Raw genomic sequence first — 137,933 nt, forward strand, 5'->3', positions numbered from 1 at the left:
GCTGAAGGAGTTGGGGCCCAGGACTGGGACCGCTTTCTCTGCACTCTCACAACGTTAGCGCAAGGCAGGCGGGGTGGGGGCGGGGGCAGTGTGGGGAGGGGGGGCAGCTCTGGGAGAGGCTGGAGCAGGGCCAAGGAGCTGCAGCACACTCCACAGGAACGCAGGCTGCTGGCTACTAGGCTGAAGTCACCTAGAGACCAGTGCTCCATCTCATTCTGGGCCTGCTCCCCCACCCCAATATTCTGAGTTCCACAAGGGTGGGTTTTTTTTAAGGTTTATATTATTCTCATTTAAGAGAGAGGGAGGGGAAAGGAGGATCGATACAAGAAACACCAGTCGGCTGCCTCCCAATCACCCCAACCCGGGATCCAGCCCACAGCTCAGGCACACCTCTTGACCAGGAATTGAATTGGCAACCTTTCTGCATTACTGGAGACACTCCAACCAACTGAGCCACACGGACCAGGGCCACAAGGGCAGTTTTTTCACTCGGTGATTAGCACAATATGCTCAGTTAAATATGTGTTGAATGAATGACTGTATGAATAAAACGATGGAAAGGCCTCCTCTGTAATTTGCCTGACTCCTGCTCGGCCACCAAGTTCTCTGGGGAGCCTGGGATGCCCCCACGCTCTGACTGGTGGCACTGGCTGCCCTGTCCTGGAGAGGGAGGGCAGGTGTAGGAGTGGCCTTGACTGAAGTCCCCATAGACCAGGAACTCCTCGAGGGCAGGGCCTGGTTGACCTCATCCTCAGAGCTGTCCCCATGCCCGGCGCCCTGCCTGCTGCATAAGCGGTACTTATGGAGCAAAGGAATGAAAGGTGCTCTCACTCCCGAAGCCTGGGCTACCTGGCAGGGGAGGCCAGGTGCAGGAGTGAACCCATCGCCCTGCTTCCTCATTCTACCATCGAGGCCCAAGCCCCAGGCGGTTCTGATTTCTTCATTCCTCCTCCGCTTCTTGGGGAAAGGACCTGAGGTGGCTGCAGGCACGTAGCAGGTCTGGGAGGAGGCGAGGAAGCCAGGAGGCTCAAGTCAGGGCTTTTTGCCCGGCCACCTGCCAGCACAAGGGCTTTCCAGAGAGTTCCTGCTGGTGTGGCCTCGTGGAAGTCGAGTGTTCCACAAATATTTGTACAAGGGTGTAAAGACTCTTGTCCCCAACTCTCAGTTCAGTGTGCCAGTCTCCGCACCACCCCTTTCCCGCTGGCACCGGAGAATCAGAGGACAGGGAACTTGGCAGCTTTTGATCTCCAGGTCAATGCCCTTGTGTTAAAGGAGAGGCATCCAAGGCCCAGAGGTCAAGGGCAAACGGCCCTGAGGGGGCCCCTGTGTGCTCATCGCTGAACTGTCACTACAGTCGTTTTTACTCAAGAACTTGGCCTAGCACCCAGGCTCAGGACTCCCCATCCTGTCTGTGTCTGGAGCTGCTTCCCAGACAAATCCCGACCCCAGGGCACTAACTCCTGAGACTAGAACCGGCAGACTATGTTCCTGCTAGGTCTCTATGCTCCAGCAGCCTGCTCGCAGCTATTCACACCACCTGTCCAGCACAGCGGACACAGAACAGCACACTCAGCCCAGAGCTGCCAAGTGGCAGGGCCTGGATTTCCACTCAGGCCCGTCGAACCCCTGAGGCTGGGCTCTTCCTGTTGGACCAGGCTCTTGCTTGAAAGTCACCGCTGTAACACAAAGTAGTCAGTGTCACGGTCAGGAGACAGAGGCTTCAGGTTGTCTCGGCTCGGGTAGATCAGGGAGAGATTCCTGGGAACAGCATTGGATCGGGCCCTTTTTTTATAAAATCCTCACTCCAGGATATGTTTATTGATGAGAGAGAGAGAGAAAGTTGATGTGAGAAACACCAATCAGTTGCCTCCCATTCGTGCCCTGACCAAGGATCAAACCCTCAAACTTTCAGTTCAGGGGATGATGCTCCAACCAACTGAGTCACCTGGCCAGGGCGGGACCAGGGCTTTGAAGGCCAGGGAGGATCTGGCGGGGGGCGGGGGGGGGGGCTGGGACCAGGTGAGGGCAGCAGCTCAGACAGAGGCAGGAGGGCAGAGGTGCATCTGAGCGACAGCATGGAGCTTCTCTTACTGAAATGAAAGTGTGAAGGGAAATGAGCGGCACTGGAGGCCACAAGGGATGCTGGGAGGAGATGGGGGTAGATCTTGAATGCAAGTCAAGGAACTAGGGAGCCACTGCAGGTTCTTGAGCAGAGGAGCAGCTTGCCTAATAGGGAGGGAGAATTGCTGGGTAGGGGTTAGGGTATAGAGAAAAGGTGAGGATGGGGAGGAGGGGCTCTCTTAGTAACTAGCTTGGAGGAGTTTACCAAATTATTAGGCCAGGATTTATATTATCAGATTAACTAGCGGTTCCATACTGGGCTGGTGATAGATAAGTTTCAGTGGCGGAAGGAGAAGCAGGCAGCCACAGGACTGGGAAGAGCAGACTGGAGGAAGGGTGCTTTCTTTAGGTCTTTACCTCGGATAACTCGAGTCCTGGGGCGCAGGGGCGTGCAGTGGGGTAGGTGGGAGCAGGTGACTACTTCCTGCTGGGTGAATGTTTTCCATGTGCTTCCTGGGGCAGCCCGTGCAGGTGGTCCCAGGTGAGTCTATAGCCTGGCCCATAGGCACCTGGCAGCCTATGGCCCAGAGACCGGAAACTTGGATTCCCCCCTCTGCACATGCTCATCTTCTGGTTCTCAATTAATCACCTATCCTTCCTGATTTAGAGGGTCTCCATGGGCTTACATGAAAATCTAGATCGGAAAAGGCCTTGTAAACTGTAAAGTGATAAGCCAACATAAGGGTTGTTCTTTTTTCCTCTGAGTAGGCTGCACAGTGGAATGAACATTTTGCTCCTGGATGGGCCTTTAATAAAGGTCTCAGCCACGTGTCCAACAAGGAAGGCAGCCATGCCCTGCCTTAAGCCAGAAGCCGATGATTCTGTAACTGGGGCAGGACTGCTGAGGCTACCTGAGGACACACAGAGGTGGGGTGGGGCCTCTCAGCCACAGGGCTGGACCTGAGACCCTCACTCTGTGCCCTGCAGAAGACCTCTGTGCTGGGGCTGCGCCAGGGCACAGACAGCATGGGGAGTCCAGAAAGAAGGCCTCCCAAGTGTCTGTGGAGTCACTTTCCACTTGGAAAGGAGGAAACGGCTCATTCTCGGGGGGTGGGCAGTGATTGGGGCATGGCAGGACGGTCAAACTTATAGGTACCCAGGGGGACCTGCAGCACTGGTCCCTGGGTGAGCAAGGGAGGGAGTGAGGAAGCAGATAAGCTGATAGCGGGCCTGACTTTCTCTGTGGTTCCCTTCTCGTTCACCCTGCACCCCCGACCCAGAGGTCGGAGCCTGGCCCTGCAGGCAGCAAAGGAAGTGCGTGCAGGGTGATCTAGGGAGGGCCCTGGGCTAGGCGCTGCACTGAGGGAATTGTGTCCTTCAGCTCACTCGGTCCTCTCGTGCTGACTCGAAGTTCAGATCATCTGCCCCCATGCGTAAACGAAGAAGCTTGTATCCAGGGAGGTGGAGTCACTTGCTGAAGTCTCCTAGAAGCAGAGGATTTAGAACTCAAACCCAGGTCTTTGAAGCATTCTTCCATGCTGGCTGAGAGTGTGAGCAACTCAGGAGCAGCTTTCAAAGTGCTGGGAAGGTCAGGTGCCCAGGACAGGGCTCTGGGAGGGGTGACCGGGTCTGGGCTTCCTTGTCCCCGCAGCCTGTCTGCCCCACGGGAGGGGATAGGCTGCCAACACTGAAAGGCTGGGAGCTGGGCTAGCAGCAGCTGTCCAGAACCGAGGGCAGGACAGAAGAGCAAGGGTCTAAGAGAGAAGAGGCCAGTACCACGGTTCCCAGAGGCAGGGCGACGGCTAGGCTTAGGGGACCCGGCCCCTCACCCCCTGCCCCACGGCACCAAGTTCCCTAGAGTTTTGGGGGGAGACTTGGTCCTGTGCTATGAGGGGGGGGAGCTGATCTTAGAAGAGCTCATTAGACAGTACCTAGATGGGGAAACTGAGGCCCAGAGAGCTCAGGCGTCTCATCCAAGGCCACACTGTGAGCTAAGAGTAAATTTGGGACCAGAACCCAGACTTTCTGGGACTCCGGCTCGTCTCCTGCCTAGTTACCGACTTCGGGAGAGCGAAAGCGACGCATCAGAAGCCGGAGCCCGGAGCATCTCCAGCTCCGCCCCTCGGGATCCTTTAAAAGGCGGGACTTGGCGGCCAGCCACCTCCAAAGGCAAGAAGGCTGGGACTTCGGCGGCCGAAAAGGAGCCCGAGCTACATCAGCTGCCGTAGCCGCAACCGGCGCACCCCGACCCAAGATGAGCGGCAGAGTCGGCGACCTCAGCCCCAAGCAGAAGGAGGCTCTGGCCAAGGTGAGCCCTCATCCTGGCCCGCCCCCACCCGGGGCGGCGGCCGTCTCCCTCCCGCGGCGGCCAGCCGGGAAGGGTCTAGGTAGGAGGCGTGCAAAGGTCCTCGCCGGGCGGGTGACGGAGGAAGCAGCTTTCGGCGGCACCTGGCGGCCCGCCGCCCAGCGCCCACCGAGGGGATCCCCGGGGAAGTTTGCCACCCCGGCCCCAGCCCCGAAACGAGCCCTTGGAGGTACCACCTGGGAGGAAGTGGTTGCTTGGAAGCCCTTGGAGGCAGCTCAGGGCACAAAGGCGACATTCATTTCGGGACTGGCAGCGGGGCCCTGGGACCAGGGCCCCAGGTCTCCTCCCATTTCCGGGAGGTTTTCCTCCCCCCGGGGCAGTGGCACCGATGGAAGGGGCCCTGGACAGCTCCTAAGGATATTTGGATAGACCCTCCCCTGGTCCAAGTCACTCTGTGACCTTGGGCAAAACCCATCCTTCATCTGTTTGCTCCCTGATGAACTGAAACGAGGAGGTTGGACCAGGAGATGTGGAGGGAGGTCTGGAATCCTACTGGTGGGTGACTCAGTGGGCTGGGGTTAGTTTGAGCTGAGAGGAGTCCTCCCTTGTCCTGCAATCCTGGCCTTCCCTGACCGGTGACCTGGGGTGATGCTCTTCAGGCTGGGAGGTAACCTTGGCTTTGCCTTGGCACCTGGGCAGAGGAGGAGGCAACAGTTGGAAGGCTGCACCCGCTCCCCACCACCTGTATCTCCACTTCTGTGTTGTCATTACTGAGAGAGGAGGCTGGCTGTTCTTGGAGCCAGAGCCAAGTGGGTCCAGTCTCCACGTTTGCAGGCTCCAAAGCAGGGCAGTGTTCCGCTGCTGGGAAGGGGTGGGGGCATAGGGGTCTCCTGCTGTGGCAGTGAAGCTGAGGCACCAGCTCTGGAAGGCTTTGCTCAGGCCGGGCCTCCCCCATCCCGGGGTGGCTGGAGAGGGAGGTTTCAGATTTTACTGCTGACCTGCAGGGGAAGTCCGGCAGATAAGGGATTAGGTGGTGATTAAACTGGAAAACGGGCTGGGTAGGGTCCTTGGTAAGTGGTGGCTTCACACCTGAGCCCTGGATGAGCAGTTTACCTGGGAGTTGTTTGGGGAATGGGATGGCCTGCGTCTTTGGCTGACCTAGGCAAAGGGCAGAGGTGGCTGGTCCTCATTGGTCCCCTCTGTGGCTGCCCAGGAGGTCAGTGACCAGGGAAAGGTGAGTGGCTGGGAGCAGGAGGTACGGGGAGAGCATGGGCAGTGGGTGTGCTCACAGGGCGGAGAACAGCTGGAAGTGGGTGTGGCCATCCCTTGGGGTCACTGTCCACGTTCCTCGTTCGTCACTCCCTGCACTTTCCCCCTTGGTGGCTTCTCACTGCAACTGCTCCTTCCACCCCGATAGCCCTCCTCCCTCCTTCTGCTGCCTTTGATTTCGTTCAAGACTGGTTCAAATGCCATTTCTTAAAATATGAATCCATAGGAGACCACCGTCTTCCTGGCCCCAGTCGGAATCAAACTCTTCCTCCCCTCTGCTCTGCCAGTCGCGTTGCTCTCCCTTCCATGACAACGGGGGTGGGGAACCATGAAGGAGTGTGTGCAATGGCCTCCCCCAGGCCCCGCTTTGCCTCCAGCGCTGCCCATCTCGAGCTGTTTGGCTTGGGGCATGTTACTTAGTCTCTCTGAGCTCCAATTTCTTCATCTGCATAATGGGGACAGTAATACCTCCAGGGACACTGAACGAGGCAGGAATAAGTGCCAAGTGCAGTGCCGGGCACACGGGGAATACGTGGGAAACTGACAGCTTGTGCTGTGGCATGCCCCACAGTGTCTACTATCGCAGTTAGCCGGGAACACCTCTGCGGCCTGCCACACTGGAGTGTGGAGGTGCACGCAGCCAGGCAGGGGCAGTGTCTCACTCGCTGCCCACCTCCTCCGGCCACCCGGCTCCCTCTAGCATGATGCCCCGTGCAGCCCACATGCTCAGCCAGTGCCTGTGGAGTTGACTGGTGTTGAGGAGGCATCCAGCAAAGCCTCTTTGGAGAGTCCTGGGTAGAGGGCAGTGCGGGTGGGACCTGTCACTCACCCAGCTACCTCTCCCTGCAGTTTCGGGAGAATGTCCAGGACGTGCTGCCCAGTCTGCCGAATCCAGATGACTATTATCTCCTGCGCTGGCTCCGAGGTGAGGGGAGAGGGGGCTGTGGGGGGCTGGGCCAGGGTCCGGTTCTGGGTAACAGAATAGCACCTTCTGGAAACCCTGGCTCTGGCAATCAGAGAATTGGAGGATTCAACCCTTAGGAGCAAAAGGGCCCTCTGGCAGTTACAAACCTCCCTACTGGAGGGGTAACACTGAGGCACAGAGAGGTAAAGTAACCTGCCCCAAGTCACATGGTGTTTGAATTGCAGAAAAAGAGAGGACTAGAACCCAGGTTGGCTGAGTCCCAGCCCAGTGCCCTTTCTGTCCACTCTGCTGATGGACTTAGGGAAACAGTGGGAGGAAAAGCCGATAAAGGGTCCAGTCATGTATGTGGGAAGTCGGAGCCAGAATCGAGTTTAGAACCAGAGTTCTGGCCCCTGGGAGAAACTGGGCCCCTCTGTGGCCTGTTGGGACGGCAGGGCTCCTGCTGGCAGCAGATTAGGCAGCTTGAAGTTGGGGCGAGAGCTTGGGGAACATGGGGAACACGGTGGGGGGCGCTCTGCCTGAACTAGGTCGACAAGACCTCCCTCAAGCCACCACCAGGCTCCAGAGCTCCATGTTCCTTTTCTTTTTAAGACTTTATTTATTTACTTTAGAGAAAGGGGAAGGAAGGGAGAAAAAGAGAGAGAGAAACATCGATGTGCGAGAGATACATCGATCGCTTGCCTCTTACATGCCTGCAGCTGGGGACCTGGCCCGCAACCCAGGCTTGTGCCCTGACTGGGAATTGAGCCAGCCTTTTGGTTCACAGGCTGGCACTCCATCCATGGAGCCACACAAGCCAGGGCAGAGTCCCACATTGTAATTCTACTGCTGCTCCGGCCTGGCTGTGGTACCTGGGCCAGGGGTGAACATCTGCCCTGGAGACCTCTCTGGGATAGCAGGACGAAAGAGGGTGCCCAGCTTCTAGCAGGATGTGGAATGACAGAGCTCTGGGTATGTGAGGCCGGGTGCTCGTTTCTATTAGCAGCAGGATTAGACTCAGCCCCATGCCCCAGCTCCTGAAATCTTCCTGTTCTTTTTCCTCTTCTCTTGTATGATTCAAGTCACCTGCCACCCTCTCTGGTTCTTGTGACACACGATCTTTTTCGGTATAGAAACTTTATTACTAGGCATAGAAATAACAGAGAATAAATTCCACTTTCTTAGATTAGCAGAGATTAAGTTGTGAGGTGGAACCGCAGTTCAAAAATTAAAGTACATATTATACCTGATTATTTACTTAGAGACACATACACACTAGCAGTCTTGGGGTGGGTGGAGAGCTGGGTTTGGCTTTTCCGTGCAGAAATGGAAGAGACCGACATGCTCTGGGGGACTACTGGCAGGCACCCATGGACGGGTGTAGCCAGGAGAGCCACGTGGGGCTCCGTGTACCCCTGGAAGTGCCACCTGCCATTTTCTCCTGAAAAAAAAAAAGCTGCAAACCCACACCCCCAGCCTCCTCAGAGAGGGTGGAGGGGCAGTGCGGGGGCGGCAGTGGAGTCAGTCCAGGGCCGGAGGATATTCTGGCCCAGCAGTTTGGTAAAGAGCTGTAGCTGGAAGTGGGCGGGTAGAGAGTGGGAAACCAGCACTGCCTTAAAGGGCCAGCTGTTAGATCATCAAACAAACTACCAAACTGCGCTTAGGTGGAGGTGTGGTTGCAGAGAGCTGTGAATAACAGCTCTCTTTTAGCTAAGAGGCCAGCCTGGGGTCCTGCAGCTGGTTTTGCAGGCACCCTCAACAGCCCCGGGCCTGGGATACCCTCTTCCTTTGCAGGAACAGCGAAGAGTGTGGTCATCCTCATTTGCCAGCTGAGAAAACGGAGGCTCAGAGAGGGGAGGGCACTTAGCCGAAGGCACACAGCTAACGTGAAGGAGAATCAGGGCAGAAATCTGGGGCCCAGAGTCCCAGGCCACTGTTCTCTCCAGTGAGCCACGGCTGCCCCTGCAGCCACGCTGTGCCTCTTCCAACAGGACACGTATGTCCTCTGCACTTCATTTGGTGCCTCGCACTTCCTGGGCAGGAGCTGAGGCCTGATCAGACTCTGCTGTGAATTTCAATTAGGGTTTTTGTTGTCTCTCTCTTCTTAGAAACCATTTCTCTGTCTCCTTTGGGTTCTAAAGGGAACATCTGCAAGGTGCATGCCAGCAGAATCTTTTTCTAGCCTCGGTGTGAGCTGGGGTTCCCCTCTCACCGCCCCCTTCACCCAGGTACACTTAGTTTTCCCCTGGCCCCAGGCCCTGAGAGCGGGCCCTCGAGTCTCCACTGCCTCCCCCTGACTGGGGCACAGCTCTGGGCACTCCAGCAAGGAGAGTCAGGTGACAAGATAAAAACCACGAAGTGGTGGCAACCCTAAGAGGGCACAGAGCAGGTCTGAGTGTACTCACTTTCCAGGCCTAGGAAGGGGTCAAATAAGAACCTGGGACAGCTGCTGCTAGGTGGGCTTCTCTGGCAGTGCCCGAAGCCACGCTTTGAGCTGTCCCTGACCAGGGAGGGCAGCGGGAGCCCTGGAGAGGCCTGACTCAGCAGGCATGCAGGGAAGCCCAGGCCAGGTGCTGCCAGAGGCAAGTGACAACTAGGGGAGGGCCCTTGAAGAAGATTCTGGATGTTGGACCCTTGCTGATAAGGGTTAACTGAAGAACCACACCGAGATAAGGGGGCTCACAGTTCATTGCCACTCCTGTTACCTGGGAAGATAAGGTCTCTTCTCACAGTTCGGGGTGCCCTCCTATGGAGGATTCCCACTTTCACAGTCCAGCTGGGCTTCCCCATCGTGATGTTGCCTTGCATCTTCCCAGTGTCTTTAGCTTATTAGATGATTCCCTCAGAGATGTGCAGTATCTTGTCCAAGGTCAAACGGGGATGTGCGAGGGCTGGGCTGCAGACCTGGATTACATTCCGCTAAAAGCCACCCCTGCTGCCACGATGGCACATAAAGGGCAGTGAGGAGGGACTTCCCAGGACTGAAGACTGTTCAGCTCTCCTAACGTGTGTCCAGCACCCAGGGAAGATGTGACATCGGTCAGATCTCCCGGTGCGCCCTTTGTATGCATCAACAGTGGGCTGAATCTCAATCCCCGGCAGAGTCCGGGGATGTGCCTGGCCATCCTGGGGAGCAGTGACTAAAGGTCCAGCGACAGTCCAGAGGGCAGCCCATCTGGCCCAGGCTCCAGGGCTCTCCAGCAGATCTTGATGTCAACAGAGCACCTACTGCTTGGGAGGGACAGTTCATGGGTCAGATGACAAAACTGGTCAGAATCTGGATCTCCAAAGCTCTTGAAAGAATGAAATGAGACCCTGACCAATACGGCTTATTAGTTGGTTGGGCATCGTCCCGTAGAACTCGGGGTCGCCAGTTCAATTCCTAGTCAGGGCGCATGCCCAGTGGTGGGCTCGGCCTCCCAGGCAAAGCGTGCACAAGAGGCAGCCGATCAATGTTTCTCTCCCTCTTTCTCCTCCCCTCTTCCCCTTTCTTTAAAAAGAGAATGAAATACAGCTCATTCTAACAAGATGAAATCGGATAGGGGGGGAGCCAGAAAACCACCTCACAACATAGGGGATGGATGGAGGCTCAGCTGCAGAACAGCTGAAAAGGATTGGGGGTTTCAGCTGACTGTGTGTTCCACCAGAGCGAAGGGTGTGATCAATGCCAAGAGCGTCCTTAGGTTTTATCGGAGGGTAGACAGCACTTGGTGCTGTGCTCAGCTCTGCACAGCACACTGGACAAGGGGCACTGGCAAACTTGAAAACTTCCGAAGGGACGTTATTTGGGTGAACTTGAAATCAAGCTGTGAGGAACGGTGAAAGGGTCCACTGATGGGCAGCGTGAAAGCAGCTCAGTGTTGGAAAGGTTGTCCCGTGGCTGAGGGAGGGGCCCCACTCTCTAAGCGTCCCTGGAGCGGATCTCCACTCACTATAGCCGTGAGGATGGAGTGCGCGTGGTAACTCGGATTGTCTGGAAGCAGGTGGCTTTTGGGGGTGGTGAGGTCTTTGTGTTCAAGCTTTAGCAAGACAACTTTTGGGCATTCATGCATAAAGTAGAGTTGGCCTAGGTGAACTCTTCCATTCTAAAACTTTACAGGAACCCTGAGAGGAGGGCCTCTGTGTCCCATTGGGGTATGCATGTGTCCTTGGAGGACATGGCAAGGTCGACTGGAAGCTCATCGAGCCCTCCATCCTACTGGGATGTTCTGCCAGCTCTGCCCCAGATTACGGGGCAGCTGTGTTCATCTTTGAACTGTGGCTCAAGTTCTCAGGACTGGATGTTAGACTGGGGAAGAGATTAACTTTGTGTAAGGGAAAAGCTGAATGATAGAAAGTCCAGGGTTCACTTTTCCTGAGAGGAGATAAGACCTTTCACCAGTTGCATCGACTAGGGCAAAACTCTTTTGACTCTGAAGTTGTAGTGCTACTCCTACCTGAACTTAACTTCGACCTGCTCTCCAGGGGCTGTGGTGCTCCAGACGCCCTCAGTGAATGTCCTCATATCAGCCCCTACATGTGGGATGATCTGGGAGGTAGCTGGGATGTTGAGAGAGAGGAGCTGCCCCTAGTATGAGAACAGGGAAATCTTGTCCTTGAACGCCCGGTCTGCTGGCCTAACCCTGACCCCATTTCCCTGTTACAGCAAGAAGCTTCGACGTACAGAAGTCTGAGGCCATGCTCCGGAAGGTGAGATCCATTTGCCTCCAAATCCCATGGCTGCCTCCGTTCCTGCCCATCAGAATCACACTGTGCTTGTTCTTTTGCCCATCCCACTCACCTCCATCGCAGCCAGTGGCTTGTGTGATGTAGCTGAGTCTTAGCCGACCACTACTGCCTTGTCCCTCTGGAAAAAGTGCATCCCCTTCCCTGGAAACCCAGAGCTTTCATAGGTCTGGGCTAGCCAAGAACTGGTGTTCTGCCAAGACTTCTAAAACAGGCATTGCCTTCTTTCACGTTCCTGCCAGTTGTCTTCTCATGACTTACCTGTTCATGCTGCCACCCAGTGCTAGATGTCTACTAAGGGGTCCCCCTGCCCCGCTCACACCTTCTTAAAGCCCTGACTGTGTGTTTGCAGCATGTGGAGTTCCGGAAGCAGAAGGACATTGAACATATCATGAGCTGGCAGCCTCCAGAGGTGAGCACGAGTGATCCTGGCCCGCCCCTCTGTCAGGTCACTAGACCACAGTTTGTGTCCTGGGTCTGTGGGACCAGAAGCTACAGAAGAAAGGCCTGGCAATGCCAAGTGGACGCCAACGGTTCCCAGAATGGGAGTGCATTGGTACCTAGGGGAAGGCTGTTGAGGGAGAGAATGATGAACCCAGAGGAAGGCCCCAGGATACATGTAGTTGCCCTGAGTCTGCTCACCAGGGGCCTTCTCTGTGTCTTTGCCCAGGTGGTCCAGCTGTATCTGTCAGGAGGCCTGTGTGGCTACGACAAGGAGGGCTCTCCCATCTGGTACGATATCATCGGACCTCTGGATGCCAGGGGCCTGCTCCTCTCGGCCTCCAAACAGGACTTGCTGAAGACCAAGATGCGGGACTGTGAGCTGCTCGTGCAGGAGTGTAACCGCCAGTCTGAAAAGGCGAGTGGACCAGCACGGTTGACAACGAGCTAATCGCGGTAGCGGCGTTCAAGCAGAAGCAGGGATATCACACAGGGACTTAAACCCAGCTTCAGGGCTGAGGCCTGGACCTTTGGATTTCAGAGACCAGTGGAATTTTGAAGTTTTAGAGACTAACATGTTGCCAGATTTTGATTTTTCCAAGTAAGGACTTAAAAAAAAATTGCCAGCTACCATCACCATAATGAACCCTCAAAAGTATAGGGATGGCAAAATCTCAGAATACAGGCCAGTCCTTTAAATAGTAAATTTAGTTTCATAAATAACTTAACTACTTTGGGCCCTGGTCGAATAGCTCCATTGGTTAGAGCAGCATCCTGATACACCAAAGTTGTGGGTTCCATCCCCAGGCAGGGCACACGCAAGAATCAACCAATGAATCACAAATAAGTGGAACAACAAATGTTTTTCTCTCCCCCCCCCCCCACTCTAGAAACCAATTGAAAAGGAGAACTTAACTACCTTATTGTTATGTTTCTCATTCATTTGGGCACCAGCCAGATCTTTGCCACAGATGACCCTGTCCGTAGACAAGTATTTGGGTATCGCTGGTGTGGATGAGCTAAGAGTCTATGTTCCTCTAACTCTGCATTTCAAAAAAGATAAGGACGGCTGATTTCCTTACTGAGAGAAAGGCTGAAGAGCAAGCTGGGGCTGCTACCATGACCTTCTCTCCTTCCTTCCCCTCAGCAAATGGAAAGGTCCAATGAGAGGATGTAGTACGTGTGGGGCCGTTTTGACACTGTCATCTACAAACACGCACTGAGACCTAGTGTGTGCAGGGGCCCTGCGGCCTGGGCGGGCAAAGAAGCGCTAGGCTGGAATGCACCATTAAAGGCTTGGGTTGCACAGGGAACATCTCTGTGCACAAGAAAAGTGGCTGCACGGAGCCCCACAGACGGAGCACTACCGGGTGCTGCACACCAAGGAAGAGGGAGGCCACCAGGTCAAACTGCAGAAGGGAAGGGACCTCGGATTCTGTCTCGGTCCGCCCAGTGGCTGACTGAATGAGAACGAGGAGACCTAGGCAGGAAGGTGACTTGCCTGGGCTGCAGTTCTGGCCTGGGGTGATTCTCTCTGTTTGGAAAGCCCTAGGTACAGCCCTGCCCACATCCAGCTGCAATATGGGCACGTGACACAGTCAGCACTTGCCCTGAACTGGGTGGGCTTCTGCACTGGGGCAGCCTGCTGTGACGTTCTGCCCCTCTGTGCCCTGCAGATGGGGAAGAAGGTGGATTCCATCACCATGATTTATGACTGTGAAGGGCTCGGCCTCAAGCATCTCTGGAAGCCTGCTGTGGAGACCTATGGAGAGGTGAGGGGCAGGACTGGAGAGGCAGGGTGGGGGGAATGGGGACTGGGAGAGTGGACCCCTCTGCTGGGATGCCCTGTGGGATGGGTGAGGTGGCAGGGGCAGAGTCGAGCCTGGAGGAAGCTGGGCCTCTCACCCTGACACAGAAGACTGAGCCCACTACACTCGGTGATTTTGTTTCTACAGTTTCTCTGCCTGGTCGAGGATAATTATCCTGAAACACTGAAGCATCTTTTCATTATTAAAGGTAAGTTGGGAACTCCAAGTGAGAAAGTCAAATGAGCAGAAGGGGCCAAAAATGTTACCGGGTCAGATTCAGGTGGGGAGGACACAGTGAGCCAAAGGAGGGCATCGAGGACCCTTGACACGTGGGAAGTGCTTTACAGTTCACGCAGCTGTTACCGCTTATTGCTGCCTTGGCCGTTCAGCCCTGAGTGACAGGAAGACCATCCCCACTGGACTCCTCCCACTGTACCGATGGGGAGGCGCCCTGCTGAGCCTCATTCCCCGGGGCTGCCTGCCTGCATGGGCTGTGCAGCACTAGCACTGGGGAACGTGGGGCCTGAGGCACGGGGCGCTGTGGACAACACCGTTCGGGACAGAGTGGGCACTACTTCCAGTCTGCCACTGTCTGGTCTCTGTTCCAGCCCCCAAGCTGTTTCCTGTGGCCTTTAATCTCGTCAAACACTTCCTGAGTGAGGACACTCGTAAGAAGATCATGGTCCTGGGGGGTGAGTAGCTCAGACTCTCCTCAACTCCACAGGATGATCTGTGGCCCAGACTGGGGATGGCTTTAGAGGCAGGGCCAGCAGCCACCAGGGCAAAAGTTCCCTCTGCTGGTTTGGTAGCTGCGCGACCCAGGAGCAAGCTGGGGCTGGGCTAGGGTCTCCCTGTCTGCTTTCACAAGAGCACTTTCTCTCAGACACTGGAGGGAAGTACTGAGCTCAGCATTGTAGATTCAAAGATGAATGAAACAGCAGTTCTTGCCATTAAGGGGCTTGCAGTGTAAGAGGAGAAAAAAGACCTGTACAGAGAAAGCTATGACAAAGAACTGGAAAAGGTACTAGAAGGGCCCTGGAGAAGGTGCCACAGAGGTCACAGGAGCAGAGGTTGCTTTCAGCTGGAGGCAACTGGGTGTGGCTTCATTTGATAAGCACCTACTATGTGCCAGGCCCTGGACTAGGAAGGTGAAATAGACAAGTCCCTTGAAAAGCTCTAGGTCTCTTGGGGAGGCACAAAGCCCACTTGACCTAGGGAGGAGGTGAGGCCTACCTCGGCCAAGGGCAATGGAGTGAGGAAGGGTAGCCAGATGAAGCGGGGCGGCAAGCTGTCGGGCAGAAGGAACAGCACTGAGCGAAGGCCTTACACACCATGGCACAGGCAGCTGCAGAACGTTTGGCAGGATTTCACAAGTGATGAGGCCAAAGAGGGAGCCAGGAGGAAGTCACACAGAATCCAGGGCACTATGCTAAGGAGCTGGGCCATCGCTCTACAGGCCTCTGGGAACCAGAGGTGAGCTGTGAGCAGGGGATTACCAGGATCAGATTTTAAATTGAGGCACCGTATTGGCAGGATCGTCAGGGGCAAACACCAGTTTGCCCGCTGTGGGCACAGTCCATGCAGCAGGTGTTGCAAGCCTGCGCTGGGGCAAAGGCGGTGGGCACAGAGGGGGGAGAGGATGGATTTAGGACTTGTTTAGGAAGTAAAACAGAAGAACTCAAATGACTGGATACAGGGAGGGATGAAGAGAGATCTAGAATGACCTCCTAGTGTCTGGTGTGAGTGACTAAGTATTGCAGTCACTGTAATGCAATTAACTCAGTGGAGGAACACAACTGGAGGAGTGAGCTTCCAGTGAAGTCTGAAGAGTGTGTGAAATGTACAGATGTTGGGGATACTTGAACCTGAAGCCTAGGGGAGAACTCCAGCCTGGAGATCTGGGAGCTGTCAAATGTTGGTAGCACCTAAGACCTTGAGAACAGATAAGACTGCCCCCAGAAGAACAGAGGCTGAGCCTTGGGGGTAGGCAGAGGAAGAGGAGCCCATCAGGGAGACTAAGAGCTGATTGGGGAGGTTGTTGGAGAAGCAGATGGGCAGGGGTTGGGTACGAAGGAGGCAGGGAGAACATCTGGGCACAAGGGAAGCCAGTGAGGAAGATGCACAGGAATCGAGGCAGCCGGGGACAGACAGGAGTCAGTTCTGTGGCAGCATCACGAGGAGGGGTGGGAGAAAAGGCTCTGAAGGTGGGTTGGGACCAGGTAGATCATGGAAGACTTGAGGCCACCTCCAGACTTGAACCTGGGGGTTGGTAATAGGGACTCTGGAGGTTTCTGAATGTTCACCTTCAGGCAACACACTGAAAGTGGAGATTTTCCAAATGTGTCCTAGGAGTGGAGTGAGGCCTTCTGGAAAGTCCAGAACTCCGAGGTTCTGGTACTAGCTCTGGCAGCAACGAGTTTGCTTCTTGCCTCAGTGACTCTGTAAGATGGGGAAGAATCCCCCCTGGCCTCTTCCGACTCTCCAGCTGAGCTGGGGGGAGAAATACAAAGTCCCAGCGATGGCTCTGGCGGTTTTGGCTTCTCTGCTGCTCCCGCCCACCGTGAGCGTGAGACGCTTAGGTTTCCTGGCAGCAGAGCCGTGGAGGAGGTTCAGTCTGTTCTCCCACCCACACCCGAAACCCTCTCAACCAAACCCACCTCGGGCTGAGAAGGTACAGGAACTTCAGCAGAAAAGGGAAGAAATTCACTCCGGGCTGGTCGCTGGAGCTTAGCGGCACAGACTGAACCAGCCCGCGACCACAGGTGCTGCATGGACTTGGGTCTCTGCACCCTGAGGGCTGGGAGACCCGGGACAGCCCCTGCGGGTTCCCGGGCAGCGCCAGCGGCAGAGTGCACCGGGCAGTACGCCAGGCCTCGGAGCTTTGGCTTCCAGCATCAGCACGGAAAGGTTTCCAGTATCAAAATATTGTACGTGGCTGGTGTTTGTTGAGTTTGGAATGGTGGAGAAGTGGAGCAAAGTATGGGTTGTGCTGGAGTCAAACTCTCGTAGTCAGGCAAGGGCTCAGTTACCAGAAAATGAGCCAAGTCATTGGCAGCTAAACAGCCTAAAAAATAACAGGAGCAGACATGAAATTATGGCTGGGGTAAAGCCAAGTGTAAGCGGTCCCTCCCCACGGACGGGTTCATTCAGTCACAATGACGTGCAGACAAAGTAGGGACAAGACACACGGCTCTGCCCCGCCGAGGTCAGTGGAACCAGGACAGATCTTGGTGCTTCCGGCCCTCCCGCCTGCTGCGCGCACTGTTCCCTCTGCAGGGAGCGCGCTCCTCCCCTCCCTCTGTCACTCCTGCTCGCACTGCAGATGTTTGTATCACCTTCTGGGAGTGATAACACACGCTGCTCCCACGTGGAGGGTACTTCAGAGTTTACAACACCCTCTTCAATGACTTGGGTCACTTCACTCCCACCACAGCCTGGCCAGAGGCCTGGGGACAGGACCCCAGGTGTCCTGACCCCTGATGCAGGGCAGGGCACTCCTGGGGGTGGGGGGGCTCCTCCTGAAACCCGGCAGTACTCTGCCCACATCCTGTGCCCTAATACCTGTATTTTGTGTGCGGGGGTGGATGGAGGGTTGTTTTTTTTTTCCTGCCTCTTCTGTGCAGACTGCTAGGGCTGTGATGAAATCTTACCTAGTGGTGACCCTTCTTCCTCCTTCTTTACCTCTCCTGCCAGCAAACTGGAAGGAGGTTTTACTGAAATATATCAGCCCTGACCAGCTGCCTGTGGAGTATGGGGGCACCATGACTGATCCCGATGGAAACCCCAAGTGCAAATCCAAGGTATGGGCCCCAGGGGCTGGAGGTGACCAGGGAAGCCTGCCTCTAATGCACATTCCAGCTCACTCCACGCTCTGCTTCTAGATTAACTACGGGGGTGACATTCCCAAGAAGTATTATATGCGAGACCAGGTGAAACAGCAGTATGAGCACAGCGTGCAGATTTCCCGTGGCTCCTCCCATCAAGTAGAGTATGAGATCCTCTTCCCTGGCTGCGTCCTCAGGTAGGGTTCTGGACCTTTCCGGGGTACCTCAGCCCTTCAGCTGCAGGTTCTGGTGGACGGCTGGGGTGAGAGGAGCCCTGGTGGCAGAACCCCAGAGACGCCCTGATCATGTTGGCACGGGCGGGTGTCCCCTGCAGGTGGCAGTTCATGTCAGAAGGCTCGGACATTGGTTTTGGAATTTTCCTGAAGACCAAGGTTGGGGAGCGGCAGAAAGCGGGGGAGATGACAGAGGTGCTGCCCAACCAGAGGTATAATGCCCACCTGGTGCCTGAGGATGGGACCCTCACCTGCAACAATCCCGGCATCTGTAAGTACCTCTGTCTTGGCTCGAAGCTCCTGCCTTAGACGTCTGCCTCTCGGGTCCCTCTTGCTCCAGAACTGTAGGCTCTCGGACAGTTAGGACTAAATGCAGAACTCCGTCAGTTCCACTCTGCCCTTGCACAAGGGAGGAGACTTAGACTTGGGGAGCAAAACGACTTGCTCGCGGTGACCCAGCTGGTTGAAAGCAGGGTGGGATTCTGACGCGATCCTCCCGGGCAGAGGCCAGTCGCAGAGCTAGCTGATCCCAGGGGATGTCGGTCCAGGTCTACCTGGGTTTGTGACTGTGACCAGACATCTCTTGGGAATTCTTTCCCCCCGAGTCGGAGTGGCCGGGTGGGCGCAGGGATCACGGGCTGAGCAGGGCCCTGGGAAGCCCAGCCTCAACACCTCGGCGCACAGAATGTGAGCAGGAGCTTTAAACCCAAGAGGAGTAAGAATAGCAGAGAGGCACTTGAAAAGGCGTTTAACCTCACTCAACTTTGCAATTATTAATTAAGATGCCCTTCAACTCAGCAATGCCACCTCTAGAAATTTAGTCTGCAGAAATATTTACACAAAGATGCAAAGTCATGAGATGTTCCTTGAAGCCTGGAAACTGGCAGTACAGTTAAATGGCCTTAATAAGGTCTTGTCAAATAAATTAAATAAATTATGGCCCATCCATGCAATGGAGTATCATATACCCATTAATGAGAATAAGTTGACATGCACGATGTCTGATACCTGTTAAATAAAGTACAAAATATAGCATACATGGTATACATTCACTTTGGTTAATAACAAGTGTACGCAGAAAAGGACTCCGGGGGCTCTACGGTAACTCACGGTGGCGACCTCTGGGGCAGCAGGAAGCTCACAGAGGGATTTCATGGGCAGCATCCTTGTATTCAGCGTCGTTTCATTATAGCATTGATGAGGAAAAAAAAGATTCCCAGCCAGGGCCAGCGTCTGTGCGGAGTTTGCACATTCTCCCCATGTCTGTGTGGGTTGCTCTGGGGACTGTTTGTCATTTTCCCCCATGTCCCAGAGACGTGCACGTAAGGTGAATGGTGTGTCTTAACTGTCCCAGGATAACGAGTGTGTGTGAATGCGCCCTTCAAGGGAACGGTGTCCTGTCCAGAGCCGGTTCCCGCCATGCTCCCCGAGCCGGGGGCGAGGCTCTGGCCACCTGTGACCCTGAACTGAAATAAGCTAGTTGGAAAAGCACTACTTTACTCGTGTGTATTCACCTTTCTTAAATGTATGCATAGCTCACATTTATTTCAATGTTTAATATTAGAAGAGTTTGGGGTATTTATTTAGAATTTTGGTGATGTTTTTGTGACCAGCAATATGCCTTAGGAACTGTATCAACTGGCCTACTGAAAAACTGGTTTCATTATACTACGCTGTTTCACTGAAAGTCACAGAGCCTATTGATGAGGTTAAGTGAGGACTTACTGTAGTTCTGCAAATGCAATTTATTTTACAATGACCACATACTACATTAATAAGCAGACCCCCCCCCCCCCCCACACACACACCATCAAATCTCCACTTTCTTTCCTGTCAGAGCCGAGGGACCAGGCGGGCACGGAAAATCAATGAGAGCAAGGGCTTTAGCATCGAGTTGGGTGGAACTTGACTACTGACTGAAGTCCTTAAGCAAGTGACTCAGCCTTCCTGAGCTTCAGTTTCCTGGTTGCTCCAATGGGGATCAAACTCACTACCTCACAGGGACACGTGATAATTTAGGTGTGATAAGGCCTGTGAAGTGCTTACATAATACCTGGCACATGGCGAGCACCGAACACACTTGAGCCACCATTATCGTTATTTGGGCAAGACCTGCGGGAGAAGGGCCATCCGCGAGCCAGTGCTGGAGATGGGATGAGCCCTGTGCTCCCTCTCTGCAGCGGCACCGCCAGGAGATCTGAACTAGCCCTACAGATATCTTGGCCTCCGGACTTCACCATCTACACCATCTACCCCTCAACACCATCACCCCAACCCCAGAAACTGTGTCCTCTCCCACACCCCGGGCAACTTTCGGTCTCTATGGCCACCTCCTCACAGATGCTCTGTGGCATGGCTCCCCAGGGAGGAGGAGGATTCTTGTTAGTGAGCAGCCAGGTCCCGGGGGAGAAGGCACATACAGTGTGCTTCGGCGGGACCTGGGCTTAGTCCAGATACTGTCATCCACAGAGCGTAGATCATTTTGTACATGTAAGTTTGATTTCCTTCCTTCCTTCCTTCCTTCCTTCCTTCCTTCCTTCCTTCCTTCCTTCCTTCCTCTCTCCCTCCCTCCTTCCTTCCTTCTTTCTTTCCTTCCTTCCTTCCTTCCCCTTTCCTTTCCTTTCCTTTCCTTTCCTTTCCTTTCCTTTCCTTTCCTTTCCTTTCCTTTCCTTTCCTTCCTTCCTCCCTCCCTCCCTCCCCTCCTTTCCTTCTTTCCTTCCTTTCTTCCTTCCTTCCTTGACATGGAAGATGAAGTAGAGAGAAGGGGTGTTCTCTCTTGCACAAAGTAGCTTGCATAGACACCAAAAGATAGAAGACGCCAGAGATTCCTAGGATCCTGGTCCAGGATCTCTTGGCTGGAGACTGCCCTAGAGATGATCAGGTCCATTCCTGATGTGACAGAGGAAAGAGCCCCAGGCCAGGGAAGTCATTTATTCAAGATCACACAGCCAGTAGCAGAGCCCAGCCCATTTTGCAGCCTTGCCCACTACCCTTCTAGTGTTTCTGAAGGACACAGGCTGAGAAAGGACCATGAAGCTTTTAACATAATCAGGCTTAGGTCTGCAAATCCTGAAATTATTTTAGTTCCTCTTGGATACATTCCCGGATGGAACACTCACCTGCCTGCGGGGCCTTAACTGGGAACCGCTTGTTGTCTAGTCCCAGGGGGAGGAGAGGCAGGCCCCAGAGTCCACGCCCCCTTCCCAGGAGTAAAGACAATGAGGTAGGTCAGCTGTTGTCTGGGGCCACGGCCCAGGTTAGACCTGTGCCCAGGGAGAACCCGGTGTTCGGGTACAAGCTCACCCGTGGGAGGGCAATGTCCCTGGAGAACCAGGCAACCCCTGCAAAGTGGAGCACGGTCCCCCAGCGGAGAATCGCAGACTCTGTGCCTGCCTCCGGTGGCAGGAGCACATGCACTCTCCCCAGGCTGCTCTTGTCCTTGACCAAGTGTCCTCAATTCCTGAGGAGGAGAAACAAAGTCCAAATTGATTTCGCTTTTTTCCCCCTCCCTCTCCACTAATATTTCCTGAGGGCCTGGGTGTAGAGTACTCTACTAGGAAAGAAAAAGATTCAGAAAAAGAGACCTGGACTGTGCCAGGAGTGGCGGATGCGGTCCAGAAGGCCTGCCACGCCGAATGAGGGTTAAACAGCACTGCGGGCAGCGCGGAGACGGAGACGAAAAGAGCCCAGCGGGCAGCAGGGGGCCTGGCTTCTCAGTCCCGCTTGGCCCCTAACTCTCCGATTGTGTTGAACAAGGGTCCCTAAATAATTCAGTTTTCCTCGCCTCCTTAAAATGAGGGGAATAGGCTAGAGCAAGAAATTGTTATAGGGGGTTTAGGGACTCCCCAGAGCAGTGACTATAAATCTTAAAGAACAAACACCTCCCTCTCTGTAGCAAATAGTGTCTAATGTCCCCTTTACTATTCTGAAATATAGTAGCTCACACAGACAATTTAAAAATCAATGGAAGCTCCTACTTGGAGAAATAAAAGGAAGCTAATTTAGAATATATATATATTTTTCAGTACATTAATGAGAAGGCACAATACAGCCACTGCCACCCCCCACCCCCAACACCCTTCAGAATGGCACCTTTCCCACAGGAACCACTGCCCCAGAAGGTCCATGATGGGCCCCAGGGGATCTGAGTTTGTGTGAAAATTCCATCTGATGACAAAATCGTCAAATTCTCAAGGGGGTTGTTTCCCCAACAAAAGTTAAGGCGTCCTTGCTTGGAGGATCTCTGGGGGCTCTGCGAGTCTGTGACTACATGATTTGTGTCCAAATGAACCTCATAATTCATGACCTCCACTTCCCTCGGGCCTGGGCCTGGAACAGCTCCTTCCTTGTTTCTGAGGGTCGACTATCTTGCTAGGCAGAGCCACCACATGGTGCGTGGTCCAAGGAGCTCAAAGCCTTCTCCCGCACAGCTGACTCGGGGTGCTAAAGCTCTCATCCATGGCAGAGAGGAAGCGCCCCTCTTGCCAGAGGGACTATGGGTCTTGAAACACCTCTGGCACAGAGAGAAAATCAATGACTGATACTCATTTCACACCAGGAAGAAGTGGTGGGTGGTGTGACTACCCTCAGGCTAAACTATGCATTTTATCTGGGGGCAGGAAAGGGGAAAGGTTAAATCTCAGAATTAAAGATATAGTTTTCTGTTTTGTTTATTTTTTCTGGGAAAAGTGAGAAAAGACCAGGATAGGGAAGGGGCAGAGCTAGCTGTTGTTTTCACACTCTGTTCTCTTGAAGGAATGTTTGACAGAAATGCAACAACCTCTTAAATCAATCAATCAATTAATCAATCAAAGAAGGGTTAGATGAAAGGCAATCTGTCCCTTAGCCAAGGCTGGAAAAGCCCTCTCTGCCAACCATGTGCCCATTTTCTCTCCCTAGAGGAAGCCGCTCCTAACAGATCTTATCTATTAGCTTGAAATATCAAATATTTCCCATCCCTTTAGACCAGGGGTGTCCAACCTGAGGCCTGAAGGCAGCATGCGGCCCAGGGATGGCTATAAATATGGCCCAACACAAAATCATAAATTTACTTAAAACATTTTTTTGCTCATCAGTTCTCGTAAGTTTGTGTATTTGATGTGTGGCCCAAGACAACTCTTCTTCCAGTGTGGCCCAGAGATGCCGAAAGGTTGGACATCCCTGTGGGGTAGACGAGTCACATATTGCCATAATACACAGGACATGTACACACATGTATACACTCATAGGAATTACCGGGACGTCTGTTATTCAATATATGTTTGAAGGAATTTTGAAATTGTAAAATCTGTCGCAGAATTTGAGAAAACTCTCCTTTCAGGCAAGACTGGGTGTGTTCAGGGTATGTGGTCATACTGAAAACTTTCCTTTTAGAACAAGAACCTGAATAGAACTTGGAAGTGTAGGTAGACAAAGTGGCAGAGCCAAAAAAAATTTTTTTTACATCTATAGTAACAAAAACGTTACAAACTATTTATAAGATGTTCTGCAGTTTGCTCTTTTGGCCTAAGGATACATTGCGGATAATTTCCCCAGTCACTTGTGAAGCTAACCTCTTTCTTTTAATATCAGAATAGTTATTTCATCATATGGATTGCAATATGAACTTTTTAAGCAATTCTCCTTTGAACATTTGAGCTTTCCCAAGCTTTTAGGTCTTACAAACAGAGGTGCAATGAGCATCTTTGTCTGTTTATATTCCTGTGAGGTAAATTCCTGGTTCAAAAAGTTTACACAGGGTGGGGCTCCAGCTCGGGGAAATTCCGGCTTTGTCACTTCCTCACTCTGCAACATGGTGACCTCCTTTTTTACAGAACATAAACCAGGACTAATGCTGAACTCATAGTTATTTTGAGGAAGAGTGAAATAACATATAGATTACCAATCCAGTGCTGAGACACATAAATTGCCAATGTTACCATTACTATTACTATTGTAACAACTACTGCCTCTACAAGTTCTGCTCCTCCTCCACCCCCACTTTCAAAGCCCAGTTCAAGCTCTATAACTCCTCTAAAATGCCTTTCACATAATTGCAGTTTATAGGGCTTTCTCTTTCCAAGTGTTACAGATGTGGTTGTCTCACTCATCTGGCACTTGGCATGGTCTTATATATATTTTCCTCTCTCCATGATCATCTTGTCAGTCCAGCTAGACTCTTTTGCAGAAGGTAAAGGACCATTGCTTATGCTACCTGCATCCTCATTAACCTACCGCATTGCCTTGATCAGTCAATGAAAAGCCCTGTCCCCAAACCCTTTGTCAGAATTGCCTAAATGTCTGGTTTTATGCCTCCCCTCAGATGTCCTGCGGTTTGACAACACCTACAGCTTCATTCATGCCAAGAAGGTCAATTTCACTGTGGAGGTCCTGCTTCCAGACAAAGCTTCAGAAGAGAAGATAAAACAACTGGGGGAAGTCACCCCAAAGTAACGCCTCCTCCCACAGAAGGCCTGGCTTCCTCAGTGTCTCCCTGTCAGTTTCTACAGCTTATAGCAGTCATTTTCCCAGCATCCTGATGCCAAAAGAAACTGGGCTAGAAGAAAGACTCAGCTGAGCCTGGGAACTATGATTTCAGAACTAGGAAGAGGGAGCATAGCAGCAGTGGGTCTCCTTGCCTTTCAAGTTAGAGTCCCTAGGGGCTGGGCACTGTGATAGGATCTATTTGTCCTGCAAGCTGTGCCAATGTCACCTACCTGTGACAGCTGAGACAGGAAGATGGTACCACAGGGTGGCAGCAGGGAAAACATTAGAGAAGGGGAGAGATTGAGACTTAACATATCAGGGAAGCCAGTGGCAGGGGAGGAATGTGCAACCAAATGAACATACAAGCTTAGATCATAATGAGGAGTAGCAAGGTACCCAGTTGCTAGTTATGGTGGAGGTCAGAGGCTCTTCTAAACTTTCTATCACTCAGGCTGGGATCCTTTGGCTTTTCCCAGGTCTCAGGAGATGGTCCAGGGTCAGCACTGATCTTCCCACTCAGAGGTAGACAGGCAGGTCTTTCCCTCACCTTGAGAACTTCAGCAACTCCTGGGTACCACTGGCTGCCGCTTTAATTACTAATAATTGTCATTGATTCAGAGCTTCCTCCAACAGTGAGCTTTGGTCTGGTACCCAGCCACTGCCCTCCAATGAGAACAAAGCACAGGGAAATTACCTCCAGGGATCTCAGCTCTGGGAAAGGGACGGGAAGAGAGGCTGGGGTGGATGTGAGTCCTGAGACTTCCACTCCCCTGTTCAGTGTCGCCAGCCTCTCATCAAGTAACTTCATTTGATTAGCCACACAGAAATGATAAATGGGATCCAGACAGAACTCAGGGCATTTGCCCGCTGAGTCTTCCACGGTGCCCGCCAACCTGCTTCCTGACTGACCCGAGCAAAGTCTGGGCAGTATGGTGGGTGCTATGGGTTCCTAGTGCCCGGTGGGGCCAGCAGCTGGTAGAGCCAGGGGCTGGGGGCAACCACAAATAGCCTCGAAGGTCCCCCCCACACACACACACAGTGACAAGGAGGGATAACCACGGGGCCGCTTGGGGACCAAGCGCTGGAGGGCACGGACCCTGCGGGCAGCCACAGCACTAATCACAATTCCACTTCCTGCAAACGCAAACCAGGGCCTGGGCTGCACAGGAGCTCAGGACGCGGAAAAGTGGCCCAGCCTGGGGAGCTGGTCTGGAGAAGCTGAGGGAGCAAGAGGAAGGGGCCCGAGGCTGAATGGGCCCCAGCCAGAACCCTCAGGAGGACATCCCGACCTTGGTTTACAATGCTCTGTTAGGAAAATTAACCAATGAATAAAGCAACGTTCAGTGCGCAGAGAGTGCAAGTCAACCCTCCTGCATCGCTGCTCACTACTCGGCACCCAGAACCCTGAATTTCTGCTTCAGAAGCTTAGCAAAGCGCACCTGCCACTGGCGGGGCACATGCGCAAAAACCACAAGCTACTTCTCTGGTGTATGCTTTCCCATGGGGCGCAGCGGCAACTTGCCTTCTGATTGGCCTGGCTGGTGGGCTGTCTTCGCCATCTTTGTTACGGGCACTAAGGATACTCGTTGCTGACTTCACAGTCAGGGCGGAGGCCCCGCCCCACTCGGGCTCCGAGGTGCCCGCACGACGGTTTTTGGCACTGACACCTGCGGGTCTAGCGGTAACGCTCAGTGCTCGCGGTGGGCCTTATGTGGAAGGGAGGCTGGGAAGCAACAATCACGTGGTGTTAGGGACCGTCTCCTAATTCCGCGCCAGCACTGCCAGTGTTTCAGGGGCTGAGGATCTCTTTGAGCCTGGAGCCCAGCTTCCGGAGAGGTGTAGTAACCTCTAACCGGGCTACGGACTACCGGTACACGACCCTACAGAGACAGCGACAGCCAGGGCTGAAAATGGGAACCTCAGTAGGGAGTCAGTGGTCTTCATATTTTCCGATTTTATTTAATGATAATAAAAGTTAATTCTTTAGTGAAAGCCTACTGGGTAGCATACAACTCTATGTTTACCGCCTTGGGTTATTGCAAATATTCAAGGAAATAATACATGCGAAAGAGCCTGGTACAAGTGAGCACTCAGAAAGTGTTGGCTCTTCATTTTTTCAGAGGTGGCTAACTGCTAATAGGCGCCACAGCTGGAACCCAGGACTGCCTTCTTTAGTGGCTGTGTCTTTGCTCGCTGATACCCCTTGTTTCTCCGGCCTCTCGTTCATTCATTCATTCATTCATTCATTCAAGGTCCTGCCCCCAAGAGATTCTTAGGGGCATACCGACACAGTTTATACCCAGCGCTTGTTCATCTAACATGGCATCTATCGGGAAGGAACATCCACCTCGCCAGGGTGCTCGCCATTCACTCCCCCAGGCTCATTTACTGAGCTCGTTTTAAGAGCAGAGGAGCTGAAGCCAGGCCCAGCTTCACCACTTAGCAGCTGTGTGACCTGGGAAAGTGACCCATCTTTTCTGTACCTCGATTTCCTCGTCTGTAAAGTGGAGGGTCACAGGCTGATGGGAGAGTTGAAGGAAGTAACCTGTCTAGGACCTTTAGCGGGTAAAGTCTGTAGCTGTTCTTTGGCCAAAGGTCTGGCCGTTAATAAACACAATAAATGATGACATGTAATAATCATCATGCCAAGAGAAACGGTGTCGTGCTCCCCATTTAAGAAATGAATAAAGTGAGGCTCGGAGAAGTACAGAAACCTGAGGTCACACAACTATGAAGTGTAGCTGTGAAGTGTAGCATACACCGTTTGAACTCCAGCCTCTTTGGCTGTCAAACTACAGTCAGTCCTGTGAAGAGGATCGTGCCAACCTCTCAACCGCCGAAAAAACGTGAAGGAAATTAATCTGTAAAACTCAAGCCTGTGAGAGGGGCTTCTGTGCGCGGGGGAATTTACAGACGCTCCCTGCTGGTGGGGGACAGCACTACCTGACCTTCAAACGGTCCCGCGGCGTTGGACAGGAGCGCCAGGTGGAGGCTGAGGCGGCAGCAGCCGCTAGACGGGCTGCAGTGGCCAGGCTGCAGCAGAAGCGCCATGACTGAGTCACCCCCGCGGGGAGCGGAGCGCGACCTTTTCCGGGACACATGGGTGCGATACCTGGGTGAGAGTGGGGCGAGGGGCATGGCGACAGCCCCCCCACGTAGCTGGAGAAGTAGGGGTCGCCGGACGCCGGTTCGGGTTCCGGAGAAGGTGGGAGGATCTTAGTTTTTATTCTGCTCAGACTAGAAATTGAGCTCATAGAGGGCTAGGGATTTGCCAAAGGTCACCCAGCTCTGGTCAGCCAACCGTGTCCTTGGAGTCTCTGCTGGTCCCGTCTCCCTGGTGGAAGCTCGGACCCTGCTTGGAGGTTGCCTTCTCTGGCATGCCTGGGCAGTGGCTGTGGAGTCAGAGTGTCTGGTCTATCCCAGCTTTTCACTGGCTGTCGGAGCCTCAGTTTCCTTGTTGGCAAACAGGAATGAACACAGGGCCTCTCTTCAGGTGGTAGTTGCAAAGGTAGAATGAGATAAGGTAGAGAAAGGCCTGGCACACGGCGAGTGCCTGGTCATTGGAGCTGCCCTGGTCAGTCACTGCCGCTGCTGTACCCCCATTAGCGCAGATGCTTCTAGAATCCAGATTGGGAATGGGAGTGATGTGAGTGATAATAGTGACTGTTCTCGGCTTTCCCATAATGGCCCTAAAGTTGAAGTGGGCACCATGGGTGCTGTTTTATAGGCTGGGAAACAGACTCAGGAGATAAAATCACTTGTCGAAGGTCATCCAGCTTCTGTTTAGCAGGCTGGATTAGAAGCAGCTCACTGTAGTGCCTCATTGTGGAACAGTCCATGGGCCACAGGATTAAATGTCCTCATCCCCTGACCAGCGCTACGCCAATGAGGTTGGGGAGGCCTTCCGCTCCATGGTGCCAGCAGCTGTGGTGCGGCTGAGCTATGGTGTGTCCAGCTCCTATGTGCTGGCTGATGCCATTGATAAGGGCAAGAAAGCATGAGATGTGAGTGTTAATCTGCCCCTCAACACCCCACCCAGTCCTTCCCTCATGGTTTAGTCCACAGCCTGGCATGTGATAAAATCACTGTGATAAAATCACTGTGGTTGAAGCATGTGAACAGTCCAGTTCCCATAACCTCAGCTGGTGCAGTCCCTCCCCCAGTCCTGTTTCTAGGATTGGGAACCCCACCCCACCCCTTGCCCTGTGTGTGACATAGTTTATAAACCTAGTCCTGGATATGGGCAAGTCTACCCCAAGCCCTAAATATGGTACAGTCCAGAAGGAAATACTAGTGTGGTCTGTCCCTGCCCCTCCCCCACTTCCCCCTTCCTGGTCCAGCCTCATGCCACTTGTCCACAGGGGTTTGTTTCCCAACTCTGCCCCTGCCTGGGTTAAGTTTCTCTTGTGCTCCGCAGGTACCAGGCCCCGAAGCAAGCCGCAGCACCAGGGTGACCGTGGCTGTGGTAGACACTTTCGGTGGCAGGCTCTGGCCTCTGTGGCCATCCCAGGTTTCATCATCAACCGGGTGTGTGCAGCCTCTCTCTATGTCCTGGCACTGCCACCCGTTGGCCTCTGGCTGTGCGCAAGTGGACGACCACTGCACTGGGACTGCTGGTCATCCCCGTCATCATCCACCCCATTGACAGGTGGGTGCTGCTTCCAGCCTCAGGGAGCATTCACTACATGGGTGGAGATGAGCCTGAGAGGTGGAGGAGGGGCTACTCACTCACTGTGCACAGAACAATGGCAGCAGAGGGAGGCTGGCACTCGGCTCCAGAGGCATATGACCTGGCAGGTACTTTGGCAGTAAGGCAGGGGTTACCTGGAAGGTATAGGATACAGACAAGTAAATTCCCCAGAAAGAAAACAACTTAGAATTATAAAAAACAACCCAAGCAGGCCAGAGCAGGTGCACCTGGAGGGTTTTAGTGACAGAATTGTTTGTGAAACTGAAAATCCTCAGTGATTTTATTATGCTGCTTTCAGACACGGCCGAATCTAGGCACCCAAATGATGTCATTAGGGGTCTGGGTCTCCTCATCCTACTACCCTTTTTCTCTGCTCCACCCCATGTTGGCTTTATTCACTTTGCCCTCATAGAAGTCTGAGATGGCCCTTAGCAGCTCCACCCCACCAGCTTAGAAAGCCCATAGGAATCTTCTTAGTAGTAACAGCAAAAATCCCAAGGAAGGCTGTCGTTGGTCCATTGTAGACTGGGTGCTCACCCTTGAGCCAGTTTCACTTTTCCGATTGGCTGGGCTTGGGTCATGTGCCTACTCTTAAAACCATAGACAGGGCCAGACCAATATGGAGTGGGAGGAGGAGTCTTTCTCCAAGGGAACATAACTGACCCTGAGGCCCTGAGCCAGTCTTTTACCCTCTCTGTGCCTCACTTATCCCAACTGAATAAAGAAGGAGGTGATAGTTGTATGTCACTTGTGCCCTGTATGTGGAGAGTCCCTTCCCCAACCCTGACCTCCTGCATCCCATTCCCCCATTAGCACCCCTTGGTCACCTGCTCATCACCCTTCATTGTCCCACAGGTCAGTGGACTTCCTCCTGGACTCCAGCCTGCGCAAGCTCTACCCCTCAGTGGAGAAGCCCAGCTCCTCCTGACCTGGCCTGGAGGTTCGCCCACTCCCTGCTTTGTTCCACCCTCCTCCTCCTGCCAGGGGATGCGATGCTTGTCTCCCTGGGGTCCAAGGCCCTGGCACTGAGTGGGTTTGAGCTGGATGAAAACGGAGACAAAGGCCTCAAGGAGCAGCAGCCACAGCAACTCAGACAGGGGCAGGACCTGACCCCTGGCTGCCTCCATGAAACTCTAGATACTGAGAAGGAACGGACCCTGGGTGGGCCCAGCCCCAGCCCTAGCCCTGTCTTTTGCCAGGAAAGTAACATCCTCCCATGGAGGATAAGGAATATGGCCAAGATCACTTGGCATGCTGGGGACTCAGGCCCCCTGGAAGCTCAGCTAAGTCACCCCATGGCAGCGTGGCTGGACAGAGGAGCCGCAGGCACTGGGGGAATGCTGGTGTGCAGCAATGGGGACCCTGAGGACTGATCCTCTGGCCAGCCCATCTCTAGAGCAGGGGCTGCTGAGGTCCGAAAGGCAGGACAGTTCCGGTCCAATAAATCCTCAAGAAGTTGAGTTTTCTTCTTTTCTGTTGGGGATGAGCAGGGATGTGGTGGTGGAAAGCAGGGTTGAGGGCCCTCAGGGGTGGAGGCTGACTCCTCAGGCCAGGTGTCACTCACAGTGGCCAACACTGGGCCTTCTGGTCCCTCCCTGCCCACCAGGGCTCCCTGCAGCCTCTTTCAGGGAAGGCATCACCCTCTTTCTGTGAGCCTCCTTAAGCACCCGCGCCTTTGGGAGGGGAGCCTATTGGGCATATACCACCTGAGCCTGAAGGTGCCTGAGATGAAGAGAGCCCCCATGGGAGTATCACATGGGACTCCCACGAAGGGACCCAAGAGTCCTGGAGAAAAGGGAGTGACCCAGGGCCTGCCCCCCACCCCACTTATCTTCTTCCCCACACCCCCTTGAAAGCTTGACCCAGGCAAAGATCAGTTCTGGCCAAGGTCCTGGCTCTCCCTTCACAGCCTAGGTACAGCTCAGTGGGCTAACCCCACTGTGCAAGAGACCACCTGCACCTGGGCAGGGACTTGCAGGGGCTGCGGGCCAAGGGATATTGGTGGTGAGACAGGATGGGGACTCAGGGGTTTTGGCTCCTCCTGTTGGGGTGTCTGCCTCTGCAGGGTGAGTCTGGTGGCCTTCCCCAGAGCTGGGGTCCCTGAAGGGATGGGGTGGGCCTTTCTCTGCTGCCCTTCTCTTCTCGCACTGGCACGATCCCATTCCCAAGCTCCCCATGACCTCCTCTGCCCAGTTTCCAGCAGCTTCCCTGGGTCTTAAATGCTCTGAGCCCCCCTCACTCCTCAGCCTTGTCTCTGCCTCCTCCCACACCCTTCTCCAATTCAGCACCATCTCCCCCCAGGGCCACACCCACACCTGCACCCCTGTGACATCTGGGTCCTGCCAGCATTCCTTGTTCACTTCTCTCTCCCACCCTCAGGGCGCCCCCTAAAGCTGGAAGCTGCCCAGGCCAGTCAGGCTTCTGTGCTCTTGGGCACAGTCTGAGTTCTCAGCCTCGTGTACCTCCCCATCACCTGCCCTCAGAGCACCCCCCCACCCCATTCCTCAGCTGGAAATTCTTTCCTCTTGGCCAACCCTGAGTTTCCTTCAGAAGCAGCCCCTATGCCCTCTGCTCTGTTGCCCCTCAGCTCTGCCCTGCTACGGGCCCCTCTGGCCTCGGCTGCCCCACTGGTGGCCCTGCCCTATGAAGAACTACTGGGGCCCAGCACACACAGGAGCTTGCAGGCCTTCTCAGGCCAGGCTGGTGGGAACAAGGTCTTTGGTCAGCTAGTCTGGGGCAGGGAGAGACTTCCCTCACCTGCCTTCCCCGACCTGCCTTCAAACACACACGCCTTACCCCACTCCCTGCTCCACTGGGGAGATGCAGTGGTTGATTAGGGGGGCATATTAGGGGAGGCTTCTGGGCAGCAGGCAGACAAGCCTGTGGCCTGCCGAGGGATGCTGGGCTCAGGGCACTGCTCTGTTCCTTAATGTTTGCTCAGAGACCCAGCAGCCCCCTCGGGCAGAGGTTAGGCCTCTGCGGGATGTCGGAGACCCGGGTCCAGCCGGTGGTTCTCTTTCCATATCCCCTTGCTGTGGGCCAATGAGAGCCGAGCTCCAGCCTCTAGAGCCCATTGTTAACTCGGTCAGGAGTTTGGTGAGCCAGTGGTTACACACAGCCATTATTAAAATGAAACAATATGAACTCGGATTTAAATATATTAGAAACAAAGGTGGTAAAAGGTCCTCATCGCAGGGAAAAAAAATCGTAATCATGTGTAGTGATGGATGTTAATTCGACTTGCTGTAGTGATCATTTCAAAGTGTATACAAATATCGAATCACGTTATACAGCTGCAACCATGCAGGGCCCGGCAGAAGTAACACCCACCTGAGTGTGGTTGGCGGGGTAATAATATGGGTGTAATAATTCATAGTTTCAATTTGAACATTTCACCTAAAATGTCATGTGGTGGTGTGCTTGAGTGTGCTATTGTTATGTTACAGAATTACATGCCTGTGATTTTGTAATACAAGGTTCTGTAATAAAAAGGGGGCATTATTTGTGCCGGGCCCTGTATAATGTTTTTTGTCAATTATCTGTCATTAAAAAACAAACAAGCAAACAAAAAACAAGTAGTAGGAGCTCAAAACTTACTCCTTCCTAATTATTTTACTAGACTTGACAATCGCCTGTGCTCTTGAGGCTGTTCACCTCTCCTGTGCGTTTGGTGGAAATGCCGTTACTGGTGTGCTGCTGTGCATCGTGTCTCAACTCCGTGCTCCGACTTCACTTGGGGAGCTTGAAACAAGCCGTGGTGGGAGTATTTACACCGCGGAGACCAACACATCAGGGTCCCCTGCCCTGGGGCGCCAGTGGCCAAACATTCACCAGCGTCGCTCTCCTGTTCACCAAGGAGGTTGTTAGTAGCACCATCTCCCTTTCCAGACCCCGTATTCTAAGGATCAGAGAGGGCAGGTGGCATGGCCGAGGCCTCCTGGCCCATAGGGTCACAGATCAGCCTCAGCCCTGGTCTGCTCTCCCTTCTCCCAATGCAGCCGGGGAGGGAGAAGGGAAATCGGCCGGGGCTGCAGTCCCTGCTTGTCTGGATCCCTTGCCCCAGATTTCCTCCCACCTGTGGCTGCTACCCTAGCGCCTGATATTTGGGTTCAGACCCTTGTCTCTCTTCCCTGGCTACTCCCTCTCACTCCAGTAGCTTCTGTCCCCACTTCTCCGCCACCACATCTCCTATCTGTCCCCTCCAGGCCTGGATGAGGGCAGCCGCCTCTGGCTTGCCCCACTCCAAGCTTCTTTATCTTACCAGCCGCTTCTTAAAATGTTCAGAACCGAGTCCACACTCCTCATGGTGGCTTTCAGAGCCCTTCATAACCTGGACAACCCCGCCCTTGCCCTCCACCCCCAATTTTTATTTCAGCTATTCTGCCCTTTTTGGTTCCTTGGGTCTGGCCATTCTCTTGACTGGGCTTTCTTATACACTGTTCCCTCCAACTGGGACACTCCCTTCCAGCCTTCTCCCACCCCTTCCTGCAGGTGCACCCACCCTCCTGACTACAGGCCACTCCTTCCTCAGTTCACCCCCTCAAGTTAGCCTCTGATCCCTAGGGCTGGCTTGGAAGCCTCCTCTGGGATCCCTCCAATCCAACATTCCCTGCAGGGCCTAGGAGGATGCAGCAGACCCCTGCTGGGATTGGGGGGATGTGCCTTTTCCTACCCCCAGGTCTTTGTCCTACAGCAAGCTGAGAGTTAGATTCCCCCAGTGGCCACTTTCACACAATTCTAAGCATCACCACAAGGAGGCAGCACCTCCCAATGTGCCTGTGTTAGCTGGTTCAAACTGCCCCCAGGGTTAGTGAGAGCAGTATCAATGAACTGCTCCTGGTATGTGCCAGGTCCTGTGCTAAGTGCTTCCTGTGATGTGGCTTATTTACTCCTAGCACCCACATCATTGTTAGGGCCTTGTTGCCTGGAGTCGGAGTCCCTGGCCCAATCTCACCCAAAACACCCCATAGCCCTTGACCTTCCTACCATCTCACCCCAACTTTCCCCCAGCCCAGTACTGACTCCGCGACTACCACCTTCAGCCCGAAGCTCTCTACACAGTCAGGGAAAGAGCCGACTCACAGGCTGCGTGACCAAGGACGAGTTGCCTGGTCTCTCTGGGCCCTGGTTTCCTCATGTCCAACTCTCTGTACTGACCTCCTGAACCTGCTGGGAGGGTTAAGGAGAAGTGGCTCACAAGCCGTTCAGCCAGAGCAGGGGATTCACAGAGGGAGCTCCACAAACACTGGCTGCTCTTAATGAGGCAAGGGGTGTCGCCTCAATGGCGAACAACTGGCTGTTCCATCTGCGGGCAAACCCAGATATAAAGTATGCCAATTACACGGTTCAGGGATTCCACCTCGAAGAATTTATTCAGAGGAAATAATTGGATGATTATGAGATGTGCACCTGAGGATGATCATCACGGTCTTACTTGTACAAACTAAAATCTTGGGATCTCCTTCAATGCCCAGCGCATAAAAGAGCCTCCTTCTGGTCTGAGCATGCTGGTGGCTGAATCTCCCTAAGTGTTCTCCAGGGTCCCGTCTGAACACCTCGGCCTGGCATTCACAGCCTCCCGGCCTTGGAGGCTCACCTCTCACCACAGCACATCCCTGCACCTATGTCCTCACTTCCACTGACCCCTCACCATTCCCTGGATGTGCCCTGCACATCCGGCCTCCGTGTCTTTGCTCAGGCCATGCCATCTGCCAGGAATGCCCTCTCCACACCCACTTCCCTCTGCTCCCAGCTTCCAAGGTCAGCTCTTGTGGTACCTGCTCCATGAACCCTCTTCGGCATCCTCTCCCAGACAGAACCATCTCGCTGTGCAGCACCCTCCACCATCACGTCCCCCCTCCCGTGGACAAGAGTTATGAAATGACACCCACAGAGCACATGAATGGGGCTCTTATTCTGTGCCAGACACTTTGATAAGCATGATGTTATGTAACCTCTGTAAGAGCCTATGATAATGCCACCATTATCATCCTACAGGTGAAAAAATTAGGTCCCCTGTGCAGTGAGCCTTCCATCGGCATCAACTATTACTACCCTTATTAAATCCTATGTGAGTGAGGAGGACTTGGGAGCCTTTTGTGAAGTCAGGGGGCATTGTAGGCAGCTGGGGGTCACAGTGGGGAATGGGGAAGTATGTGGCCTGGGCCCAGCTCAGCCATGCCCTAGACCCACCTGTGGGCTCCAGGTAAGGGTTGTTTCTTCCCCAGCCTCCGCTGGGCCAATTTAAGGAGGCCTGTGGGTGGCAGACAATGTTTTTCCTAAGGGGGCTTCCATGGGTTGCTCTGGTCTTGCTGTTAGGTAAAGTCTGGGCAATGGGGCTCCCTTGGAAGCAGGGGTAGCGAGTGAGGGTCCTCCCCTTGCCCTCCCTGTCTCTGAGCTAAGCCTCCCCCTGCCAAGCACACACCGGGTGAGCCCCCTGGAGGATAACTCACCCCACCCACCCCCTGGCCTAGGCTGCTGCAGGAGCCAACTCACCACCCCCATGAGTCCAAGAGTTGTGTCAGGACCTGGGGCTCAAGCCAGCATCTCTGTGTCCCTAACTTGCAGCGAGAAAGTCCTGAAAGCCCTGGTGTCTCCCCCAGTCACAGAGTTCTTGTGGGTGTCAAGGGGGTGAGCTTTCCAGGGCCATGTGAAGAGGGGCAAAATGCTGGGCTTTGAAGCACGAGCCCTGCCTACTCTTCTGTGAGTTTCCTTGGACAAGTGGCTTCAGCATCATGTGTCTCCATTGCTTCAGCTGCCCAATGGGCATAACGCCTCCTTTGCCCACACACTGGGATTGGAGAGGGTGACATCCAGGACACTTCTACTTGGAAGACCTAGGACAAACAAGTCATTCCTCTTCTTCTTCATAAAAGTAGGGCCTTAGGGAGAGGCTATTATGGGGAAATTAAAAGCAATGTCTTTGAGTAAAGAAAAAACAACACACGCAAAACCCTTGGGTTTTCCAATCTACTACTTAACAGCTGTATGATGTTGGGTGTGTGACTTCACTTCTCTGAGCCTCAGTTTCCTTATCCATAAGGTGGCCACGATTAACAGCCTCCAGTGAGGCGTGAAAGTAAACAAGCTAAACTCATAAAGCACTTGGAAGCAGGTGTGGCACACAGAGAACACTCACCAAAAGATAGCTGTGATTTTTTATTGTTATCACCAGGCAGCTGCTAGAGCCAGATATGACTTCCTTTGCTTCCAGGAAAGTTTCCTTAATTGCTGAAAACATAGACCGTGTGTTCCAAGGAAAAGAAATGAGAGTGGAAGATATGGGTGGGGGGAAGCTGTGAACCTTGAGTCAGATAGAGCCTTAATGGAAGCATCTCTCACCTACCCAGGGGAGCAGCCACTGCCAGAAATCTGGGGGCTGATTGCCTGAGTCTCTCTCCAGGAGACTTCATCCCTTCCAGGGCTCTGTTCCTGTCCAAGGTGCTGAAATCTGCTCAGGGAGGGCTCCTTCCTGTTCAATGCGCATCCGTGAATAGCTGCTCTCTACCTCCATTCAACTTCACAAGGATACACTCTGAAAATGTACCTTTAAAAAAAGTCTACTCTTTATGTAAATCAACTATTTAAGGGCTAGATGTAAAAAAAAATTAGATACATCTCCAACCCAAATTGCTCATAGTTCTTAGGGAAGGAATTCAAGTGCCTCAGGAGAAGTGAGGGCGGAGGGTACATTTATTTTCCTATTCCTTAGGTTTCAGTGATATCCACTTCTTGCTTTTACCCTTGATTCTTCCTCTCCTGCAACACTGGCACCTTCCAAGGCTGTGCCTCTCCTACCTTTTCTGATCTAACCACAGCATATGAGTCTTCCCCAAAGCAGCTCCTTCTCTACTACTCATTAACGTCCAAGTCAGGAGAACTAATGATCAGTTTCTGGTGGGAGGGTAGACTATACAGAGAAAAAGCAGAAGGTCAGGGGTCTCTGAGAAGTGAGGCAGCAGCCTAGATAGGGGTGAGCTCCTTGTCGTATTTCTGCATGCCCTCGTCCGGGAGAAGTACCTCCACTGTGAAGCTGATCTTCTTGGTATGGACAAAGCTATAGGTGTTGTCGAAACGCAGGACATCTGGAGGGACAGATGGACAGGCAAGTAGCTAGTCCTGTTTAACACTCCCTGTGTCCCTGTCCCATACCTGGGGGAGGACAGGCTGTTTTCCCACCTGCTGTGTTTGCCAAGCTGAGCCAAGTTCCTACCACTACTGTTTCCTTCCCCATGGGAACTGCCACCCCCCAGCAGGGCCTGTAAATAGACACTGGCCTCCTGGCACACGTTCAGGCTGGCTTTAGTTGCATGAACTGGCAATGAGAACAATGGCCACTGCATGAACCTGCATGATGGGATTGGACACTTGTATGATGGGATTGGAAGGGGAAAATCGGGGAATGCCAGAGGCTTCCCAGCCCCCCCTAGATGAAATGAGGTAGCTGGGCCAGGCCTGTGCATGTCCTCTGCCTCCCAAAGGCACCCCAAGAAGAAGAGGTTGTAAACCTCTGCTTCACAGGTGAGCAACCAAGGACCCAGATTGCAAAGGACTTTCGCCCAAGATTACACAGCTACCAGCAAGGCTGAGGGGGATCCTGGCTCCCCATCAGATGCATGACTATGGACAAGCTGACTTACTTCTCAGAGCCCCAATTTCTTCCTGGGGAGAGTTGCATATACCCTATCATCCCTTGCCTGTGTCCTGTGGTCCAAGGGCTCTCAACCCCTTCAGGGCCTGTGGGCCTCTGGCTCTTGGTGCCCAGTAGGTGCTCATGAAGTGTGGACCAAAATGAACAGCCTTGTGAATGAATGGCACTAACCAAGGCTGTGTGTACCTGGGTGTTGGTAGGGGGGCCACTACCCCTCTAAACTGTGGGACAGGTATTTCAGCTTTTGGAGCTGGGTCCCAGCTGGGGCAGACTTACAGACACCAGCTTCCCGAGCAAGTGAGGCTCCCGTCCTCAGGCACCATGTGGGCGTTATAGCGCTGGCTGGGCAGAACCCTCTGTCATATCCCCTGCTCGCTGCCGCTCCCCCCTCTTGGTCTTCAGGAGACCCCGAAGCCGATATCTGCACCGTCAGATGAGAACTGCCACCTATGTGTGGGTGGGAGGAGAGGGACAAGGTTACTACTCAGTCTGATGGTCCCCTGAGGGGCTAGTATCCAGCCAGGAGTGAGTCAGTGGCCTGTCCCTACCTGAGGACACAAACCTGGGAACAGGATCTCATACTCCACTTGGTGTGAGGCGCCTCGGTTGATCTGCACTGAGTGCTCATACTGAGTCTTCACCTGGTCCCGCACGTACATGGACTTGGGGATCTCTCCACCATAGTTGATCTGCAGGCACGGGATGGGATGGGATGGGCTGGGATGGGCTTGCTCCCCTCTTCCAGCTACTGCATTGTTCATGCTGCTTCATCTGCCTGAAATGCTCTCACTATTTCTAGAAGTATCTTGCTCATTCTGTGTTATCCCACTATCACCCCACCCAACCCCCTGACACTCCAGGTTGGGGTCAGGGCCTTCTCTGGAAACTTCCTTTTCCAGCTCATTCCTCTGAGACAAAGTTTTCTTATTTCTTGTTTGCCTGCACAGCTGCTGAGAGCCCTGTGGGCGCAGGGCTGAGACTGTTTAGCTCAACACCTTGCTCACAGGGTCTTTCCATAATCATTTGTGGAATGAATGAGTGAGTGAGAAGGACACCAGCTCTACCCCCTCTCCCCTTCCCTGTCTTGGGGATCTTTGTACCTTAGTTAAACATTTGGGGTTGCCATCTGGGTCAGTCAGGGTCCCCCCAAAATGGGCAGGCAGTTCCTCAGGACTGATGTGTTTCAGCAAACCTTCTTTCCAGTTGTCTGGGGAAGAATGGTTGAAGGGCAGTTATCAGGAATTAGGAAACCTGTCAGCAGCTCCATCCCCATATGAGGCCCATAGCCCAGAGGTTGACTAGTAAACAACGGAAACCAATAAGGAAGAAGCGTGCAAGCCATTAGTCACCAGAAATAGGGAATAAGGCAGAGGCAACTGGATAGACTTTACAATGTAAGACCCCACCTCACTTTTGAGAAGGACTCTAGGTGATATGTGAATTTCTGGAATGGGTGATAGACCAGCCTCGCTCCAAAGCTCATGCCCAGAGCTCAGGGGATGGAACTAAAACTACTTACTTCCCAACACTATAATTTTTCTGCGAGTGTCTTCACTTAGGAAGGGCTTCATGAGGTTGTAGCCCACAGGGAAGAGTTTGGTGGCTGGAAAGATACAAGCAAAGATAATAAGGAGAATATAATTCTATTGAGCCATTCTCTCCATAACAGTCATAGCTAATAATATGGAAGAATCATGAATTACCTTGGAAAATTTCAATGCTCTGCCCCTGACAAACCAATCAACCAATTGGTTAACCAACTAACAAGCAACAACTAACCAACCATGTAATCATCCAGTCTATAAACCAACCAACCAGCCAACAAATTGCCAATCAATTTGCTTTCTAACTATCCCAACCATTTGCCTACCAACAATCACCAATCTACCAAACAACCAATTAACACATCAGCTAATCAGCAACCAATAAGCCAATTAAGCAACCAATTAACTGCCCCACCAACTACCCTCTCCAGCCATTCAACCTTTCAAACAACCAACAGCCAACCATCTAAGATCCATCCAAACAACAAACCAGCCAGTCAACTAACCAATCTGCCAACTTGTCACTCATACAACCAACCAACCAACCAACCAACCAACTAACCAACGAAAATGCCAACTAATCACTCAATCAGTCAGCCAAACTAACAACTATCCAACCAGCAAATCAATCAACCAACCAATTAAACAGCCAACCATCAAACACACATCCATCCTTCCATCTACTCTAAATGACACTCCACTCTAAATGACAATCACCCAAAAACCCATTGAGCATCTACATGGCCCCAGGTCTGTGAAAGATACAACAGAAATGGAGAATTAGAAGACATTGACTTCAAGGAGTGGACAACCCAGCAAGGAAAATAGGATGAACACACACAAGACCACTGGTGGCCCAGGAGACAGCAGACAAGAAAGGCCAGACTGGGCTGCACCAGTCTCCAGTGTCAGAGGCAGTTTGAGTAGGGAGAGATCAATGAGGCAGAGAAGTGATGGGAGATTCCTGGAACAGCTGGGGTCGGAGCTGCTTCCTCTTGCAGCAAGGCCAACCGTAGAAGCTCCCGTTTATGGAGCACTCACTCTGTTCCAGGCACTCTAAGTGATTTGCATGCAGCCAAGCAATCAACCTCTCTTGCTACAACCCAGGGAAGAAGGCAATATTATCATCCCCAGGGTACAGGTGAGGAAAGAGAAGCACAGGGAAGTGAAGTCAATTGCCACACACCTTTCACAATGAACATGAACTTTAGGGTCTCCGGATAATTCTCTTCAAGGAGGCTAAAGAACTGTGGAACCAAGAAAGACCCCATCAGAGCCCACACCTCATCTTATTCCACTCACTCCCACCACCTTTGCAATCTCCCTTCAGGAGGGTTCAGAGAGCTGTGGAGGGTTTCCTTTCTCTCCATTACCTCTGCTGGCCCCTAGAGGGGAACCTCTCACCTCAGACTATTGCAACCATGCCATTATGATCATTTTAAAGTAAAATTATAGTAATGATGGTATAGTAATAATAATGACTACTGTTTATTAAGTGTTCACTATTTGCAAGCACTGTGTATATACTTTACATATCAAGTCACTTAAATACCCCTCTACCCCTCTGAAATGCAGGCAATCAGTCTCCCTCAGAACTTGTCCAAGTCACAGAGCAGGGATGACAGGGCTGGGAAGGCTTTGGGGGAAGCTGGCCCCATGGTCTCAATACAGTGTTGTCCCTGAGGCCTGTGGGGTCTTCTCAGAAACATTATCAATGAGCATGAGGCACATGGCAGGCCCAGGAAGGCTACCAACTTGTACCTAATCTTGGCTATGAGTAAGCAGCCAGGGCACAGCAAGCCAAGCTGGTTGTTAAAGCAATCAGGGGTTGCTCTGGGGCTTTCTCCTCACCTCTTGGTATACTTCCACCAGCGGTTTCCAGAAGTGCTTCAGGCCCAGGCCCTCGCAGTCAAATATCATCACAATGGTATTAATCTTCTTCCCCAGCTGCAAGGATGAGAGCAAGGACCCGTTCCAAGGTTCAGGGTGCAGGCTCAGAACTTGGGACATGGTGACCCTAGCACATGACACCTTGGGGTTTCTCCCAGTCCCCTACTCTGTCTTCAGAGGTGTGGAAAAAACAGTGAATGCATTTATATATCCATCTATTCATCAGCTGACCCATCCATTCACCCATCTATCCATTCATACGCCATTCATTCATTTCTCCATGTGTTCAACTGATACTTATTAAGAACCTATTTTGTTCCAGATACTGAGAGCATAACACAAAATGCTCAATTAATCCATACTGTTTGTCTTCAAAGAGACCACAGTCTGGCTGGGGAGGCTGACAGGCAACCAGGTCACCATAGTCCTGAGCTGTGCTGGGATGGGACAGCATGGGAACTGTGGGAACACATGTTAACCCAGAAGGGGGCCACCGAGAAGGTGGCATTTGAGTTTGCGACCTGAAGCATAGACGGAGAAAGCCAGAGGAAGTGTGGCAGGCAGGTGTGCATGCTGGGGGTAGGGTTCTCAGACAGCAGGAAGAGCGGGGGCAAAGACGCAGCAAAACTAACAGTAACTAGCATGGTCGAGAAATACGTTAGGCCCTGCACTCCAGGCCATGTACTTGCATTATCTCATTTAATCTTTGCGACCATTATTTATTATTATTCGTTTTCTAGGTGAAGAAACAGGCTCAGAGACGTGACTTTTCCAGGCTGCACAGCTGGGAAGTGGCAGAGCTTGTGTTTGACCCCACAGCCTTCTGACCATAACTGGAATGGGTGCGACTCCTGGGACCACGTCCCCCGGTGGCCTCACTGGGCCCAGCTGCCCGCCCCACCCAGCCTGGGCCTCACCCGCTCCGTCTGCAGGTCACACTCATGCAGGATGCGCTCGCAGTCCCTCATCTTGGTCTTGAGCAGGTCCTGCTTGGTGACCGAGAAGAGCAGGCCCTTGGGGTCCAGAGGCCCGATGATGTCATACCACACGGGGCAGCCGTCACGGTCATGGCCACAGAGGCCCCCAGGCATGTATTTCTGAATCACCTGGGCATGGAAAGATACATGGCTCTTGGCATCAGGCACCTTCCCGGAGACCCCCAGACCAGGCTGACCTGTGTGCCCCGAGCCCACACACAGCATGGAGGGCAGCACTATGGTCCTGGTGAGGAAACTGAGGGCCTGCAGGGAGGGCCTTGCTCACAGCAGGCACACAGCAGAGCCAGGCCTCAGCAAGGCCTGGCCTCAGGCCTCTGGGCTCCTCGGTTACGCCCCTAACATCTCCCACAGCCCTTTTCATGGGGATACAGACATTGCTGCTGCCCTGCTGTGCATCCTGAGCAAGTGACACTGCCTCTCTGGGCCCCATTCTACCTCCTCTTCTGTAAAATGGCTTGACTAGTTCCTCCCTTAGGGGGTTGTTAGGGTAAGTCCCCCAGATCATGTCAGCAAAGCACAGGGTCTGGCCTAGAGCTCCTACTCCATAAATAAAACTGACCACTGACCATTGCTAGGATGTCAGTGGTGGGACTGTCCTCCCAGTGCCTTGGTGAGTAAGTTTCCTCCCTATCCAGACAGGCTGCTTTGAGCAAGGCCCTAAGGGTGAGGCTCAGGGCACAGGCTCACTGTGGTAGTGAAGAGCCAGGCTCAGGGACAGACAGGTCTGAGCTCAAATCCCAGCCCCACCTCGGGCCTGTGGGCCTTTGGGTAAGCCTCTTAATCTTTGCTGGGCCTCAGTGTCCTCATCTGTAAAATGGGACAATAGTATCTACCTCAAGGGTTATGAAGATTAAAAGAGCTTACACAGGAAAAGTCTTAACCCAGGCCTGGGCCTCATAAGCCCCCAGGAACTGTTCAATATTGTTACAGGAGAGGTACCTACTGGCCCAGGGGGTTCCACAGGCTTCTCAGGCTGGCCACTGGGGATCCTGCACGCACAATCCCCAGTGACCCAGAGGCTGCTTAGTGCTATGTCTGTGGAAGATTGGTGTGTGTGTGTGTGTGTGTGTGTGTGTGTGTGAGTGAGGGGGTGTTGGCTCACCTCTGGGGGCTCCCAGTTGAGGATGTTGTCAATACCCATGGTCTTCCGGAACTCCATGTACTAGAGAAAGATAGTGGTAAGGCTCCACTGGGCTTCCAGCACCCTGGAGGAAGGGATGGAGCAGAGGCCGGGGGCATGCATCGGCTCCCAGGAAGCCCCCCTCCCAAATCTCCAGCAGGGACGGGTCTCACCTTGCGGAGCATGGCCTCTGATTTCTGCAGGTCGAAATTCCGAGCTGTGGGAAGAGAGAAGGGAGGAGTGAGGTGGGGAAAAGACTGCCTCACAGTTGCCTTGCCCTGGTCCTGGGCAGTGGGAGCTCTGGAGGGCACTGGGGGCCTAGGAGGGGCTTTTCTTCCCTGTGCCCTCTCCTCTCCTGGACCAAACATGTGGAGCCAGGTGATGTGGTTGGAGACTGAGAGCCCGTCGTCTGGAGCAGTTGGGGCCAGGCCCCCCTCGCCGCCCCTTCACCATGAGCGTTCCCACCGCTGCCCTCACCTCGGAGCCAGCGCAGGAGGAAATGGTCATCAGGGTTGGGCAGGGCAGGCAACACATCCTGGACATTTTCTCGGAACTGAAAAGGGAAATGCCGGTTAAAGTGGTTTTCTCACGGAGCCTTGGCTCCCAGACCCAGTGACATGAGTTTTCCTCCACCCCCCTTTTCTTCCACGTGCACCTGGCCCACGGTGACGGAAGGGTGGCCAGGCAGGTGAATAGGAAACATAGGTCATTGGATGGGTGAGTGGATGCAAAGGTAGGATGGATGGAAGGATACATGGGTGAGTGAATGGAGAGAAAGAAGAATGAATGGGTGGGTGAGAGGGTAGGTGCGTGGCCAAAGAAGAAGGAGAAAACAAAGAACGAGTGGATGGAGAAAAGGAGAGATGGGTGGGTAAGTAGAAGAAAGGAGAGTTTGGTAGGTGAAAGGGTAGGAGGAGGAATGGATAAATGGGTGGGTGGGTGTGGGCATATGGATAGAAGAAAGAATAAGTGGGTGGGTGAGTGGATCGGCCCCCCCTTATTCCCAGAGGACACATTCTAAGAGCTCCCTGACCCCTATATATCCTATGGTTTTTCCTACCCATATGTAGCTATGATAAAGTTTATTTAACTTGTAAACTAGGCACAGTAAGAGATTGACAACAATAACCAACAATAAAACAGAACAACTATAACAATGTACTGTAATAAAAGTTATACGGAGGTGGCCTCTCTCTTCCTCTCTCCGATAACCAGTCTGATAACAGAGACGGTTACTAAGCGACCAGCAGGTGGATACTCGGGACAAAGAAATGCTTCTCATGTAGGGTGAGTAGGGCGGGACAGACAGGGAAGGCAGGAGATACCATCACACTGCTTAGGACAGTGTGAAATTTAAAATGTAGGAATTGCTTATTTCTAAAATTTTTCATTTCATATTTTCAGACTGCCGTAGAGAGCAGGTGACGGAAACCGTGGACAGCGATGCTGTGGATCGGGGAACACTGCTGCCCTCTTCATTCCTCCCACGTGTTAGCCCACCAAGGCTCCTGCCTTCTTTTTTTCTTATCCCATTTTCTACAAAAACTTGGTTAAGGATCACGTGTCCTTGTCCCCACTGACCGTGGGGGTGACACACCCTGCTCTGTCTCTCTGGCTCTTACAGACCGGTCGTCTCTGGGGGTCCCAAGGAGGGATGCGACTGGAGCCAGAGGGCCGACCATCGGCACCCTTCAGCTCCCACCTGAGGGGCCTCGGGGGGAGGGGGAGGGGCCGCTTTCCGACAAAGCTCTCTGGGTCTGGCTCCCGCATGCCAGTCGGGCTTGATCTGACACCCACACTATTGACTGGAAGTGCAGCTGTTCCCTCAGCCCCTTCCCTGGAAGGGTCACTGGGCACTGTGACACCTAACCTTGGGAGAGGTGACAGCAAAGAGACAATGTCAAGGACATGCTGAGCCTACCGAGTAAGGCAGAGTTCCAGCCACCGCCCATCCTCTGCCCCCCAGCCCCTTTCCCTGGGGCTCTGGGGAAAGGGGCTCTCACCTTGGCCAGGGTCTCTGCCTGCTTGGGGCTCAGGTCTCCGACTCGGCCGCTCATGGTGCTGGGTGAGGCTGCAGGAGTAGGGGCCACTGCAGGCAGAGGCCAAGCCGGGTCTGTGGCTCTGATCCAGCTGGGCCTTTTGCCCCCACTCCTGGGTGTGGCTCCAGGTGCCTCCTCCTTGGACAACTGTTGAATGGCACATTACATAATTGGGATTAAGTAAGGTCCAGTGTTTGGCTCTGGGACAGGTCTGAGGGGCCGGCAGGCACGTGAGGGCGTGTGAGAGGTCCCCTGCCGGGTGGGGAAGGCTGGGAGAGAATGGGACTGGCCTCCCATGGCACGCGAGCCCAGGCCGAGGGCCTGCGGAATGCCCATCTGTGTTCCCAGGCCTCCAGGGGCCACTGTCCTGGAGAAGGGGGGTATTTTGGGGGAGTGGAAGCAGCACCCTTTCTCTCTGAGCCTCAGTTTCTCCCTGTCACTAAAGAAGAGACTCCACACTGAGGCTTCTGCAAAAGACACCACCCAGCCAGCTCTGACGGGTAGGAATCAGGGACTTGGTCAGTTTAGGAAAGAGTTCATCACTCTGTCTGGGAAAAAGGCTCACGTCCTTTTGCAACAAGCATTCATATTTAAGAAGAGAGAAGCTGGAGTAGAAAAATAGAATTCAAGAAAAATAGAATAGAATTCATCCTTGCTGAAGGTTCGTTTTCTCCAAAGGACCGATGCTGCTTTTCCTGATGTCTTTCCAACTCCACCGTGCAGTGCTGGCCCAGCGCCTTCAGTGTGGGGAAGGGCTGAGCCCCCCCCCCCCCCGCCCCGCTACTGCAGCCCTCTCTTTCTGTTGCCGAGGGCTTGTCCGGAATCCTGCATCCACCGGGCCCTAAGGGAGAGCTGGCGCGTGGGGACAGCCTTCGGACAGTAAAGGTATTTCTTGGTATTTTAACCACCTGATCGGTGAAGGGGCATCCACCATCTATTGCCAGTGATGAGAAAAGCCCAGAAGTTTCCCCTGTCCTTTGATTTCTGTCGTGTTGCCTGATAGTCTCTCATTAGATGTGACTGCAAGGCCTGGCCCCCTCCCTCGTAAGACCTCCACTTTGAGATGACATCTCCGAGTGTCACTTGCTTCACTTATAGAATGGGGACATGGGTCAACACTTGCCCTGTCCTCCTTATGTGGCTGGAGGGAAGATCTAATGAGACCTATGGACGTCTGAGGGACTGCTCTCCTCCAGCTGTGAGAAGCTCCGAGGCAGCACGGGCCCCGTCGTCCGAGACCGCCTATAAAGAAGTCAGGAATGTGTCGGCTTGAGACCACAGCACGTCTGTGTGGCCACATCTTCCAGGGCTTCAGGCACCACAGGGGCTGAAACCACCCCTGGGCTGGCCTGAACCACTCGGCTCACGGGCTCCCCCAGGTTCCCTACCCCTAGGGTATCCTGGGTCCCCACCTCTGGGTTATCTCAGGCCTCTTTAGGCCAGCAGATGTGACTTGGTGCTGGACACCTTCCTTGCTCTGGGCCCCTGACAGAGCTGGGTCCAGAAGGAGAAGGAGAGGCCAGCTTTGGCCATCTCCACCTGGCTGGGGCGCCTGCTGCCCACACTCGGGAACAGTTAGATAACTCTCCACACCCCAGTCCCTCCCCACTTCACATTCCAGCCTCTTTCTGCAAAGCCTCAGCCGTTGTCCATGCCCACTTCCTGCCCAGCTGGCAGCCTGCAGCGATTGGGTTCCGTCATTAGCCCCTAATCCTGTGGCTTTCTCACCAGTCTCCCTTCTCGCATTAATCCCTCTCATGTGAGATGCCCCAGGCACTTTTGGGGACATCAGAGGTTGGCCAGAAGGGGGTTTTGGGGGGGTCTTTCCAGGAGCTGTGGGCCTTCAGAGACACCCCTAAGTGCTCTTCCTGACCCAGACTACAAATAGGCACAGAACACCTACTGTGTGCACGGTCATCATCGTCCACTAGAACTTTCTGAGATGGTGGGAATGTTGTATATCAAGGCTGTCCTACTGGGCAAACTTGGTAGCCACTACTCATGTGTGAAATATGGTTAGAGAGACTGAGGACCTCCATTTTTAAATGATTTGAAGTTTAATCTGATTAATTTGACTTTAGATCAGCCTTTATGGTTTGTGGCTACCATATTGTACAGCAAAGGTTTATTGCATCAACTGAAGGCCTATTACATGCCTGGCCTCCTTGTGAGTGCATTACTTCATTTAAACCTCAGAACTCCCCTGGGGGATAGGCACCATTATTAAACCTATTTTACAGATAAGCCAACTGAGGCAGGGAGAAGTTAATTAACTTATCTAGAGTTAAACCCATGCAATTAACTGCTCTGTTGTGGGCTGCTGGCCTATGTGGCTCCAGGATCTTCCACACTAATCAGGGAGAGGACCCAGGCACAGAAGTTCCCAGTGGGATGCAGGTGGCCTTTGAGCCAGACCTTGAAGGAAGGGATAATGCCAATTAGTGGAAATCAGAGTGTCGGAAAGGGCATCGCAAGTGGAGGGGATGGCGTGGGCAAAGGTGTGAACGTGGGAAATTGAAAAGCACGTGGAGGGGAGTGCTGGGGATAGGGCAGTAAACAAGATGGATTTGGTCCCCGCCCCACGGAGCTCACGGTCTCCCACTGGTTGAGCATTTCCTCTGTGCTGAGAGCCTTGCCTCGTCATCAAACCCTTTAGAAGCAGGCAGGGGTTCCCCCATGGTACAGTCAAAGAAGTAGAAGGTCTGAGGGATTAAGAAACTGCTCTGAGGTCAGTAAATGGAGAGCCAGGACTGGAACCCAAGCCTGTCTGACTCGGGAGCCCTAGCCCAGCCCTACCTTCCCTGGGAGGGTTTAACGCTGTACCTGGAAAATCGTAAGTGTTCAATAAAGGGTCTAAATCATCATCGTGTGTCCCCCAGGGCTGCAGGGTGTCTTGGGGCCAGCAGAATTCATCTTTCTCCCCTGAAACAAAGGCTCTGGCAAAGGAGAACTCCCCCACCCCCACCCAAAGAATACATCATCTCCAAGTAAATCCCCAGATTGTGTTTAGCTCCTAGTTTGCCATGCTCTCAGGGGGCCATGACGACAACCACAACACAAGAAAACAACTGCAGGGCGGTGGGCAGGGCTGCCCACATCACACGCTGGAACCTCTCTTTCTGGGCCGTTACTGGGAAGTGCAAAAGGGCTGCCACGCAGTCCTCAGTGGGCACATTCCTGTCTGCCTTCCCCTAGATGGCTCGCGCCAGAACCAGTTGGGCGAGTACAGAGGAGGTCCAGGGGGTAGGGAGCCTCACCAAAGGGGCGAGCCTTGCTGGGAGGAGGCAAGTTAGTGTGTGTGTGGGGCGGGGGGGAAGGGGGCTCAGACCTCAGGAAGGTGAGGCAGAGGTGGCATAGAACGGGAAGGTAGGAAGGAAGCTGGGGGCACCTCGCTAGAGTCCCAGTGGTACCCTGGGGAGCACCTCCCCAGGGACAGTCTATGTTCCATCTTCTACCCGTGGGCAGTTTCGTTTCCTTTTTTAGGTAAAAAATATGTGCGTGTGATATAATTCCCATAACACAAACTCACCACTCCTAATGTATACAACTCAGTGATTTTTAATAGATTCACGAGGCTGTGCAATCATCACCACTATCTAACTACCAAACATTTTCATCATCCCGCCCTCCACCCCTGACACAAAAACCCAGACAGACACAGAAACAAACAACCCTGTACCGTTAGTGGTCAGTCATTCCCATTTCCTGCTCCTTCGCTCCAGCCTCGGGGAACCGCTCATTTCCCTCCACATCTCTCCCTCCTCTGGGCATTGCCTATGAAGGAGATGATGCAGTGTGTGGTGTCTCCTGGGTCTGGCTTCTTTCTGTTGGCATAAGTTTGCAGGGTGCATCCATGTTGTGGCAGGTGTCAGTGCCTCATTCCTCTTGGAGGCTGATTAATACCCTTTTGTATGGATACACCGCATTTTGTCTGTCCGTTCATCATTTGCGGGATGTCTGGGTTGTTTCCCCTTCGTGGCTGTCATACGCAATGCTGCGATGAACATTTCTGTACAAGTTTTTTGTGGAAGCATAGGTTTTCGATTCTCTCGTGCACGTCCTTAAGAGTGGAATTGCTAGATCACGTAGTCGTTCTGTTTATCCCTTTGAGGAACAGCCAAGTTGTTTTCCAAACTGGCTACACCATTTTACGTTCTGACCAGCAAAGGGTGAGGGTTCTAGTTTCTTCACACCCTCCCCAACATTAATTTTCTGTTTCTTTTTTAAAATTATGGTGGCCATCCCAGTGGGCGTCACGTGGTAGCTCACTATGGTCTTGATTCGCATTTCTTTGCAGACTAGAGACGCCGAGAGCGCCTTTTCACACGCTTACTGCCACTCGTACGTCTTCTGCAGGGAAATGTGTATTCATGCTTTTTAAAATGTCTTTACCCATTTTTATATTAGGTTCTTGGTCTTTGTATTGTTGACGTGTAAAATTTTTAATATATTCTGGATACGAATCCTTTATCTGATATATAACTTGCAAATATTTTTTTTCCACTCTGTTGGTTGTCTCTTCACTTTCTTTAGTGTCCTTTGATGGAAAAAGTTCTAATTTTTGATGAAGTCCTACTTATCTATCTCTTCTTCTGTTGCTTGTGCTTTGGGTACCACAGCTAGGAAGACATTGCCAAATCCAAGGTCATGAAGACCTTACCTCCATGTTTTCTTTTGAGAGTTTTATGGGTTCGGCTCTTGTAGTGAGTGCTTCTTAGGGAGGCACACGGCTCTGGAGTCAGACACCCCGAATTCCAACCCTGGCTGAGCAAACGGCTGTGTCTCTGAGCCTTTCTTTTCTCTCCTGTGTAACAGGGACAACTATATGCATGTCACAGAGCTGTTGTTGACGAAAGAAATGTCCGAACCCGTAGAGAATTTTTATAATTTTATTTGCACTAAACCGACAACAATGGCTAGGGAGCAAAATCTCAACAGACTGAGAAAATGCCCCGCAGCGGGCAGTTCTGCAGCTCCTGTCGCACATTAGAACTGAGGAGGAGACGTGAGGAGGGTTACAGGAAATCCATCGGTGGTAGATTAATGGTGGGGGGTAGAAAGCAAAGTGGGGGAATCGCTGGAATTGGATAAAAAGTAAAATGGAGAGATACATACTTCTTTTCCCGGATAGTTGTGCACGATACAGAGCCATTGACATTTACGGCACACAGGGGTAGCATATGGGAACCAGAAAACAACGAGAGGCTCCGTGGTCTCTGCTCTGGGGTGGTAGGTGTCTCCTAGGGGCCTGGAAAAGGGGATTGCTCTGACATTCCAAAGGTGTGCTATTTTAGATGCAAACGGACAGTAGACAGGCTCACCTAAAGTAAACATCGATCTTTGTCAAGGAAGCTACAGGCCTAGGGTGTGACTATGTACTCGCTTTTAGTTAAGAATTTTTATGTTCAGACCATCTGAGGTGGTTACTTTTGGTCTCTGAGTTTGTAAAGCCCACCCTGCGGACCTCCCTGGAGCCTGTCAGGGCTAGTACGGGGCCCTTCCTCTACCCACACTCGCAGGAAGATTAAATGAGATGGCACAGGTGGGCAGCAGGCCTGCACAGGGGCTCAGCAAATGGCACCTGTTATTCTTTGTAGGGCTTTAGGGGGCGCCTTGGGAGTGCAGCCCTAATGGGCGGTTGGGCGTGAACAGGAGACAGACACGAGGCGGATGGTGACTCTGTTGTGTGGCAAGCCCTGTCCTGTTGCTCTGGGAGCTTGGAGCAGGAACCCTAACCCTGCGAGGGGCTGCGTGGGGAAGGGGCCACGGGAAAGCTGCCCAGAGGATGGCTCCAGGGGCCTTGTGGGCGCACAGAAGAAGACTGGGGAGGGAGTCCTGGTCTGTGGCTTCGGCAGGAGCAAAAGTAAGGGGGTGGGAAGGAGCTTGGTGAGTTGGCAAGTGTGGGTTGTTGGGTGAAGCTGGAATGCGGGCGCTGTGGCCAGGTCACAGAGGGCCTTGTAAGTCCCCAGTGAGACTGATCTTTCCCAGAGGGAAACGGGGAGCCAGTGAAGGGCTCATACAGAGAATGGTGTGAACGGAGTCTCATTTTGGGAAGGTTTTCCTGGCTGCCCTGTGGAGTCAGGAAGGATGGGAGAGTGTAGGAATGGGCACAGGGAGACTCTGAGGCTCCTTCCTAAGAATCAGGGTGGAGGCCCTGTTTGGCACAGTGGCCGTGGGGAAGAAGACAGGGTCCAGAGGTGTTTAGTAGCAAGCCAGCAAATGGCAAAACGAGGATCTGAACCAGGTCGGACCACCTCTTTCTCCCACACCAGATGGCCTTGAAAACAGCCTGGGCCTCGTAAACTTTGGCCTTTTGAGCCTCAGCTCACCTGCAAAGCTGCCTTTCATGAGCTAGATGCTGGGGGAACCCTGTTTATACTTCACAGGGTGGACACATGGCTGGCCCAAGGGCACTCCGTAGTGGCTGAAGATGGAAGTCGCCTGAGGGCCCCTCGGCTCAGGCCTGGCACAGTGGCCTCGCCTGAAGTACCAGGTGGCAGCTGCCCACCCAGTGTGCTCATTAAGTTCTTACGCTGCCTGCATGGGTGGGTCCTGACTCACGTCTGGCCTCCTTGCCTTTGTTGTGTGATGTGACGTTTCTTCCTTCTGTGAGTCGCACTCTCCTCATTTGTCAACAGGAGGATGCTTCCTGCTTCAGCTCGGGCCTGGCACACAGTAGGTGTGCAGTGTAGCCAGCACTGCTACATCTGATCAAGAGGCATAAATGTCCAAGAAACTTTCTACAGATTCTGGAGCCTCCTCTGACCCCAGCACCTGGCTCTGACCCACTCAGTGTCCCCTGCCCCAGCCTGGCCCTCCCTGGCAGGGCCCACTTGCTCCCTCGTTCCCTGAGAGGCAGGGTGGGGGGGCACTGCTGGAAGCACACCCGGGTGCTGGCTCCACCTCTGTCATTAGACACCGAGCCTTTGGCCAAGGCACTTCCGCTCACGAGCCTCAGTTTCTTGGCCTGAAAAATGGGGCTATGACTCCTATCTCCTCCAGGGCTGCATGGGAAGGGGCAATGCACACTGTGGAGCACTGCGCCATGGTGTAGCTGTTGAAGACCTGCTCTGGGCAGCTGTGCTTGGCCCACAGTGGTGTCTCCTCCGGTCCCCTCAGCTCTTAGAAGGCGAGCTGAGCTGGAGTGGAGATTTGGGGGGCAGGGAAACCTTTCCAACTGCTCTCAAACACTCATATAAGCCCCCTCTTATCTCCCTGCCTCTCCTGGAAGATTGGGGGTGCTTTACAGACAGGAGATGGCTGGGAAGCGCAGGCCCTGCCTCCATTCCTCTGGGTAGGTGAGGTCAGGCATTTCCAAACACCTCCTTTTGAGCAAGAGTTTTGATCTGTGGCCTCTTGCCAAGGTTTTGCCATTCTTTCCTGACAAACAACAGACTCCGTTTCATAACCGGCATTGTTAACAACGAAGTGTGCACAGTGGTTCACAAACAGCCAACACCAATCAGTGCTTACCACCATCACCTGAGAGCCCTCCTGGCTCTCCTCCAGCCTCGAACACCCCGCTCCTTGGTCTGGGAGGCTGAACCACACCTGGCCAGCCCCACTGACGCTTCAGCTCTCCCTTCAGGGGTCCTCAGCTTTGGGCAAAGCACATCTGACACCCCCAGCGGCGTCCCTGGCTGGATGCTCCCCCAGAATTCGGCCCCTCCAAGCATGCATGGTGAAGACAGGCTCACTGGATAGTGGATCGCAGAGTCGCCTCTGCCTCTCTCTACACGGGAAACCTTCCTGCTGGTGGCGTCCGGTCGGCCCAGCGCCTTGGCGTCCCCAGGGCCTGCCATGCCTGGTGCTGGACAGACGCTCAGTAAACATTGATGAATAAATGAATGAACAGAGAAACGAACTTCGGGCAGGCCAGCCCCTCCCTTGTCTATATCTGGTCTACCATCTTTTTTATTTTTTTAAGTGACAGTGTTGAGTTGAGGATGGGCTGCTGAAGACACGGCCCCTTGTGCAGCTCCCAAAGTGCCCCTGCCCCCTTGGCAGGTGGGAGCTTCTGTTCTCACCTCTGCAGGTGACTGCTGCCATCCCTGCTTAACCTGAGGTGTGCTCTGCCAGGCCCGGGATTCAGAGTCGCTGGAGCCCGCACCTGACCCCCTTGTTTTAGTTGTATCTGTGTAAATTCTCTGGGATTGGATTTTGGGAGGAAACCAGATGAGGCTGTGCTCGTGGTGGGTAATCGGCTATGGGTGGTTAGAAGGGCAAGGGTCAGGGGTCAAGTCCATAAACCCCTTGTTTTTAAGCAGGAGGTTGTGAAAGTAGAAGTGAGGCATTATGGGCCTCTGTCATAGGAAAAGGTGGGCCCAGCAAAACCAGGCAAAGGGTCCCCCCAACCCCAGTGAGCGCGCCCTCCATAGCCTGCCAAGGGCAGTGGGAAATGGCTCTGGGATGCCCGAGGGAGGGCCTCAGGGTTTCCCAGACAGGGCTGCAGCCGGGGCGGCTGCGCAGAGGGTGACCCTGCAGTGCCACATGGGCAGTGGGAAAGCCTGCCGCGCCTGGGACTCGGAGCAGCCCTGGAGCACGGGTGTCCTGGGACTTCTGCCTGACGGCCAGCCCCAGGCCGTCTCCCTGATGCTGCCACAGCAGGTTCTTTTCTTGCCACACGACTCACCCATTCTGCTAGCCGAGCAGTGCCTCACAGCACTGGCTTCTGGCATTGCATTCCATTTAGTTTGCTTTTTATAGCATCAGAACCTGTTCAGACCTGCGTGGGAAACTGTGAATGATGGTTTTCCTGCCACAGATGCAGGGCCTGGGGGTCCCAGGCCCTCACACAGCTCACCTGAAGACCCCCACCTTCCCAACTCTCATCCTTTTCTTGCTAAAAATAGGTCCTGGGAAATCTAGAAACTTCCTATAAACTGGAGAAAATGAAATCACAGACTCTAAGGGCAAGAAAGGGGCCAGAGCCTGGCCTTTTGGTCGCAAAGCACCTGGACAGTGGCACTTGCTGAGACTTCCAGTCTCTGGGGAGGAACTGAGCAGCCAGGGTGCTGATGACTTACAGGGAGAGCCCCTTTCACAGAGACATTGGGCCACTCACTCCTGGGGACGTCGCCTACTGGATGGCACTCCTTTGCCCTGTGGGACTGAAGGACAAACAAGCAGCTCATGGGCAGAGATCCAGAGCCGAGGGCCAAGTCATCCAGAGCCAGGTCTTCAGGAATGCTGGTGGCCACTGGCCAGGCCCAGCCAGAGAGCAGGGGGCAGGGGGGGGAGGGGGCAGGGTAGAGCAGCCTGGACTCCCAGACCCCGTTCGATGACGTCATTGCCTGCTGGAGTCCACCGGTAGAGCCACACCCAGTTCGATGGTGTCCTCCGTTCATTCCACGGCAAGCTTGGCTCTGCTGGGTGCAGTCCACCCAGCAGTGCAGGTGGTGGTCCCAACTGGGCTGCGGGCACCAGGTGGGCCAGCTTTTGAGAGATAGAAGCCATCACTGGCCAGCTGCTGGGTTGCATAGTGGGGTCAGAGGTTGGCAGCTGACCTTCAGCTGTCCACTTGGGAGACACAAGAGTGGAGGAAAAGCTGGATGCTTCTCCCAGAAGCAAGTCAGAGCCTGAGATGGGTGCCCTGTGACGGCAGCGCATTCTATCTCATTCCAGCACAGTCCAGCTTCCTCTGGCTCTGCTTCAGTGTCGCCCCTGCTCTGAGGTAGGAAGAACCCAAGCCGAATGTCAGCTGGATCACAGCAGGTGGGGAGGGGAAGGGGGTCACCGGGAATGCCCTGGAGACTCAGGCTTCACCCACTCAGCTCTGTGTAAGGCTGAGCATGGCCTTTTCTCCTGGTGGTTACACCTGCTGGGTTTTGCTCTCCATTTCTGATTTTCCCTCCAAAGGCAGAACAACCCTGGAGGGGCCTTGATGCTCTTTCAGAAGAGACACCCTCAGCCCTGCCCTGTCCCTCCACCCAGCTGCCTCTAGCTGGCCCTGCCCATCCCCACTGAGCCGCTTTGTGCAAAGAATTCTGCCTCCCTGCTCTTAGGGCCTGAGGCCGTGCTCCCTGCAGGGCCCAGGGCTTAAGCCCCCAAGCCTGGATGCCAGGTAGTGGCTGCGCCTTGGGACAGGTGGACCTTGTCAGGCAGACTCCGGGCTGCTTCTGCGAGCAGGATCCTTCCTCAGTGGATGCTGGTTCATCCTCGGGGTTCTCATTCTCAATGTTTCCAAGCAGGGGATAAGATGCTTGTCAGAGTCCTCAGGGTGGCCTACGCACTGGGTGTCCCCTTCCTGCTTGGCTGTTATGCCAGGTGGTCCCATGAGGAGTTGAGATGGCCACGTAGGGTGAGTACTCTCTGCACTCACCTCCAGCACCACACTGCCTGGGAGGGCATCGGACAGGGAGTAGGGGGCAAAGGGGGTTGGAGGGCACGGGCACAGGCACAGAGGCACAGCCAGGGTCTTTCTTCATTGTGCTGGGGACGGTCCTGTCTCCTCGAGACCCTGAATCTTCTCCTGGGAGGCCTTGTCAGGGAGCAGCACCTCCACAGTGTAGCTGACCTTCTTGGAGTGCATCAGGCTGTAGGTGTTGTCAAAGCGCAGGACATCTGCAAGGACAGAGAAGTAACCTGGCAACTCAAACCCAACCCATCTGAGAACCTGGCACCCTTGGGAACCAGCTGCCCCGGACTGTGAGTGGGGCTGCAGGGTCAGCCGCTGCTCAGCTCCCAGCCCATTGCTCATGGCCATCTCTTTGCATGTCGCTTGTGCTCAATAAAGAATTAATAACAGCCACCAGCATGCATCAGCCCTTCCTAGGTGCCAGGCATTACAGCAATACTCACAGCTCCCTGAGGCCTCAGAGCAGCCCCATGGAAGGTACCATCATTTGCATTGTATGAATGAGGAAACTGAGGCTTAGAGAGGTTGGTGTGACTTTCTGACGATTACAGAGCGAGGGAGGGGAGGGACCGAGGTTCCCATATCCCAGTGCTCCAACCCAGAGAGGAGCCCGGCTTTCCCCAGAAGAGAGGACTGAGCTCCATGAGGCGCTTTTTCATCATGCCTTTCACGGAAAGCATGTCCTTCAATGCCAAAGGCCCGTGTGGACGCTGGGTCGTGGTGATTCATCCAGCGTCTGTTTCCACTCTCCTAATTCTCCCTTTCCACAAAGGTAAACCGGGTACGTATTAACTAAAGCATTAGCAAAAACCATTCTCCTTCTCCAGAGGAGATCAAGCTTGGGTCCCCCTTCTAGCTCCGCTCTCGACAGGGGTGGGAGGTCTGTGGTGCTGCTGTGCAGCACTGTTGCTGATAAAACTGACCGAACTGTAGCTGGCCTGGGCAGCCTGGGAAGGAAGGGTAAATCATCTGTTCAGGGTGCCCAGCGTGGGGTGGCCCACGTGCCTGGGCAGTTTGGGACCCCTGACGCTAATCTCATGCTGTTTACTTACCCGTCTCTTAGCCTGCCCCATTCAGTGGGGAGGCTTCCCAGGAGCTGAGCCCACGGCCACAGGCTGTGCATCCCACTCTCTACAATGAGTCTGCCTTGTACCCACACCTATGGCTACTCATCAGATCCAACACCCTGAGCCAACTCCCCTGGCACCTCTAGCGTCTAGGAGCTTGCACAGACCCCCACACCCTCCCTGAGGGCTACAAATAGAAGGCAAAGGGGGAAGCCAGACTGGCAACACACATCCCCTCATCTCTTTGCTAGGAGGGAAAAACGGCTCTAGTGAGCCCCGCAGCTCTTACAGACGCCAGCATTGAGGCAGGTGAGGCTGCCGTCCTCGGGCACCAGGTGGGCATTGTAGCGCTGGCTGGGCACCACCTCTGTCATCTCCCCGACCCGCTGCTTCTCTCCTTTCTTGGTCTTCAGGAAAACTCCGAAACCGATGTCCGCCCCATCTGATGCAAACTGCCACCTGCAGGAGACAGGGCCCCACTGATGACCACCTGCCTGGGCTCCAGGTTCCTCCCAGCTGTACTCAGGTGTGAGTGGCCTCCGTCCCTACCTGAGCACACAGCCCGGGAACAGGATCTCATTTTCCACCTGCAGGGAGGAGCCACGGCCAACGGTCACCGTGTGATCGTACTGCACCCTCACCTGGTTGTGCAAGTAGTAGCTCTTGGGCACCTCGCCTCCGTATTTGATCTGTGGGTAAGGGTGAGTGGGTGAGTGAAACCACCAGTTACACCTCCCCCCACCATTCTCTGGGCACCCTGTACCTTAGTCAGGCACTTGGGGTTGCCATCAGGGTCAGTCATGGTCCCCCCAAACTCCATGGGCAACTGGTCGGGGCTGATGAACTTCGAAAGCTCCTGCTTCCAGTTGCCTGTGGGAGCAAGAGAGAGGCCCTGTGGGGGCGCAGGCTTGACAGAAGGCAGAGGGGGCCAAGCCTTGGGAAGGGGCCTGATGTGTCCTTAGCTTGCTCTCCTAGGTGCCCACCCAAGAGCTATACACGGCCACCTAGGTTGGGGTCTAGAGCTCAAAGCCTTGTCTGAGTGTACAAAGGCTGCTGGGAGTCAGGCCACGATCAATGCCTGGGTAAAGAGGAAGAGCCAGGGAGAAATGGGGCCTTTAGCCCTGACCTCTGCTTCCGAGGCAGACGGGCGCAACCAGGAGGCCACGTCACTCACCTCCCAGAATCACTATCTTCTTTCGAGTCTCCTCACTTATGAACGTCTTGACCAAGTTGAAGGCCACAGGGAACAGCTTAGGGGCTGAAACACATGAAACTCCCTTGGGAAGCTGGACCGGAGAGGACTTGGGTACATAAAGTCACACTCGAGGGCATGGGCTAGACAGGAAGTAGCCAGATGGAGATTCTCACTCTTCCTGCTCTGTGACCCTCACCCTCTTTGAGTCTCAGAGCTATTAACGACAACTACAAGGTGGAGGCTGAATCTAACAGTGTAGGCCTCGCACTTGGCACAGTGCCAGGCTTTCGATAAACAGTTGCTTTCCCTCTTCAGCTGGAGGGTGTCAGCAGCATTGATTCCCCAGTGGTGCCTCTTCCTTTCCACTCTCAGGGTTCTCCCAGGTTGCCTTGGAATCCTCTTGGGCGCCAGTAGGTGGGGCACCTGCCTTAGAACGCATGTCCCACCCGAATCACTCCGACTCGCTGGGCCATTTCTGTGTGTCAGGCTCTGTACTACGCCTTCTCCACAGACTGTCTCCTTGAACCTCATGACTATCCTAATGGGAAGGTGCCACTGTGTCCCTGTTTTACAGAATGGGAAAACTGAGGCTCAGTGAGGTGCAATAGACTTGATAGAAGTCACAGAGCTAGCTAGGCAGGACGCCAGATCATCCGGCCCAGAGTGCATGTGGTGACCCCCTCACTGTGTTGCTGTCATGGACAACGACCATTCCCACCCACAGTGAGTCCACCAACCTGTGTGGTCCGTGGACCACATGTTACCCATCCACACCCAGGTAAGTAAAGAAAATAACAGCACACACTTAGAAACTTATAACTTATTTGACATTGCTGCACAGGCATTTGTATATTCCAAAAGTATCAGTCTGCGAAGGGCTGAGCTAAAACACACACACACACACACACACACACACACCAAACCAGCCAACACAAAAACCCATTCTTCACAGAGGATGGGTTGAGAAACCTTGAATTCAGAGGCTTACCCACTGCCCATCCCCCGCTCCCCACTCCTCCCTCACCGCCCAGTGAATCCTCACCTCGAACAACAATTAAATTCTTCACCGTCTCAGGATAATTTGCGTCCAGCATGAGAAAAAACTGTAGAGTCAAGAAGAGTCAGGTTTAGGCCATACTCCAATATCCCTGCCTGGATTTGGCGGCCTCTGAGGCTGCTGAGACAAGAGTCCCCACCCCCCTACTCCCTAGCCCACCCCATCTGCCCACGAGCATGTACTTTGTCCTCTTTCTCCTTGCAGGGGGTACCCAGGGCCAGCTTCACTGGCTGCTCTGTGGGACCCCTGCGTGGGGGTGCATTCCCCTCTTCCATGGCCTGAAGCTCATGTGGGCAGTGGCTCCCTAGAAGCCTTGAGCCAGCTGCTTACCTTACCTGCTGGTAGACCTCCACAGCTGGCTTCCACAAGTGTTTCAGGCTCAGCCCCTGCATGTCAGCCACCATGATCATTGTCTCTATCTTCCTGCCCAGCTGCGTGGGACGGAGCAGGTATACAGATCAGACAACAGTTCCAGCCAGAGAGACCTGGCCACAGCTCCTACCTTCCTGCCACCCCCACCCCCGGCTGCCCACAGTGTTTTCCAAACAGGGACACTTATCTAGGGTCTGCAGTTAAGTCCTGGCACAGTGGCTCTTATCATACAATTTGTTCAAAACCATTGACTGAAATTGGCTAACCCTGGAATTAAAATCATCATTCCTCATGCATTGGGCTCTTTGGATACAACGGTATGCTATGCCGGCCACCATCTGCAGGCCCACGGCTGTGTCCATGCCTGAGCTGCACTGTCGGCAGGCTGTGTGGCCTTGGGTGGGTTCTTAACCCCTCTGAACCTTACATTTTTTTTCTCTGTAAAATGGGGATAATTCCAGGCTCTGTTAAACTTGCTGTGAATCCATGAGCCTAGTGCCTGGCACATGGCTGGCCCCTAATGAATATTAACAGCTCTTGTTAGTAGTATCATCATCACCATAATTATCGGCGCCAATGGAGACGTCTCTGCCAAGGAAGACACTGTTTTAAACCTTTGGCATCAGCCATCTCGTTTGACAGGCACACACCTACTCACACCAGGCACTAAAAACTGTGTTTTGCAATTCTCCCCTGCTTGCCACAGATCTCTCCCGTGTCTGGTGCTGAGCCAGAGGCTACCGGCCGAGGCCCTGTCCCCATTACTTGGAGTCAGCCACTCGCCCAATCATCCCACAGTCACAGAGCTCCATCTGGGGGTCAGTCTTCTTAGGCTCGTTAGACACTTAGATTCAGAAAACCAACAAGGTGTCAGATTCACTCTGAAGGTCACAGGCCAGGGAACTCAGAGTCAGGGGCAAGAAGACCTGCAAAGGTGGGGGCGAGTCCTCCTTGGCTTAGAAGCCCCCGTGTCTCACAGGATTTCATATATATTTTTAAAGATTTTATTTATTTACTTTTAGAGAGAGGAGAAAGGAATGGAAAAGATTGATATGTGAGAGAAGCATCAGTTGCCTTTCATATGCCCCCAACTGGGGACCTGGTCTGCAACCCAGATATGCGTCCTGGCTGGGAGTCGAACCAGCAACCTTTTGGATCTCAGGCCAGGGCTTAGCCCACTGAGCCACACCAGCCAGGGCAAGGACTCCATATTTTTTTTAAAGCAACTCCATAGTAGCTTCTAGGGACCCACAAGGGGATGGGTCCAGTTTCCGGGGCTACTGCTCTCTAGGACATCCAGAGTAATGGCTCCCCCAACAGGTAATTACAGTCATGCAATTTACAATCACAGGATGTCTTTTCCGCAAGCGAAGTTGACCACCCACTGTTCCCAGAGTTCCTGGGGAACAGAAGGAGAGCATTCATTGCACCCAAGGTCAGTATCTCACTTAAGGTCAAGGGAGAGGGGAAAGGACTTTGGCGACCCTTGGCTCACGCTAGCAGAGAGGGCCACACTCATGTTGGACGCTCGTAGGTGGGAGACTGCAGGAGAAGCCGTGTTTCACCAGAGCCTGGAGTGCCAAGGGCTGGGGGGAAGCTGGGGCAGGGTACCTCCCCTTCCCGGTCCTGCTGCCACCTTTTAGACACACTAGGCCTAGCATGAGCCCGTCCCCCCACCCCACCCCTTTAACACTCCCCGCCCCTGACCCTGGTCACTCACCTTCTGGCTCTGCAGCTCACACTCACGCGAAATCATCTCACAGACCTTGATACGTCTCCGGATCAGCTCCTGCTTGGAGGCTGACAGGAGGAGGCCCTTCGGGTCAAGGTTCCCAATGATTTCGAACAACACGGGGCAGCCATCATAGTCGTAGCCACACAGACTGCCCGAGTCGTACAGCTGGATCACCTGGGGTGAAGTCCTGACTCAAACCAGCCCACCAGGCCATGTCCCTGCTCCATCAGGTGGCAGGACATGGTGGTGGGGAGTGAGGTGGGGGTTACCAGATGGCCTGGGGGATGCTCTGTGAGGCTTACCTTTGAGGGCTGCCATGTGAGGATGTTGTCCAGGTCGTGTTGCTTCCGGAACTCCAGGTGCTGTGGAGACAGGGCAGGACCTGAAGACTGCCTGTCCCAAAGGTCCCCCCGCCCACGGCCACCAGATCCTGCCAAAGCATCCCCAGCCTCTACCGACATTGAACTGGGCATGGGGACACCAGGAGGAGGATAGTGGGGGACCTGGTTCCGATGCAGAGAAAGGATCCAAGGAGGAGAAGAAACGTGACAATGGGACAGGGCAAGGGTCCCCACCCTGTGTCACTAATCCCTGGGGCACAGCGTGCGGGAGGCATGAGAATGGGGCCTCACCTTCCGGAGCATGTCCTCAGACTTCTTCAGGTCAAACTTCTGAGCTGCAAGGAGAGTCGAAGTGAGAGGAGGCTTGAGGCCGGATCTAGAGCAAGCTATGCTCTGAAAAGTCATGAGGAAATTGTGGGGTGCCCCCTGATTTTCCTGACACCCCAAGGGTACAATGGGGGAAGGAAAAGTTGGTTAAAATGAAAGGATATTTAATTCTCTAGAAGATTTTGAAGGGCCCTTGATTTCGGTTTGCAGGCCTTTTTAAACTCTTCTAAAGGCTGACCTAGCCTGTGGTATCCGCCATGCCCCTGGGAGCAGAGGGCCCCTTGGTGTTAGGGGCGGTGCAGAGCATGGGCTCTGGAGTCAGGCCAGCTTGGGCTCCAGGTCTTGTTTTGTCCTTTGATTTGCTGTGCAACCCTGAGCAAGTCACTTAACTTTTCTGAGCCTTAGCTTTTAAATCCGTTAAATGGGAATAGTATCTTTTTCAGAGTTATTCAAAGAATGGCAAGAGACAACGTGCTTAGCACGTTACCTCGTCTGCAAGTAGTAGCTCAATACCTGACAGATAGTGTTGTGATTACTTATTTTAAAGAACTAAATGAACTTCGACTGAAAACATAATGCTTGCTCTATTTTAGAAACGCAATGACTGTGGCTCTCTGAGACCGCTGGTTCCCTGAGCAATTTGTCCTGTGATGGGCCGTTGATGAGACCCAGGGGCAGGGATTTTCAAATGGAAGCGGCCTGAGGTGCCACCAGGCTCCCTCCTCTGCCCTGGTCACAAACCTCCAGGAAAGAACCACTGAGGCCACTGGTTCTGTCTTTTTTTTAAATCCTCACCCAAGGATATTTAAAAAAATATTTTATTTTTATTTTTAGAGAGAGGGGACGGGAGGGAAAAAGAGAGGGAGAGAAACATCAATGTGTGGTTGCCTCTGGTGCACTCCCCACTGGGGACCTGGCCCACAACCCAGGCATGTGCCCTGACTGGGAATTGAACTGGCGACCCTTTGGTTCCCAATCCACTGAGCTATACCAGCCAGACCCAAGGATATTTTTTAAAAATTGATTTCAAAGAGAGAGGAAGGGAGAGAGACAGAAACATTGATAGGTTGCCTTCTGTATTTGCCCCGACCGAGGATTGAACCCGCAGCCTAGGTATGTACCCTGACCAGGAATCTAACCCGCAATTTTTCTGGTACACGGGATCATGCTCCAACCAACTGAGATACCCAGCCAGTACCATCAACTCTGTCTTGATTATCAAGGGCAATCCATTCCATGGGGTATCCTGAGTCGAAATGAATTTCTCCCTAAGCTCTGGGGTGGTTTCTGTTATTATAATCACTTTACACTGTGTAGCAATTCCTAGAAGAAACTCCTCCATCCTTAATTACATCCACTTCCTGAAGCGTTTGCTGGGCACCTGCTTGGTGCCAGGTTCTCTAAGGGGACCGCATGGCCTTGTCTTCCAGGAACTGGAGATAGACACAAAGGCAGGTCCTGAACACTGTGTTCAGCCATACCTGACTCAGGCCTGTCATCCTGAGAACTTCCCAGGTGTTAACCAACCTGGACCCTGTGTCCCCCTGGTGCTAAGCACTATGCCTCTCACTTAACACTCATGACAGCCAATGCCGTGGGGAGGTGCCATGCGGGTGTGAAAGGGAGCTCAGATTCTAGCCCAAAGTGGGCTGATTCTGGAGCCCACACTCTTTACCACTCTGTGGCCCTGCCCCCCAAAGTCTCCCACACCCTTTCCTGAGACCCTCCGGTCGCACCAGCCTCACCTCGCAGCCAGCGCAGGAGGAAGTAATCGTCAGCCTTGGGCAAGGTGGGCAGCAGGTCCTGGAGGCTGTCCCGGAACTGAGGGGGCAATATGGTTTTAGAGGGGCTCCCATGACCCCCAGGGCCCCCAACCTCGTCCCTGGATCTCCCCACCCTCAGTCAGCAGTCAGCCCTGCCCAGGGATCCTACAGAGTTAGGGACTGCACAGTCAGCAGCAGCTACCTGGACCACTTTGCCACCTGTGGATGGGGCACACCTACCCCTTCAGCTCACCATGGCGGGAAGAGTTGTGCTCTTCTCAAACTTTGGGGGATCTCCACTCCCCAAAACCCTCATTCTGTAAGTCTGAGGTAGGGGCCCTGCCATTGTCTTTTTTGCAAACATCCCTGGTGAATTTGGTGCAAGCCAACCAGAACATTTTAGGAACACTGCCCCTGGTACTGCATCTTGAGGGCTCAGATTTCAAAGCAAGTTACTTAACTTCTCTGAGCCTCAGTTTCCTCATCTGTGAAGTGGGGATAATGATAACCTTGTGCCAATCAAAGGAGTTTGTACAGGCAAAGCACAGTGCCAGGCCCAGTTTACAGCAGGTGCTACATAAATGTGGGCACACAGCAAACACGGACTGCCCGCAGTGCTGGACCATGGAGTCCGTGGAAACAACCCCGGGCAAAGGTCAGGGCTGAAAGAGAAGCCAGAGCTGCCCCATCAGGGCTGGCGGAAAAAGAGGGCGGCTGACCGGTGGGGGATGCCTTTGCTTTCCGGGAGAGTTTGGGGAAGCGTCTGGGAGTTTGGGTTTGGAAATGAGGCTCGAGTGTGAGATAAGAAAAGAGACCCCAGTTCCACGGGGATGAAGGGAGCTGAAGACAAGGCCTGGAGGGCTGGGTGCGCAGAGGAACCCGTGACTGAGAACTTGGGATTGGAGACAGATGCCAGCAGAGCCCTAGGAAGCTGTCTTGATGACCATCCACCAAACCATCGTTAGCTCTATGGATGACGTCTAAAATAAGAATGCATTCCTATATTGATCCCATAATTAAAAATGAGTAATCAGCTTAAACATCACCATTGTTAACCACGTGAGCAGCAGCATCTACTATAATGATCACCAGTTGGAGATCATCATCATCATCATAATAACAATCTAATAATCACCAGGCACCTGAACTGGAGCTTCCCGCACCTTGAACAGCTGTAGCCTCTGGGCTCCGAGGAAGCTTCTACGGGAGGTGGGGGGCAATACTACCAGAGAAACAATAACTCCACACCCCTCAGCCCCTCCAGATGACCAGATTCCCTCCCTTGAACCTCAGGATGTGTCCTGAGGCAGGTGGAGCAAAGGTCACATCCCCTCTTGGTAGGTGAGAAAACTGAGGCTGGGAGAAAGAGGGGGAGAGGGTCCTCCCCAGCGACAGAGTAAGGAAGCTGCAAGGTCAGCAGGAGTCCGAATCTTCCAATCTCAAGGCTGCTCCACTTTTGAAACTCATGTCGAGGAAAAGAGAAAACCACTCAGCAGGTGCTGGGAAGGGATTAGAGCATCGAGGAGGAAAACTGGTGGTGCCTTGTGGGAAGGTAGCAGCAGCCTCTGGCAGTGGGGCCGCCCGTGGTGGGAGCTGGGTTTAGGCAAAAGCTAGAAAGACACGTTCGGAGCATAGTCGTCTAGAGCGCTGTGACCATGGGTGGTGGCTTCTCCCCCTTCGTTCTACCTATCTCTTTTTCCCTAGTATTAAAAATAGAATCTGTGTCTTTTAAACAGTGGTAAAAATAAGAATAAACTCTTTTTACATTGTTTAAAGCTTTTTGGTCCACAGACATCCCCATCGTAATTCACCCCCTAAAAACAGGTGTCCAGTCCCTCCTAGAAGCCTGGGCTGCGGGCTTCTCTGAGGTCATTGCCAATGAGGGAGGGAGAGGGTTCACCAGGGGCCCCCTTTCTTCCACTTGAGGACCCTTCCTTCGTTCATCTGGGACCCTCCACTGCTGGAACCTCCCCCTTTACTTGTGAATTCACCCAGGGGACCCATCATTCACCAGGGACCCCTCTCTCCTTCACTAGGAATTCACTCAGGGTCCCCCTCCTTCACCAGGGGTCCTCATCCTCTCTGGAGGACCCTCGTATCCTCCCGAGGGTAGAAGCCTCAGCAGACATCACTCTGCACGTGTCTGAAGCTGCTCTTTCACAGGCCCAAGGTGCAAGCCGGGGCTGTGCCCACCCCTCCCCCAACCTGGAGTCACAGTTTCCAGAGCCCTGGCCATCTGCAAACCACATTAATGCTGTGGCACCTAGGCTTGGATATGCTCCCCCTTCCCGGTGCCATGACACTCCCAGGTGTGGCCTGCTGGACGGTCTTGAAATCCCCCAAGTCTCCTCCATTCCGCTTTCATGAAAACACTGACAACAGCAACAGAGTTTAGGCCCTCAGGAGGCAGAAAGCCACAAAGGAAACCAAACAAATGTTGCAATCTGGGCGGGATCTGGGAGTCTGCCCAAGGCTGCCTGGGAGTGGGATGGCAGCGCCCCCGCCTCACCCCGCCCCGTTGCCCCCTAACCAGGGATCAAGAGCCAGGACTCTGTGGCCACGAGTGGGCAGGAGTGGAAAGCTGGATTGGGAACCACTGTCGCCGAGAGGAGGGCTCCTGTCCCATGTCCTGTACACAGCTGCCTGGGCAACTGGGAACAGGACGTCTGGTCAGAGGCGCTCTCCAGGGTCCCCATTCCCCTCCGTACAATAGGGGTCTCAGCCCGGGTGGGCAGCGTCAGGCTGCTCGGTCCCTCCCCAAGCCTCCCGGCCCTCGGCCGTCGAAGACCCTCACCGTGGCCAGTGCCTCCTGCTGCTGAGGGCTCAGGTCCCCGACTCGGCCGCTCATGATGCTTGTGTGAGACAGGTTTTGCCGCTCATGGGGCTCCTGGGCGCCCGGTTTTGCCCGGGAGGTCAGATGTGAGTCCCGCCCCGAGGGGACAGCCCCGCCCCTACGGGAGAGCCGCGCCCCTCTGGGTCTCGGCCCGCCTAGTCTCACCGGTAGTTTCTCCTCCCCTCTGGGATTTTTGCCACCGGCAGTCACGGATTCGCACCCTATCGGGGCAATGGGGTGACTCGCCCCCAGAGGGGTCCCAGAGCAGACTTCAATCGAGGAGAACAGGCATCCCCCACTCCCTCCAGGTGTCCTCATCCCAGGAGCCCGGCATGGCCGCAAGGCGAAGGCATAAAGTACCCTCGGGCACATTTTAGGGAACACCAAGACCCCCTTCCAGCAAAAGGGAGAAACTTTCTATAAACGTGGTTCAACCTTCTAGTTGGCCCCTGGGCCTTCCTTCCCAAGGGGCTTCCCCCGTTCTCCCGACCTTGAACACAGGCTGCACCCTGCCAGCGTTCACTAGCTGATAGGAGAGCCCTTGGGTGCAAAAGGGTTCCACCTTTAAGGATGGTCTGGAGGGGTAGATAAGACGGTGGGCCATGGGTTTGCCCAGCATGCACGCCCAGCAAGTGCTGGCTGGTAAAAATATTGTCTCACACTCACTGCTGCTGAGGCTGTGACGGGGCAGCCAGATGCAGCGGCGGATGTCTGGGGTTGGCCTCCCATGCGAGCTCCTGGGTGGGAGCCGCAGCCTAAAGGCAGGAAGTAGGAGGCCGCAACGGACAGATGGAAGCCCAGCTGGGGTTATGCAGAGGGTGGGAGGGTGGGAGGTTATGCGGGGGCGGGGGGGGGGGGGGGTATGCTGCTGACACAGGTGTCCAGGTCGATATCTGAGAGCCGGTGGGATGCCACTGGGGAAGGTGAGGAAACTCAAATCGGCTGGGTAGAAATTTCCAGAGAGAGGAGACAGTGGGAGGTGAAGGTAAAGGGGACAGGAAATCAGGCTACCAGAACCTTTGCCCTCTACCCTCCACTGGGGTCAAACCAAGTTTTAGGCCTTTGTTGACTCATCTGGTGGCCACGAGCCACGTGTGGCGGCTGAACTTTGGCCATGTGGCTTGTCACTAGTGAAAACAGAGGTGGAATGTAAGTGTAAAATACACACCAAATTTCAAAGACCTAATGAATAGTATCCAAAAAAGTTAAATGCGGGCTGCGAACCAAAGTGTCGCAGATTCGATTCCCAGTCAGGGTACATGCCTGGGTTGCAGGCCATGACCCCCAGCAACTGCACATTGATGTTTCTCTCTCTCTTTCTCCCTCCCTTCCCTTTCTAAAAAATAAACAGATAAATAAATCTTTAAAAAAAAAAGTTAAATATCTCCTTAATTTCTTATAATGATTACATGTGAAGTGATAATACTTTGGGGTATATTGGGTTAATATGGTTAATTTCACCTGTTTCTTTTACTTCTGGTAAATCAGAATTTGACAAACGAACAAACTTTGTTTTTCAGGGCAGTTTTAGATTCACAACAAACTTGAGCAGAAAGCGCCAGAGAACTCTCACAGACTCCCTGTCCCCACCGCCCCCACACAGCCTGCCCGACGAGGGACAGCCCCCGCCACAGTGCTGCGTTTATTGGAACTGATGGACCTACATCGTTATCCCCCAAAGTGCACACTTTGCATTAGGGACTCACTCTTGGTGTTGTACGTTCTGTGCGTTTGGACAAATGAATAATGACATGTAGTTACCATTGTGGTATCATGCAGAATAATTGCACTACCCTAAACATTTTTTTCTCTGCCTATTCTTTTTTATTTTTTAAAAATGTAGCTCCCAGAATGTTTAAAATCACGTGTGTGGCTAACAGTTTTAGCTTGCATTATATTTCATTTAGTGTTGTCCTAGAGGGATTTTCAATCAAGAAAGAAAGATAGATAGGTAGATATTGCCAATGGCAAAAAAGATAAAGTGACGCTTATCACATCTCTGGGAGGGCATGGTCTGCACTTAAAAGCAACAACAAAAATCACAATAGATTGATTGATTTGATTGTATAAAAATACGAAAATCTCTTAAACAAGAAACATAATTAGGGTATAATTAAGTCAGCAGTTGCTGATGTGAATTTGGGGAAAATACAATGTACAAAAATTGATCTTTATAAAGACTGCATGCACATTGGCAAGAAAAATAGTAAGACGCCAAGAAATGGACAAAAGAGTCAAAACACCAATTCGCAGAAGAGAAAATGCAAACAGGTGAGTAAATGCTCGACCTGCAGGTCACCAAAGAAATGTGTACAAACAGATGCCTTTTCCCTGCACCAAATCAGCAATAAAACAAAAGAGACAACATGTACACACACACACACACACACACACACCCTTTCTAAAGGTAGAAGTTGGCGAAACAGAAACATTCACACACTGCTGGCAGAACTGGAAACCGGTTCAGCTTTGCTAGAACACTGCTTGACAATATGCACTAGGATCTTTCAAAAGCTTACCACTCTGCCTAATAATAACCCTAACTGATGGAACGCATTTTCAGCTTCGAGCTGTTTGTTCACTGTGAATAGGGAAATTGTAAACGATTTTTCAGGAAACCACGGTGCTTAACGTAGTTGATGAAGACTTTATAATGACATGGAAAAAATACCACAAAATAATTTGGAAGTGATAGGACCACGCTGTATACGCTTTTGGAATGTAAAACAAAATCTACTCCTTGAGGAAGAGCCAGACAAGAAAAGAAATTTGTCCCAGCTTTCCCTAGTCTCTGAGGAGTTGGAAGTTGTGTTTTTAAAATGCCACAGGTAGCAAGTCACCTCCAAAGAGAGCCTTTCTTTAACCAGCTCTTACAGGTGTCTTCTGTGGGCCAAGCCCTGTTCCTCAGGCTTTGTAAATATTAGCTCAGCTAATGGGAACCACACAGGTAACTTTAGTGTTTTTTGAAGTTTTCTTTTTCAATTACAGTTGACATTCAATATTATTTGGTATTAGTTTCAGGTGTGCCGCATGGTGGTTAGACCATCACACATTTTACACAGTGCTCCCCCACCCCGATGTTTCCCGTGCCCACCTGGCCCGATGCATGGTTATTACACATTCTTGACTGTGCTCCCTGTGCTGGACTTTATTGACACTCCCTGACTATTTTGCAGCCACAAACTTGTACTTCTTAATCCCTTCACCTTTTAAACCAAGTTTCCCAAGCCCCTCCTCTCTGCCAACGCCCGATCTGTTCTCTGTATCTGTGAGTCTCTTTCAATTTGTTCCTTTTTTTAAAATATTTCATTTATTTATTTTTTAGAGGGGGAAGAGAGGGAGGGAGAGAGAGAGAAAGAGAGGGAGAGAGAGAGAAAGAGAGAGAGAGAGAGAAACATCAATGTGTGGTTGCTGGGGGTCATGGCCTGCAACCCAGGCATGTACCCTGACTGGGAATCGAACCTGCGACACTTTGGTTCGCAGCCCGCGCTCAATCCACTGAGCTATGCCAGCCAGGGCCTCAATTTTGTTCCTTTTCATACAGGTAACTTTAAATTATCTGGCACCTACATTTACATTTCTCATTTTAATAATATACTTTATTTAAAATGTATCCAAAATATTATCATTTCAACACGTAATCCATATGACTGACAAATTAGATAAATTAATGATCTCATTAATAACGAGAGAGCTTGCTTTTTTTGGTACCAAGTCTTTGAACTCCAGCATGCAGTTAACATAATAGCACATTTCAATTCCCACTAGCTGCATTTCAAACGCTCAAACAGCCACATGTGGTATCATGGATCGAATCGTGTCCCTTCAAAATAAAAGTCATATGTTAAAGCCCTAATCCCCAGCACCTAAGAGTGTGACCTTACTTGAAAACAGGGCCACTGCAGATGTAATTAGTTAAGAGGAGGTCGGAGTGGAGTAAGATTGTCCCCTAATCCAATACGACTGGTGTTCGTGTAAAAAGGGGGAATTTGGACACAGGCATGTACACCGAGAGAACTCTACGTAGACAGAGGCAGAGACTGGGGTGAAGCCAAGGAAGCCGAAGATTGCCAGCAAACAATCAGAAGCCAGGGGAGGGGCATGGAATGCACTCCTCCTCACAGCTTTTGGAGGGAGCCAAGCCCGTCAACACCTTGCTCTTGGACTTCTAGCCTCGAAGGATGCATTTTATTGTTAAAGCTACTCTGCCCGGGGCTTATTGGGCAGTGCAGTGTTAGCTCATTTAATCCTCCAGACACATTTGGAGGTAAGCACTATTATTATCCCTGTTAATGGAGCAGGAAAGGGAAGTTAAGGAGCCTCCTGAGGGCTCACATCCTGTAAGCAGCGAAGCCAGGAATGGGGCACAGGCAGGCTGGTGCAGGGCCACGTGCTCGCCAGGCCACACCCTTCTGTCTGCTCAGCTCTGTGGTTCCAGGTCCCCCCCAAGTCCTGTCTTTCCAACCCAGGGCAGATGTTCTCCCCTGAGCCTGTATGAAGCCACCATCTCCTCAAGTGTCAGCTGTTGCTGGGCTGGAGGACTTGGGCTCTAACCTTCTGGGTACCAGTGGTTTGGGGGCCAGACGACTCCCCTCTTCCATGGTGTGCCCCTCTCCTCCCACCTTCCGAAAGACGACTCATTGCTTTGGTGCCTCCTGGCTCATGCGCTGAGAAGCTGGACTATGATGATGGTGCTGTCTGGTATGTAACACCAATTTCACACCTCCCACCCACTCACTGCAGTACCTCTCCCTCCCACCTGCCAGATGCTCTGAAAACTCCTGGCATCTCTCAGTGCCAACAGGTAATTCAAGCCTGTAACCTGCCAACAGAAGGAAACTCTGTTGGGTGAATGACATCTCCATTTCTGGGGCACCATCAGGCTTTATAGGTGTCCCTGCCTGCTCTGTCCCTCATCATGGCTAAATTAGTCCACACTGTGGACATCCAGGCTGGACAGATGCTATTGGATGCTCCACCAAATGTATAGGACTGGGCTCAGGTTACCCTTGGGGGAAGCATTGGGAGGGAGCATCTGCCTGACACAGATACCCGGGGCTGAGGTGGCCTCATGCCTGTGCCTGCTCGGGAGGTGGGGATCAGGTACTAGGGCAGCTGGGGGAAGGTTTCCTTGGCTCCCCCACCAACTCAGGGTGACCCCAGGGGAAGGCAGAGCCTGGTATAGCCACATTCCCTGTATTCTTTGCTCCCTAAAAAGACAGATGACCTCGAGGACCTGGGAGAGAGAGGGATGGGCAAGGGGAGCCTGACCCACTGCCCTCGGAGACCTGACACACAGCGGGAAAGGTGGGTCAGGGATCTGGGGCTACACTTGGATTTCTTCCTCTACAAAATCCAGGAGGTCCCCGGACTTCCCAAGCCCCAGAACATCAGGTAGGCAGTGCATGGAGCTCTCTTTCTCTTTGCTGCTTCCAGCCTATCACAGGGCCTTTGCACGTGCTAGTCCCTCCGACTTGAACACTGTTCCCTCACTTCCTCCTCCTGCTGGTACTACCATCTCTGATCCCCCCAGTTAAATGGTCAAAGAGAACCCTACTCCTCTTTTGCGCGTATTACTCTCATTTGACATTGTATGGTTTGACTATTGGACTCACCCCCTTGACTGTCAGCCCCATGAAGGCATGGGCCACAATTCCTGTGCTCACCATTGTACCCCTGTGCCCATTTTACACGTGTGAAACTGAGCTGCAGAGTCTGGTAAGAGCCAGAGCCAGGATTTGAACCCTCATCTGTCGACACTCAAGGTTTGGATCCTTAACCACCACCTGTCCTGGCTCCCTGAAGGTAGAATGTTCTAGCGGAGGTCTAAGTAAGAGCACTGCACTGGGGGGGGGGCCCTGGGATGTCCCCCAGAGGAGATGGTGTTCGAGTTGGGCCTCTAAGGTGGGGATAGGGGCATGATGTTCTGGATGGAAACTCACCCAAGGAAACTCACAGAGTGGGAAGAGAGATGCCACAAGGACAACAACCTCAAAACATCGAGGTCAGGTCATGAAGGAACTTCAGGTAGTGCTGGGGACTTTGGGCCATGTGCTAATCAGGGTAGGGAGAAGGTGAAAGTTCTAGAGAAAGAGACAGATGTGATTGCACCTGTGCCAGGAAGATAAGCCTGAGCCCAGTGTGAAGAATGAGACACAAGAGATTATTCAAAGCAGGGAAACTGGCTTGGAGGCTATGGCATAAATTCATGGCAGATGTGGGAGAGGACTGGGGAGGAGCCGGGGCAGGGGCGGATCAGAGCCTCACCTCTGTTTGCGGCAGAGGCTGGAGCGGAGGCTTTGAGTGGGGCAACAATGTAAGAGGAGGCAGGTGGGACCAGCCATGGGCCAATGGCTCTGGCCTTTGGCCTGTTTCCAGGGAGAATGTGGCAAAGATGGGTGTTAGAGAGGATGAGGTGGCCAGTAGGATGGGGCAAATCATGGGCCAAGGGGTCAGACCCCAGGAAGACCCCTCTGTCCTTGCCTTGGCTCCCAGTGTCCACCCCTCATCCACTGGGCTGCAGGCTATGGGGCACTTTTTAGCTGGCCCCAACCCTCAGCTCCTTGGCATCTTCTGTGAAGAACAGAGAAGAATCATGGAGGATGAGAGGAACCAGATGATGGGTTTTGGAATCTACTGAGTAAACTTGTTATCAAAATTCTAGAATAGATTGTTGAATAGGGGTGGGTGGTGAGCCCTTAAAAATGAAGGCAGTGATTCCTGGGAACCTACGTAGGGTGTCCGAGAGCAAGACCTGCTGAATGCCCACATTTCCATGTTTGGGCAGGACTGTCAGCAAAGTGGCCACTTATGAAATATGGCTGTCAACTGGGGCTACCACTTTGAGAGCAAGCTGGGGAAACGTGCATGCAATTAGACAGAATCTCAGTGGACCACACAGCCAAACCCAGGGCCTGACCCGGGACAGGGCCATCCCAGTGGGGTTATCGGGCCTGTGGGGCTCAGTGAGGGGCTGGGGGCTGGATCTGAAATCTTAATCAAGAGCTTGGATGGAGCCCCAGACAGTGAACCAGTTCTCAGTCACCCTAGCACTGGGAAGGAAAGTGTGTGTACGAGAGGGGGTAGGGGTGGGGGAGTGAGACAATCAAGGGAGAGCTGTGAGGCTGAATTTCGGTTCAGAGCACCAGTTGCACAGCTGCTTGCTGGGTAACTGTGTTAACCATGGCGTTTATTTTCTGTATTCTGATGCTTTGACACTGAGGGCCTCACCGTTTCTGGAGAAACTGTCCCTCCCAGGAATTGCCAATTCCTAGACAGGGTGAACAACCCACCCACGGGTGGGATCTGGACGCATGTCGAGGCACCCACTGCTGCCGCTTTTCAAATACAAACCAACTACTGCAACCGCCTCTAAGTGTGAGAGTCTGGCTCTCACACTTGGGGCCACTGTCCCCCTGCCCTATGCACCCCACGGCCAGGTATCAGACTCCCAGGGACAGCCCCAGTGCCCCAGAGCCCACTGAAATTATTCCAGCTGCCTAACCCCAGGCCTGCTTCCCCGTCTCCCTGATTCCTTCCTGCGGAAACCACAACTAGTGATTTGCCACAGTTCCTCCCTCTCCCTCCACCTCCTGACCGACCCTGGTGCTTCTCCACCTGGCCCCCACAGTGCGGCACGCCCCCTCCGTGGGAACTGTGAGTAATTCACTATCTTTTCAATGGCAATTGTTTCCTGTACCTGTTGGAAATGCCCCCAAATTTCTAGGAATACCATCTATTTTAGAATAATAACTCATGCCTTGGGATTGGTTCATAAAAATGGACCTAGAGTTTTCGCTGAGCTGGAGGTCTGTGGGGGTAGTATTGGGGATAGAGTGTCCGTGTTGCCCTGCTGTGGTCCTCTGGCCACCACTGGGCCACTGCCCCAGCAGTTCTTAGATGCAGACCCATGGTGACAGATGGGCTGAGACCAGCTGTCGTAGGATCCAGTCCCTGGGGAGGTTGAGGGTTCTGACCGGGGAAGGCTGTGAACTCATTGTGGTCACAGCGGTCAAAGAGGGATATGGGAGCCATGAGGCTCACCTAGATTTCTCCATCCTCTCTGTGAAGTTTTGATCCAGAAGCAACACCTTCCAGGTGTGGCTATTGTGTTTGGAAGGAACCAGGCTATAGGTATTGTCAAACCTTAAGGCTTTTGTATTGAGGGTATAGGGTAGACGGGGGCAGACCGGCTCCCTCGCCCAGTCTTCCGGGCAATGAAGGAAGCAGTTTCCCATAACCTTGAGAATGGGCCTGATGGAGCGTGTTCTCATAGCCTTGAAACTGGGTCTGATAAATGGTTCCCATAACATTAAGTGGGCTCGCATGCACAGAATCTCGTGTTACGCCGTATATTCTGGCACCTTGCGGGCTTTGTCTGTATTTAGTATATAAGCAGGGAGGGGCTTCCCACTGGGGACACACAGCTTGCAGCATGCGTGGATCACCCACCTTTGAATAAAGGGCATGTCAAGCATCCTATGGCTCCATGACTTTCCTTCCGTCTAACCGAATCCAGAGCGAACCTGCAGGCCTTGACAGGCTACAAGACAGAGGGGCATTCAGACAGGATGCCCTACTTAGGACCTTGGCCCCCATGGTGGTAAATCCCAGACCCAGAAGCCATTGCCATGCCTGAGAGCCCACAGCCAGCTTCACTGTGTGCCTGTCTGATCCAGGGACCTTACCTAGTGGGACCTGGTCGCATGTCGAGGCACCCACTCTTGCCCCTCGGCTCCCAGCTGGAGCTATTTCCTGCCAACACTTACAGACACCCACGTTGAAGCAGGTGAGGCTCCGGCCCTCAGGCACCAGATGGGCATTGTAGCACTTGTTGGGCAGCACCTTCATCATCTCCTCTACCTGCTATGGTTCCCCTTTCTTGATCATCAGGAGAACCCCAAAGCCAATGTCTGTCCCAGCTGATGCGAACTACCATCTGCAGGGGACAGGGTCCCACTGACGACCATCTGTCTGGGCGCCAGGCCCCTCCCAGCTGTGCCCACGTGTGTGTGGCCACCGTCCCTGCCTGAGCAGGCAGACCAGAAACATAATCTCCTTCTCAGCTGCAGGGGCCCACAGTCGCTGGGAGCTCCTCCTGCACCCTCACCTGGTTGTGCAAGTAGCAGCTCCTGGCACCTCGCCCCCATAATTGATCCGTGTGTGAGGGCAGATGGGTTGGCACTAGATCACAGACATCGCCCTTCTGTCCCTGACCTGTGGGCAACCTGTACCTTGATCAGGTACTTGGGGTTGCTGTAGGGATCAGTCGTGGCACTCCCAGACTCCACAGGTAGCTGGTCGGGGCCCACATACTTTGGCAGCTTCAGCTTTCAGTTGCCTGTGGGATTAAGAGGGAGGCTTTATGGAGGTTCAGAGAGGCTTGACAGAAGGTCTGTCCTGTGGCTTACTGTCCCCCTGTCTGGTGTGCTCCCGGTGCCCACCAGGACAGAAAGCAAGAGGCTCTTGGTCTAGAGTGAAGCCTCGGGATATGTCCCCGTGCTGAAAACTTCCTGCCCCAAGCCTGCCCCTCCAGACCCGGTACCCTGCCCCAGGTGTTGCCCCATGGGTGCTGGCAGGGGCTCAGCCCAGGACCTCCTGGAACCTGAGGCTGAGGATAGGCTGACTCTGCCCCGGGCTTCCCTTTCCCTCGATGATAGAAGTCAGCCCCTGCCCTCAGCTCTGGCAGCTCCAGCACCCTCAGAACTGGGGGCCAAGATTGTGTCAGCTCCACCCCCACCAAGATGCTCTGAGATAGCAGGGTGGTCCCAGGCAAAGGAATAAGGGCATTGGGGGGACAAAGTGGAAGAAAGCAGAGGTGAATGCCCACATACCCTAGGATAGGTATGGACTGCTTAAGCATAAAAGTAACAGAGAAATCAATGGGAAAGCTGCCCCCCCCCAAATATAACAACACTGCACTGAGCCAAAAATTAAAAAAGCAGACCAACTACAAACTTGGGAAAGTGTTTGCCACCAATATGACAGGAAAGGTCAATGTGCTTAATATGTAAACAGCACTCATAAATCAATAACAAAAATACTTTTCTAGAAAATGAGCAAGAGACACTGGGAGGCAATAAACAAACAAAAAGTTAAAGCATTAAAAAATTTCTAATCTCACCAGTCAGAAAAGAAATCATGTAAAACAATAATAAATATCATTTTCCATTTTAAAGATGGCAAACATCTTTTAAATGATTAATGGTAGACCTGGCTGGGTGATTCAGTTGGTTGGAGCATTGTCCCATACACCAAAAGTTTGCAGGTTCAATCCCCAGGTCTGGGCACGTTTGGAAGACAACTTACCTTCCTTCCTTCCTTCCTTCCTTCCTTCCTTCCTTCCTTCCTTCCTTCCTTCCTTCCTTCCTTCCTTTTTATCACTAGTCTTTCAACATTTATTAAGAGCTGAAGGTGTGCCAGGCCTTGGCCTGAGCACTACAGGCTGATTGTGTCAATAAGACCCAGTCCCAGGAGAAGTCCACTATTGGGAGCTTGCAAACAAGCTAGTCCACAGTTCTGGCCCTGAGTGAGCAAACTGAGATGGGGGAGCCTGGAGGCCCCAAGCTAGCCTGGGGGCTGAGGTATTAGGGCAGAATGCCAGGAAACAGCAGAGCTTGCTTTGAAAACACATAGCAGTATTAGGCCTGCAAAGGGAAGGGGGTCTTAAAACGACAGAGGGAACAGTATGTGCAAAGCCACCGATGCACTCAGCTGCAGGACTCCCCCCTCCCCCAAGGGTGAGGGGGACCACAGGGGGTTCCAAGCAGAGGGCAGATTGGCTGCAGGGGGAGGGTGGCTTGTAGGGGTGAGTCTGGGGAAGGGAAGTGGTGGGGGGGATCCAGGTGAGGGGCAGAGGCCGGACCCAGGGCAAGGAGAGGGCGTGGAGAGTGTGTTAGCGTCCAGAGGTTGCTTAGGGTTAGAGTGGTTTAAAACAACAGAAATTTATCCTTTCACAATTCTGGAGGCTAGAGGTCTGAAATCAAGGTGTTAGCAGCGCCATGTTCCCACTGCAAGTTTAGGTGGAATCCTTCCTTGCCTCTTCCAACTTCTGGAGGTGACCATTGGCTTGCAGCTGCGCCACACCGATCTCTGCCCTTCCTTGGCGCTGTCCCCGTGTGTCTGTCCTCACATGGCATTTCCACTGCTTATAAAAACACGAGCCACATTGGATTATGGCTCACCCTCATGACCTCACCTTGATTACATGTGCAAAACCCGAATTTCCAAATGAGGTCAGTTAGAGGGAACTGGGGAGGTTAGCACTTGAACTTATCTTTTTAGGGGATACAGTTCAACCCATTACATAGAGGAACAGTTAAGGTTGTCCCACTGAATTTCTCCAGGGGACCGCCCTGTTAGGTCTACATGTGACTGGTCACTGTGGGTGACCCCAACTGGACAGAAATGTCAGGAATGTCCAAGACCAGATTTGGAGCCATGACACCCCCTGCTGCCTGGTGTAGCAGGAACAGTCTGGTGACAAGCTCCTGCAAGTGACAAGCAGTGGAGATCCTTGGAGACCTCATATTTTTATGTATTTATTTATATTTTTTTAGAATCTTGTCATTTATTTTCACATCTACATTTCCTCTAAATGGATCTCTTTTTCTAAAACTGACTTTAAAGAATCACAAAATTGACAACTAAGGGTTTTCATATTCTAAATTACATATTTCTTTAATTTTCTTAAAATAAGTATATACTACTTTGGAGTTCACACACACAAATGATTAAGAATAACAACTCCAATACAGACTCATTCCTACCCATCCTGAACCGCCACAGTCTGTAGAAACAACAAGCCCAAACCATCGACATTGATAACCAAATGAACATTCAAGGTCAACAGTACGGTTGCTGGTCTGACCAGTACACCTTGGAGCTGACCACGGAGCCAGGTCTCCTCCACCTCTGAATACCCTGAGAAAGGGCTATACCGGCTCCTCAGCCGACTCCAGCTGTGACCAATGGCTGAGAGCTCCCTCTAATGGCGACATTGGTTTTCTTTACTGGTGGGGGCTGAAAACCGCATCCTTCAACACCCGCAGGAAATCAGACTAAAGGCAAGTCTGGATTTAATGAAAAGGCAGATGACAGGGCAGTTCTGAAACTTGCTGCTAATGATCTATGGTGAATACTATTATAAGGATGCAAAGAACTGGGTGGGGAAGGAAGCAAAAGTTGACGGTGGCAGACTGTCTTAAAATTCTTTACGAGGCCAAGATAGACTTAGATAGGGCTGAATTTAGATATAAATAAGAGACAATTAAGAAGTGAGACCTTAAATGGTCTCGAGAGTATCAAAACTCACCCTGGAGGGTGAGTCTGTGCGTCTATGAGATACTGAGTACTTAACAACAATGCTAATCAATGATTTAAATGAATATAGATGTTAAAATGCTCACACCTAATAACCTCCTCCACCATAATCTGTTAAGAAGCTGGTATTCACAGTACTGTTTGAAATTCTGCTTCAGTAAGTATCTCACCGTTTTCAGCAGAAATGGTATGACCTACACTGGTCATCCTTGTTCACCAAAACCACTTCCAACCTGGAAGATAAGGAATCGTGACCACCGGGGAGAAGAGGAAGAACAGATTTCCACCATTTTTCCCCCAAAGCCATCTGGGAGAATGGCGTCATCACCAGCCTCCCGTACACCTAGGGGACAGCGCTAAGCGGCACAGAGGTGTCCATATGCACAAGTCCAGGTCCAGCCACTCAAAGGCAAGGATGGGCCTTTTCCAGGAGAGCTGCCCTGCCAGGCCTTGTACGAACCGCCTGGCGTCCAGCTCTGCCCAGCCGTGTCTTCAGTCTCAGATGAGGAATCAGTCAGGACCAGTCCAGTGTGAAAGAGGTCCCAGGAGAGGCTTCCTGGATTTGAGAGCAATTTTTCAGCATAAAACCATTGGATTAAACAGAAGAATAAGGGCCCGTGAGTTCCAACTTTCATCTGCTAAAGCTGACTCAATTTAAAGACCAAATGTGACCTTTTAACACTTGACCCATAGCCGTGGACAAGAACTCAGCATCACAGGGTCAGGGGATGGGAACAACCATGGGGCTGTGACCAGAGGCGGGCAGACCCCACCGGCGGGGTGCCCCACCTGCAAAGCCATCACTGGGGGAGGACCAGGGTGCGGCTCCAACATCCTGTCACATTTGCGATCTCGCTGGCCAGCCTTCCTTCCTCCTTGGTACATTTTTGTGGCTCCAGTCTGCCTATTTTTATCCAGATTCCAACAACCAGGTCCTTGAAGATTTTTTTTTTGAGGAGTCAACCATATTCTTTGTTTCAATGGCATACAATGTTTTCCCTGCTGCTTTAGAAAATGAAACACAACATATGATTATGCATACAGCAGACTAGGGTAAAACTAGGTCATGTAGCTTAAAGAAGGGACTTAAATTGACTGAAAACACATCCACAAATTATATAGGAAACAGTTTGCTATGTAAGGGCACTGCTGTTCGCAGCCACACAACCACACCAGTCTCCAAGCTCCTTCCCTCAGTAAAAACATCAGTTTGTTTTTCGATAGAGTTTAAGTTTTGGGCACAGTTTCTCTTTACACCTTTCCTCAGTGTCTCTTGCTCCAGTCTTCTCTGATATGCCAGGAAGTTTGAGATTATAATCTGTCGTGACGGAAGGTATGACCTCTTTGAGCCCGCGCTGTTGAAGATACGCTGTGGCCTGGACATGGCTCTGACCAGCGAACAGTTCATGCCTCTTAGCTCTTCTGGGGGCACAGGAGTGAGAATGGGTAAAGCCTCTTCTTCATGTCGGTCCCTCTACAAACTCCGAACCCCAAATAGTTGCAGATTGGAGTCTGAGCCAGCAGGATGGGCCCATTTGCATATCCTCCAACATCATCCAGGATCTGGCAAAGACCAGCCCTGCTGGTCTGCTCAGCATACAGTACGTGGGTAGGAGGGGCATCCATGTGAATGCTCCAGAGGGCAATTGCATGGGAAGGGACCTGATAGAATGTCAGGCCACGTGAGGCACAGAGCGGTTTTGGCCTTGTGGGTAGCAGCTGGCCAAGGCTACCTCACACCTAGTGCTCGGAGTTTTTTCTAAACACTAAGTCCACCTGGAGCGCATCAGTTACTGTCCAGTAAACACAACCAGACCCTTCTTTCCTTGTCAGGAAATTCCAATTTCTCTGCAAATTCGGCCAGGTGGGAACCTTTGTTTCCGATTTTGGGTTTGCTTTTCACGGACAGGCCGTCGCTGTCGCCTGCGCAGTCAGAGGAGAGGGCTGGCATCTACTTACTTCAGCCCGACCCGCACTGAACCACGTGGCTGGAGGGCAGCAATCGGATCGGGTCCACGAGAAGCAGAAGTCCATCTGTCATCAGGCCCGTTGTGTCACAGATAAAAAGGGACTCTGTCTTGTAGGAGCTGAACACATGCTTTATCATTTTATTGTAATTCTCATAGTTGTTTTTACAAACAGGTTTCCTGAAATACACCTTTTTTGTGTGTGTAGTGTCCTCTGGTGGGTGAAAAGGTGGCCCTAGAATTGGTTCTGTAATATTAAATAAAGAAACGCAACCTGAAGGGTAACTTCTGTCTGTCCCAGATCACATTCCAAATAGTCAACACAGGAAGACTATTTAACAACTGGTTCATCAGGTGTCTGTTCAATGTGGCCTTCCAGCGTCCTGAGACCCATGAACCAGAATGACAGGACAGAATGACAATGCCACTAGAAACCTCAACTAACTCTTTCAGGGCTCAAACAAAGGCCGTATTTCCCCCTCCCCCTCTTTTCTCATGCCAACAGACCCACGGGCCAAAAATGCTCAGTTAATTTAGAGAGTGGGACTCTCTTGTATGAAAATCTACTGATTTGCTGATTATGAAGTTTACAGTGGAGGTTTTCAGATTTTCTAGCATCACAAAGGAACCCAGAGGAGAGAAATTCTCCATCAACCAACATCTGTCAACCCGGTTAAGATGAGATCTGAGCAAAGTTCGGGCTTCCCTTTTACCCCCTTGCTTTTTCTCAGGATCGAGTCCCGTGCTGCACTGACAGTGAGCTGCTGAGAGCGGGTGCGGGTTGAGCAGACATCCTGGGAAGGCCGACCTAGGCTGATGGTGAAACCGAACACCTGCACGTGGCCAGAAAGGCAAGTCACGTGACAGATCCCCCTAAAAGTAAAACTCTGCTGAAGCAGCCACAGTGGCAGCAGGCCAGGCCAGGTCCCCTCTGTCGAGATGCAGAGGCATCGGGGTAGAGTCTTCATCCGGGTCGGGTCGGGCTGGGGACCCCGGTCCAGGCAGCCTCTCTCCGCCAGTCCACGCGTGGCTGCCCGGCAGCAGCCACTGCCGCAGCCTCCTTGGGCTGCACCTTCTTGGGGTCCTAAGCCCTTGTTGGGGTGGGAGGCTGAGGATGAGGTGCAGGGTCCCCCTCATTCTTACGAGGGCGCCCCCAGCAACAGGGCCCTTGCTTGCGCGGCAGCAGCGAGTCTGCCATGCTAACCCGGAGACCTCGGACTTTTTCTGCCACGAAGAGCCTCAATCCTGAGGTCGAGGTGGCCAACTGGAATGGCACTGAAGCCCTAGAGGCCTCGAGGACCGGCCTTGGCATCTGGTCGACCTGGTTTTGCATCCTGTCTCAATGGCTGCCTGGCTGGGTGACCCTGCGCTGATTGCTCAGACTGTGTCTCAGCCGCAAAGGGGATTATGTGCGAGTTGCCACAGGGCACAGGGTGGGCACGGAGTGATCTTGCAGTGACTGCAACTACTTACTGTGACAGTATTAATTATGTTAATGAATGAGTTAGTAACTATAGGGAATGCTAATGAAGTAACATATTCTTAGCACCTACTACCTGCCAGATTTGGATCCCTAAGGGCCTGGAAGTGCCAGTATTAATAATAATAATGTAATTACATATACATATATTTTAAATGCTCAGAGATACAGAGAACAGATTGGTGGTGGCCGGGGTGGAAGGAGGGAATGGGAGAAATGGGCGAGTTGATTTTTTCAGTTTAAATAAATTTATTTTAAAAACTAATGTATAATAATATTACTATTGGCATTTCTAGGCCCTCATTTGTCCAAGGAAATATAATTTCAGGGTTCCCACAAACCCACCCAGGACATTATTGTATTGCACTAAGTCATATCTATCTTTAATTAATAAAAGGGAAAGAATATTATTTCATGAATTTGAGGCCACTAACAGCTGTCCCTGAGAATAGTCTTAAGCTATTGTCAGCTTTTTTATATTCATTCATTTTTTGCTTAGTTCTGTCCATATGGGTTAAATGAAGGCTTCAAGGGCATCCTTATTTCTTGCTGGCAAAGAACATTGATGAGGGTACAGGCAATAGAATGGCTCCAGGCTGGTGGGGTCTAACTTCTCCCAAGCTGACCCACCTTCCTGGTTGCCCGGAGCTGAGGGGTTTCCCAGGATGTCAGGCTAAGACTGGCATGGTCCCAGGAAACAGACCCTTGGTCACCCTAACCCCTCCCCACCCTGCTTGGACCAGAAGCTCACCCCCAGGGGAAAGACTGACTGAAGCCCAGGGAGGGGTTAAGAGTTGATTGATCTGGCTTTGCGTTCTGGCTTTGGCACTAATTAGCTGCATGACCTTGGGTAGGTCACTTAACCGCTCTGAGCTTTGGTCTATATAACTGGAATGTGGCACATATTCTAATAAGGTGTACGAACACTTATCTCGGAGCCTGGCACAAACAGGTCTCCAGTAGAGTCACACTGTGGTTTCTGCCTTTCACATCTGGTTGCTGGCCCCTGGCTAGAGACCCAAGAGTCCCAGAAAGGGCCCCTGTCCCCCTGGGGAGACTGAGGGTGGCAGGCGGTTAGAGTCCATGCATCTCCACCCTGGCTGGTCATACCAGACGTGCCTTGGTTGCTTGGAGCCTCTCTGGACAGGAGCCCAGGCCAGCTTGCCAGCTGCTGTATGGCTGGGGCCAGCTCAGGGCTGGGGGCACAGCAGACAGCTGATGAACACCAAGTAGTCTCTGGTTAATAAACTGAGTCTAGGGCAGAAGGGGGAAACTCAGGGCCACAGGAGCTCAAGCAGAGGGTGAGGCAGCCTGGAGTGGTCAGTGGGGACTAAGGGACAGGCGGATATGGGGTAAACAGGCTCTGGGGGTGGAAGGGGTTTAGGGTCCCAGGGAGATGGGTTAGTTCTGGGTTTGATATGTGACCTTGGGCAAGTCCCTTCCCCTCTCGGAATGTCAGCTCTCATGTCTGCAAAATGGGAGCATCCCTGTGCCTGCCTCAAAGGGTTGCTGTGAGAATAAGATTGTGCAAGAGACCTGTAGCCTGGGCCCAGGGCCTGCTGCTCAGAGTCCCACTGAGGGCTCCCCAACTCCCTGTCTCTCACATACACACACACATACACACACTTGGACTGTCCCCATGTGGCCGCACACTCTGCCTGATCCAGTTCCTGCTCCAGTCCTGTCACTTACTTGCTGTATGATCTTGGCCAAGTGACTTTCCCTCTCTGAGCTGCCTTCCTCATCTCTAGCATGAGACAGTAACAGTCTCCATGTCCCTAAGTTTCAATGAAGATGGGCTGAGGTAATGCTCACAAAGCACTTAGCCCAGTGCCAGCTGCACAACCCGTGTTCAGCTGGAGTAAGCACCTGGTACGGTCCCCTGGATGATCCCCCCACCACACACACACATGATCTTCCAGGCCCCGGTAGCCCGTGGGAGTCCTTCAGCCACACAGGGCTTCAGTATGTAGCACAACAAATTTTGGTGCGCACCAAATCCTTGCCACACCACAGGACTCTGCCCCACAGAAACATTCACACAGGCACCAACCATGCTCTCTTGGGGTCCCCTGCTCCCACCAGTCGCGCCCAGTCACCTGGGCCCCCGGCAGTCACCACGACTGAGGCTGATTAACAAAAACACAACATCAAATGCCTTTACTTTTGAAGTCTCCCCTTTAAGGGGAGGCGGGAAGTAGAAACAGGAAGGGGGATTTAATTTTAAAAACTGTATAACGAATCAAACGCTGATCTCAGGCCCTCTCTGCACGCCTTGGGCCCAGTCCTGGCCAGCTGCATCCCCACGGCAGCCCCACCTTACCTCGGGGACCGAGGTGGCACCAGGAGGGGGTCGGGGAAGGCCAGCAGGTCCCTGCCTGGCTCCTCCTCATCAGGTGAGCAGGCGGGGTGGGCCGCTGGGTGGGCAGGATGTTACCACTGCAGAAAGTCTCGAACGAGCTTCCAGAGCTTGGTGATCCAGAGGTTGACGCCGAGGTCCATCAGGTACTGGATCTCGGGCGTGAGCATGCGGCGACAGAGCTGTGCGTGTCGCTGCCCAATGCTCTTCTTGAGGTTGTAGCCCAGGATGGACTTGGCGCCCAGCGGCTGCCAGGGCTGCATGGCCGAGTCCTGGATGGCGGCAGCGTCCACCGCGTGGCCCCCGTCGATGCAGATGCGCCGCATGCGCTCGTTGGCGCGCCGCAGGGCGGCCACCTCGCGGGCCATGCGCTCCCGCCCGAACGCTTCCACCTTTCGCCAGAAGCTGGCGTTGAAGTGCCGGTAGAGGCGGGCATCCAGCACATTCCAGGCCGTGGCACGCCGGTACAGCTCCCCTGACAGGCGGGGCACGGCTGAGGCGCGGCGGGCGTTGAGCTTGAAGTAGAGCACGTCCTCCAGCTCCCAGCACAGCAGGTCCTTGAGTAGCACCAGGGACTCGTCGAAGTACTCCTGCAGGAGCACCAGGTGGAAGCGGCGCTCCACCTCCAGGATGTGCTCCTGCACCTGCGGGCTGCGGGGGTCCAGGCCGCTGTCGTAGCCCAGGTCGAAGAAGAGCAGGTTGCGGAGGTAGTGGGCGTTGTAGCCGTTGGGGTCGTAGTAGCGGTCAGGGTCCTGCAGGAACTCGGCCAGCTTGTCCCGGCCTGAGAGCTTCCAGGTGAAGGGCACCACCGAGCCGAAGTAGTGGAAGGAGGACTCAAAGAGGCGGGCGGGGTCGCGCAGCACGGTGATGAAGGTGGCGTTGGGCGGCACTAGGCCCCGGACCTCCTCGTAGTGAAAGCGCATGTGGTTGCAGATGATGTTGAAGCAGGCCCCCGGCCGGTAGTCCTGCACCAGGCTGCGGGCGAAGAAGGCCGGGTAGTCAAAGTCGTTGCGGCCATTGGGGAAGGCGAACTTGAGCCCGTGCTTCTGGCCGAAGCGGAACAAGATGTTGAGCAGCGTGCTACTGGCGGTCTTGTGCGTCTTCATGAACACGATGTCCCGCCGTGGCTGGCACCCTCCAGACGAGCCGTTAGCAGTGGCGGCCGTCTCTGCCTCACCCGGGGCTGGGGAGCAGGACGCTACGCCTTCCGGGGTCCTGCTGGGCACAGAGTGGCGGGGAGAGCCTCAGGGGCTGCGGGCCCAGGTGTCAGAACCTTGGGCCCTGGCCTCTAGACAGCGAGTTTGTTGGGGACAGTGGGGTGGGGGGCAGCCAGGACAGGGGGCCAGATGGGCCTTCACCCAGGCTGCAGTGCTGGGGCTGGGGGGTTGGCCTCCCTGGCCTCTTGTTCCTCATCTGTGGAATGAGGAGCACAGCAGCCTCTCTTCGTGGGGTTGGTGTGAGGTCAGAGTGAGAGAACATGCCAGTTCTTGTCTCCCTTGTGGCCACCGTGTCCTTGTACCTTTATCATGAATTGTCTTTAAGATGAACCACAGGAAATTTTGTAAGCCAAAAATGGTCATTTTTTTACTAGAAATAGTCAGTGATCAGTAATTTCCTCTAGTTCAACTTAATGCCACCTAACCAAGGGCACGGGCCATGCCAGGCCTGGGCTGTGCAGCCCCGTGGGGAGGTGGGACAGCCTCCTGGTTAGGAGCCAGGCTTGGAGGCCAACAGACTCCAGTTTGAACGAAGGCCCTGTGCCAGCTGAATGCTCTCGGACAAGCCACGCCCCCTCCCAGCCCCACTGGAGCCTTGGCTGATGCCAGTGCAAGCCCTGCACGCAGATGGTGCTATCTGATTCCCATGCCGTGTAAGGCAGGCTCTGTTATTACACCCACTTCACAGGTGAGGGCACTGAGACCCAGGGTACACAGTGAGTTCTGTCCTCAGTGGAATCTCTGCCCAGCATAGCACGGTGCAGAGAGTGTCCCCTCACCCCACCCCCACCCCTTGGTCGCCCAGGAGGGCCACTCACGCAGAGGGCAGGCCAGCGTGCAGCGGGGGCACCGCATACGAGTAGAGCAGCAGCAGGAAGCTGGTGAAGAGTGCTCCCAGCACCAGCCCCTTGGCCATGGACTCCCAGCGTTTCCTCTGAGGCAGCGGCATCTCAGACACCTGCGGGGAGCACAGAGCAGAGCGAGCGTCAGAAGGCCGGCCCCAAGGAATGCCCACCACTGCCCCAGGCCCGGCAGGGTTGGGGGGCAGCCTTTGATATTGGGCCCTGCCTCCGCCAGCTCTGTGGGCCCCCAGCAAGGTCCACGTGGAGAGACAGTGACGGGGTTGCGTGCAGAGATGGTAAAGCAGACACGAGGCGAAGCTGGAGAGTAGGGAAGAAGTTTCTACTGCCTGGTTCGGTGTTCATTTTCAAGCTGAGTGGGGAGTGGACACCTGGGTGTTCATTAGTTTACTGTTTATATCGTTTCTGGCTTCATTGGAATCGTTCACTGAGAAGGAAAAGAAGACCCTGTCCCACTGCCTGTCCCTCCAGGCCTGGGCCAGGGCCGTCTGCAGGGAGAGAAGGAGGCTGTGAATCCCACACCTCTTGGATTCCAGCCATTCCCACCGTCCCTGGTGCCGCCCTTCCCAGCTGCCCAGTGAGGAGCTGAGGCTCCTGTCTCTTCCCTGGCCCCGGGGTCCGTAGGGCAGGCAGGAAGGAACCGAGGCTCAGAGTGAGGGGGGAGAAGGCTCAGGCCACACAGCCAGCCAGCCAGCCAGGCCTCGGCCCACACCCCACCTCCTCTCCAGCTGCCAGCAGGCGGGGTTGCCCAGGTAAATTTGAATTTCAGATAAACAACAAAATTGATTTTAGTATAAGTCTGTCCCAAATATTGCACTGAAAATTATTCCATGTCTGTCTACACACCTAATTTAACTGGGCGCCCTGGGTTTTTGTTTGGTGTTGGTTTAGGGGTGGGGTGGCGACCCTGTCAGCAGGGGACTGAGGCATGAGCTGCCATGGGCCTGGGAGAGAGCCGGGACTCGGGGGCCTGCCCACCTCCCCTCGGCCGCAAGGCTAAGGCACAAAACTTTCCACTCCCATTCTGGCACGGGTGGCATGGAGCCCTGGGCCCCTGAGGCCACGAGAGGTCACGGTGCTACCCCATAACTACACGTGCTGGCACGTCACCACTGTCCCTGGGGGCAGAGGCCAAGTAACCTGCCTGGAGCAGAACCCCACATACTTCCTCCTGGAAAAGTCACCCGAGAGACCCACAGACCCTTCCCGGAAAAGGGGCACTCGGGCCCACACCTCCAGCCACAACAGGCCCGGGTCCTCTGCTCATCGTCCAGAAGTGTCTCCGCACAGGAAAGGAGGTAAAGAAGTGATCAGCGGAGGGGGGGATCCATACGAGAGGGCACGGGGCCTCCCCGTGACGATGGCCCGTCTCTGTTCCGTCTCAGACGGACGGGCCCTCGGGGTGCACGAGAGTGTGGGAGGGTTTCTGGAGGGCGTTCTGTCCAGGGAGGAGACCGCGAGCTCTCCGAACGCCAACTGTTTTACGGAGACGCCTGGGCACGTGGGGTGTGCAAGGGTGTTCATGGTAGCTTGGTCAGAAAAACAAAACAGTTGGAAACAACCTTAGCTGCCATCAGCAGGGGCCACGACACCAACAAGGACCCATTTCCAAAAGGAGTCATTTGTACCCATTCAGAAACACAAGGCAGAGCTGGGGGCCTGGCTCAAAGACACACCGTGATTCCCAGAGCACGGAGTCCGCCAATCGGCGTGCGTGTGTGAGAAAACACACAGGAAGCCCGGGCAGAAACAACTGGGAAGGTGGGGGGCAGCATTTTACATTTTAACAGTGGTGCCCTCTTCAGAGCTGGGGGAGGGGTACACTCGGAAATATTGTTCTATATCCTGCATTTCTGCAGTGGTTGCGTTTTTTAAAGGGGCATGTATGACCTTCTTGATCAGAAAGACACATATATTTAATATAGTTAAACAATAGGTCAGAGAGCTTGTGAGGCGGGGTAAGCCGCCTGGGATGGTCTGGTCCCGGAGGGGCCCCAGGAAGGAGAGGTGCCGGCCTCGGGCTCCGGAAGTCCTGGTCCTGCGTCTCAATCACAGGAACCCCTGGGAGCCTCCATTTTCATCCGTGCAGCGGGGAGCTGGTTCTCACTGGCTCTCCCTGAGTCGGGGCAGGCAGAATGGCTAATACAAAGTAACTAAACACAGAGAGGGCTGGGTTAGCTGCTCCCCTCAGCGCCCCAGGAAGTCTGGGTCTGTCTGTGTCACTCTGAGGGTGTGCCCCCTGAGCAAGGAGTGGCTGCAACGCCCCTCCCCGAACCCCCTCACAAGTTCAAACCTGCACCATGCCTCGAGTGCCCCCACAGGCCTCCCGTTCCCTGGGGGCCCCGGGGAAAGCGAGGCAGAGCCCCCGGTCAGGCCACAGCCTCAGACGCAGGCCCAAGCCCTGAGTGGGACATTGAGCCTCAGCTTCTCTGACTTTAAGATGGGGAGGGCTTAGGATTCCCGCCCTCAGAAAATCTCCAGACCCCCCACCCCCCACAACCTGAGCTGCCCCACTCACCAGGGTACTTTCTGGAACTCTTGGAAGCTGATGGCAGAAGCTCTGGGGCAAAAGCCAGGCAGTAGGGGGCAGACTAGCCTCCCGGAGCCATCAATCAGGCTCTGTCTGGCCCCGCCCAGGATGTTTCCCAGCCTCCATCACTGCCTCACTCAGCCACTGGTTCATTCTCCCACTTGGGCTTCCTCTGCCGGGCGCCGGGCTCTGCCGGGCGCCGAGCCCTGGGCCTCCGCACCTTCTGGTGTCACTTTGGAGCCCCTAGTATGAGCCAGGAGCTGGGTGGGGTCTTCTCCAGAGCATTTCACTGACTCCACTCAGCTATCCTGGGAGGCAGACCCCACTGTCACCCCCATTTTGCAGATGAGGAAACCGAGGCTCCAGGAGGGGATGAGACTTGCTCGGGGTCACTCAACGAGGCAGGGTTCGGGGCTGGAATTCAAACCCGGGTCTGCCAGCCTCCAACGTGCAGCCCCCAGCTTCGTGCGCGGCAGCCCCTACCTGATGTGTCCCGGGCCCAGCCCCAAGCCCTGGGGAGGAAGGGTGTGTGCAGCAGAAAGTTCCACCACAGAAGGCTGAGGTGTGGCTGTGGACCTCTGTCGCAGCAGGGTCTGGCCTCTGTGGGCTGGGCCAGGGCAGCCAGGAAGAAGGGTGGGGAAGTAGACAGGGCCCTGGTGGCTGGTCCCAGCTGTCTCAGCAGCATGAGACATCCAAGGTTGGTGGTCCCCTTCCTGCCTGGCCTCTGTGAACCTGGGCACGTGGCTCACCCTCTCCGAGCCTCACTCAGTCTCCTGTGTACAATGGACACACAACAGCAAGGTCAGGGCAGACAGTGCCCTTGGTGACCACAGGCAGAGCCCTGGGTAAACTGAGGCCCAGAGGTGGGCCGGCTGGCAGTCAGGAGCCTGGCTGGTGGGAAAATAGTTACGAGGCTATGAGATTTCAATGAGAGAATGCATGTACACAGGCGGAGATCAATACATATTAATGATTATTATCACTATTGACCAGGGCTCGGCTGCAGGCAAGCCTGATGGTGATTCGGCACCGAGCTCTCTGAGCCTGGCACCTGGTGAATGTTTGGTAAATGAACCCTCACGACCCTCAGGGCAGAACGTGGCCAGGGCTGGTAACATATGTGTGAGAGCCACATGTGTCAGCCATACATGTGAAAGTCACACGGAGCCAGCACTTTGGGGCCAGGAGCCTGGATTGGAATCCCAGCTCTGCTGTTCCCCTGTTGCCTGCCTTAGGCAGGTCTGCGCCTTAATTTCTTCTCCAAAATGATGATACGAACTCTCCCTTCATCATGGGGCGGTGGGCAGACCCTCTGCCCCCGACAAGGAAAGTGACAGGTGCAGAGCAGACACTCCCTGAGCCCGGGCTGCCACGCTGTTATCATCGTCATTAGCATCACCCTCCCAGGGTCCCCGTCATGGCCCTTCGAGGCAGATGCCCACTTACCCACGATGGGGGATCACAGGCCGCTGACAGCCCCAAGTCTAAAGCCACGGGATCCTGAGGACAATCCGTGTGGCCCAAGCTTCACAGCCTCCAGTCTGGAAGGCAGCACAGCAGGAAGGCTGAGGCCCAGAGAGGGCAGGGCCACCCTCAAGGTCACACAGCACGGAAGCAGCAGAGGCAAGACTAGGACGTGGGTCCCCTTTCTCTGCCTACAGTGGTGACAGTCCCAGGGCAGATGGTCCCCGTTCCCTAGTCCATCCCACCTATTCCTGCCCTTCTGGGTCACCCCAGCCCTCCATCTGTGCCCATGGCTGGCCCCAGGCAGGCCCAGCAATCCTCCAGTTTGACTGGACCAGCACCCTCCAGGGAACAAAGGAGAGATCAGACTACTCATCCCCCACGGCGTGCACGCAGGCAAATGAAGCCAGGATGGCAAGCCTCCTGTCGGGCAGCATCAGCACCGGGCAGCTCCTGGCCCCAGGGTGTCCTGCTCTCCCGGGGACCTGTGTGCAGGGGCGGAGGAAGACGCGCTTACCTCGGCTCTTGACCGGCTACCCCTTTCTTCTCCCTGCCTGAGCCACGTCTGACTCCCAGGCTGCCTCTGCGGTCACTGGGAAACAGGAACGCTCCAATGACACCCAGTAGTGTGCTGGCTGGCTCCCTCCCACTCCAGGGGTGTGAATATTCATGAGTTCCCTCCCTGGGGATAGCAGGTGGCATGTCCCTGTACCCTGCAGGTATACCCTCTGCCCCCTGGGTGGCCCCTGACCTTCTCTGGATCTCAGCAGCTGGGCAGCTCCTTCATCCAAGGGCTCAGCAAGGTCCCTGGTGTCCTTGGGCCAAGGACACAAGCAGCCGCAGAGCCCTGCAGAGAGCCCAGGACAGGCTCGAAGGCCTCGGGAGCAAAAAGGAGGCCACTGGGATGGGGAGGCGAATTGCTCCTTGAACCACAGCTCGTTTAACCCTGCCCTGTGCATTAAGCACCACTGTCAGCCCACTCCCCAGGTGAAGAAACCAAGGCTCATAGAGGTGAGCTCGCCTGTCCAAGGTCACACAGTTAGCAGAGGGCAGACAGCCGGACAGAGTCCAAACTCAGACTTGCCAAACTCCAGGGCTCAGAGGTGCCGAGGCATGACCTCTAAACTCCGGGGGAGCCCAGTCTCGGAGCAAATCACCCCAGAAGGCCTCCTTGAGGGGAGCTCTTGACCAGGACTGGGAGGGTGGGCCTGATGACATTTCACCTCTCTGAGCTCCAAGTCCTGAGTCAAAGAGGTGCCAGTCCAGAATCCGGCCTGTCCTGCCTCCACCCGTGTGAGGGATGGTGGCACAGGTCACCCTGGACGGGCCTGGAAGGACTCGGGCCAATCAGGGATGCTAGTGATCCTTCCCAAGGTCTCAACAGGAAGAGGCAGCGTTAGGGGGCCTGGCCTTTGACGAGAGGGTACCTCGGGCTCAGCGCCAGCGCTGGAACCCCTCACACCCCACACTTAACTGGGTCTAGGTGTGTTCTCTCTCAGCTTTGCCCACAGACAGCAGGTGCTCAGGAAAGCCCCCTGCATCCTCCCTTCAGCAGTGACGCCCACAGCCCCCAGCATGGCCTGGGCGCAGGGCTCTAGGTGCCCGAGTGTCAGCATCAATTAGTAATAATCATTATCCCACACGGAGCACTTTAACAGGTTGAGCTGCTGCCAGCCTCTCCCAGGGAGCAGCAGGCATCTGACACTTTGCTATGATCTCTTTTCCCCCAAAGCCCTGCCCAGCCTGGGAGCAGCCCCCCCCCCCCCAAGCACCCATGAAATAGCAGAGCTTACAGGCCCACGAGGAAGGCCCAGAGTCCTGATCTGAGTGCTGGATCGGGACCAGGCACAGGCAGAGTCGTTTCCTCTTCTCTGGGCTTAGCGAGCTCGAAGGCAGATGTGTGGGATGAGTCTGGGCCGAGCTGCCATCAAATAGCCAGGATGGCGGTTTATGAACATGGATTGTGGGCCGGAGTCCAGTCCATGCTCAGGACTTTCCACGCGTCACACACCCCCATAATCCTCTCAAGAAGTCCCTGTTATCACCCCCACTCTATAGAGAAGGGAGCTGAGGCTCTGGGGTGGGGGAGTGACAAGCCCAGCGTCACACGGGGTTAACAACCTCGTCCAGGGGGAGTGGAGCTCAAGCTCTTGAGCAGGAGGCAAGCTCCTGGGTGAGGGTAAGAAGAGCCACACGCAGCCAAGCCTTCCAGAGCAGGGAGCAGTTAATGCAGAACCTGCACCTCCAGCCCCGCCAGGGAGGGCTCTTTCCCACATGACATCTCTCTAGCTGGTTTTGTTGTTGTTTTTTTAAGATTTTATTTATTTTTAGAGAGAGGAGAAGGGATGGAGAAAGAGGGGGAATGAAACATCCATGTGTGGTTGCCTTTCATGTGCCTCCTACTGGGGACCTGACCTGCAACCCAGGCATGTGCCCTGACCAGGAATCGAACCGCTTTGGTTCACCAGCTGGCACTCAATCCACTGAGCTACACCAGCCAGGGCTGGTTCTTAATTATAACAACAGTCCTTGCTCACTGAAAAAAAAAAAAACCAAAAACAAAAGCAAACTTTGGACAATTACAGAAAAATGTAAAGACGACGATGAAAAGAGCTCCACCCCCAGACATTTTTTTCTGTCTATATATGCATACAGATGACCGGAGGGCTCTCTTTGGGGAGCTAATTTTGTCTTTAACTTGCTTTTTCCCACATATCAGTAGATTGTGGACATTGTTTTGCGACCACAGTGAGTTTTAAATTGATCAGTTCCACAGGTATTTGCTGAGCACCCGCACTGTGCCCAGCGCTGGGGCTCATGGTGCCGGGTGCACAGAGCGGGGCTCACAGAGAGCGGGGCAGACACCTGCGGGTCCTGTGATGGAGGACACTTCAGCGGGGCTGTGGGAACGTGGACTAAACACTTGATTCAGCCTGTAAGGTGGGAGGGACAGGCTCAGGGAGGCTTCCTGGGGCGTCTCCAGGGGCAGAAGCTGCTGTGTGTTTTCCAGTTTCCAAAGGCAGTCCGTTCCCTTTCCCCCCTGGGTGCATGGCTGAAGTACGTTTCCCATCCTCCCTGGCAGTTCAGGGTCCTCACGGGACTGCATTCTGGCCGATGGACTGTGAGCATAATGACAGCTGATGGGTTAAGTGGGCAGAACTTCCGTGGTCTTTTCCCTCCACTGGATGAATGGGGGTGGTGTCTAAGGACCTGGAAGTGGGAGGGGCTATACAATGGGAGGAGCCTGGGTCTCCACATCACTGCTCACCAAACACCAGATTGGATTTTATGAAAATGACAACTAAACTGACATTGTGGTAAGCCTTTCAAACGTGGGGCTTGCCTGTTACAGCAGCTGGCATTAACTATGCACCTGTTACCCTAAAATGAGCCGGACAGGAAACAAAGCATGTTTCCAAAGCAGGAAACAAAGGCAAAGGCCCAGGGCAACTGAGAACCTAATGAATGCTTAGTCTGGCTGGAGAGTCCGGTGTATGAGCATGTCAGAGGCTGTGGGGCAGGCAGGGAAGACTAGAGGCACAGCTAGAAAAGGGGCAGGGGCAGGGAGGACATGCAGGGTCTTGGGAAGTATGCTAAGGAATCTGGCGTGGGTCCTGTGGGCAATGTGGGGCCCTGGGAGCGTCTTCGGCAGAGGAGTGAGGAGATAAGATTCCCATCAGGCTGCTAGACAGAAAATTAACTATAGAGGTGGAGAAGGAATGGGAGGAGCAGGCAGGCCTTGACAATGGCTGTTCTGCCTGTCTAGGTGTGAAATCACCGGAACCAACGATAAGGCTGGGAATGGACTGGCACCATAACAGGGAGGAAAGAATCCCTGTTGGGGTCACTGGCTGGGGGTGGAGCTAGTCCCAGAGTGGAGGACACTAAGAAAGGAGCAGGTTTAGCATGGGGTTGAGCGGGCAAAGTCCATTTTAGTTCAGGACACGCTGAATCTGGAAAATGCGTGAGATGCTTGCAGGCTGTGCAAAGAGCAGTGGGAGCCCTTGTCAGTAGCTCAAGAAGAAGATCTCAGGGGACAGAGGCTGAGGACCATGGGCACAGAGGTGGGAACTGAGGTTAAAGGAGCAGATGGCGTCACCAGGGAAAGGCTGAGGGAGGGGAAGCACTTGCACCTATGGGAGCAGGAAGGGGAAGATTTCCCCCTGGGAAATACAGATTAAAGGCCCCCAAAGCCACTGGCTTCAGAGCATCCTGTGGAACCACCATCCCTGTGAATCACTCCATGCTGTGTGCACACAGGAACAGGACTCGGGCAGAGAAAGTGGCGGGATGAGTGACCTAGGGCTGTTCCCAGGGAGACTCTCCTGGGGACACTGGAGGGGACTTTAAGAGCAGAGCAAGAAGACATATTTGACAACAACTATTATAGTCCTAAAAGTGCCCATCCTTGGACCCAGCAACTCCATCTGCGGGAATTTGTCCCAAGAAGATAATCTTGGACAAGATCTCAGACGGAGCATAAGGATGTTCATTGCTGCGTTATTTAGAAAAGGCAAAGTTTAGAAAACAACTAAACGTCCAACAATAGAAAACAGTTAAAAATATTAAGTGACATTCACCCCATGGTCTATTACGTACTCATTAAAATATGTTCACAATATATAATAAAATGAAATATATATACACATATATGTGTACACACATACACACGTAATTTGGTATACAAACAGCCTGTGTTACTTGGGGGAAAAGGTAAAACAAAAAAATTAGGGCATTTCCATTTTGAAAAACTGCATTCTGGCTGCAGGAGGAGGGGGACGTGGCTGGTTTGAACCATGCCCCACCGTGCTGTGTGACCATGGCCGGCGTGCTGCCCTCTCTGGGCCTCAGTGTCCTCAAATGGGGAAGAGGCAGCAGGGCCTGGGGCAGAGAGGAGGCTGGGAAGTGTGGGCTGTGCAGGTGAAGGTTCAGATGGGAGAGGTTGACCCTCTGACCAGGAGCACTTGGGGCAGAGACTTGCAAGGATCCGGAAGCTTCCCACTCTGAGCCCCTCTGGAATGCGCTGCTGGAGTAAAAAGGGGAGGGTCGCCCCCGAGGGGTGCTTCAGCTGGACCCCAGCTTGCTGGCTCCCAGGACCACATCTGAACTGTCACCCCCAGGACCACGTCCAAACTGTCACCCCCCAGCATGCTGCTCCAACTGCCCCCTCGGTGCGGGGAGTGGCTGCCAGTTAGGTCCCAGGCCTGACTACAAAGAGGCCAATATTCTTTGATGATTCAGGAAGCTATTTTTGATCTTGCAGGGTCACCTATCTCTACCTTTTCAAAGGGCAACCACACCTGTGACCCCTACAGGCCCTCCCAGCGTCACCTGCTAGCCCACGTGGCAGGTGAGAAAACTGAGGCTCAGGAACGCGTGGAGGGGCTAGACGTCAAAGCCAGAACTAGAAGCAAGCTCGCAGCGCTTCCTGCTGCACTGCCTCGTCTGGGTGCACTCGCCACCTCCCCCGATGGCACGCTGTCACCCCAAAGCAGCTCTGAGTGTAGGGTGGCAAAACATAGGTTAACTAAAAAGTCAGTCACTTCTTTATTGGCTCCAAAATTACTGAGAGTCCTGGAGGTGAGTACGGGGGAGCTCGTGATATCCTTCTCTGCACCTTCTAGCATGACTGAAATGTTTTTGTAAAGGAATGTCACGCACTTGTTTGCATAAGAACAGGAAACAACATAAAGGGTTTTCAGAGGTGCTGGGCACAATGCCCTGAATCCATCCACCTGCCTCTCTGCTCCTACAGGGGCTGAGGTGCCCTGGCTATGCATCCTGGTTCCCCCACTCCCCAGCTGGGCCGCCTTAGGCAAGTGACCTCCCCTCTCTGAGCCTGTTTCCTAAAAAATGTGGATCCTGCCACCCTCTCAGGGGCTTGCTGTGAGGACCAAATGAGACGAGGCACACATGGCCCTTTGCACACGCCTCGGAGCATTGTCATCACCCCCCAGACGCCCTGGGCAGGAGAAGCAGGAACTGCCAGTGCAGGTTCCTGCAGGCCACCCTCCCCATCGAGGGCACCCATATTCCCAGGCTCCAGACCCAAGATCCCTAAGATTTTGTATCCGAGGAAATCGAGGCACAGATAGGGAAGGACTCACCTAAGCTCACATGGCAAGTCAGGACACCTCTGGGACCAGGTGTGGGGGTGCGCAACCACACCTCACCTTTGCCCTGGAACCAGCAGGAGGGAAAGAAGGAATCGTTTGGGATCCCACTACCTCCCATCACTTCTCACCTGGCGATTCCCCCAGCCCCCTGCCCACTGATCCTCATGGGCACCTCTGCTCTGTCCAGCCCTTCCTGTCTGAAGCAGGATGGGGCTCCTAAAAGGGCTTGTGTCTATTCCTCACCTAGTCAAAGCAAAGCAAGAAGCCCTTTGAGAGCCTGTTGCCATGCCTGGGATCCCACCGTGTGTCCATCATTCTCCCAGTTAATTGCCTCTCTCACTGGGGTGGTGCAGGCAGCCCCTCAGACCCCAGAGAGAGGGAAGGACCAAAGGGAGACATTCTTCCCTCGCTGGGTGACATGAGGGTATGGGACCCAAGCTCTTAAACATCAGACCCATGCCCATCAGGCAAGGGGATGAGCGGGAAGCAGGCAGGCTTCTTCGTCCACAGGGAGCTTCCTTCAAGCGGGGATCTGCCCGAGAGCGAAGCAGGGCATGAGGCCGCCCCAGGTGGCAGCTGGGGACAGGCCTCTGTTGTCTCTGCTCCCAGCGCAGCAGCCTGCTCACCCGCGAGTGTCAGGCAGAGCCGGGAGCCAGGGAGGCAGGGGGGTGGGATCCTGAGCCGGCAGTTTGGGGCAGCCCAGGCAGCTCCAAGAGGCTAGGACCCTAGAGGAACTCGGAAGTCTTGAGCAGGGCTGGGATCCTGAGATGCAGGCTGAGGCAAGACTCCTGTGATTACAGCCACCTTTGAACTATGTGACCTTGGGCAAGTCCCTGAACCTCTCTGAGCCTCAGTTTCCCTTCAGGATAACAAGGACAGCAGCAAGGTCTCCTCGGCAGGGCAAGGCATAGTGCAGCAGCACACAGGGCTGTTCTGGCCCAGGCTTGCCCTCAGCCTTGCCCTCTGTGGGCCTCAGGTCACCCCTTGGTAAAGGGAGAGATTGGATTCTCCCAACTGGACTGTCCTGAAGATTTCCATGGCACCTGTCACTGCAGCAACCCAGGAGATCAGGTGTCAGGCCCGTCACCTCCCTCCCTCCCTCCAGTGGGGGTCACTGCAGCCAGATGTGTCTCCATCACCTCTCCCGTTCTAGGCAGGTAAGGAGAGGAGAGGGTCCCCATTGGGAAGGGGCCACAGGCTCGCTCTGTGCTGTGACTAAAGTTCTGGCTTGGTACCAGGCTGGTCCTCCTTCCTGGGCACTGGTCCAGAAAACAGGGGAACTGTTGGATTTTCTGGGGGACCAGGGTTTGTCCCGTTCCCACTAAGCCTCTCCTTGGTGGCCTTGGCCCCTCTGTACTACAGGACAGGGCCTTCCCCAAGGGAGGGGATCAATCCCTTACCTGGGCCCCCAACCCCTGTTCTGACAGACCCCCCCTTCTGGGGGAGGCCTGGTGGGAAGAGGGGAGATTCCTGCCCCTCCTCTTCCAGAGCACAGGCTGCTGTGTCCAAGATTAATCATTAATGGACTTGCAGCTCCAGCCCAGCTCCAGCTCCACCCATCCCACGTCTAGTGACTGGGAAAACCTCGGAAATGGGGACCCAGCGGGAGAAACCAAATGCAGGATGAGAACCAGCCTGCGCCATCCGGGCCCCAGCCTGCCCACCCAGCACTGCCAGCAGGAAGGGGCACCCGGGCCCCGAGGCTGCAGTAGCACTTCCATATCACTGAGGTCTGAGAGTCCGGGCGGGTGCGCGGTCCCAGTTGGGAGGTTGGGATGGTGTGGGTCGGGACCCAAGGGAGTAGACTGAGACAGGGTGTCAGCTGGCAGTGGGTGCTGGGCCCCCAGGACGTACCTTCTCCCCGTTCTCCTCGGGCTCCGCGTGCTGGTTCGGCCCGGGGCCGCGCCGCCCGGGCGCTTACTAGGCGGCGGGGCGTACCCGCCGGAGCCTCATGCTCCGCGGGGCCTGAGCCATGCTCCCGCCCCGCCCCCGACGCCGCTGCGCGGGCTCCGGCCAGGTGCGGCCGTCAGACTCGCCCAGCCCCCTGCACCTCGGCCAATGGGCGCCCCCGACCCCGGTCCCCTCCCGACCCTTCCACGCGCGCCCGGGATGCACAGAAGCCGCATTCAGCGAGTCCGGGACAGCATCGCGCCCCCGCCGGCGGCCCAACAAGGCTCATTTGTCTCAGACGCGCCAACGGGGCCATTGTCCCGCCACCGGACCCTGAGTCTCGGCTGAGCTCCCAAGCTCTGAGGGGATTCGAGGCTGCCTGGGAAACGGGGTGGCGTGGTGGTGGTGAGGCCTGCCCTGCTCTGGGAAGAAGGCGGCGGCCAGATGAGAGGGTTCAGTGGAGGGTTTGGTCCCCTGCTCCAGTCAGTGCAGGCTGGGGACACACTTTTCCACTCCTGAGACACGGTTGGGGGTTGGGGGTGGTGCCGGAATTTCTGAGGGTAGCTCAGGCAAGGGACCCGTCCGCAACTGGCCAGCCCCTCAGAGCTCTCAGCTGACCCCACCTCTCCAGAGCACCCATCAGGGCTGAGCACAGTGCCATCAGCATGCAGGTGCCCCCCACCCAGGATCCACCGTTTTCCAGCTGGGCTTCCCTCCTTCAACTGAGGGGCAAGGATGGGGACTAATGCCTGTCTGTGGCCCCATGTAATGCTCAGCTCCAGCTGCAGGCAGTGACAAAGGAGCTGGATGCCCAGTGGAGCATGGGCCATGTCATAGCCCCACTGCACGCCCCCCCACCCCCACTACTGGGCGACTCTGGAATGGGGAAAATTCCACACCAGCATGGCTGCCAGATTTTTCCATATCTGATGGGCCTGCTCTCCCGCCCTGCCGTGGCTCCAGGATGCACAAGCACCCAGGCAGGCCAGTCATGCCCCAGGGCAGCAGGCTTTGGCTCAGGGGTCCTGACCCTGCCTGTGGGGGCACTGCCCCACCACCATGAGCATGGCAGAATGGAATACAGCCCTCTCTTCCCCCCAGCTGAGACAGGGGCCCTGGGGCATCCGATCCCTCAGCCAGAGCCCACCCAAGACCTCCCTCCCCTCTCCACAGGTTGGGCCTGCAGCCACTGCCCAGAAAACGTCCATGGAGCCTCAGGTGCCTCCCTGTAGGGAAGGTGGAGCCAGCTCCAAACCCACACTTCCTTGCCCTGGGCCAGCTCCCGACAGCCCTCCCACTGGGGCACCCCAGGAAGGTTCTTCAGAAACTCCCTGCCTGACCTGGGAGGGGTTGTGACCATTCTGAGCCCCATTCTGGCCTTGGCTCCTCCGTGAGGCACTGTCAAGCGTGGGTGGGAAGCTGTGAGGACAGCCTAGCAAGGGCAGCAAGTCAGGCTGCTGCAACATCCATACTGGGGGTTATTGGGCAGTGCTGCCCTGCAGCCCACAAGGTGAAGCTCGTTCCCTCAGCTCAGGCCCCAGAGACCCTTCTTCAGGCACTGGCTCTTCCCTTCTGGGCTAACTCAAGCAGCAGGTAATGACAACCCCAGTTGGTTTCCCGAGCACTTTGTTAGACACCTGACACCACTGAGTTCGCATAACTATCACGGAGCACCTCCACACCGCCCTGGGAAGCAGGCTCCAGAATTTCTGATTTACACAGGAGGAAGCAGGTTCAAAGTCTGGCAAGCACAGAGGCTGGGCTGCAGACTAAGGGCAGGGTCCCAGCCCAGAACCTCTGTGCCTACCCTCTGGCATCCAAAGAACTCTGATCGTGACCAGGCCCTTTTCTGTAATACCCAGGCCTGTCCAGCCCAGAGCACAGGGCACTAGGTAGCCCTGTTCTAACCTCAAGTAGGCTCATGAACACAGAATCCAACGGGCTGCAAAACTCCAGCCGTTTAATAACCAATGCTTCCCCACCATCCCCCCATCGCAATGCGGGGGGAACCATGGGTCTAACCACGAGTGTGCAGGGAACTGTGAAAGCCGCGCTGCAGGGAGCAGCAGGTGAAGGGCTGGTGGGGCCCTGCTCCCCAAGTCGCTGACTTCTAGGAGACGCAGCTGGGCTGGGCACAGACACCTCTGCTCCGCCAGAGCTCCATCTGAGGGAGGCTGGGGCTGTCCACGGGCCCAGCCAGAGAGCAAGAGAGGAGGCCGGGGCCGGCAGGGGGAGGAGGGGAATGAAAGCAGAAGAGACTCTGGGGCTCCGGCTGCCACCAAGCCCGGGTCCTCTCGCCTGCCTGTGCCAAGTCCAGCTGGCCAGAGCTGGCCTGGCCCGTCAAGAGGCTGCTGCCACTCACACGGGCCTTGCCTTCTTGGCTTTCTTCTCAGACTTCACGGCCTCATCGTGGGCCTTCCGCTTCTCCGCCAGTTTGTTGGCCTGTGAGGAGAAGGAGGGGAAATCAAGCTGGTGGAAGTGCATGGGGAAGGAGACTCCCCTCTTCTTCTTCTTGAGGACATACCTTAGAAGCAGCGCTTCCCGGAAAGTTAACAGACAACTACCACGGGGAAAAACAAATCTATCTGAACAACCTCAGGTGAGAAAACCAGCCCTCACTTTTGTCTTTAGAACTATTATTTTATGGGCCCACAGCGAGTTAGGAGGATCCCTGGCTCCCAGGGCTGGAGGCAACTGCTCCCTTTATCCGCTCCCCTTGGGAAAGCTGGGTACCATTCAGGCCTTCACGAGGAGCGGCCGGGGAGGGGGTCAGGCTGAAACAGTCTTCCCCCAGGGCCATCTGGCAGCACCTATTACCAAACAGGTAGGCCTTTCGACCTGGCAATTACATTCCTAATAACCCTACAGAGACTTTGGGAGGTAGGCAGGGACAGCTCAAGCATGTTTTGTAAAAATGACTATAAAATGGAAATGACTATAAAAGTAGAAAATAATATAATCCTATCAGCAGGCAACAGCTGCTGTGGTTAAATAGAAAACATGCCAAACAATCTATATAGGGCATGGCAAAAATAGATTCGTAGTTGTGTGTATGGAAAATAATAAGTGACAATACAAGAATACACTCTGGTTTGTGTACTCACAATGGTAAACCTACGTTTGCCCCACCCTGTATGTAGCTTGATGGTCCAAAAATAATGCCTGTTACTGCATGCACAAAAGAAACCTGGGGGGCTGTGACTACAGACCACCCCAAGGGCAGGCCTGCAAGCCACTTCTGCGCCCTCCATTACAGAGTCCAAGATGTACACAGAACTTTTATTTTTGTTTAAAACTCACAGGCCTCCCTGCTTTAGGCACTTAGGTGAAATGATCCTTTATGAAAGCAGGCCGGTCTCCTGGGAAAGGCCTGTCCCCAGGCCCGAGCAGATCCGGCAACGGCCGGTGCAGGAGGGAGACTGAAGCCCTGAAGAGCGCCCAGGCGGGCGACCTCAGAAACAGGCTGGGCGCGAGCCCACAGTGTGCCCAGGGAAGAGCCAGCTGGCCTCAAAGGCAGCCGTGTGGCCACAGCTGGCAGGTGGCAGGAACTCACCTCACGGATTTTGCGCTTCTTGCCAAACATGATCTTGTTGTACAGGTACTTCTCCCGCTTCTTCATCATCATGATGGCCAGGCGCTTGGCCTCACTCTCCTCCTCCTGGGCCAGCCGCTGCTTGTCCTCCAGCTTCACGGTGCCCGCCACCACCTTGGGCTTCTGGGAACACGGGGCAGATGCTGTGGATGCGGGTCCCCACACCCACCCCTGCCAGTGTCCCGGCCCCCGCCCTTCCGGGCCAGGGCTGGCACCAAGACGGCCAGTGGGCTGCTGCCCAGCCACACCCCAGTGAGCTCCCCATACCTTCCCCTCCATCCTCCGCTCCTCCAGAGCTGTCAGCTGGGCCTCTTCCTCCTTTTCTGAACCAGCCTCCAAATCTTCCTCTTCATTTTCTCCCTCTTCATCACCATCACTGTCATTGTCTTCCTCCTCCTCCTCCTCTTCAGAGTCATTCAAATTTCCTATAAATAGCCAATGGCTTCTGAATGCCCTGGGAGCCTGCTCCTTCCCTGGCCAGGCAAGAACTGGTGCCAGACCCCACCCTTTTCAGCCCTGGGGACATTCCAAAGGTGCTGCAGGGCTGTCCCAACCGAGCCCCACTCTGGCACCTCTCCCCACAGTCCCAGATGCCTTCAGAGGAAATTCCAGGACCCCCTCCCCACTCCTGAGCTATCTGTGCCTCCTGCGTAAACCACCCTTCTGCTCAGTTACTCTGGACATCCAGAGCTCCTGACTGGAGAACACAGACGCTCTCTTGTCCTAAACCTGAGCCCACAGTGAGTTTGAAGGAGTTTGTGCCTCTGCTGCCCGCCCCGCTCTCCGGAGCTTGCCTCCTTTGAAGTCGGCAAGGGAAACAACCAGCCGAGGCCCAAAGGCAAAGACCAACATGGAGGGGCCTGCTCACCCTGGCCCGCCCCTTGCACTTACCAGGGTGCTCTCCCCGTTGCAGGGCCAGCAGCTTCAGCTTCTCAGGGGGAACGTAATCGCCTTCTTTCTCTGACACGAAGGGCGAGAGGTGTGGGGGCAGCTGCACCCCGGGGAAGTAGTCTGCCACAGGGAGGAGGAGCCGGGCGTTCACCGAGTCAAACACCCACTGCGGCTGCACGTAGTACCTGCCACAGAGTGATGGCAGAGAGGGGTCACAGGGGCCGCCCGAGGCCCTGCCGCACTCGCAGAGGCCTTCAGACAGACCCCCACACTCAGAACCCCCAACAGGCGAAGGAGACGAGGGCCCTGGGGGCCTACCTGCCGATGACAGGCATCTGCTGCCCGGGCCGGTCAACAATCTGGTGGGTGACACAGGAGTCTGAGACGTCATAGGTGGCCCCGATGCACACAGACTTGTCCCAGGACACATCGCCTCCAAAGCTCCTGCAGGCACAAGGGGAGCCCATGGAAGTGCTCAGGCATGAGGTGCCTACACTGGGGTCTACTGGCCCCCAAGCTCACCCCCCCAGGACACAAGCGTCCCCTCCTCACCCTAGGATCCCGCATGATGCCCTAAGCTGGTGAGAAAGTGATGCCAGCTGCACCCTGACGGACCCTTCCTGTGTGCTCGGGGTGTGCCGGGCACTGACCAAGCACCATTTTGCTGAACTTTCACGACACCCTAAGAAGTGGATGCTGACACCATCCCGAAGTCACTGGCGGGCGTCCATGGCTGCCCTGTGCAGAGCAGACCCAGCCCGGAGTGCGGCAGAGCCCGTGCCGCCGACCTCCCTACCTGATGATGAAAGCCAGGGCCTCACGGGGCACCTCGCGGCTCAGGAAGAACTTCAAGCCCTCGAAGAGCTTCTTATGCTTCTCCTGCGCTGCCAGCTCCTTCCTGCGGTCCTCCTCCTGTGCTGCCATCTCCTACAGAGAAAGGGCCCAGGCCTCGAGCTGTCAGGTCTGCCCACACCCCCGATGCAGGGCAGGGGTTAGAGATGAACCCCCCCCACCCCAGCTTCCTTCCAGATCCCTCAGTCCTAACACCCCCGCCCCCTCCACCTGCTCCTTGAGGAAGGCAGCACAGTCCTCACCCCGTCAGCAGGAAACTCGTCCACCTCAGGCTCCTCCTCTGCAGGCACCACCACACGGGCCAGACTGGCGCCGAGGGCTGCCAGTTTCTATGGGAAAGAAGCAGGACTGCAGGGCTGCTGCTCGCAGCGGGGGCGGGGCTTAAACGAGGGGGTGGCCTAGGTGGGGCAGAGGTAGCGGTGACAGTTCTAGGACATTAGTGGGTCTGGGTTCTGAGGGAAGCCCCAAAACCGCATATGTAGCCGTGACCAACCCCGGAACACGGACCGCCACTCCGGGGGACGCAGGAAGCCTCTCTCACCTCCATAGAACTCTCAGAGTCCAACGCATAGGTGTCCTCACGGGCCGTCACCTCTGTGCGGGCCTGACCCTCGAGCTAGGAGGCAGGGGGAGGTCAGAGGAAGAGGCCGCCCACAGTCCCTGCCTCCACATGGGGGGAGGAGGCACCGGGCCGGGCCTCACCTTGGGTGGGTAGTGCAGGTTGAGTGACTGGTAGAGGCGGAAGTTGACAAAGCCCAGCAGTGTGGTGTAGAACTCCGTGAAGGTGGCCATGACCCTGTAGTCCACGTCTGTTGGGTGCTGGGGGACACAGGAGGCATGTCAGCAGGGTAGGTACAGAGATGACAATGACAACCCACGCAAGGTGAAAAGCTCCTCCAGGGCAGCCCTGCCTTGAAATTCTGCCCCTCAGGAAGGGACTACATGGCGTGTCCCCACCCAGGAGCATTCTGGGCACCACTGAGGCTCTGGACAGGGGTCCCAAAGGTTAGGGGTGTCCTAGGGGCTGGTGCCAGATACCCAAACCATGTAGGGGATCCAGAAGGGAGCAAAGGGAAGTCTCTGTCACATCGCTCCCAGGCCTGCAGGCAGCCCCACCCCCTCTCAGGCTCTTGTCCTCGCAGAGGCCGCCTTCCCTGACCAGAGCTCATGCCTCCCGTTACCCACCCCACCATCTTCGTGTAACGTCTTCTCAGGGACTAGCCCACCAGGGCCCAGGGGGCAGTATTCTGAGCCAAGCAGCACCCTAAGCTCTGGCAGGAGCCTTGGGACGACAATCAGAACTGCGTGACCTGGCCTCAGACCCAACTAGAAACAGAGGCATGGCCCAAGGACATGGGACAGGTTAGGGCAGCTGCCTGACTTAGCCCCAGGGAGCTCTGGGGAAATGGTGGGCAGAAAAGGGTCCCCCTTAGCCCTTGAGGAGACGACAAAGCAAAAGAGGGCAAGGATCTGAGAGCCAAATCTGAGAGCACCTCAACTCAAGCAGCACTGTCCCCCACAACCAGCAAGGCTGGCCCACCTCTGCTGACCCCAGGACCTGGACAGGAGCATGTGCCCAGCAATGTCAAAATCAGTAACGATCATACCCCTCTTGTGCTGGGCGTGCCTGTGACTCTGCATCCTGCCAGCAGGCAGTGACCTGGCTACTGGGGCAGAGGGGCCAAGAGGTACCCCACTTGTGCCCACACTGACACCTCTGTCCTTCTGAAAGCATCCACAGGACCCCCGATGAGCCTGGCGCGCACCTGGGCACCTACTCCATTTCCTACAGCACAGTGTTGAGTGGGGTTTCCCCCCACCTGTGTGGGTCCTACTTTGAGGGGCCCAGCACTGCCACTAAGGGGGAGGGGACACATCAGGGCCTCACCTACAACCCAGTACTGGTCCTCCATCCTCCTGCTGAGAGGAAGTAGCGGCAGTGAGCTGGCCAGGGAGGAAGGAGAAAGAGGCGGCGGTTCCCCTCCCCCAGGCCAGCTGTGTGGAGGCTGGCCTCCACAGGGCCCTATTCACTCCCGGGGGGACACACAAAGCCCAGTCTGAGCAGCACAGGGGTGGGACATCAGAGAGGAGGAAGGAGCAGGAGAGCCACAGAGGAAGGAAGAAAGGGAGGGGGGAGAGGCAGGAAGGAAGGAGGAGGAGAAGAGGAACAGAACAGGGAAGAGGAAAGACCCACGGGTTCTGGCACACGAGCCTGCCCCGAGGTGTGGGAACAGGGGCTGCTGAGGGCCAAGCCCGCCTCCCGCCCACACACGGGCTGCAGCCTGCACCAGCCGTCACCCCTGCTCCGCACTCAGAATGGTTCTGGCCCTGGAACCCCCACCAGACCGGGGTAGAGGAGAGGAGCCCAGAGCCTGGCTTTGCCCTGGAGCACCCGAAAGCCTGGCAGCAGACCGACTGTCCAGTCAGGCTGGTGCGTCTGCTCTCCATGGAAGGTGCCAGTGCACAAGCAGGAAACTGGGCCGAATGCAGGCCCACAGAATGATGAGTCAGATACTGAGCCTGGCTGGGACCCTACGGGGGACTAGAGGCTAATGATGCCCCCATAAGGGGCAAAACCAGGATTTCTCTCCGTGGACCCCTGCCAAAAACTTCGGTCTAAAAGAAGATAAATAAGAAGCAGTGCCACACACTTAACTCTTCCCTTGTGTCCCACCCCAATGTCCCCAGCCCCCGGGCCCTGTGTGAGGGACGGGAGTAGAGGAAACTGAGGAGTTCAGCAAAGCAGCTTGGCCAAGGTCTGGCAGCTGCCAGCAACAGAGCAGGATGAGGACCCCAGTGGGTTGGAGAATAGGGCTGGGCTTGAACACAATCCAGACCCCAGAAGTCACTCAATATTCCTTGGGCTCCCCAGAGGGCACCTTGAAATCCTCACAACAGTGCTTAGAAGGAAAGCACATTACAAACAGAGAGGCACAGAGAGGCAAAGGAACACATTCAAGAACCACCAACTGGGGGACGCTGGAGCCAGGCTGGCTCAAGTTCTTCTTATGACGCCGTCCCCACACCCCAAGCCAACACTCAGGAACCTGGCGCACACTGGGCTTCGCAGGACAGCAGAGCCCCCTCTTTACTCATTTGCCCTCATCTGTCTGGGGGCCAGAGGAAGCACGGCCCATCACAAGCCCCTCCCTCCCCATGGGCATACTCACATCGTGGGAGAAGGCATAGGGCGTGATCCATACAATGGGCTGCCCCAACACATCGGCCTGGTAGTAAATGCCTTTGATGGACAGGAAGACCTGGGGGAGGGGAGGAAAGCATGGTAAAAACCAAGGGGACAGTGAGGGAGAGAGGAGGTAGGGCCCTGCCAGGTTGCCCTGAGCTCACCTTGCGCAGGGCCCGAGCGGCGATGACGTAGTGCATGAACTCCACAGTGAGCCTGCGGCACAGCTGAATGGTCTGCACATGGCACTTGCCGGTCCGGGGGAAAGTGGAGAAGAGAAAGCACATGGAGAGGGCGTCATCCAGGTCCCGAAGGGCATCGATGAACGTGGGGTACCTGTGTGGCCGGAAGGTCAGTACTTCTGGGTTCAGCCGTGGGCCACCCTGGAGGCCCCATCCCCAAGCCAGGCCTTGCAGTGCCACCTCCTGACCATAAAGCCAGGCACTGCCAGCTTCCCCACAGCCTTGGGAGGGACCACGGAACCAGAACATGCCCACTTAGCTCCGAGAATCCAAGAAACCCCCACAGAGTCCCCAAGACACCCACTGAAAACTAAGGACGCGGCCTCAACCCACTTCTACACGTTGTGGTCAAAGAGGGCAGACTGACTCGGTGGCTCTCTCTCTCTCTTTCAAGGCGGAACCTTCAGATCACGGGAAATCTGTCTGGAGGGTCAAGACAGAGAGCAGAAAAATGTGATGCTGCCCTGGTGGACCAGCGTGGAGGATGGAGGCATGCCTGTCCTCAGCAGCACTCATGGTCACTGGTCACCAGAGTGGGTTGTCCGGTTTCTCATCACCTAGACCTCCGTCTGGTTATAGAACCAATTAGAACCAGACAGTGAGAATGCTGGAACTCGGTCCTGGCCAGGAAGGGCCAGAGCAATAACGTACTTCCAGAAATCCTGTGGTAAATCAGGAAGCTGATGGGAACAAGCCTTCCTGGCAGGACCCACTACTGGGTGGCTGCCCCGCTGAGGGAGGGAGGTGCGGGTCACGGGGAGGACACTGGAGTACAAGCACCGACACCCGAATCCCTGTCCCGGCTGTGACCCAGGGTGGCTCACTTTGTTTTGCTCCATTCCAGCAGTTTCATTTGGAAAACGACAATACTGGAGCTCACTGTTGGCTTAAAACTGGGCTCTTGCAGCTCCCTGGAAACATCTGGGGACAGGTGGACGCACAAGGCTTCAAGTCTCCCTGTCTCAGCCAGAGCAGCCATCAAAGCCTCTGGCATCCGCACTGCCTTCCAGGAAGCTTCTTTCTGCAGAAAGCGTTCTGTTGCTTCAAAGGGGGACTCTCTGAAAGCCATGGGGCCAGAGATGGCCAAGTCCTTCCAGCCCCAGATGGCATCACTCACTGCAAATGAGTCAGGAGGAGCCTGCCAGGTCTTCAAACCCAGACCAAGATGGAAAAAAGGCTGCAGAAACTTCAAGCAAGACAGCAGGAGGAGAGCATCTGTTTTCCAGGCGTACAGGCCAGAACCTCGGTTGGCCCCCTCTGGTACCTCAGTTTCCTCACTCTCCCCCTCCCAGCACCCCCACCAGTCCAGGCCCTTTGCAGAAACAGCACCATTTCTGAGCCACCTGCTTCTCTTTCTTAACCGATGGCTACGGAGATGGGGGAGAGGGAGGGGTGACATGGAATGGGAACACCACGGCCACACTGGCTCCGCGCGTGTGCGAGAATCCAGACGTTTGCTTTTTCTTGTGCATTTTTCACTTGTTCCACACAACAGCTGTGTCACAGTCAGGACAGGAGCTACGGTCATCTCTCTGTTACAGGGGAGGGCTTGCTCAGAGCAGAAACTGTTCTTGGGCCACCCAACTCACAGGCTGTGGGGCTGGGGTGAGAACACCAGCTGTCGAGTTCCTAGGCCAAGGCTCCTCCCGCACTAGCCCATGGCTGGGCTGGCTCGGTGAAGCCAAGTCCATCCAGCCCGAAGCTAAGTGATCCCACACCATCAGCCTCCAAGAGAGGATGAATGTTCATCTAGCCCAGGGTTTCTGAATCTAAGCACTTTAATGTCTTGGGCCAGGCTGTTACGTGTTGTGAGGACTGCCCCATGCACTGTAGTATGTTTAGCAGTATCCCTGGCCTTTACCCACTAAAAACTAGAAGACCCTCCCATCCACGTCATTCTTACCCTTGGTTAAGAACCACTGATTCAGACAAAGAATGAGTGGGACTGCTGAGAAGGCTGGGCAAGGGATAGTTAAGGTCAGGTATCCAGCCATATCCTCCAGGTCTGACCATGTACCTGGTATGCATTCCCCAGGACTTTGGCGCTCTCTTACCCCAGGGCCTTTGCACTTGCTGTTGCTTCTGCTTGGACTGTGCTGCCCCTCAGCAAGGCCTCCTCTGACAAGCCTGTGACTACAAGTGTCCTCCAGTTCTCTGCCCACAGCTGGCATCCCTGGTGGCACTCACTATGACTTGCAATCATTATAGAAATTTGGCAGTTTGGTTTTTGGTCTGCTTCCTCCACCAGGATGCCAGCAGCTTGGGCAGGGTGTTGGTCTGGTTCCCCACTGTATCCTCAGTGCTCAGACTGAGCCCCCAACTCACCGCTCCTTGACAATGTGGTCTAGCTTGTAGTAGGGCTTGTTGTCCTTCAGACGCTCCACAGTGTTCCACTCACTCTTCCCATAGGCCTTCCGGAGCTTGCGGACGAACACCTAGAAGACAGGAGGAGAGGGCTGACGCTGGGGCCGAGGGCTCCCGGAGACCCGTCTTCTGCGTAGGAGGGCTATGTGGGGAAGGAAGATTCTCAAGGCCTCCTGAAGCTGTCTGACTGTGCTGTCTGCACCTCAGCCCAGGATTCGCAAAACAGCTAACTCTAGGGAACGTCAAAACTGACCCCCTCTCCCAAGCCCTGACCGGTGTGGCTCAGCTGGTTGAGCATTGTCCCTCCAAGCGAAAGTTGCCGGTTCGATTTCACATAATGATGTTTCAGTTGACAGACTGCATACAGGACAGTAGCCCCATAAATTATGATGGAGCTGAAAAATTCCTATCACTACTGATATCACAGCCATCGTAACGCCACAGCACAATGCATTACTCGTGTGTTTGTGGTGATACTGGTCTAAAATCTACGGCATTGCCAGTCCTATAAAAGTACAGCATACTGTGTAAAGCACGCATTACTTGATAATGGTAATAAATGACTGTGTTACTCATTTTATGTTGTTTACTATACTATGCTTTTTATTTTAGAGTGTACTTTCTCTACCTATAAAAAAAAGCTTGCAGTAAAACACTATGCCACATTATGCTGGCAGCTGCCTCATACATCTGAAGTTTACTGTGTCTGCCTATTGCATCATTTTCTCTTGGGCTTCATTTAATATCATGTTTCTTTACACAGTAACATGCTGTACAGATTTGTGGCCTAGGCGCAACAGGCTACTCCATATAGCCCAGAACTACATAACAATGGGGCTAAGTCCAGAGAAATTCATCATTCGTGATCGTGACTGTAGTTTTAAAACCCAGAAGCAAAACAGGGCCAGCCACCCACTTCAGTGGACTTGGTAGGACGAGAGGGCCAGCAGCTAGCAGTGGCCACTAGGTGGCACCCCCACCCCTCCACGGAGGGCCTCAGCCAGGCCCTGCAGTTCTGCAAAGGCTTTCGCAATGACGGTCTACTCCCAATTATTTGCATTTGGTATAAACAGGTTTTTCCTTTACCTGTGGTACTGAAGCATTTAATGGTTTATGTCTGTGGAATGAAAAGCTTGGTCTCTTCCAAGCAATTCCAGAAAGAATCACCTGAGAGCCCCTGAAACAGCACCATCTTTGTCTTGGAAGCAATACATTTACTCTTTTACAAAAGAACCAGGGGAAAAGTACTACAGGTAAAGCATTAATCATTTGCCAGGTCCTGTGCAACTGATCTCCACCTGTGACCTCAGTCAATCCTTGAGACACTCCTTTAGGTAAAATTATGTCACCCTCTCACAGGCTTGCTCGAAGAGGCTACACAGACTGCCCGCAGTAACAGTGAGTGGGCCATGGAGCTGTGATGGGCCCACCCAAACAGACCCGAGCCCCGGGTCTCACCTTGTATTCCCGGAACTTGTTGACGATGGGTTCATGGAGGAGGAACCTGATGTCTTTGATAAGGTAAAAAGTCCGGGGTGCCGTGGAGCCCTTGTTAACCTTCTTCTTGTGTTTGGGCTCATGGGGATAAATGCCCTTCAGGATGCACAGGCGCCTGGAAGACAATGCCCATTCCTTCTGTCAGTGAGCGTGCTGAGCACTGGCCAGGCTGGGCCTGGAAAACAGCACTGAACAGGGAACATGGGGGCCTGCCCTTGGAGAACTCACATCCTAGTGAGGAGCCCGATAATCACAAGTTGCCCCAAAATCACATACTGGAGACTGTCACGAGCACCAGAGAGGAAATAATCAGGGTGTTAAAGGGGCCAGATATCAGGTACCCTTTTCAGCAAGGTAAGTCAAGAAAGGCCTTGTCAAGAAACCAACATTCAGCCACGTAAAAGTGGGAAAAGCATCCTGAAAAAGACAAAGACTGTAAGGGTGGAAAAGTGTGGGGCACAGCCAAAGCACGAAGAGTGGGCCAGGTGGCAGGGCCTACCTGCCGTGCAGGAGACTGGGTTTGACTCTATAAGGAGTGATGAACCCCTAGCTGTAGGGTCAGGAGTCTCTTCTGCCAGAAGGGAGGGGATGGGTGACAAAGACCCAGATAGAGAGCAGCAGTGTGCTGTACCAGTTGGCTCATTCTGATCACAGGGCTCCTCCAGCTTCCCCCCAGACCACACCTGGCAAAGAACAGCTTACTAAAGCACAGGCACTCGACAGAGAGGAGGAATACAAGAATTCCAGAAGAAGTTTGTGGCAGCAAAGCAAAGACAGAGATGCATTTGAGTTTTCCTGGTGTGGTTCACTGCCCAAGCACACCCAAGGCCCCCTAACCTACTCTTTCCCAACGCACCTGAAGTCGGGCAGGCTCAACTGCAGTTTCTTCCGGGCTTTGTTTCGAGTGATGTAGTTGGTGGCAGAGCCTCGCTCATACTTGGGGAGAAAAAAACAATTATCCATTAGCAGTGACTGAAATGACTGACATCAACCTCTGGGCATGTCTCCTACCAGAGGCAAGTATCACTGCTAAGTGGCTGAGAGGCTCCCAGGATAGGAAACACTGTAGGGAGGGGGCCCACCCACCTGCATGAGTTCTCCTGCACTGTCCTGGCAATAACCAACATAACAGACACAAGTATCTGCACGGCGCTGGGGACTGTGAGGTTGCTACGCATCAGGTGCTGGGCCAAGCATTAATAATAGCTCTAAGTACCAGCCAATAATTTGATGGGTGCCATCAAAACTGCCATTTCTGCCCTGGCTGGTGTAGTTCAGTGGATTGAGCATGGGCTGGGAACCAAAGTGTCCCAGGTTCGATTCCCAGCCAGGGTACATGCCTGGGTTGCAGGCCATAACCCCCAGCAACTACACATTGATGTTTCTTTCTTTCTCTTTCTTTCTTTCCTTCTTTCTTTCTCTCTCTCTCTCTCCCTCTCTCCCTCTCTAAAAATAAATAAAATCTTTAAAACAAACAAACAAACAAAAAAACAACAAAAAAAACCCCCTGCCATTTCACAAGGGAGGAGATGTCTCAGTAAAATAACCCACCCAGGTCACGTAGCTTTTTAAGACCTGGGGCTGGGAGCCAAACCTAGGTCTGAGTCCAGAACCTGAATGCCCAACCCCCGAAGCCAGTGTCCTCAACTTTTTTCATTATAATCACTGCCTACCAGCAGAAGTCTTTTTAGACCTTTTCCCCCTTAATTGCTTCCTCTTACAGCCCATGAAATGTTGACACCATAGGAATACTGAAGAACTATTTATGTAATGTGGTCCTTTAGAGGGCCACAAACCACTGCAATATCTAACGCTCCCCCAACAAACTTTTGTTCCCTTGGGGAGAATACAAGAGCTCTAAGTGGCAAAGCCTCTCCCTTCCCCATTCATTCATTCGACAGACGATAACAGGACCTCTGCTATGCTCCAATCATGAAGCTACATGCTATGAGGGCAATGGAAACAGAAGGCCTAGTCTCTACCTACTCCCAAGGAGCACACTGCCTTGAACAACCATATGGATGTCTATGCTGCCAAGATGCTGCCTCACACTCACCTCTCTGTCTCCCTGATAAAGAGCAGCAGTGCACTGTACCAAGCACCATGCAATGCTAACCAAGTATATTCTTTCTAAATGTGATCTCCCTCTGGAGTCAGACAGCAGGGGCCTCGATGGCCAGGTGCACCTCTAAAGAAATAAACCTGCGGCCTCCTGAGGGGTATGTTTATGAATAACACAGTCACAACACACTCCCTTCATTCATTCTTTCCTTCAGATATTTGTCATATGCCAAGCCCTGGGGATACAAAGATGAGTTTCAGATTGTCTCAAAAAGTTGTCTTCATTAAAAGTGTTTTCCATTGCCCAGTTCTCAACAGGGGTGATTTTACTCCTGTGTGTGTGGGCAGGGGGAGGCATGTGAGGTTGTTGGGTGCTACTGGCATCTAGTGAGTTAAAAGGTCAGGGATGCAGCTAAACACCCCATAGGGCACTTTTCACAAAGCCTTATCTAGCTCAAAGGGCTGTGAAACCCAGCTTTAAAAACTGCCATGATTTATACATACCTGAATCTGTGTCACAAAGGAAAACTTTCCGTTTTCTATCTTTGCAGTTCCAAACGCTAGTGCTTACTGGGTGCTTAACAGTGTGTTGGATTAAACACAAATCGGCAAAAGAAACTTTCAAGCTAAAGGAAACACTTTGGGGAACTACATCTTCCTTACCCTCATCCCTTCCCCAATCTTTTCATGACAACCACCTGATTCTCCACACAGCACCCAGAACTCCTTGAAAAATCTATCAGGTCACTCCCCGTTTGGCTGATCCTACTGCGTTTAGAATAAAATCCAAGCTCCTACCCGTGGCTGACAGGCCTTCCAAGATCCAGTCCCTATCCAATCTCAACAGACGCCATTCTTTCCTTGGTTTACTATACCCCAGCAATCATGATGTCCTTCCCATTCCTTGCCAACAGCAAACCTGTCCCACCTAAGGGCCTTGGTACTTAGTTTCCCTGCCACGCTTGTTCAATAAGCATTTCTGTGTCCCAGAGCCTATCTGAGGTCTTCTGGTCTTTAGATCATTTAACAATCTTTTGAGTTCTATCCGGTTATTTTAGTGTTCATCTTCACCACCAGAAGATGAGCTCGGGGAAATCAGGTACCACATTTGATTGTTCAGGTCTCCATCCCCAGTGTCCATGGCAGGGCCTGGTTCCAGAGAAAAGGGTATGACAAGTTTTTGCGAGGATGAATTCGACGTAACGGAAAACTTCGCGTAGTGTTTATCACCCTTTACTTAGTAAACAGCTGTCCTTTGGCTAGGCCACCTTTTGGGGTAAAGTTATACTTGGTTATCAACTCTCTTACATCCCTACTCCCGGGTTCTTTCCCGGTTTCACCAGGTAGGTAGTGCGTTCCTCGCCCATCCTCGGATCGGACCCCTTCTCCCAGCTGTCTCCCGTCGCGTTGACCCCAATCGTTTCGGTAACCACAAGAAACCAAGGCCGGGGAAAGGCGCAGTCCCCAGACTCCGTCGCACCCGTTTCCCACCTCCCAAGGCCCCCTCGCCAACCCGCCCCAGGATCTCTACGACTCACTTTCTTCTTCTCCAGGCCTCCCATGGCTCCGAGCTGAAGAAGCTATTAAGTGCCGCGCGGACTGACAACGCCACTTCCTCCTGCACGTGCCCTGCCTAAGGCCCTGAGGCCCCAACGCCGCCGGTCGGCGCAGGCTGCCCAACAAGGTGACCGAGAGAGTCTAGGAATAGGTGGGGCTTTCCTCTTCGAGATTTAAGGAGGAAAAATCAGTAAGACTGATCTCTTGAGCTCTTTCCATTCTATGAGTCTATCACAGACAGTTTTAACGTTTAAATGAAAGGAGATATTCAGGCATTTCTATAGCCATCCTGATGACGAACGCACGGCATCTGAGCCCCGTTGCATGTTGGGATGGACGGGGCGGAAGGCTTAAAGATAGCGCAGGGACTTCTGGGATGCAGAGGGGAGCCACTCTTCGAGGTGCGTGAGCGGGTTATGTTGTTATGGTAACGGTTGCTAGGGGACTTCGGAACTTAACATTCGACTCTCAAAGCTGCCACTAGGGGCACCAGGTGAGGTTGCGTTCCGTTAGTCACCGGACACGGGTTTTTCAGTAAGATCATTCGCTGTTGTGGGGATAAAATAAAGCAAAAGCAGACATGTATCCTACAGAGGCGGAGAAACCTGAGAGGCAACTTACATTTTCTGGTTGAAAAATTACTAAAGACCAAGCAGAGTTATAGAACTCATAGTATATTTTAAATGTACATTAATACGTTTGAGCTTTTAATATGTACATACAAATTTTGCACTCAAATGATGTGTATTTATACAAATATTCACACCAAAGTGATGTAGTTTCTTAAGTAGATAATATTTTAAAGTTCTTTGATGTCTTTTTCATCAGGCCTCCAAACTCGATTTGAAGTTTGCCTCAAATTTTTTAATTTGAAGCCCTTGTGAATGTGACCCGGCCCAAGGTCATGGTTATAGAACATACCCTTTAGAGGAAGATACATCATTGGCCAATGCTTTCTTTGAACAATGTGAATTTTATTATCTACTTTAAAGCCAGAACAAAATTAAAACCCAAGAACTCCACAGTGAAAAATGAAATGAAAACTGGGGAGGGGAAAGTGAGCTGGCAAAGTCTTTGAGAATTACCAGGGCCATGTGGTGTTCACAGCAGAGGACTTAGAGTGTTTCAAAGAGGAACTGGACTGGTAAAGGGGACGGAGAAACAGGCCGTGCAAGCCAGAGGCAAATGTTTGGGGGATTCAGAGAATGACAGAGTCCATTAGGACCAGGAGACGGTAGAGGAATGGATCTGAGAGGGCAGTAGTGGCTCTTTCATGCAGTGATTACAGGAGTAAGGCCAGTGTCAGAGGCCTGTGACCTAGGCAGTTGCCCACGGTCCAGTGTTGATCCAGTGCTCCTTGCTGTCTTTGAAATTCTTAACAACTTTTCACCAAGGCACTTTGCATTTTCATTTCTCACTGTCTCTCACAGATCATGTAGCTGGTCCTACCCAGGAGGGATCCAACTTTGCTCACGTTGAATTTGCAGGGTCATAGAAGATACAGGTAAAAGGTGTCTAGGAAAGCAGTTGTACCTTCAGGTCTACAGCTCAGGATACAGGTGATATAGGTACTAGATTTTACAGGTACGGAACCTGAGGCTCGGGGAAGTGAAGGGACTCACCTCAAGATCACTCAGCTGCTAAGCAGTGGAAAATGGACTCTCGGCTGCAGAGCTGGCTGCAGAGCCAGCTGCTGAAACCACACCCCACTGCCTACTGAGTTGTGGATAGGCCTGGGAATACATCACTTACTTGCCTCCTCTCTGTCTTTGCAAACTGTTACATGACTCCAAGACCATGCAAGGCAGTTTATATCCATAAAGCAAAGAAGTTTTAATGATCAGAGCCGTCCACTCACAGAATACTTTGTGACTTACCAAACCTCCATCTCCACTGTGGTGGAGAGGCCCGGATCCTGCAGGCAGACACAACTGGCTTTACCACGAAACTACGACCAAGCCACTTTACCTCTCTTCTTCATTTGTAAAATGGGGACAGCACCAACTACAAAGATTGTTGTCAACTTAAATATTTTAAAATTATTTTTTAAAATAGATAATAGTGGTAAAGCCACTTTGGAAGACACATTGGCCATTTCTTACAAAGGTAAATGTGGTCTTACCATTCAAGCCAACAATGGCATTTCTAGGTATTTCCTCTATTGATGTGAATGCTAAATGCCCACACAAAGTCTGCACATGAATGTTTATGGCAGCTTTATGCAGAGTTGCCAAAATTTAGAAGTAACCAAGATGTCCTTCAATGGATGAATAAATAGGTGAATAGATAAAAATATCCATGCAATGGAGTATTTTTCAGCAATGAAAAGAAATAAGTTATCAAGCCATGAAAAGACATGGATAAATCTTAAGTGCATATTGCTACACAAAGGGAGCCAGTCTGCAAAAGCTACACATAAGACTTCAATTTTATACCATTCTCAAAAAGAAAGACTATATAGAGTTAAAAGATCAGTGGTTCACAGAGGTTCAGTGCTAAGGGGGATTTTTAAGGTGGTGAAACTATTCGGTACTGGAGGATATTTGTCAAAACCTGTGGAATGTCACAGCGCAAAGAATAAATCTTGTATGCAAATCAGCAAAAATAACCCAGGAGATCAGTGGGACCCCGGGGTGGAATGCAAAATGTGACAAGCTAATCTAACAGTTTCACAAATGTGTGAAACAACTTCACTGAAGAGGGTGGGAGAGAAAGGTGACGACATGAGTAATTTGTCCGTATCACTTGGCCATATACTATGTGAGGGTTTATTTTGGTCTCTCAGTTTTATTCCGTTGGTCTGTATGTGTATCCTTATGCCACACTGTTTTGCTCACAGCCACTTCATAATAAGTTTTTGAAATCAAGAGTGTGAATGTTCTAATTCTGTTCTTCCTTTTCCAGTATTGTTGTGGCTGTTAAGAGCCCCTTGCAATTTGACATGAATTGAAGATAAACTCTTTCAGTTTTGCAAAAAAATGCCATTGGAATTTGATTCTGGAGGATGACTGTGGACTCAACCAAGCAGTATCACAGTTGCCGTGGAAATGGTGTTGCTAGAGCAGATTGATGAAGCTTGAGGCATATGGTTTGCTGCCATCGATTTAGTGAGTGCATTTTTTTTTCCCATTCGATTTAGGAAAGAGGCTCAGAAATAGATCTCATTCTCACAGAACTGACAAAATATTATTCAGAGTTTTATATGTGTTCATTTTTTTTCCCTCTCTCATAATACAGTCTGAAAAGACCTGGATCACTTGGACAGGCTGCAGGACATCACACTGATCTGCCACACGGGTCTCGCGCTGATCAGGCAGGACAAGCACAGAAAGCAAACATGCAGCAGAGCAGACAGCACCCCACTTGGACCATTGCATCCAGCCAGCCCTGTGGTTCTGAGTCAGTGCTGGGAAAGATGCAGAATGGAGCTCATGGCAAGCCCCAGTGGGAGAATCACAATGCAGGGCTGTGGAATTCTGTGGCAAGGTCATGCCATCCACTGCAGGGAATCATACAGCTTTTGAGAACGTTCCTGGCTTGGCCCTGGGCCCTGGTAGAGACACCATCAGTGCAAAAGACAAATAATGTCTTAATAGTGCTTAAAAGTAATTTTGAACTAACAGACTCCCTAAAAGGGTCTTGGAGATATCCAAAGGCCACACTTTCTGAACCCGTCTCCAGAGTTTGGGACTAAGGATTTTCTTTTTATTTTCTTTCTCCTTTTTCTCCTCCACTCTCTTCCTTTTCTTTTTCCTCCTCCTTTCTTAACAAGTCTGTATTTTCTAATTTGTTATGCAATCAACATGTCACTTAGGAAATTTTAAAAATTTAACATTAATTATGGAACAATCTGAGAGTAACCAGAGGGGAGGTGGGAGGGGATAATGGGGGGAAGGGAGGGACAGGATTTCAGAAACAACTGAACACATGGACAAAACCAATGGCAGGGGAGGTAGAATCGGGAGGGAAGTGGGGATGGCTGGGGTGGGGAGGGAAGTGTTAGGGGGACAATGCAGACAACTGTACCTGAACAACAATAAAATAAAAAAATAAAATGATTAATTATGAACATCTTTCTACATTAAATGAGCTCTAAAATAAGAATTTTGTATGTCTACATATTTAATTAAATGGATATTTTGTATATAACCATGTAGTCCTGTAACTGTTAAATCTATTCTTCTCACACCACCTTCCTGCACACAATTTTATTTTTCTCTTTTAAATTCTTTCTTTGGCTATGTCCCAGCACAGTCAGCCTAAGACCCTCAGGAACAAACCTTTAGTCTGACGGTTAGCTTTGTTGGCACACTGCAATGCGGGAGACTGCCCAGCAGGGGAACTCTGGGTGTCTGACCACCCAAAAGGAAAGAGTTAAAGTTTTGGAGAGAAGGGTGGGGTTAGTTGAAGTGTAAACCAAGCAAGGTTTGGATAGGCTCAAAGCAGAGCTGCATGAAGAGGGTCAGCTTCAGGTCTGGACATCAAAGTTGACCCAAAAGCCCTGTTTCCTTGAAAACTACAAAGTCAAGATAAGTGTGGAATGTTGTTCAGTCCGGAAACTTCTTACCTGAAGTTATTTCTCTGTGTCACAGTGACTTAGCTCCTCTGGGCATGTTTCATTCTTAGTAGCAGGATTTCAAACGGCGGATTTCTGATAGTTTGTGATTTTTAGGGAGAAAAAAAGGGAAATCTTAATTTTATAAAAAGGCATAGGCCTCAGAGAACATGGGTCTTGGGACAGTTTACAGCGGCCCCACAGCCTCGGTAGAAGCAACGCTCACTCCCCGTTCGTTCACGCACACCCGTTCCGAGGCACCGGCAGGCACTTTACCTGCTCACTCCAAGCTCATTTTCACTTTTCCAGCCATGGACTCCCAGATGCAAATCCTGAACCAAATGATTTAGTCTTTTTTTTTTTTTTTACTTTCCCTCACTGCGTGATCTAAAACAGCCCAGTCCACCCTTGGTCACTCTATTTCTAATGGCTGTGAGAAATGCACCTCCTCCCAGGTGGTCACTGAGGTACGTGGAGTCCTCAGGGATCAGAGGAGACCTGCCCAAAGGAAGCTACTTCTCACCAGAGGCCAGGCAAGTGGGAGCCTCTAACTATGGCCATCTCCTCCAGGCTGCCCTCCAGAAGGTGGCAGGAACCACCATCTCCACCAGTCACCACAGGCAGAGGATCGGGGGTCGAGGCAGTCCTCTCCCTACACTAAAGCAGCTCCACTGCACACAAATTGCTCACAAATTGCTGAGGCTTCTTTGGAGTTTTGAACCCAAGGATCTGCAGAAGCTGGGCCTCCAGCTGGGCTCCTTCCTTCTCCAGAATCTTACCCCGATGGGCCACACTGAGCCTTTCTACATTGGACGGTCTAATTTTAAACGTAGAAAGTACTCCTGAGAACAGACGCACATCTTAGACAGTCACGTGTCACTTGACAACAGGGATACCTTCTGAGAAATGCTTCGCTGGGTGACAACATCGTCATGCGAACATTACATAGTGCATTTGCACAAATCTAGACAGTGTCACCTACTCCACACTGACGCTGTATGGTACAGCCTGCTCCTAGTCTACAAACTGGCGCGGCATTTTACCGCACTGAATACTGCGGGCACCTGTAACACAACAGTACGTATTTGTGTATCTACACATATCTAAACATAGAAAAGGTACTGTAAAAATACAGTACAAAAGATTAAAATGGTGCATCTTTCTAGGGCACTCACCAGGAAGGGAGCACGCAGGACTGGAAGTTGCTCTGTGAGATTCAGCGGGGGACTGGCAAGCAAGTGCGAAGGCCCAGGGCATTGCTGTGCACTGCTGTAGGCCATGTAAACACTGAACATGCAGGCTACACTGATACATTAACCTTGGGTCACTGTAACATTTTTGCTTTAAAAACTTAAAAATTTTTTAATTTTTTTACTTTTTGATAACACCTAGCTTAAAACCCAAACACATTGTACAGCCGCACAAAAATATTTTCTTTCTTCATATCCTTATTCTATAAGCCTTTTTCTATTATTATTATTATTATTATTATTATTACTTTAAATTTTGTTGTTAAAAACTAAGACACAAACACACACAAGCGCAGGCCCACACAGGGTCGGGATCATCAATATCACTGTCTTCCACCTCCAGGTCTTGTCCCCTGGAGGGTCTTCAGGGCCAATAAGCACACGGAGCTGTCCTGGCCTGTGGTAACAATGCCTGGTTCTGGAGGACCTGCCTGAGGCTCTTCTAGAGCAGGTTTTACTCTTTTCGGAAATACGTCAGTGGTGGTTTGCTTGGTTTCTTTTTTTCCACCACAAACCTGCCTGTAAGCAGAGAATGCACCTTGAACTTTCTTCCCTATTCATGAAAGCTGGTTGGTGCTCAAGTGCCTGTTTTCAAATTTTTAAGGAGCTGGAAGGCTTTTGCTAAACCTTTTCCTATGGATTTTCTTGGGGGGTGGTCTTCTTTTTCTTCCCCCTGTAGTTCCCTTTTCTCTGCCTCTTCTTCAGCTACGTGTTCCTTTCCAGTTCCAGCAGCTCGCCAGTCATTTCCTCGAGAACCACCTCTAGGAGCTCCTCAGTGTCATCCTCATCCACACCCAGGTTAAAGTTGTTTGCTGTCTTAATCTCAGCTGTACGGATCTTTGTAACATTTGCGCTACGATGCTATCATGGCTACGACATCACTGGGCAATAGGAATTTTTCAGCTCCATTACAATCTTAGGAGACCACCATTGTACATGCAGTCCATCATTGATTGAAATGTCGTTATGTGGTATATGACTGTTATTTATCTGTCCCAAGGGCTTGCCTTGTGATAAGTCAGGCACAAAAGCAGATTATCTTGAAAGAATGAACCTTGGCCGATTGCCATAAAATGATTGCAATAAAACACTTATTTGGAAATGATTAGAGGTGTTTTACAGGCTTAACATCTTCACAAGTTGAGCTGGAAGAGAGCTTAGTTAGAATAGTCTTGTCCAACTCTTTCATCTCACCCAGAGTGACCTGGTCAAGGTCACACGGCACAGCCAGAATTAACTCTTGTACCTCAGTTCTCCTGTGGGACTAGGCAAAATGAGAAATCCTTTCGTTTCTTTCCGTGCAGAGATTTTTTTTTTTTAGGTTACTCTTCTAGTCCTGACAAAAACCCCTGCTACTCATGGCTTTGTGTCTCAAGTGATTAAATTCTGTTCCTTAACTTGTTTTGTTTTGTCTCCGAGGAGCTTGGCTGATTAAGAAAACTAGCTCGTCAGGTCGGGTCCAGGTCCAGCCAGCCCCACCCCTCTGGGCGGGCAGATAACAGCTGACTCTGGCAATCTCGCTCATGTGACCACCTCGGCTCCGGGGTCTGCTCCGTCCCGGGGGCCCGAGTAGGCACTTCCAGGGGCCTCTTCTGCGAGGGGCAACAGGTAGGCACCCCAGCACTGCCTGTGCACCGCTGCAGCAGCCGGGGGCGTACCCGACAGGTGCAGTCGAGCTGACTTGGGCACATCCGATGGCAGGCTCTTCGGGAGCAGGACAGAGTGTGGCTGGCCTCAACGACGTCTCCCACCACCCTTGCTTGCCCTCCCCCTCTCCTTGCCCCTACCTCCAGGAAGACCTCTCTGCCCTTCCTTCCTCTGTTCTTTGGCTTTCCTTTCTCTTCAGCCACAGACATTTCCTTTTTTTTCTCTCCGCTGACTTAGCAGCACCCTGCGAGGCGAGGAGAGATTAATCAGTGACAGGAAGCTGCCTCTTTGGGAGCAGTGACCGGCTGTGGTCAGGACAGACTCTGCAAGGCCAGCTCCAGGAGTGTCCGGCTCCCTGCCTGCTGCTCACCTGCCTGCCGCTGCCATGGGACACCTTGGGGCCCTCCTCTTCCTGCTGGGGGCCCTGGGGGCTCTTGCTGATATCTGCCGTAAGTAGCTGGACCTACCCTGTGCCTTTGGCCTCCCAGGTCCTTAGAAGGGATGACTGTTTTGTCCAAGCCCCTCATTATATAGCTGGGGAAACCGAGGTGCTGGTATTGGGGTGAGTACGACTTATCTGCCTGCCCCTTTGGGCTCTCAAAGCAGTCAGGGCTTAGTTGAACCTCAGCACTTAGCATGTTGTATTGAGATTAATAACATTCCTGATTCCCCACCAGACACGGTCATCTCCATTAATTCAGTCATTTGTTCATTCATCCATTTGAGATACATTGATGGAGCCTTATCTGTATTAGATATGGTGTTAGGGTTCGGGGAAAGAACAAAGAGCAAGATAAATCCAGTCTCCATCCTCCTAAAGCTGCTGTCCTAGTGGAGGGACACAAAGGAAGTCAAGAGGCAAATCAGTGCTGCGTTTGGGGGCTGAGGTGACTGCCAAAGGAAGGCCGGAAGTTTGGGGTAGGATTTCCAAAGAGCTGGGGGCAGCAAGGCAACTGAAACACAAAGGAGGAAAAGACACTGGCAAGGAAAGGAGCAGGGGACAGGCCTCCCAGGCAGAGTATGGAGACCCTGGTGGGGAGACAAGTCCCAGAGGGTCAGGGAGGGCCATGGTGAGACATTTGCATTACATTTCTTACGTAATATAAGGGCCGGGTCCCCAGGGGCCTCTCTGGACCCGTCCGTGAGTCTGAGTGCGCAGGTCTGGGGCTGTCTGGGCGCTGGGGCTGGACAGGAAGCAGAGCCCAGTCAGGAAGCAGACGCCGCCGGGAAGGGAAGCCTGTGAACTCTGGAGCCACCCACCTCTTTCCTTCCTCTTATACCCTGCCTGTGGCGTTATGCCCTGCAATACGCTTTCACCACCAGGATCTCTTGGGATCCTTGGAGAAACCGAGAGGCAGGTTTAGCCATGTCAGGTGATAGATGACAGCTCCATCTGTCACCGGGACATGGAGGGGCTAGGTGACCTGCCCAAGGTGCTCCAGCTTCCCGGGAGTCTGGCTTTGCCAGGAGACTCAGTTCTCAGAACTGCAGAGCAGGGCCTTCGGCTCCACAAGTGCAGCCAGACCCCTGAGCTCTTGGTTCCTGTCTAGATAGTTCCCAGGGTAGACCAGGGACCTGGTCCTCAACCTCACTGATTGTGAACATTTTAGAAGTCCCCTTCCCATGGAGCCTGGAGAGCCCTGGGCTGGGTTTGCCAGTGCAGCTGGCCACTGCTGAGTCACTTAGTCACCCCCCGCCTCATTCCCTCACCTGGAAGATGGGCTAAGAATGCTCCCTAGCCTTCCTCCTTTGTGTGTGCCAGGGTCCCATGCACTTGCTTTACCAGCTTAAAGCTCTCTGCAATTAACAGGGATGCTGCACCAATGTTTGTGCATGGTGGGCTCCTATGCATCGGAATCTTAATGCCAGTCCGAGCTGCGTGGCCCCGTGAGCAGGAGGCTCTGGTCGGGGGAATGCTAGCCCAGGGCCGCTTTTATTACCCTGGGTGACTCTGTCTGGCTCCTTCCTTCTAAGGAGGCTGTTTATAGCTCCAGCCTCTCTTCTTATCACTCCGAACCCCAGGGCTGACTCATCCGCTGGACGCTGGACGTTAGATCCCAGGGTGAGTCAGGGATTACTTCACCATTCTGAAGAAAAGAGAAAGGAAAGGAGAAATGTGGAAAGGACAGATGATGACCAGAAAGACAGGCTGAGGGAAGGAGGCAGACACACAGAAAGACCCTAAGAGACAGAAAGGGCAACAGGAGAAATTCCCACTTACCTCCCCCATCCCATTCCCCTACCTTCCTGCTCTCATAGCAACAGGTATCTCCAACTTTGGGGAAAATAGGCATAAGATGGTGGGACCCACGCCAGAAGAGACGGGTCTCTGTGAGAGGAGGCCCCGGAGGTGAAACCAGAAAAGTCAGCTTTCATGGTGCCTTCGCTACCAAAATCAATTAGTAGAGACAAGGATTGAATCTTTTTTTTTTTAAGATTTTATTTATTTATTTTTAGAGCGGGAAGGGAGGGAGGGAGAGAGGGAGAGAGAGAGAGAGAGAGCGAGAGAAACATCAATGTGTGGTTGCTGGGGGTTATGGCCTGCAACTCAGGAATGTACCCTGGCTGGGAATTGAACCTGGGACACTTTGGTTCCCAGCCCACACTCAATCCACTGAGCTACGCCAGCCAGAGCAGGATTGAATCTTTATGGGCGCTTTATTCAGGTGCCGGTGATCTGAGATGACAGTGGGTTACATACCCTCCAAACTGTCTTAACCTCTCATCTCAAGCCGACTTTTTATAGGGAGAAAAAAAGAGTAGGTAAAGGGTTTGGGCTAGAAGGTTAACTGGATAACAGCTGCAGGCAAATTTCCTAGTCCTTCCTATCTGCTGGTCAACAACTCTCCATCTGCATCACGGTCACCAGTGTTCCCTCCCCGGAACACGATGGCTGAGACACCATCTCTAGACACCATCTCCATCACGAACCCCTGGGGTCGTGTGGGTCACACCTGCCAGTTCCTGGAATAACAGCTTTCCACCTGCTTTAAGCACTTAAGCCCTATCGACTATAACTAAAGCTAAAACCTTTAACTCCTGAGTCCCCCTATCAGAGGCACTCTGCCTGGCAGTCCCCGTGGGAGGGGCGGCCTGCGCAGTATCCTGGGACAGGGCACAGAGGACACAGGTGGAGTCCTGCAGTGACCTGGAGGCGGTAGAGGGGGAAAAGTCCAAGGTGACTGCAAAGCTCAGGTTCCTTCTCTAAAAGCAGAGGTCAGATGGAGGTCAGCGGGATCTGGGAAATAGGTCAAATGCAGCTGGGAAATATCCCTAAGGCTTCAGCTTCCTGGGTGTATCCAGGTATTTTCATGTTTTAGTTACACAGTTTTAGGTAAATTCCAAAGCACACAGATAAATGATTGAAAAGGTGATGGCTTTCTAACAATTCACCTCACCACCTCGGGTCCTCATTACATAAGCAGAGGTGGCAGGAAAAGGGTTATTTTGAGATCTGCATAAAAGGTTCACCAGGCAGCCCCAGGTAGCCAGTGGGCAGTGTTTTGAAACTGGATGTGTTACACGTTCCCCGTGTGGGCTGAAGTGTTTGGAAATGGGTAGAACAGGCGGTCAGCACAGTAGCGCAGAGCAGGGGCTTTGCAGGCAGGTCACCCTCGGCTCAGCAGCCTCGGGTAAGACACGACTTTGAACTTTTGTTTTGTCATTCGTGCAAAACGATGATGACAGTGCTCACGGCATGGGGCGGGCGTGAGCACCCAGTGAGTGAGGTCAGGCACGGTGCCCGCCCCGGGCACACCGCACGGCTTGGCCTGCGGTCGCTGTCACTCCTCATGGGCAGAGTACTCACCTGGTGCAGGCTTCCTTTGCACTCAGCCCACCGCCCCTCCTCGGGCCACCCCAACTGCTCTCTCAGGACACCTGCTTCCCCCCACCCCCATTTACCCCTCTGCCTTTCATTCTGGCCAGATTTCCCCATACAAGTAGGGTCTGTTCTGGGTGGAGTGGGGGTGGGGACATTTATTCCCTGGAGAAGGCCCTGGTAAGGTGAAAGGAGTTCCTTGCTGGTGGCCTGTCTCTGCGACCTCACTTGGCCTATTTTCTCTCCTAAGACGTACCAGAGGTGGACAGCAAGTTGGTGCAGAGCCTGGGTCAGCGCCTCTTGCCCTGGTTGGACCAGCTCTCTCCAGACTACCTGAACCCCAGTATCTACGTGGGCCTGCGCCTCTCCAGCGTGGAGGCCAGCACCAAGGAGGACCTCTACCTGCACAGCCTCAAGATCGGTTATCAGCAAAGCCTCCTGGAGTATTGCCATGCTCTCTCTTCTCTTTTCCCCATGCCCCACTCCACATCCTAAGACACAGGAGACCTGAGTGCTGCTTTTACACCTGCCACTGCTTGGTTGGGAGACCTTAGACAAGTTTCATCTCCTCTGGGCCTTTCTTTATCTGTAGAATGGGGCTGGTTTGACTGGGATGAAGATACCAATACAGGGTCCCTGTGCCGCTCCTGCACGCACCCTCCTGTACCTGAGGGAGACAGCACTAACCCATGACCACATTCTTCCATGCCAAGCCCAGAAGCAGCATCTGACCCTGGGCTCCCTTTCTAGAGGGATTAAGGGGAGGCCTGTTCTGAGGCCCAGTGGGGGGATTTGAATGAGAGATAAAGGATGGGGAGCATCATGGAGCCCCTCCTTATTGGACTCCCTCTTGAGAAGCGGACTCAGGGCATGGAGAAGAAAGACAGGGAGGAGTGCATGGGTGAAAGGTCACAAAAACCGTGGGGCAAGCATAGGTCATTTGGATGGAGGAACCCTCAGAGTTTATCCTTGAGTTTAATTTTTCATCTTGATAAAATATATGTGGCATACACCTTACAAACTTACATGGCTGACTATATCTGCTTTGGGGGGATTCTAGCAGATTTTCCAGCTGCTAGGACATTTTCCACTTTGCAGTGTTGAAGCGGGGGCACCCCAAGCCAGGTTTACTTGGGGGGCATTTTGTCCTGGAAATGTTGCTAACTGGCTTCGTCCTGGGTTTGCCTACAGCGATGACAGCAGTGACCTCCAGACCAAGCCCTCGATGGGCCAGCTGGCTCTCTACATGCTCGCTCTCAGGGCCAACTGCGAGTTCGTTGGAGGCCACAAGGGCAACAGGCTGGTCTCGAAGTTGAAGCGGTTCCTGGAGGATGAGAAGAGGGCCATTGGTGAGGGGATGCAGTCTGCCAGGGGTGGGGAGGGCTCATCAGGACTTGGGGATTTCTCCCTAGGCCTGCTTCCAGCCCTTCTTCTGCCTATCTCCCTATCCACTTAGAGGCTCGGGTCTGCCCCGGTAGCCATCCTTGATCAAGCCTCTCCTGCACTCCACATCACTCTGTCAGTAAGTTCTGCTGCTCAGCCACCAGGATTAACCTGACTATCTATCTCTGGGACACCAGCATAGCCTTCTTTGTACTTATGCCTCACCCTTTCTCTGCTAACTTCCTTGCCTCCTGACTTGACCAGCACACACAGAGCAAGCATTTTAAATATAAATCTGATCTTTTAGTGCTGTTCTTAAATCCTACAGGAGCTGCTCACTGCTCTGTTCACAGCCCACAGGCCCAGCCTGTCTGCCATTTTCTCCTCTCTGGGCTCTGCCCGCCCCCCTCTGGCTCACACACTCACACCACATTCCTCCATGGGCTCCAGCCACACTGGCCTTCTCTTAGCTCCCAAATCAGGGTCTCCGTATAGGTTTCCTGTCTCTGGAAGGTTTCCCTCCCCTTTTAGCTCTCTCCCACCTCACCTCCCCAGCATCACTCCCTTAGAGACTCCTGCCCTGACTCCCGCGATACTCAGAGACCTTTGTTGCACCGCCCCATGGACCTGCGTCCACATTTCATTTCTAACCATGCTCCCGTGAGTGTGGATTATATTGTTGTCACAGGCCCCAGCTGCACTGTGCCTGGCCTGTTGTCACTGTATTCCTACCTCCAGGCACAGCACGTGACACTTAGTGAGGCCTCAGCAAGTAAGGGTTGAAGAGATGAAGGATCCCATGACCCAAAGGAGGATGTCGGAAAATATAGGCCATAGGGTCCTGTGTGCTGGTGGGGCTAGTTCCTGGGAGGGGGCAGACAGGCAACCCCTCAAGCCTGGCGTGACCCCCTCGCCCCTTGGTTTTCTCCCTCTCAGGGCATGATCACATGGGCAAGCCCCACACCAGCTACTACCAGTATGGCCTGAGCCTCCTGGCCCTGTGTCTGCACCAGAAGCGGGTCCACGACAGTGTGGTTGGCAAGCTCCTGTATGCCATGGAACCCAACCACCATCTTCACCAGGGCCACCAGTCTGTGGGTGAGTGGGCCAGACCCCATGAGGCCCGGTGGGGGCTCCTGCAGTTCACATCCCCAGCTGAAGGCCACTGCCCCATGGCCCCATGCTCACCTGTCCCTGGGACCCCTCCTTATTGAGCCCATTAAGAACAAAACGGCGGGGGCTCGTGTGCGGTGCAGTGGCTGTGATCTGAGCTGGAGCTGAACTGGGGTCCCGAGCCCAGCTCTGTCGCATGTGGTCATTGTAGGATGCCCTGGGCAGGTCAGCTGGCCTTTCTGGTTCAGTGTCTCCTACATAATAACCTCCCAGCAGCGTCTCATTAAAACATGCCTTATAAGTCAAGGGCTTAGCACAATGTCTGGCATGGAGAAAGTTCTGGATAGATAGCTGTGATCTGTCATCACATGAGCTGGGAAGCCTGAGACCTGGATTCCGGACCTGCTTCCTCTCTGTGTGACCCTGGGCCTCCCGTACCCTTCTGGGCATTGTATTTCAAGGCCTGTTCTGTGAGTGAGCATGGGTGCACCTCCCAGAGGGTGGGGGAGGGTGGAGTAGGTTGAGGGGTGGTCGGAGGCCCGGAGAGAAGAAGGCAGCAGGGCCTCTGCCTGCAGGGAGCTTGTTCTGCCTCAGAAGCTTGTAGAAAAACATCCCCGGGGCCGCCTGGACTGGTGTGGCTCATTTGGTTGGGCACCATCCAGCAAAGTGAAAGGTCACTGGTCTGATTCCTGGTCAGGGCACATGCCTGGGTTGCAGGTTTGGTCCCCAGCCAGAGTGCGTGCAAGAGGTAACCGATCAATGTTTCTCTCTCACATCAACGTTTCTCTCCTTCTCTCCCTCCCTCTCTGACCCTCTCTCTAAAAGCAAATGAATAAATTAAACTTCCTTAAAAATCCCTAAGGCCCAAGCAGTGTCCTGGACCTGTTGAAGCAGACCGCCTTGGGGTGAATCCAGGCACCAGTCCACGTAAAACTTGCCTGGTGATTCCAGTGTGTGGGCAGGTTTGGGAGTGAGTGGTGCAGGATAAAGTCCCTTGGGGCCGTCCTCCTCCAGTCTCTCCCTGACCTCTAACCACCGACCAGTACATAGGTGCAGGGTGACCGACCATCCCAGTTTGCCCAGAACTAAGGGGTTTCCCCAGACACTGGACTTACAGTGCCCAAACTGGGGGAGTCCTGAGTTCGCCCCCTAGCTGGTGGGAACTTTCTAAAATGCTGACTGACCATGTCGATCCCCTTCTTCACGCCCTCCGGTGGCCACGCGCTGCCCACGTGTTGCCCCTGCACCCTGCCTGGGCTGGCTCCCATGACCTCTGTCCCCTGCAGATACAATGGCCATGGCAGGCTTGGCCTTCACCTGTCTGGAGCGCACCGACCTCAACCCCAATCTGAGACTCCGGATCACCCGGGCCATCAAGACAGTGAAGGAGAATATCCTGAAGGCCCAGACCCCAGAGGGCTCCTTCGGGAATATCTACAGCACCCCTCTGGCGCTGCAAGTGGGAAAGAGACTCTGGGACCTTGGGCACCCCCGTCCCGGTGGCTGGTGGGAGGTGGGCTGCTCAACCGTTTTCTCCCTGCTGGCTGACCCACCCCCTCTTTCTCTCCCCCATTCTGTCACCAGTTGCTGATGACCTCTCCTATTCCCGGGGTGGGGCTGGGCACAGCATGCTTCAACACGAGGGCTGCTCTGTTGGCCAGCCTGCCGAATGGGGCCTTCCAGAATGCTCTCATGATTTCCCAGTTACTGCCTGTCCTGAACCACAAGAGCTATGTGGATCTTATCTCCCCAGACTGCCTGACACCAAGAGGTAGCCAAGCCTTTCACGAAAGCTTGGCCGTTTTCAGTCTGCAGGGCACTCATTGAAGTCTGCATGGCCCAATGAGGGGTGGTTCTTTGGTCCAGATTTGCTGAGTCAACAGGGGTTTATGGGTGTGCGTGGGACACATTGGCAGCTGAGAGGTGGTCATAGCGTCTAGAAATTCACAGCATGGGGAGGGAGACCCTAAATGGAGAGCTCTGAGTGGGCCAGGAATCTTCAGCTCTACTGTGAAACCCAGGACAGAGATGCTTGAATGAATGAATGAATGAATGAATGAATAGATGGGGAGTGACACATTTTGGTTAGCTCTTATACACAGTGGGTCCCAATTAGCTGCCAGAATCAGGGCTTTCCCTGGGGCTGGAGTTGGTGAGTGGGATCTGCCAGTGGAGAAGACAGCCGGGAAGAGGCAACAAGAGCAAAGGCACAGAGGTGTGAAGACTAGAGTTTGGGTGAAGGGTCTTGCTAGAGAGCCGGGTCTGGGAGAATGAGCTGGAGTAACAGGCAGGAGAATGAAAAGGAAAGGAGAACCTCAGGGAGGACAGGGGAGTGCTATGGGCAAAGCATATTCTGGGAAGAGCCCCCTGGGGTCCTGTGTAGCAGACAGGTGGGAGGGGGTTACTGGAGGCAGAGAAACCACTGAGGGGCCCGACCCTGGGGGCTAAGGGACAGGGTGGCCTGGGATGGCAGCCAGGTTTTGGCTGAGCAGGTGTCAGTGGTGCTGACTGAGATGAGACCACATGGAAGGCGGGGGTCCTGATTGGTCACAGTGTCTTCAAGGGAAGGAAGGAGGACTGGCCACCAGATCCCCTGCCCTCACACTAGCTGATGCTTCCTCTCTCCTGGGTACAGTCATGTTGGAACCAGCTATGGTGACCCCCTCCCAGACTGAAGCCCCAGAGGTCATCCAGGTCACGCTGACGGTCCCTAGTGTCTTGCCAAGATACACACACTCCATCCATGTCCCTGCTGGCTCCTCCTTGGAAGATGTCCTGAAGAAGGCCAAGGAGCTCAGAGGATTCACGTGAGACCCCCCCACTCCCAGCGCTCACCCCACCCGACCTCACATCCCTGAAATGGGATCATGCCCAAATAAGATGGGAGTGCCTCTCGTGTTATCAGCGGGGAATCTGGCCCAGGGAAGCTCAGTGCCTTCCGTCGGGCCTCCCAGACTTCTCTTCTGAAAGATGTGCCTCAGTTTGAGAGGGCCCCCTTTCTGCCCCTAGTTGGATTTCCCAGGGGACAGCCTCCTGCAGCCAGGGAGGGCCCACAGCTGGTGCCTTGAGGTCACCTGGGCCCAGAAAACTTCAGGCCAGGGAGTCAGAGCCAGAAAGAGAGAAGGAGAGAAGAGAGAAAAACAGAGACAGACAGTGTACAGAGAGAAGTACTCTGAGCAGCCATGTGATACCCACCTGCCGTCCCCAATGTTAGGTACCACATGGCCCCACAGATTTAGAGAATGACTGGGGAAAGGAGGTTGTTTCATGACACCCCCTAAAACAATACTTTCCTTTTGTTTAAGTCACCCTGAATGAGTTTCTGTTTCTTAAAATTACAAACCACCCCCCTCTAAGACCTAAACCATTGGTAAGCCTTTTGGAGAGAGGAGGGCCATGACCCACGAAGTGTTGAGAGGATCCTTTGGCTGTGACATCCAGATGGATTGGAGAAATGCAAAGTTGGGGGCAAGGAGTTTGCAAGGGGGTGTGATTGAGGAGATTCTTGTTTGCAAGGGCCAGAAATCTAACTCTAGTGCTCTCTGCTAATGAGGAGCACGGTGTGTGTGGAGTCGGAGAGAAGCAACCCAGCCACAGGAAGAGGGGAGCACCACTGAACCACAGAAACTTCCAGAACCAGGGATTCAGTGTCACCACCACATGTCCCCCCCCCCGCCCCCGTTCCAGCTTCTCTCTGCACATTGGCTCCTCCCTCTCTCACTGGACATTGGCATTTTGTGTGTGATGCTGGCAGCTTCTGATTCTCGCCTCTGCAACCTCAGCCCTCAGAGACGGGCCAGCTGCTGGGTTGATAATGTAATAATAGATGCCCCTTCCTGCATACCATGGTCATGGTCAACACAGAGGGGATGAAGGCACCTGAATGGGCAGTGTCAGTGGGGCTGGGGAGCAGGGGTGGAGGTGAGACCCACGGCAAGGCAGCCCAGGAAGAGTATGGCTAGCAACTGGCCCTGGTTTCCTGCTGTAGGTGAGCATCGCTTTTGCCCTTGGGTCCATGGGAGCAAAAGTCACCTTTTCTCCTTTTCCTGTCCCTTTGGTAGGTATGGAACACAGGCCACCTTGTCAGGCCCTTACCTGACCTCTGTGATGGGCAAAGTAGTAGGGGAACGTGAGTTCTGGCAACTTATCCGAGCCCCCGACACCCCGCTGCTGCAAGGTGAGTCCGGTGCCTGGCCACCTCTGGCCGTGCCCCCCACCACAGCCCCGACCCCAAAGGGAGGCGTCGTTCACTCGCTGCAGCGTCCCCCCAAACCTTCCCGGACCCGGCCTTGGATAACACTGATGCTCAAGTTCACATCATTTATTACTGAATTCTTAAGAATTTTTATGTAAGATAGTGTGGCAACTCTAAGAAATCAGATAGGCAAAAACAAAAACAAAAAAAAGACAAAGAAGAAAATTCAAATCACCTGTAATTCGCTACCCAGAACTAACTTTTTTTTAACTTTTGGTGTATTTTCTCCCAGATAGTTTTTAAATATGTAAGCCGTTTCATAAAGATAAAAGGGAGGCATACTCTATAGCAATGTTGTCCAATAGCAATACAATGTGCTCCCCACATGTCATTCTAAATTTTCTAGTTGGTGAAACTAATATTAACAATATAATCTCATCTAACTCAGTATACCCCAAATAGTATCCTTCCAAGAGGGAAATCAGTGTAAAATTATTAATGACATTTTGCATGCTTTTTTAAAACTAAGATTTCACGTGCTCTGTGGCCATATATGGCTAATGGCTGGCATATCAGATGGTGCAGCTCTATATACTGTTTTGCAATTTATTTTTTTAATTCTTAATATATTATAGACATCCTTCTGTGCGGGTATGTGTAGATCTCATTTCTTGGTAATGGCCACATAGAATACGTTATCCACTAGGGCTCTTCGGGCTGCAAGTATCAAGAAAGGCAATGCGAACTGGCTTCCACAATTTGACGCCTATTGGCCAGTGTGACTGGACTCCAGAGGGAGCGAGGACTTGAGGCTGTTGTAACCTGGGCTCCAGCCCACCTCCGGGGGACTCCGACCCCCTCTCTTGGTTGGCTTCCTCCTCCAGCGAGGTCATCCTGTGTCTTCCCAGGGCTGTTCCCTTTTAGGACTGAGGAAACTTGTCTGACTCCCCAGCAAACCTCTCCTGGTGTCTCGAAGGTGGAATGGGGGTGACACAGGCGCATTTCTGGGTCCATCCCTATTGCTAGGAGCTGGCCCAGGTTCAGCAGCCACCACGGGCTGGAGAGGGGGATCACCACATGACTTGCTTAGGCCAATCAGGGCCCACCCCAGTTCTGAGTACCAGGAAAGGGGGCATGGAGTAGGACGAATGGACTTCTAGGTTGCCTCCAGTTTTATGTCTTATGCCCCAAACTGTCATAAGCATCCTTGTGCAACAATTCAGTCACCAGACAGACTCTTAAAGGTCATTTGCCTGGCTGGCATAGCTCAGTGGATTGAGCTCGGGCTGAGAACCAAAGTGTCACAGGTTCAATTCCCAGCCAGGGTACATGCCTGGGTTGCAGGCTGTGACCCCCAGCAACCGCACATTGATGTTTCTCTCTCTCTCTCTTTCTCCCTCCCTTCCCTCTCTAAAAATAAATAAATAAAATCTTTTAAAAGAGAGAGAGAGAGTAAATAAATATATAAAGATTTTATTTATTTATTTTTAGAGAGGGAAGGGAGGGAGAAAGAGAGAGACAGACAGACAGACAGACAGACAGACATCAATGTGCAGCCACCGGGGGTCATGGCCTGCAACCCAGGCATGTGCCCCGACTGGGAATAGAACCTGAGACACCTTGGCTCGCAGCCCGCGCTCAATCCACTGAGCTACGCCAGCCAGGGCAAATCAATAAAATCTTTAAAAAAAAAAAAGGTCATCTGCTACCTGGAACTTCAGCTGAGCACTTACCAGGTACCAGCTACTGGGCCAAGTGCTGTGTGGAAGGTGGGAGCTTTCTGAGAAAGCCCCGTAAGGAGCATTACCTTCCCCGCCTCGCTTCTGAATGAATTGATAAGTGAAACAAAGGGGTGGCAGATGAAAACCCCAGATCTGGCCTCTGTGACTGATAAAGGCTGGACTGGAGGGTGTGGCCTGGAGGACAGCCCGATGGACTCGGCCATGGAGCAGGTGTGGACAGTTGTGTCCTCTACCTCCCGTCCCCTTGCCCCGCTCCCCCCCGCCAACTGCTGCGGGAAGCCCGCACCCATAGGAAGAAGGAGGGCCTGGTTGTTGATGTCCCGATTACCCTCATTGCAGAAATGGGAATACCAGCACTCACAGCAGTTAAATAACTTGCCCAAAGTCACACCAATAGTGAGTGACAGAGCTGGGGCTTGAAGCCAGGTGTCCTGCTGGAGCCTGGGTTGCCTCCCGTGAGTGACGGCTGGCTCCCGGGAGGCTTCACTTGTGGTCCCAGTTCCACCTCCACACCACGCTGAACCGTCCCTCTTCCTGGCAGCCCCTCGGGGACTCTGAAGATCGTGACCATCAGGTGCTGTCGGGGTCTCTGGTTCCTTTCACCTTGGTTATCCAGGATGCTGTCCCTCACCCCCAACTTCTGGAGACTGCCCCACTGCAAAATGAGGCTGTGGGCCCCAGGGACCCTGGGTCACGGCTGAGTTCAGGGTCTCCACACTGGCCCTGGACAGCCCCCGCTTTCCTACCACCAAGCCCTGAGCAGACCCAACAAACCATGGCCTTGGGGTGGAGGTCCAGAAGCTGAGACGGGCGGTTGGACCCTTTGCCCTGTTAACACCCCTGCTCCACCTGTTTCTGCAGGGATTGCAGACTATAGACCCCAGAATGGAGAAACCATCGAGCTGAGGCTGGTCGCCTGGTAGCCCCCCAGCTCACCGACCCCAGCCGCCGAGAACAATCTCTGTACTTCTGCCTTCCGTCCAGACATCCCTGAAACGGGCACGTGCCTGGCCCTGCCACCACCTCGAGTGCACTTGGAGCCACGTCCTCGGTTCACCCAACCACCACCCCTGCAAGGCTCCTAGGCCACTGCCCACCTCGGAGAAGGGGGCCAAGCATCTCCCCCGGGATGTCTGTCTGCCTGGGGCTGGCCCAGCCTGGCCCTGCAGGCAGCCCGTGAAGGCCGCTCAGTTTGCGGGGCACAAAGCATCTCAGACTCCTTAGCATAAGAAGTCTGCTGGCCACTGGCATTGAGTGCCATCTGCTCTGAGACTTGGGTCCCACAAGGAGACCTGTATGGCCCAGGGGCGGCAGCCCCAAGCCTACCTCTCTGGTGCACTGTCAGGGCAGCGGCCCCAGGGCTCGCTGCTCAAAGCCTACCTTCAGAATGATTAAAGTGTTGGTTATGCCCACGCCCCAGTGTCCTGGTGCCTCATGCTGGGGAGCAAGTGCAGGTGCCCTGCGCAGAGAAAGGGGGGTTCCTCCTGGCAGGGAACACAGGAGGGTGGGTGAGTATTCTGGGTCCTGGGGAGACAATGCTGGCAGTGGCGACGTTGATGGCCATTTAGGGAGCATGTGCTCGCTAGACACTTTCTTGCATAACTTTGAGGCCGTTGATATTTTTTTTGAGACGCCACAGTGTGAGGCACAGCTTAGGACATAGACAGACCCGGCTTGGGAGGCGTCTTGGCTCCTTCACGCAAACACCGGAAACTGGAGGCTTCACTGGTTGTTATGGTTACTTGGCGGAGACCAAATTCAACTGGAGGCCCAGGACCCTGGAGCTTGGGTCCTCACCCCTGGCCTTTCCCCAGCACAGTCAGGACACCAGCCCCGGCCTTAGCAACTGGGGTATGGGGACGCTGCCTCTCAGTGGGAAGGCTCTGGGCTATCCTCTGGGAAGTGGGGCTCAGGCACAGAGACATCCTACTCGCCCCATCCCACTGACGTTAGGAAGGGGGCCTGCCCTGGGAGGGGTCCCTGGTTGGCAGCACGTCCATCAGGTTTTATAGTGATGCACACGGAGTCCTCAAAACCACAGATTAAACACGGGCCTCTCCCTAGAACGCCAGCTTCAAATCTGTAGGGTCCAGGTAGGTAGCAGAAGTAGGCAATTTATGAGTTCTTTCGTACTGAAACAAACATCAGAGTATGGGAAAGCCCAAATGAAAAGTGGCCTCTGTTCTTAAGCGAGGCATCAGTGTCCAGAACCCAGAGGGCTTGCTCACTTGTCCTCCCACAGCCACGGCCTGGGGTTCTTCCAGGAGGACTCAGGACCCGCCCTGAGACTCTTCCAGTAACTACCCTGTCACAGGAGAGCAGTGAGGTCTCAGAGAGGTCTGCCGCTTGCCTCAGGTCACACGGTGTGTGGGGAGCAGAGCCCGGACCCTCACCCTTTGACCCCAGTCCTTGGCACTTGCCAGTGCACCACCCTGCCACCTTGCCACCCGGTGAGACACCAACTGAGAAAGGCACAAACCCTTCCCATGTGGGGCAGAATGGCTGTGGCTGGTCCCTGGCCAGGTCAGACAGAGTGCAGGTGGTAAATGCTGGGAACACCGCTGCACTCAGCTTTTAAGAGTCCGTGCACTGGGTATGACCCGCCCCCCTCCAGAGACACTGTTCTAGGGTGTGTTCGGCCACTGAGTCTTAATCAAATTAAATGATCTTTGCTAAAACGACCCAGCTCACCAGCTTGGGGGCAGCCAAGAGCAGTAGGGACAGGGAAGTTGGGGCTCAGGTCTCTGTCACTTCCACTATCCTCAGGCCTCTTCCAAGTCCTCCCATCACCCTCAGTCTGCGTGTGGCCCCAACAGTGACTCTGCCCCCTCTCAGTTGAAGTCCCCAGCCCCTTCTTAATTCTCTGTCTGCACCAGAGCCTGGCGAGGGGTCTGAGCAGCACAGCCCACCTATGGACACTGGGTCAGGTGTCTGTCTGGCACAACTGGCTGGCGCCCTGAGAAGGGGTGTGGGCGAGAGAACAGTCATGTCCGGAGCAGTCTGCTAAACAGAGGCCCTCCTTGGGGACCAGGGACCAGGACAGCGTTTAGCTTGTGTTCAGATCTGGAGGACTCCAGACAAACCGCTTCCCCTCTCTCAGCCTATTTCTTACTCCCAGGTATGGGATGGTGCCTTGGCTGACACAGCATGCTTATGCCTGCGACCTCGTCAGGGATCACAGATGGGGAAACGGACACCCCGGGAGTGATTTGTCTAGAGACATGCAGCAAAAACCGGGGAGGCCTGTCCCGCGGCCTCTGTAGCCCCGTTGCTAGAAACGGGCCCTTCCCTCTCCCGTGCCTCCCAGAGTCCCTCCCTGAATCATCCGGTTCCACAGCAGCACCGTGGGCCCCCAAAGGGCCGCACTCAGATACGGGGCATTTGGGAGCCTGTGGACAAGGGCAGGGTGCTCTGGGGTGTCGTAGGCTTTCGGGTGGTCCTCAAAGAGTGAGAGGGAGCCCCTTGATGCCCTCCATGAAGCTGGGTGCCTCAACCCCCCTTCTCCCAGAAGGGAGAGCCCAGGTTAAAAACTGGGGCTCTGGGCCCAGACAGACAGGGTCTCAATTCCCCAGCACTACCCCGGGCACCGTGATTCTGTCCCTCACTGAGCTCTCTGTGGCTCCCCGCTCCAGGAGTAGGTGCAGAGCGGGTGGGATGGAGCCCTCTGTGCCTGGCAGCGAGTGCTGTCAGATCTCTCTGCGCCCTGGCCCTTCTGGACCACCACCTGGGGTCATCCGCTGGGTCACCTGCTTTGGGGTCTGATGTCAGCCC

The 137,933-nt window shown here is 53.5% G+C and overlaps 7 protein-coding genes and 2 pseudogenes across 11 annotated transcripts; 3 read left to right on the forward strand and 6 right to left on the reverse strand.

The window, feature by feature from the left end:
• The first annotated feature begins 4,172 nt into the window (after positions 1-4,172).
• Positions 4,173-25,381, forward strand: SEC14L2 (SEC14 like lipid binding 2). The gene is made up of 12 exons (XM_028527320.2): positions 4,173-4,369; positions 6,485-6,560; positions 11,185-11,228; positions 11,617-11,676; positions 11,935-12,123; positions 13,382-13,477; positions 13,661-13,721; positions 14,122-14,205; positions 17,207-17,313; positions 17,395-17,534; positions 17,672-17,841; positions 23,872-25,381. The coding sequence occupies exons 1-12, from the start codon at positions 4,316-4,318 to the stop codon at positions 24,000-24,002; spliced, it is 1,212 nt and encodes a 403-aa protein (XP_028383121.1). The 5' UTR covers positions 4,173-4,315; the 3' UTR covers positions 24,003-25,381.
• Positions 25,382-25,527: 146 nt separating this feature from the next.
• MTFP1 (mitochondrial fission process 1) lies at positions 25,528-30,098 on the forward strand. Its single transcript, XM_036013654.1, has 3 exons — positions 25,528-27,151; positions 28,453-28,683; positions 29,581-30,098. Exons 1-3 carry the CDS (start codon positions 27,085-27,087, stop codon positions 30,096-30,098), a joined length of 816 nt encoding a protein of 271 aa, XP_035869547.1. The 5' UTR covers positions 25,528-27,084.
• Positions 30,099-35,870: 5,772 nt separating this feature from the next.
• Positions 35,871-45,097, reverse strand: SEC14L3 (SEC14 like lipid binding 3). The gene is given in 16 exon segments (XM_028527324.2): positions 35,871-36,809; positions 37,652-37,667; positions 37,669-37,728; positions 37,730-37,779; positions 37,782-37,822; positions 37,924-37,934; positions 37,936-38,064; positions 38,476-38,582; positions 38,895-38,978; positions 40,106-40,166; positions 40,771-40,866; positions 41,727-41,915; positions 42,910-42,969; positions 43,101-43,144; positions 43,405-43,480; positions 44,931-45,097. Coding segments are annotated over 16 exon segments (1,200 nt in total). The 5' UTR covers positions 44,985-45,097; the 3' UTR covers positions 35,871-36,687.
• A 6,194-nt stretch (positions 45,098-51,291) lies between these two features.
• SEC14L4 (SEC14 like lipid binding 4) lies at positions 51,292-66,118 on the reverse strand. The gene is made up of 12 exons (XM_028528092.2): positions 65,975-66,118; positions 63,163-63,238; positions 61,382-61,425; positions 61,052-61,111; positions 60,735-60,923; positions 58,978-59,073; positions 58,628-58,688; positions 57,565-57,648; positions 57,154-57,260; positions 56,940-57,079; positions 56,680-56,849; positions 51,292-55,529 (listed from the first exon to the last, which is right to left on the reverse strand). The coding sequence occupies exons 1-12, from the start codon at positions 66,026-66,028 to the stop codon at positions 55,390-55,392; spliced, it is 1,221 nt and encodes a 406-aa protein (XP_028383893.1). The 5' UTR covers positions 66,029-66,118; the 3' UTR covers positions 51,292-55,389.
• A 13,402-nt stretch (positions 66,119-79,520) lies between these two features.
• On the reverse strand, positions 79,521-80,285 carry LOC118497838 (annotated as a pseudogene).
• Positions 80,228-83,803, reverse strand: LOC118498044 (annotated as a pseudogene).
• A 133-nt stretch (positions 83,804-83,936) lies between these two features.
• Positions 83,937-99,429, reverse strand: GAL3ST1 (galactose-3-O-sulfotransferase 1). 4 transcript variants are annotated; one of them, XM_036014780.1, is made up of 4 exons: positions 98,182-99,429; positions 96,319-96,391; positions 86,176-86,315; positions 83,937-85,355 (listed from the first exon to the last, which is right to left on the reverse strand). In XM_036014780.1, exons 3-4 carry the CDS (start codon positions 86,304-86,306, stop codon positions 84,215-84,217), a joined length of 1,272 nt encoding a protein of 423 aa, XP_035870673.1. In that variant the 5' UTR covers positions 86,307-86,315; positions 96,319-96,391; positions 98,182-99,429; the 3' UTR covers positions 83,937-84,214. The 4 variants fall into 4 exon arrangements, with proteins under 4 accessions (XP_035870673.1, XP_035870675.1, XP_035870674.1 ...); XM_036014782.1 differs by lacking the exon at positions 96,319-96,391; XM_036014781.1 differs by lacking the exon at positions 98,182-99,429 and having other exon boundaries at positions 96,319-96,733.
• Positions 99,430-100,150: 721 nt separating this feature from the next.
• PES1 (pescadillo ribosomal biogenesis factor 1) lies at positions 100,151-114,758 on the reverse strand. The gene is made up of 15 exons (XM_028528368.2): positions 114,439-114,758; positions 111,696-111,775; positions 110,801-110,954; positions 109,304-109,413; positions 106,901-107,072; positions 106,723-106,812; positions 104,255-104,371; positions 104,094-104,168; positions 103,795-103,881; positions 103,497-103,627; positions 103,019-103,144; positions 102,701-102,885; positions 102,077-102,234; positions 101,771-101,932; positions 100,151-100,659 (listed from the first exon to the last, which is right to left on the reverse strand). Exons 1-15 carry the CDS (start codon positions 114,460-114,462, stop codon positions 100,576-100,578), a joined length of 1,755 nt encoding a protein of 584 aa, XP_028384169.1. The 5' UTR covers positions 114,463-114,758; the 3' UTR covers positions 100,151-100,575.
• A 6,917-nt stretch (positions 114,759-121,675) lies between these two features.
• TCN2 (transcobalamin 2) lies at positions 121,676-135,574 on the forward strand. Of its 2 annotated transcripts, none has more exons than XM_028528001.2 (10): positions 121,676-121,870; positions 122,147-122,358; positions 125,980-126,172; positions 126,921-127,078; positions 128,049-128,210; positions 129,512-129,684; positions 129,810-129,996; positions 130,861-131,032; positions 132,287-132,402; positions 135,024-135,574. In XM_028528001.2, exons 2-10 carry the CDS (start codon positions 122,295-122,297, stop codon positions 135,083-135,085), a joined length of 1,287 nt encoding a protein of 428 aa, XP_028383802.1. In that variant the 5' UTR covers positions 121,676-121,870; positions 122,147-122,294; the 3' UTR covers positions 135,086-135,574. The 2 variants fall into 2 exon arrangements, with proteins under 2 accessions (XP_028383802.1, XP_028383803.1); XM_028528002.2 differs by having other exon boundaries at positions 122,150-122,358.
• The last annotated feature ends 2,359 nt before the right edge of the window (positions 135,575-137,933 follow it).

Source organism: Phyllostomus discolor, chromosome 13 (genome assembly GCF_004126475.2).
Source record: "Phyllostomus discolor isolate MPI-MPIP mPhyDis1 chromosome 13, mPhyDis1.pri.v3, whole genome shotgun sequence".
NCBI lineage: Eukaryota > Metazoa > Chordata > Mammalia > Chiroptera > Phyllostomidae > Phyllostomus > Phyllostomus discolor.

What these genes read in the sequence shown, in the direction of transcription:
- SEC14L2 (XM_028527320.2), top strand. Translation starts at nt 4,316, where the DNA reads ATGAGCGGCAGAGTCGGCGACCTCAGCCCCAAGCAGAAGGAGGCTCTG. An exon ending in GCATCTTTTCATTATTAAAG is followed by an intron (nt 13,722 to 14,121) that starts GTAAGTTGGGAA and finishes TCTCTGTTCCAG; the next exon opens with CCCCCAAGCTGTTTCCTGTG. An exon ending in TTCCCTGGCTGCGTCCTCAG is followed by an intron (nt 17,535 to 17,671) that starts GTAGGGTTCTGG and finishes TGTCCCCTGCAG; the next exon opens with GTGGCAGTTCATGTCAGAAG.
- MTFP1 (XM_036013654.1), top strand. Translation starts at nt 27,085, where the DNA reads ATGACTGAGTCACCCCCGCGGGGAGCGGAGCGCGACCTTTTCCGGGAC. An exon ending in CACATGGGTGCGATACCTGG is followed by an intron (nt 27,152 to 28,452) that starts GTGAGAGTGGGG and finishes TGTGCTCCGCAG; the next exon opens with GTACCAGGCCCCGAAGCAAG. An exon ending in ATCATCCACCCCATTGACAG is followed by an intron (nt 28,684 to 29,580) that starts GTGGGTGCTGCT and finishes ATTGTCCCACAG; the next exon opens with GTCAGTGGACTTCCTCCTGG.
- TCN2 (XM_028528001.2), top strand. Translation starts at nt 122,295, where the DNA reads ATGGGACACCTTGGGGCCCTCCTCTTCCTGCTGGGGGCCCTGGGGGCT. An exon ending in GGCTCTTGCTGATATCTGCC is followed by an intron (nt 122,359 to 125,979) that starts GTAAGTAGCTGG and finishes TTCTCTCCTAAG; the next exon opens with ACGTACCAGAGGTGGACAGC. An exon ending in GCACCCCTCTGGCGCTGCAA is followed by an intron (nt 129,685 to 129,809) that starts GTGGGAAAGAGA and finishes TTCTGTCACCAG; the next exon opens with TTGCTGATGACCTCTCCTAT.
- SEC14L4 (XM_028528092.2), bottom strand. Translation starts at nt 66,028, where the DNA reads ATGAGCGGCCGAGTCGGGGACCTGAGCCCTCAGCAGCAGGAGGCACTG. An exon ending in CTGTGGAGGTCTACCAGCAG is followed by an intron (nt 58,689 to 58,977) that starts GTAAGGTAAGCA and finishes TTGACTCTACAG; the next exon opens with TTTTTTCTCATGCTGGACGC. An exon ending in ACCCCAAGTGCCTGACTAAG is followed by an intron (nt 57,080 to 57,153) that starts GTACAGGGTGCC and finishes CCTTACCCACAG; the next exon opens with ATCAAATACGGAGGCGAGGT.
- GAL3ST1 (XM_036014782.1), bottom strand. Translation starts at nt 86,306, where the DNA reads ATGCCGCTGCCTCAGAGGAAACGCTGGGAGTCCATGGCCAAGGGGCTG. An exon ending in CACGCTGGCCTGCCCTCTGC is followed by an intron (nt 85,356 to 86,175) that starts GTGAGTGGCCCT and finishes TGTGCCCAGCAG; the next exon opens with GACCCCGGAAGGCGTAGCGT.
- PES1 (XM_028528368.2), bottom strand. Translation starts at nt 114,462, where the DNA reads ATGGGAGGCCTGGAGAAGAAGAAA. An exon ending in GAGGCCTGGAGAAGAAGAAA is followed by an intron (nt 111,776 to 114,438) that starts GTGAGTCGTAGA and finishes TTTCTCCCCAAG; the next exon opens with TATGAGCGAGGCTCTGCCAC. An exon ending in GCCCTGGCTTTCATCATCAG is followed by an intron (nt 103,145 to 103,496) that starts GTAGGGAGGTCG and finishes TTGTGCCTGCAG; the next exon opens with GAGCTTTGGAGGCGATGTGT.